Source organism: Perca flavescens, chromosome 17, assembly GCF_004354835.1.
Source record: "Perca flavescens isolate YP-PL-M2 chromosome 17, PFLA_1.0, whole genome shotgun sequence".
Classification (NCBI taxonomy): domain Eukaryota; kingdom Metazoa; phylum Chordata; class Actinopteri; order Perciformes; family Percidae; genus Perca; species Perca flavescens.
In genome coordinates, this window is record NC_041347.1 from 23,548,360 (window position 1) to 23,675,207 (window position 126,848).

General features: G+C 40.4%; 4 protein-coding genes across 9 annotated transcripts; 2 read left to right on the forward strand and 2 right to left on the reverse strand.

Moving 5' to 3' along the window:
• Window positions 1-3,978: 3,978 nt before the first annotated feature.
• LOC114572106 (atlastin-2) lies at window positions 3,979-23,972 on the forward strand. Its single transcript, XM_028603557.1, has 14 exons — window positions 3,979-4,107; window positions 11,067-11,233; window positions 11,627-11,839; window positions 16,281-16,412; window positions 16,518-16,622; window positions 16,720-16,770; window positions 16,877-16,933; window positions 17,247-17,339; window positions 17,655-17,793; window positions 17,903-18,030; window positions 18,923-18,979; window positions 19,066-19,137; window positions 19,390-19,821; window positions 21,560-23,972. The coding sequence occupies exons 1-14, from the start codon at window positions 4,035-4,037 to the stop codon at window positions 21,677-21,679; spliced, it is 1,839 nt and encodes a 612-aa protein (XP_028459358.1). The 5' UTR covers window positions 3,979-4,034; the 3' UTR covers window positions 21,680-23,972.
• Window positions 23,973-25,437: 1,465 nt separating this feature from the next.
• LOC114572070 (equilibrative nucleoside transporter 1) lies at window positions 25,438-73,834 on the reverse strand. 5 transcript variants are annotated; one of them, XM_028603500.1, is made up of 13 exons: window positions 73,733-73,834; window positions 40,878-40,968; window positions 40,594-40,675; window positions 39,513-39,694; window positions 37,841-37,980; window positions 36,041-36,175; window positions 34,599-34,696; window positions 34,120-34,201; window positions 32,083-32,168; window positions 31,661-31,769; window positions 30,377-30,462; window positions 28,115-28,314; window positions 25,438-27,111 (listed from the first exon to the last, which is right to left on the reverse strand). In XM_028603500.1, the coding sequence occupies exons 2-13, from the start codon at window positions 40,904-40,906 to the stop codon at window positions 27,000-27,002; spliced, it is 1,341 nt and encodes a 446-aa protein (XP_028459301.1). In that variant the 5' UTR covers window positions 40,907-40,968; window positions 73,733-73,834; the 3' UTR covers window positions 25,438-26,999. The 5 variants fall into 5 exon arrangements, with proteins under 5 accessions (XP_028459301.1, XP_028459300.1, XP_028459304.1 ...); XM_028603499.1 differs by lacking the exon at window positions 73,733-73,834 and adding an exon at window positions 53,230-53,326; XM_028603503.1 differs by lacking the exon at window positions 73,733-73,834 and adding an exon at window positions 52,931-53,221.
• Window positions 73,835-80,169: 6,335 nt separating this feature from the next.
• On the reverse strand, window positions 80,170-83,246 carry LOC114572335 (zinc finger and SCAN domain-containing protein 2). The gene is made up of 2 exons (XM_028603925.1): window positions 82,935-83,246; window positions 80,170-81,568 (listed from the first exon to the last, which is right to left on the reverse strand). The coding sequence occupies exons 1-2, from the start codon at window positions 83,113-83,115 to the stop codon at window positions 80,571-80,573; spliced, it is 1,179 nt and encodes a 392-aa protein (XP_028459726.1). The 5' UTR covers window positions 83,116-83,246; the 3' UTR covers window positions 80,170-80,570.
• A 3,135-nt stretch (window positions 83,247-86,381) lies between these two features.
• On the forward strand, window positions 86,382-110,910 carry adss2 (adenylosuccinate synthase 2). Of its 2 annotated transcripts, none has more exons than XM_028603409.1 (13): window positions 86,382-86,727; window positions 94,370-94,472; window positions 96,367-96,435; window positions 96,685-96,735; window positions 96,866-96,932; window positions 101,420-101,527; window positions 103,274-103,355; window positions 103,450-103,576; window positions 105,676-105,830; window positions 106,530-106,654; window positions 107,167-107,264; window positions 107,453-107,602; window positions 107,861-110,910. In XM_028603409.1, the coding sequence occupies exons 1-13, from the start codon at window positions 86,539-86,541 to the stop codon at window positions 107,911-107,913; spliced, it is 1,377 nt and encodes a 458-aa protein (XP_028459210.1). In that variant the 5' UTR covers window positions 86,382-86,538; the 3' UTR covers window positions 107,914-110,910. The 2 variants fall into 2 exon arrangements, with proteins under 2 accessions (XP_028459210.1, XP_028459211.1); XM_028603410.1 differs by having other exon boundaries at window positions 86,572-86,727; window positions 94,370-94,456.
• The last annotated feature ends 15,938 nt before the right edge of the window (window positions 110,911-126,848 follow it).

Genomic DNA, 126,848 nt, shown 5'->3' on the forward strand with positions numbered 1-126,848 from the left:
GAAATGAGTTGGGATGGAAACAAAACACAAAGTATAAAATAGGATGCAGGGGAATAGAAGATCTCCTAGACACATCCTCCATACCATCCAAACACATACTGTACAGTCCACACATCTGGAGTTTAGTACTAGTTTATGTCACTGTTCTCTGACCCTCTCTCTAAATTTACCAGGACTTGTGTCATCACGTGTGTCTCTCATATTTCTTCAGGCCGATCAGGCCAACTAAGAATAGAAAAGCACTGACACAGATTAACACGGTTGGTCTCTCTCTCTCTCTCTCTCTCTCTCTCTCTCTCTCTCTCTCTCTCTCTCTCTCTCTCTAAAAAAATAATTATTTTACATCTGTTGCTCTTGCAACCATGAACCACCTCCTTCTCTGTGTGTGTCTTGACCTTTTCGTATGTTTGACTACTGACCTCATCTATTATAGTGTATGGATGACGGGGGAATCTGCAGTCCAAATGAAGGGCCACGACAATCCCAACAGACCAAGGTTTGATCTAGGACATTTGGTGAGCATTACGGGGGTTGTGGTGGCCGGTAATTAACAGTTTGACTGCTGGACCCAGATTCTGTTGTCTTAGTTTCCCAGCAAGACTTTCAAAGATCAAAGTTTACAATCAGGGAATTTCCTTGACAGGAAGTTTTATCTGTGACTCTGAATGTGAAGTTGCACAGGAAAGACAAGAGAGTCCTTCAATGACTCCTAAATGTCACATCTAATCCCGGGATGGAGCAGGATATCCTGGAAATGTGGGGATGTCCCTCAGAGAAAGAGAAAGAGAGTGTTGATCTAGCATTCATCAGATATCCAATCACATTAAGCCAACTAAAACCTGATTGGCTCATGTGCAGGGTTACTTAAATTAAGCTTTGAATGTATCCCCAATTTGCCTATCCTTTCTCCTCTGTCTTTGTCTCCTCAGCTGTATGTAAATATAAACTGACCGTGTTGATGTGTCTGTCAAGGTCATATCAGTTAGAGTTTAGAGTTGGAAAGTTACAACACGCTACCTTTGATAACTCTCAGATTAGCATTTAGATTAGCTCAATGCCAATATAAACACACCTCACTGCTGCAGCTAATGCTAAAAAGACTAAACCATGAAGGCTGGTGACCAACACACGTGTTGAAGACAAATAATTAAAGGAACTAGTTGAGTCCTTGACAAAACCATTTTACTTTTATACACTCCATTTTGGACTATGCCCAGATGTCATGGAGTTGTAGATGAAGTCTAATGACTTTAATGATCCCCTTGACTTTTCATCTAGCATCACCATTAGGTTGACATTTTTTTGTCTTAACAACTATTGAATGGATTGCAATGAAATTTGGTAATGACATGTTCCCTCAAATTTCATTTTTCCAATACATATTATGACAAAACATCTGCTAAACGTATTACGATCAGCAAGTTCTGTTGTACTTGAGTTTAGTGCTAATTCGCCAATTTTAGCATGTTGGCATAAGATGGTGGACATGGTAACAGTTGCCTGCATTTGCCATCAGCATTGTATTGTCCTTATGAGCATGTAAGCATGCTGACGTTAGCATTTAGCTCAAAATACACATGGCTAGAGACTTTTGTCTATTTCAAATGAAAATCTACAACAGCATAAATATTACTAATTAGATATTAAAGCATACTTATTGGTTTGAAACCGATATCTTCCCAAGCAGCAAACTGAACACCAAGCCACTGCAGCCAAGTGTAATCTGACATGGAATTATACAAGGCTTGAAGAAAAGCTGCCCTCCTATTTATGCATCTCTGTCAGCAGATAGTCTTTCCACAATGCCAGTACATAATGGTGGACATGAACAGCTGCGTAAACACATGAAGCCAGTTTATCCACTGAGGTGAAGAGCTTTTATGAGTTTTTGTTTAGCAGTCATCATCATGAGAGTTAAAACACCATAAAGTGAGTAAGTGAAGTACAACATATCTGCACTGCATCACAGATATCTGGCTTAACACAGGAGGTAAGTCTTATCTTTACTGAGGGCAGTCTGGTTGTTAAAGCAAAATTAACCTTCATCAAGGTACACAGAGGGAGGAAGTGTGGTTCAGTGTAGACATTATACCATGCCCATTTGTGACAACAAGAGGTCTAAAGATTAAAGGTCCCATGACATGGTGCTCTTTGGATGCTTTTATATAGACCTTAGTGGTCCCCTAATACTGTATCTGAAGTCTCTTTCCCATAATTCAGCCTTGGTGCAGAATTACAGTCACTAGAGCCAGTCCCACAATGAGCTTTCCTTAGGATGTGCCATTTTTGTGTCTGTAGCTATTGAGGAGGAGAGTGGGAGGGCAAGGTGGAGGTGGGGGTGTGGCCTTGACCAACTGCCACTTTGCTCGTTTGAAAGCCATGATGTCTCTCTTTCTCATGGGTGGGCCAAATTCTCGGTGTGGGAAAAGCTGAGAAAGGGGAGGTAACCTTGTTCCTTATGACCTCATAAGGAGAAGATTCCAGATTGGCCCATCTGAGCTTTCATTTTCTCAAAGGCAGAGCAGGATACCCAGGGCTCGGTTTACACCTATCGCCATTTCCACTGGGGGACCATAGGCAGGCTGGGGGGCAGAGTGAGTGACTGAATGAGTGAGTGGAGGAGTGAGTGAGTGAAGGAGTGAGTGAATAAGTGAATATTGTTACATTTACATAATAGCCATAGGTCTTTACAATCCATGGCTTAGGCAAATCATTGCTTTAAGCCAAATGCTCTAAAGGACAGAGCTGACATATTAATGTTTAGCATAGTTTAGCGTGTTAGCATGCCAACATTTAGCATTAAAGATATAGAAGTATTTCTGAGGCTGATTAGACTGGGTAAACCCAGCCAGATCTGCCAGCAATTTGATTTCGCCCTGCAGCTCAGGCTGGAAACCTGTATATTTATCTATCCTGCTTCCATTAAAATTTTGCGTGGACCACTCACAAACTGGCTTATCTGTCATTTGAACTATGCCAGTTGATCACGCCTCTTGTACAGTAGAAAATACAGAGCACACTCCCCAGACTAATGTTCAATCTTAAAAGATTGAGCTTGGTCTGATGATAGCCAGACTAGAGGCTGATGGGAATGTCATCACTTTTGCAGGTATTTGATTATAAACCAAAGTATTAGACAATTGAAATGTGAACCTGATGATAGTTACAATTCATCCTGAGGGGGGAATCAATGTCTGTAGGCCTCTGTAATTTCATAGTTGTTGAGATATCTCACTCAAAATCACAAATGTCAACCTCATTGCCCTCGAAAAGTCAACATCATTAGTATTCATCCTTAGGAGACCAAGAATGTCTAAACATGTCATCATTTTAAATGTATGCTTGTGTTGCTTATACCAGAACCCAAACAAAATAGAAGAAAGTGAGTGTAGGCAGTCCGGAGACACGCTGAGGAAATGGATCCAATTTCCTCCAAGATTCCTATCTCACATTCTTGGGATGGGAATAGGCTAATGATCAATGATGATTGCAAGCCTGAATTCAGAATCAGCTTTATTGGCCAAATTTGTGTACTGTACACATAGGCCTATACAGTACAAGAAATGTCAGTATTTTGTTGCTCTCTACTTACACAGAAATAGACAGCTAAGAACAAGGACAACAAAGTGAAACAATAATATGTAAAATGTAAAGTAAAAGTAGGTAAAACAAGATAGCCTACATAAAAGTATATAGGTCTATATAAAATCAATGAACTACATATGTCTAGGCTTATAGGCATTATAAGTCATATTGTTTCTGTAAGTTGTAAACAAGCTTTACAATAGTTCAATGATAAAAAAAATATAAAAGTGTAAACCTATAAAATAGGCCTACATAATTTATAACAGACTAGTGTCAAAGAAAATGAACATGCGCTTTTGAAAATAATTGGTGTTTTTGCTTAAAGCATAGTTTGCATTCTGGTACTTTACCCAGCTGCAGCAGCCTCGGGCGGCATGAACTTCAGCAGACAGCGTGAGAAGAAAAAAAGCTCCTTTGACGTCAGCCACGTTAGATTTCAGTAGTCCAAGATGGCGGAGGTGAGCGGGTTGAGGAGCCGAAATCACTTCGAGCCCAGCTGTAAAAGCCGAGTCGTTGACGAAGGTAAACCGTTGTTGATTTTCTCGAGTAGATGTATAACAGTAAACCGATTAAGGAGTGCGAAGTTGAGGCGCGGGGGATTAAATTTGAACGTTTTTTTTTGTTTGTATCTGTCGCCTTTGTCTTTGTGAGTGGTAAACTCGCTTTTCCGTTAGCCTCTGTTTTCAGTTAGGCACCCGCGGTGTCCTGAAAAATGTGGTACCCCCTGCCAGATTGTGTTTCCTTTAACGTACTTCGCAAACACAGTGTTAACACAGTCCAAACTGTGTGAACATTAGCTTGAGGGAGATACATGTTGTCGGTGTGTTTTCGCTCTTTCAAAACGTGTTTTCTCTCTGTAACTTAAGAGGAAAAGCTGTTCTGACCCGGATACAAAATTTAACGCGACACCTGTCAGCTCATTTGTCCGGGCCGTCACTTTCACCTGACCCACAGAGGACCAGCGGCTTGTCCGTGGTTGATTGTCTGTACACCTGCCTGTAGCTGCACTGTCACCCTGTATGGGTTTGAAGTGCATTGTTTTTGAACTTTGAAACAGTCCGCTTTATGCAACTCTCGCTTTCTGTGATGGAGGTTTCAGCCTAACGAACTACACACAACACATAGCTAGTTACGTTAATCTTCTCATCCCACTAATGACTCGGATATTTTTAAATCTCCTATTATTAGTTCGTTCAGTATGCCAGCAGACTTATACACGTATTTGCGAAGCTAATTTTGTCCTCTGAATACAATTAAATACAGGAGTGTCAGGGCATTTTACATTTTAAGTAATTATTAATCACAACAAAATAAAAGAAGAAGTCTATATAGTCATTAACACACTGTTGACTCTTGTAAAAATGAAAAGCCTACATGTCACAACTGATGCTGGCTTTTCTTGCATTGAGGTATGCAGGTTCCAGACTCAAGTGTGGTGTTGATATTCAATATCTCATGATGGGATATACTAGCCTGACGTCGTAATACTCAGATTCTAGTCACCTCAAATGTTGTGGGCGGGGCTAAATTCAGCTGGCATCAAGGTTAGGGATATACCTTTTTATATAGGTTAATGGGATATACTGTAAATTACTCATAATTGTGGAATTATGTGTTCCCAAGCTTTTCAAAGTAACTATTTCTTTGGTCAGGGTTCTAAAGCTTCAGTGTTGATGTTTTTTTTTTTTTAAAGATCAGGATTAAAGTTTTCATTTGTAAACCTCCAAATATCCAGTATTCAATGGTTAATCAGCAAGGATCCATCTTCCCATCTGTGGCAACAGTGCTGTCTTTAAATTGGATTTAAAGCAGTGTATGTATACTTTGACAAGTTGGGGAAATGAGGCTACTGCCAGGCCCTGTTTCTCATGAATCCAGTAGTTAATTGACTGAAAATTTGCAGCATCAACAATAACTTTAATAATCTATAAGCCTTATCATTAATCATTTGCTTAATCAAGCTAGCAATCAAATGGCAAATAGAAATGGAAATTATTTGATGAATTGACTTAAGTTATCGTTAGTTAGACCTCTGCATGTTTATCATTTCAGATAGATTATGTTTTACCAACCGAAAAGAGAAAAACAGTCTGATATCCTTTTCCTCTTTTGTCTGTTATTGCAGCCTAACCTTTCTCTAGGCTAAACCTTGTAAAGACTGGTAAGCAAATAGTAAATTGTCAGTTTCCAAGGCTAATCACTGAGATATATCCTGGAGGACTCCTTTTATCATGATAACCCTTATGTCTACTTTCACACAGGCCAGCTGACTCTGTGGCAACAACATTCAATAACTGCTGCTGCTCTTAGTCTGCACTTTGTCCTCACAGACTCTCGATTGGTCTGCTTGCTGCAATTGAACATTTGCCCTCCTTGACTCTTGTCCAGGGAGGCTGTGTCAGGTTGTCTATTGATGCTGGTGTGCAGGGAAGTCAGTGAACCTGCATCTTAATAGGCTTCAGTGGATTTCTCATCTTCTTCCATAAACTCAGGCCTTGCAGTCTTGTTGTCTTGACATATAATACACATATGTTGCCTGGTCACTCAAATGCATAGCCTGGATGTTACAAGAGGGTGTTGAAACCCTGCTTGAGAAGCACTGGCATTAATAATCAGTGTTGCAACAGTAGAGAGAAGATTATTGCAAGAGTTTTTTTTTGTGCCAGTGTTCTCTCTTACGGTCCAAATATGAAGTGGCTTAACAAGCAAGACATCTGAAAATATTCAACATAATCTTGCTTGCAGAATATTTGTCACTGACTAACTTAGCAGTAGTGCATTCCCCTTGCATGCCTCAACTTCACCACTAAATGTTTAAAGTCTTCATTCATTTCCTACACCAAATCCCATATTTAGACAGCTGGTTAAGTTAAATGGACCATGGCCTTATCAAAGTCTGCCTCAGATATAGTGCAGGAGTCCAGGGATGGGAAAACTGATTTGGGACAGTGCTGATGTAGGCTAGCTTGCGTAGACACTCTATTCTTGGTGTGTGTGTGTGTGTGTGTGTGTGTGTGTGTGTGTGTGTGTGTGTGTGTGTGTGTGTGTGTGTGTGTGTGTGTGTGTGTGTGTGATCCCTTGACAACTTTGTGTGTGAGTGTTCACTGTGCAGGATAACAAATATGCCAGCTAACATCTGCTCAGTGCCTCCATAAGATAAGAAGTAATGTAGCTAATTTTCAGTCCTGCCCTCGTCTTCTGCAAGATGAGAAGTAGGACAGTGTGTTAGCCACTTGAACATGAAATGGGCGTGTAGTAGTGAATGCACATATCAGCAAAGATAATGGTTTTTCACTGGCTGTTATGCTTCCTTGCATGCTTATTGTGTTTTGTCTCTCACACACACACTCTGCTGCAACACCAACTCCTTGCAGTCCCAACAGAATAGTGTCTTTGTGTTGGGTCCCCTCTGTGGCTGCAGTCTGTGCCACTTCATCCTGCAAAGTGCTGCTCTGGACTAGATGGGAACCTGCACCACCACAGACTGATAAAATCTGCAGGGCTAATTTGTGTGCAGAGCAGATTAATGTAACGGCTCCATGCTTACAGCAGCTTCTCTAACACTAGCACAGCATTGCTGCTGCCCTTTGGGAATTTGCTGCACCTCCAGGTTGTATCTTATTAATGCCCTATTTACAGTTGTCCTTTTGAGCAAGAATATCACTTAATGTTCTCAAAGTTGCCCTCCCACCACCTTCAAATGGTCCAGTGTTGGGGGGGGTAGTCAAACAAGCCTGTATTCTCACCATTAAGAAAAAAGAAAACTAACTTAGAAAATGTGCAAAAATTAGGTCATTGCCTCCATTTTAAACATCACTACAATTGTCATGAAGGGGGAACTTAGCTATAGAGACCTTTTTTTTTTTTTTAACCGTTTTTTTTTTCTTTTGTATCAGGCTTTAAAGATGTTATTTCTGCTGTAAGGTTGGGCATTTTAACAGGGGTGTCTATGGGGATTGACTACCTTCTGGAGCCAGCTTTAAGTGGCCTCTCAATGAATTTTAGTTTTTGGCACTGAAGGTTGCCAATAGGGCTATGCAATAATTGAATTTTGATTACGATTTTGGCTCCTAACGATCCCGAAAGCAATGTAATCGAGAAACTATTATTTTGCACATTACATTTAGCAAGTAAACTCTTATTTGTGTTCTGAATGAATAAAAAAGTTCAAACGGGAAAAGTATAAAGAAAAATCTGAATTTCACACAGATGTGTCAAAAGTATTCACATTTATTACTCAGGTAGAAGTATAGATACAAGGGTTTAAAAAGACTTCTGTAGAAGTTGAAGTATCAACTCAAGCTTTTTACTCAAGTAAAAGTGTAAAAGTACTGGTTTCAAAACTACTTAAAGTATAAAAGTAATGTAAGGGGGGAAAAAAATTATATCAATATGCTTTTTGAAATTAGACGGTGAGTTTGGGAAACAATTAGCTCGTGGTACTTGGGTGCGCAGAGCTTGCAGCGCATTCGAAAGGAGTTGCTTTTGCATCCAACCATTTCGAAAGATTCTTCCAGGTACGGCCAGGGAAGTTGAAGGTTTGGCTGGTCTTCCTGGCAACCAACCTCCTCACTGATGCTTGGTCGGGACATTTCGCTCAAGTTCTCTTGAGTCTGCCACGGACATCTTTGTGCTAGGCTACATACGGACATCTTCGTACTAGGCTACGTACGGACATCTTCCTACTAGGCTACGTACGGACATCTTCGTACTAGGCTACGTACGGACATCTTCGTACTAGGCTACGTACGGACATCTTCGCACTCAGGCTACGTCACGGACATCTTCGCACTCAGGCTACGACGGACATCTTCGTACTAGGCTACGTACGGACATCTTCGTACTAGGCTACGTACGGACATCTTCGTACTAGGCTACGTACGGACATCTTCGTACTAGGCTACGTACGGACATCTTCGTACTAGGCTACGTACGGACATCTTTGTACTAGGCTACATACGGACATCTTTGTACTAGGCTACATACGGAAGTTTTCCTACTAGGCTACATACGTATGCTATTTCCTTGCTGGAGTGTGACATAATTTGTGTCATGTGCATGTGCGATGGATTGCGTACAAACCAATAGGGTGTCGGAATGGTATATGTTTATACTTCTCATCCAACCACAATCAAATTCACTCTCTATCCAGATTCTGCGATTTATCTGGGGATTTTTTTTTTGGAGGGGGTTTTTTTTTTTTTTTTTTGAACGATGACAAGCCGGAATGAAAACAAGCCGAACTGAAATAGGAGTAACGAGGCTATTTTTGAAATGTAAGGAGTAGAAAGTAAAGATAATTGCATAAGGAGTAAAGTAAAAAGTCTGCTGTAAAATAATTACTCCAAGTAAAGTATAGATACACAACATTTATACTTAAGTAAGGTAACAAAGTATTTGTACTTTGTTACTTGACACCTCTGATTTCACAGTTCAAGGTGTTTTCACTGTTGATTTGTCAAACTGCTTCATGTTGTTTTTTTTTTAATAAATGCAACGTCTTTTCTAAAGTCAATGAGTAATCGTGTTAAATAATCGTGATTTCATAATCTACCAAAATAATTGTGATCAAGGATTTTTTTCCATTATTGAGCAGCCCTAGTTCCCAGTGGTCTAAAGGAGAGTAACCACTCATGACTTTCATATTGAGCTCTATCTTTAGATAATTGTCAGCAGAAACAATTAGTTGATATAATAAACTCTAAATTGTGCGGATGTGCTGCTGTTCTTTTGTCATGCGTGATGGTGAACATAACATCTTTGAAGTTGTGGACTGTTAGTCGGACAAAACAAGCTATTTGAAGATGTCAGCTTGGGCTTTAGGAAATTATTGGATCAACCAAGAAAATAATCAACAATCTTAAGTGTTAGTTGCAGCCCTAATCAACATTTATGTGGCTAATTGGACAAGAGTAAATCATTGGTGTGCGCTCATACGTAGGGCTGGGTATCGTTAAAAAATTTCCAACAGCGGTACCTAACCCCTTTTTATAAATTTAAGTTGCATATTAAACTGGGCCTACAATAATGTGTGGGTGGCCTAAAGCCTTTATGCATACCTTTTTTACTGCATAGAATACTAAGCTATTAAAATAATTGTTGGTATGATTTTATAGATCATGTTTTTAATGTTATATGCGCATGTGGCACAGTGAATTCTTAGGATTAACTGTATCTGTGGATGGCTCCCCTTCTAGCCACCCACAACATACCTCTCTGCTATAGAGGCAATTCGGTCAGTGCCTAAAAAGTATTAACTTCGGTACCCAGACCTACTCTTTGCCAAATTAGGAGTAACTTCTTAAAATGTGTTCTTGACGGTTGCTGTTTACTGTAGACTGTCTTGATGTGTCATCATTATAAAAGCAAATTCTGGTTTTACTTGTTTGACATAGATGACATTGCAGCAAAGTTTACGGTTTTGCCCCCAACGGCACCTTCCAGGCAGCGCGGAAATGGTTATGTTTAGGGTTAAGGTTAGGGTTAGCTGCCTGGAAGGCTCCGTTGGAGGCAAAAAACACCATTGAGCAAAGTTTACTATATGCTTTATTAGTTTTCTTACTGTTCAGGTGGAGTATCCAGGGTGTGTCTCTCTTTTGTTCAGATGGGTAATTTTGGCTTTCTTTGCTCATCAAGGTTGAGAAATCAAATTGGAAGGGATGGGTCATGCAGGTTTGCCGAAACCTGATTTGTATATGATATTTGAATGAGCAATGCTTGATACCTGTTGTCCTGCCTGTTCAGTGTCAGGTTTTTGGCCAAGGAAAGAGGATTGCCACTTTCAGTATACTTCAGGGAGTGTCATCTTAATCATTGGACTTTGGGAAATTGTGACAGATAATTTCACCAGTTCTCCAATTTTAATGTCCAACAATAAATCGATGAATTAATAAATCAATCTGCAGATAAATCAATGATTAATCAAATCAGCCCTAAAAATAATGCTACCAACTAAGCCAAGTACTAGTCTGCATGCATTACAGTTTGTGGCTCAGCACACTTGCTTATACTGCAGTTATGTTACTGTGACAAGGAGTAAAAGGAGTCTTGCAGTTTTAGAGAAAACATGCTTTAATTTTCACAGAAACTGTGTGAAAAAAAAAAACTGTCCTCCTAACTTCCTTTTCTTGTGTTCTTTTCCCTAGCCCTTTGTGATTTTCAGCACAAGGCTATTTTTGAGCTTGACCTAGATGGGTAGGCCAGAGTGGATAACTGTATTTAGCCCAGCGCAGAATGCTGGAGAGAGCTACAATTTGACCGGGCAGTTCACTTTCTCACGTAAACAAACTTATGACAATTATCTATTACTTTAAAAAAACGAGAAAAAAACTACATCTTGCACAACCCCTTCGTCCACATTTGCCTCCTTCTCACTTTACACCCATTGTCAGTACATTAACATGCAGCATGATGCTATCTAACCAATGTAATTTAATCTCTCTGTCTTTCTCTTTCTCTCTACTTTGTGTGGTTATCTAAAGGCTTGAGTGGTGTGGAAGATGTCCCCATTTTTCGGCATAAGCAGAGGCCTCCTTTAGCCATGTCCGAAGACCTGGAGGATGAATTGCTCCCCAGCACTAGATCCTCAAACTCGGGCAAAAATGCCAGCCTCGCCCCCTCAACAGTTGAAGAGACTCGGGAAGAAGAGGTAAAGTGTTACGATATTTTTTTACGGTGTATATACTATATTCCTGTCCATTGACAAGCACGCATACCGTATCAAACTAAGATTTATCTAGGAGAATCTTTTTTTTTTTTTTTTTTTTTGTCATTTTATAAATGTTAAGGAAGAGAATACCCACGAGTAGAACACAATGTGTGTGTATTTTAAATTTTAAAATCTTTGAATTCTAGCTGTACGTCAGGCTGCTGCATGTGGTCACCTTATTTCCCCCCAGACACTTTGTTTGCTGATCTCAGCTTCGTAAATTTCAGTTCCCTATCTCCTCCGTAAAACCTGCCTCATCATCAGTGTGATCACTTAAATGCTTTCTCGATGCCAAGGAAAAGCCCCTGATTGATTGCAAACTCATGTCTTCAGGATGTGGTAGAGGAAGAGAAGGCCAGGCCCATCCAGATTGTCCTGGCCAACGAGGAGGAGCACAGCTTTGAGCTGGACGCTGCAGCGCTGGAGAGGATCCTGCTGCAGGATCACGTCAAGGACCTGAATGTGGTGGTCGTGTCCGTGGCCGGGGCCTTCCGCAAGGGCAAGTCCTTCCTGCTGGACTTCATGCTGCGCTACATGCACAGCCAGGTGAGACAACTACTGTGTTCTTTTATACTGTTTCTGGACATATGTTTGGTGTGTGCGCCAGTGTTTGTGTGTGTGTGTGTGTGTGTACGTGTCGGCCCGCCCCCGCATTTGGGGAGTGTTAATTTTGGACCCTGCACATGCTGTAGAATGTTTTTAAGGAGAAAGTAGGCCTATCAACAGAAATAAATTATCGAAATTATCATGGGGAAAAATACGTTGATAACCGCTTCAGAATTACGATGTTGATACATTTTTGATTAAACATCCAGCCCTAATCTAGACAGAATAATATTTAACACCATGTGTGCACTGATACCACTTTCATTTTGAACACTGGGGCTTGTTTGAAATATAAATGGTAAAGTTAACTGATATTGTTACTGATATTAAAAAGATATTTGTCTGTGATGTGCATGTGTCTTTTCACAGGCTGGAACTGGGTGGAGTTTGTGGACTGTGAAAAAAGATAACTTGTGCAATGATGTGGTTATTGGCTATTCCTTTTGATATTTATCATTTAACATAATTTCTTGATTAATCGAATATAAAAGGTCACAAAATGGTTAAAACAATTCCACCACAATTTCCCGATATATAAAATTTTAAGTTAGAGAAGACTGAAGAAAATATTAACATTGAAGAAGCAGGAACCAGTGAATTTTGACTCAAAACGATGAATTGATTATTAAAAAACAGTTGCCTTGTTCATTTTCTGTCAATTGACTAATTAACGAATCTATTATACTGTAGTTGTGATGCTTATTGCTGATGCAGACATCTTTAAAAAGCACTGATTCTCTCACACCTGTCCTGATCTAGTACTAAATCCTACACTGTTTCTAAGGAGATATGTTTACTTTATATATTTATTTGGTTTGGCCATTTGTTCCGTAGCTGGTAAATTCTTCTTTTTTATGGACATCAAAAGGGAATAATCAGGGGTCTGTTTCAGAAAGCAGGTTAGTGAAAACTCTTAATCAAACCTGAGAGAGAGGGGTAACTCCAGCCCGTTTCAGAAGGAGAGGTAACTTAACCTCAGAGTCAAAACTAACCTGGTCGGGAACAGGTTTTCTTCAAGAAACCTCGAGTTTCTCTCAGTCTACTCCGACACAGCGCGCTTTCATTTCCTCATTCATTCAGTCTGTATCAGGCGCATTTTAGAGCAGTGTTGTCGTCTGCATGAATAAAAAAACAGGGTTGGTTTATTAACTGTGTTAGGCAGATTATAAAACGTTTTTTTTTCCTCGAACATGGCATGTCCTTTTGTGGACTATCCCGTTGATGAAGAAGCTGTATTACTTCACAGGGAGTTAAACATACGTCGGGAGATGATATTGAGGCCCCGACTATAGATGCATTTTCATTTCCAGATAACTACCTATTTGAGAGGTATCGTTTTTCTTTACAGTCAATCAGATATGTAGATAGATACCTTATCCGTCCTCATATCCCTAACATCCACCATCGTGGACATGCTTTTACATCCCAGCAGATTCTTTGTGTTGCATTATGTTTTTCTTAACAACATTGGTGATGCGGAGCATATTAGTAAAGCCATTGTATGCACAGCTGTCAGGAAAGTGTGCCTTGCTCTGAAACGTTTTTTTTTTTAAACGTTTTTGTAGTGTTCCCTGGACACAAACCAGTGAGAGCCATTAAAAAGAATTAAATGATTATAAATTATAGTTCGGTTAATGACATAGTGCTGCAGCCTCAGAATAGGATTTGTAGTAGCTTACTTTTTTCCCGCAGGATTGCACCTAAATGAAATTATAGGTGTAATACCATTCTAGTTTTCACCAGTAATATTATAGGTTACTTGTGATTTAAATATGAAATTAATACACTGTCAATGCTTATGCGTTGACTCGAGCAGCAATTTTCTCCCACACCAATTCTAGCTATTTTGCAGCAGCACACGTGTTGCTATTTTAAACCAAATATACTGTATATTCAAACTCTCTGTATGTGCGCATGAGTAGTTCAAGTTCCAGAGGGGTAAAGTATGCTGACCAATTTTGTTTGTGGTTGTTGCCATGGTGAATCGTAGTATCATGGCTCCATTCATGCTGCCTTTTTTATAGTGGTGGTGCACGCGCTTAACTCTGAGTGAACCTACTCTGAGTTGATTGAACAAACTCAAATCAGCTGTTCAGCTGTTTCCCATCTCAGGGTAAATCAACTCCGAGATCAGGGTTAGACTCAGAGTTTGTTAAACCTCCTTCCTGAAACGGGCCCTTGACCTGTTGAAGAATCACAAAAGTTTTTTGTTTTTTTTACAAAAGCAAAGATATTAAGATATTAAATTAATCAATTTAAAATAGGCCTGTGATGGTCGTAGAAAATGCATATAATTATATCAGTTATCAACTGGTGCAGAGTGATGGTGAGCGCAGTAAATAATTGGTTCACACTTGTTGTTGTGTTTTACATGAGCTAAGTAAACATCAAACAGCTCATCCTTCCTCTGGGGCTTTAATATATTGTAACATTCACAGTCCGTAGAGATTGTGAAAACAGGTGGGCTCGATGAACAAGTACAGCAGATGAGCTTACAACCAGTACTGGCATGTGTACCTGAATGTGACAAGCAAAAATAAGTTTTGTGTAGCAAGGGGCATGAATAAGGCAAGGTGGTTCAACTTGTCTCAGCCTTCTGGGCAGGTGAACTTTTACCATAATTAGGTTTCATAATAAGAGTTTGAGAACTTTTATACAGTATTAAATCAGGTTCATCAAGTTTTGAGTTTCAGTCTAATAAAGTCTAATTTCTCTGTGTGGTTACTGACCTTTTGAAATAATGTCTGTAAATACAAATTACACAAAGTAGTACATTACATACCCAGACACACATTTTTGAGCATGTCCATCCAACAACTGTGTGACTCGCTCTGACACACAACTAGTCTTTCAGAAGCAGCCAGGATCACCTTACACTCACTTGCGCACACACACTCTTAATACACACAACCGTAAAGACGGAGGAATGTTTTTCTCACAGCTGTTGGGCAGCATGAACGTGGGCATTCATGCAAGTCTGACCAGATCTGCTCATGTTGACATTTTTCCCCAAACACTGATGCAGTTTGTTCAGGCTGTGGTTCTTTATATTCAGTTACATGCAGAAGTTAATGTTACAAATAGCAGTTGTCACTGTCGTGTGCTTTATCTGGTTGGTATTATTATTATTATTATTATTATTATTATTATTATTATTATTATTATTATTATTGGACTGCAGGAATTTGGTGTTATCAAATGACAAATGACATCTTGCTCAGTCAAAAGATCCTGGTGAGGCATTCAGGACAGATGTCATGTTATAGAAACCAAGAAATCAGTGTCTGTGCATATTTTGCCTTGCAAATGAGGTATTTGCTTGTGAGGCTTGTTTATACATTTCCTATTTGTGGTTAGTGGATCTCCTCACTTAACCGCTGGAAATCAAAACAAGGGCACAATGTGTTGCTTCAATTTGACCTTTTTGTACTCTGACAAAATAAACATTAAATCCTTTTTGTTATAGTTTTGAGTCTCAAATTGTGCTGCAGTGCCACTAGTCTTGTCACTGTGGGAGTCGCATTTCATTCAGTGTGTCCCAGAGTGATCTGTACTCAAGTTCAACAATCATCAACATTGTACTGGTAGATTACATGTTAGTTATATAAGGCCCATCCAAATGTGGCCTGGTGGTTTTGGACTATAGTCTACCCTGTCACCAAAATCAATGCATTTTGTCTATTAGATGTGTAAATGTAAAATAGGGCTGGGCGATACGGAGAAAATCAAATATCCCGATATTTTTGACCAAATACCTCTATCGATACCGCAACGATATTGTAGTGTTGACTATTGGTGCTTTCACAAAATATTTACACTGAGATTTTTGATCAATAATCATCAGTAATGTGGATATAATGACTAAGTGGGTAAAGGCAAATAATAGAACAGTTACAACAGTCTGGTATGTTCAGAAAATGACATCACTTTACTGTAATGCAGCCTTTAAAACCAGGAAAAGACAACACTTATGCCGTATTACGATATCCAAAATTCAATATATTGCCCAGCTCTAATGTAAAAATCAAATTTTATATTAATTTGGACAAGGGGTTTGAAAATACTGTGCTCTCAAATAACACAATAAAAAATATAAAGCATGACTCTATAATGCAATACTTACACCGCATCTCTTCTTGAGATGGTAATCTGAGCCAAATGCTGGTGGACTTAAGTCCATTGACCTGTTCCTCTCCTCCCCTCTTTCTCTCGTACCATTATCTCTCTACCTCCTCCTCACAATCTCTGTCTTCTCTTCCCCTCTCATCTTTCCTCTTAAATCCGTGTGGATTTTCCCCTATTTTTCCTGTCCCAACCAAACTTAATCTCTTCTATTTCTCTTTCCTCTCATCTGTCTCTTCCCTCTTCACCTCTGCAACAGGGCAAGCCGTGGATGGGAGGGGATGATGAGCCCCTGACAGGGTTTACCTGGAGAGGAGGCTGCGAGAGGGAGACAACGGGAATTCAGATCTGGAGCGAAGTCTTTGTGGTCGACAAGCCTGATGGCAGCAAGGTACACATTTATTAAACAAACGATACGATAAGTCCTTTTTATGAGCTTCATAAAAAATGTCACAGGTTGGCAGCATATTCCGATTGTTGCATCTCGTCCCAACAGGTCGCGGTGCTCCTCGTTGACACTCAGGGAGCCTTTGACAGCCAGTCCACCATAAAGGACTGTGCTACTGTGTTCGCCCTCAGCACAATGACCAGCTCTGTACAGGTGGGACTTTAAATTACGTCTTCTTGAAAATATGCTGTTGCTTTTCTGTCTCACAAAATGTCAACATGTATGTCTCATGTTGTTTCTTGGATTTTAGGTGTACAATCTGTCCCAGAACATACAGGAAGATGACCTGCAGCATTTGCAGGTTGGTGTCATATCTTCCACTCTTCCCAGGAGAAAGTGGCACCAAAGTTAGAGTAACTCCTGTTTTCTGGTCGTCATTTATCAATTTCTTTCTCTCTCATATGTAGCTCTTCACAGAATATGGCCGGCTGGCAATGGAAGAGATCTACCTGAAACCTTTCCAGGTACTGACTGCTTCTGACTGTGTACATGCATGTAGTCCTAATGAATGAATGTCATGTACCATTAAACATGCACCTTGTCAAGAAAATCTATCTACAGTGTACAATATGTGGCTGCACAGCAAGTCATGTATTTTTATAATGGTAATATTATTTATTATAATGAACCCTGTAACTGAAAACAGGAAAGGTATGGACAATAAAGTATAATATTGTATTAATATTGATCACTTTCTGATTTATGGGAACAATATCTATATCTGTAATTTGTCTTTGTGTCTCATTGTGTCTCTGTGATGTTGGCGGTGTGTTTCAGTCCCTGATGTTTCTGATTCGGGACTGGTGTTATCCTTATGAACACGCCTACGGACTGGAAGGAGGCAACAACTTCCTAAACAAAAGACTACAGGTGAGAATTTTATTTAAATAAAGTTGAAATTGCACTTATTTTTTTGTCGCAGCAGAAAATATTTTTCGACCCTGATATTTCTACACATTTTTGAAGATATTTATGCAGCAGGGCACACACTCACTGCTCCTGTCGAACACACCACACCTCGTTTCAAAGAGCGCCGACATACTTGATGTCATCGTCTGTTCAGGTGCGCGCAAATTTGCTTAGCACGCGGCGTGTGTGTGTGTACACATTCCACACGTCCGTTCACGACGAGAAGAAAAAGCACACACTTTGACTGTGAGAGTAAATAGTTGTCTGCCGCCTCAGGTGAAACAGAACCAACACGAAGAGCTGCAGAATGTCAGGAAGCACATCCACTCCTGCTTCTCCAACATCGGCTGCTTCCTGCTGCCACATCCGGGCCTCAAGGTGGCCACCAACCCTTACTTTGACGGCAGGCTGAAAGGTGAGAAAACCGGAACATGCACGAATAATGGAAGAGGTGTAGCTAAAGCGTGCTGGAATGAAATGTCATGTTTCAGAGGACCATCAAGGTGTGTGTTTGTGTGTTTCAGACATCGATGATGATTTTAAGAGTGCGCTGGCCAAACTGGTGCCTCTCCTCCTGGCCCCAGACCGACTGGTGGAGAAGGAGATTGGAGGGAACAAAGTCACCTGCAGAGATCTCCTGGAGTACTTCAAGGTCCTGCAGGATTTTATTAAAGTCTAGTAGTTTCACAGAGGTCGATAAACAAAGCCTCAAATTATACACTCTACCACCTAGTCTGCAAAAGCTTTAGGGTGAATAAACGACACAAAATGTTTTGGGTTTTTAACCGCAGTAGACATGTACATGTATGAATGGTTGTTGTTTTTTTATAAACACCGCCTATGTGCAATATGTCCCCGTGAGTGAGTCGTAAAAAAGTTCTTACCAGGCTGTTAAATTCCTGCGCCAAATGAACCCAGGAGTTAATAACACACATGTACCGAGTCGACCGTTCTCTGGGATATGTTTTCATGCTAATCGAATGTGACCAGTTTTATCGCAAACTGCTAATTAGCTTATAACACTAGTCGTCGGGGCACGGGTAAAGTAAAAAGAAATCGCTATTTCTATACCACTAACAAGGCTCAAAATAGCACCACACTTCCATGGTAGCATAATGAGGGTCCCTACATGTAAACTGAAGCATTAAGAATTTTGTAAGTGTACAGACAGTTTATTAAAAAGAGAGTTCATAAAGACTGTACCGTTTGTGTATACATCTTGGGAAAACCGTCATGACCAGTCGAACGCCGAACGCAGTGTTTGAGCTATGCTACTGGCGTTCGTATTTTGAGCCTTGTTAGTGGTATAGAAATAGCGATTTCTTGTTACTTTACCCTTGCCCTCGACTACTAGCGTTATAAGCTAATTAGCGGTTTGCGATAAAACTGGTCACATTTGATTAGCATGAAAACATATCCCAGAGAGCGGTCGACTTGGTACACACGTGTTATTAACCCCTAGCTTCATTTTGTGCCGGATTTCTCCTTTAACATTGTACAGGAAAGACTGGCGTGATAATCAGTATTATTGTACATTCCTGCAGGCTTACATAAAGATCTACCAAGGGGAGGAACTGCCTCACCCAAAGTCCATGCTGCAGGTCAGTTACTGTCTGAGGGGATCTTGAGTACGGGTCACACATTTCAGGTTTTATCTTGAATCTCACCGTTTTCTCCTGTTTGTCAGGCGACAGCAGAAGCCAACAACTTGACTGCTGTGGCGGGAGCCAAAGACCTGTACGGCAAGAAAATGGAACTGGTAAGGACATGTTTGTCTTGCACAATCATCGTGAAGCACAGTCATTTCAATAACCCAAAGGCCGCCAAAGACGAGCAGGCGTCATTGAGGGAGAGCAGGGTGTAGGAAGCTAGCAGCACACTGAACAGAATTGTTCAAATCCCATAATATGTAATAAAAGTCCTGCAAAATGGGGCCTAATGAATATCTAACTGGAGTTCCCTTGAGTCTTCATCTCTTCGGTCAGTCAAACTTTCTTCCTCTCACTTTCAGGTCTGCGGTGGGGACAAGCCATACATTGCGCCGGCCGACCTGGAGCGCTTCCACGAGGAGTTTCGCGAGCACTCGGTGCATTACTTCCGCTCCGTGAAGAAAATGGGCGGCGAGGAGTTCTGCCAGCGCTACCAGAGCCAGCTGGAGTCCGAGCTGGACGAGACCTACACCAACTTCTCCAAGCACAACGACGGCAAAAACATCTTCTACACAGCACGCACACCTGCCACGCTTTTCGCAGTCATGTTTGCCACCTACGTGGTGTCCGGTGTGACGGGCTTCATCGGGCTGAGCACCCTAGCGGTGCTGTCTAACCTGGTCATGGGCGTGGCGCTGCTTTCGCTCTGCGCCTGGGCGTATGTGAAGTATTCCGGAGAGTTTCGGGAGTTGGGAACGATGATAGATCTGGTGGCCGAGACGCTCTGGGAACAGGTGGGTTGTCGAGGAGGTGTGTGTACAGTGTGTGTACAATGTGTGTATGTGTACAGTGTGTGTGTGTTTGTCTTGGTTAATCTACACGGTGAGAACAGATATTGCGTAGCAGGAAATAGGTTTATTTTAAAGATTTGGCCTATTTTGAATTGGCTTAAGGGTAACACTTTCAACAATTAGATGGCTACATTTGTAATAGCTGTTATGGCATTTAGGTACTAAGCTTGAGTGACATCAACTACCTTAAGCGAGAACACTTTAGGTTTTTCATCAGAAAAGGTGTGGAAATTAGAAATGTGTCGGATACTAATGCAGATATAACCTCATCAAATGTAGTTTACTGTAGTTTCCCATTTTAATTTGATTGGTGTTGCTTTTTTTATTTCAAGGTGATTTTTTTTTTTTTTTTAAAAGCCAGAGAAACAAGATCCATCAGTTTTTATTTCCTTCGGTTCACTGCATGTTTATGATTGGCTTCACATGCTATCATCCATCTCACACTCTCTTCATCACTTTTCAGTGCCCCCCCACCCCTCCACTCTGAAACCTAATCAGCCCCTACTTTTATTCGCTTTCATTCTTCCTTCAGTTGTTGGCCTGCAGACTCGGCACTCAGGAGCACAGATATGAAGTCAGAGGGGGTTTCCGTGTTCCTTATCTACTGTATTTTTGAGTTTCATGAATGTTTGGGATTCACCACAAACGCAGCCCTCACTGTCTCCTCTGACGTCTCCCTCCGTCCTCTGCTTTTGTGTCTCTTCCTCCCTCCCTGCTTTACAGAAGACGGTCAGAAAGGTGAGCGGTGTCGGTTCCCATTTCTCTGATCTTCTGCCTGCCGTATTTCCTTTCCTTTTACTTTCCCCACCTGCTGCTACCAGTCTCCCTCTATTCTTTTCATTGGTTTGGTTCAACATCTACCAAGTTTCCTCAGGCTTTAATCTCTCCTTATCTTTTTGTTACCTTTTTTTTTATTATTATTATTTCTGCTTAATCTCTTCCCCAAATGTCTGGATACATCTTTCTCATCTTTTATCCCTCCTGCTCCAGTGTTTGTCTCGCTGTCAGTCTTGGTTCTTGTTTTAACTCTCCCGTTCCTCCCTGCTGTCCTCTCAGGTGTTTTCCAAACTTTTGGAGCCTGTCAGGAGCCGCCTGGCTTGGCCCGTCTCTCTCCTCCCTTCATTCCCACCAGGAGCCATGCTGGGACTCCAGGCTCTGTCTCCTCTCAACAACAACTACAAGAAGATGAACTAGCTACTGGCCCGATTTACAGACTGTTAAACTTCCTTCTCATATCCACACTTCCTTTGCTGGCTTCTTTTTATTGCTAACGTTGAGTCCAATGGTGCTGGATTCTTGTACTTTAACCCCTGGACCCCCTCTGAACACTGGCAGGCCAGGCTCATCTCAGGATCTCATGGACGCCTGCCCAAATGGTTTTGAATCATCTTTGATGGCTGATTTCTTTTTTTCTTTAACGTTTTTTCTTTTTCAGTTGAAGCTGTTTTGTTCAGTTGGGTTGTGAGTCTGGGGTTTTGTTTCTGTGGTTGCCATTTTGGAGACCGTATCCTGTTTTTGATTCTTTAGTTTACCTTAAAGTTTTTTTCCCCTAACCTACTTTCTTTGTTTCTTTGTTCCCTTTTTTATATACCGTATACAGTGTTGTTGTTTTTATTTTATAGACAAGTTAACTTGATTTGTTCTCACACAGAATCCTCTTTTTGTCTCCCCTCTCCCGCAGGTTTTGAAGCCACTAAGTGAACATTATATGGAAGACAACGTCCGACAGACGGTGGTTAACTCCCTCAAAGCCAGCTTGACAGAGCAGAGCTCACAGCACACCAAGTTAAAGACTCACTGATGCTCTTCCCCACCCCCTCTCCCCCATCATGTTCATCACCCCCCTGCCCACTCGCTCAATGTGTTCAATCCTAGAACAGTGAAACTAGTCCAACACCAAAGCTGACCCTCTTTTATCCCCCTCCAAACGTCCATCATCACACCATCGCTGCCCCAATATTTGCTGTTGTGGACCTGTAGGCTCGCCGTCTGCCCTGCTCTTCATCGCCCCCTAGTGCCTCAGAGCAGAAACTGCAGCTTCATGAGAGGGCCGAGCAGACGAGCCGGTGGCGACGCCTCTTGCCAAAACGGGACCTAAAGGACGGTCATCTTCTCCAGTGTGCCATGCTGTGATAGATGTGTCTTGTGTTGTAGACTCACACACACACACACACACACACACACACACACACACACACACACACAAAACACACACACACACACACACAAAAACACAAACACACACACACTTGCTGGTAGCAGATTGCACTCGCTTCAGGATTGAGCTGTAATTCAGGGAAAACTGACACCGCCGTAGGCAACTGTTGTCAACAATGGATGCAAACTGAAAACACGTTTCTGTGCATTAGTCGTTTTGTCTTACAGGCCAGAGCTCAGTTTACTTTCTCTTCAGCCTGTTTATTAACGTTTCCTACAAGCACAAGTGATAATCGACTAATAATGAGGTGATTTGTCGTGCTCGTGTCTTTTGTTATTTCAGTGAAATCAGGAATACGATTGTATTGATTCTACTGAAGTGGGAGTAAATCGAAAACCCCGTCACGGACAAGCTGGAGAGTTTTTTGTTGTTTTTTTTGTTTTTTTTTAATAACCGTCACGGTTCCAGTCTGTCCTGGTGAATTGATCCGTCTTCTTCTACAAATCTGAACTGAACTGGAAATGAATCTGTATGAACTTCTTCTGACACCACTAGTTCACCTGGCTGTCTCCCGTTCATTTAGATTCTCACACTTTAAGTTTGGAAGGCGCGTTAGCCAGGTGGCATATTATCAAACTCTGGGCTCAGGTTGCTTCTACACATCTGTACGTCTTTTTGTCTTTCCCTTTTTAATATTTTGTGATTTTGTAATCCTGAAGAGAACTATAGGAAGCCTCGAGCCTCTCAGCTGATTTTTTTTGTGACATGTTTTTAATTTTAGGACTGACGTGTTTTATCGGGCCTTTGGCGTCTCGTAGCGGACCTGCCAGTGTTTGGCCCTCTGCATGCTGTTAAGAGCTACTGCGTTGTAGCATTAAGCTAGCTAAGAACCTTTTTAGAGTCCAGGCCTCTGTAGTCAGGTCGCCGGGGAGGGCTGTCTGTCATTTTGAACCATTTTCACTTTCACCGCCTTTCATGAAGGCCACACTAGCCCTGGATGTTTCCCCTCACGTTTTTAGGTTCTCAATTCTTTCCTTACGGAGCCTTCTTTCACTTTTGGGGAGTTAGAGATATAGTGTTTTTTTTTTTTTTTTTTTTTTTTTTTAAGCTTAAACTCCTATTACACCTTTTTAGGAATAGTTTGACATTTTGGAAAATATGCCTATTTGCTTTCTTGAGTACGTGTTGGTGGTGCTACTCCATAGAAACGAGAGCAGTATAAATCTTCTCATCAAACTCTCAGCAAAACTGAATTAGCAAATCTCCCAAAACGGTTTCTTTAACTGACCAGAAATGATTGTATCTACTGCCTTTTTGCCCCTCCTTCTCTAGAGTTGGATACATCGAAGTCACTCTGTTGACCATTTCTCCGTCAGAGCTGGGTCTGCCGAAAACAGCTTGATAAAATGTGGTTACTCTACAATAGAGACCTGACGTAATGTTATTTAATCAACTGAACCCCCCTTTTTATATTTCTCACAGCTGCTCTTTTTTGTCTGAGCTCTTTTTTTTTTTTTTTTTTTCTTTTTTTTTATTGATTCCATCCACATTTCTCACCTCAATCGCCAGTCTCATACTATACAGCCTCTCTCTCTCTCTTTCTGTGTTCACATATTACAAATTGGGCATGTATGTTGCATTAAATATTTAAATAAACTTTGTATACATTTTATAGTGAATCCGTTGACAATGGCTGTATGTTTTTCGATCAACTTAACAGTCTGGTTTGTTTAAGAATAAGTTGCTGCTTTAGGGTTTACACTAGTCTATCTGCTTTTCATGAGGACGGACGTTAATAGAAACGTGGTGTGAATATTTGGATTCTGATATGAAAATCATTTGATTGTGACGAGTGGGTTGGAGACAATGTGTGTCTGCCTTTTAAAGATATCTCCGGTAATTTATTTTTGAATAAAATGTTTACCTTAAGAATAAATCCTCAATTCAATTCTTGGCTCTTTTTTTGTCTGTTCTTTTATAGGATTGTTTATTGGAAAAGACTATTAAATGTGAACCAACTGACATTAGTTTGTTTTTTTTCTTCTTGCATATAAACACAATTTTCAAGACCCATTTCTCATGTCTCTGAACCAGTTCTTCACAACACTAAACCCAATGCATCTAATACACAAACTGACAGTGTGCTATTTCAGTCCAGTTTTGAATGCTTAAATCTCATGTAATTTTGGATATATATATATATATATATATATATATATATATATATATATATATATATATATATATATATATATATATATATATACACACACACACCACATTCTGTTTACTAATCTATTTTAAAAGGCTAACTGAGAAAACATTGGAGAACCCTTTTGCAATTATGTAAGCACATAATGTAATCTGAAAACTGCTGCCCTGATTAAAAAAACAATGCAACTGATCTCCTGTAATGCCTGTAATGCCCAAAAATAATCTTAAAAGAAAATCTAATGTAATTTCCTTACTGTAATAGCCCTTTATGCTGCATTTCTTGTATGAAAGGTACTATACAAATAGTTATACTGTATAAGCAGTTATTCCCTTCAGGTTGCTTATAGCTGTAACCACCATTCAGGGAAGTGTAGCCCAAGAGAAATCACTGGCAGCTGCTAAAGTTAAGTAAACTGGGGAAAAGTGTTAATGCAGTTAACTTGGGTTTATTTTAAGAAATGTGTTGAAGCAATGGAGAAAAACTGTAATGGAAAATCAGTTTTTATATTTATTTATTTATTTATTGTTGAGTTAGTCTTACATTTCAGAGCAGTAAGTATGCTTTCCCTGAGTTAAGACTTGCCTAATCAACGGCCTTGTTTCATAAAGGGTCACTGAGAAGTTGCCAAGAAATGCTGCATTTTTCTGTGACAAAGACGGAGGCGTATTCTTGTTGACTGCATTATTCAGTCACATGCAGACGCAGCACAAGGGAAAGATCAGCGAGTATTATCAGCTGAGAAACGCAGCCAGTTCATACTGTACATTCAAGTGAATTAAGTAAAGAGCCGGTTGTGTTCAGAGGTTTTATAAATAACAGAATTTCTTCATTACCAGATCATGTGGTGACAAGAGCTTTTACCATTGCAGCCCCCTCCCTCTGGATCTCCCTACCCATACACATCTGTGACTGTACTGACCTGGACACATTCAAAATGCTAGTTTTACATTTCTCCCCTGATAGTTACTGGTTTTATTGTTTTTAATTGCTTTTAATATGCTTGTTTTATGTGTTGGTTTTATTGCTTATGTTTTTAATGTGCTTGAGGTGCTGGTTTTATTGCAAAGTGTCTCTGAGTACCATGTAAAGCGCTATAGAAATAAAATGTATTATTATTATCTAACCTAATCAGCTGCTGAAATGTCAAGCAGTGTGTTTCCACAAATGACCAGCAGGAGGAGCCAGATTCTTAAAAATACAGTTTTATTTGATCACAGAACAGTTTGAAGCTGCAATATAAGTAACTTTTTAATGGTCCATGACTCCATACCAACCAAACACTAAGTATGGAAGAACAGACCAATGTTGTGCTTTTAAAAAAAAAAAACAGGCAGTTAGGATCTATACAGCTTGCATTATGAGTAATATTTGGACAATTAAAGAAAACTTAAAAAAAAAAAAAGCATCCAAAAGGCCATAAAAATATAACACTGATGGGCATGAGGCCTTTTACCTCCTCATTCGTAACACCACCAACTCAGCGAGAGCCAAGTCGTAAAGTTTGAAAAACATACAAAAAACTATTTTGGATACAAAACTTATCTATGAAAACATGTTCAAATGAGAAATGTCACAGGCTCATGAAGGCAAAAGAATATCTCACTCATAAATGGTACATTTCACGTCACTGACAGCTGCAGATTTTCTTTTTGCTGCGTTCAAAAATACATTGTGGCAAAATATGTTCATCAGGAAGACACAGTAACAGTAAAAACAACATGGGGGCTGAAAAATCTAGACCGAAAATGTGACCTCTGTGTTTTCAGACAAACCAAATAGACCCACACTGGTACAACTTCATCTGTAACTAAAAAACAAACACCACTCTCTAAGACAACAAATATTTAGCAGATTGATTGAAACATGGTCTTTAGGATTTAGTCCAGCCTTACATTCTTAGAGAATTTACTCATTTGTTATGAGGAAGTTTGAGGAAGGCACATTTATAATTAGCCGTTGGATGGATAATGGTAATCTCCCTTCAAAGTTCATCATTTTCCCATATTGTCTTTAAGTATTTGGCTTGATCAAAGTTAAAAAGCTGCACCAGTCCAGAGTCATAAAAAAAATATATATATATTTCACATTGAGATCAGTTTACAAACTGATGGGTTACAATTTACCGGTTTATGTAGATGAGCCGAACAGCAGAATCTAAGAGCCTCATTAATAAAAATGTGTTAAGACTTTATGTACACACCATCCTAACTTCTTAGGATTTCTAAAGACAGTGAAAGAAATGTATTACTTTACAAGCCATTTTATCACAAGAACGTTTTATGAACGAGGATCGAGGATACTGCGTGTACAGGACGTCTTCACTAACACTGGGCTCAAGATTCGTTATGTCCGGGGAAACTTAAAACGCACCTTGAAGAATTTCAGCTGTCGTGACGAGTCCACTGCAACTGATTACTCTACACTTTTGGTTTCGATTTGCTTGTTGAGTTGTACTCTGAACTCTTCAATTCCATCACAGAGAAACAACCCGCTTGATCAATGGCATCGAGAGAACTAATATTCACTTAACATGTTTCAGCTTATATTGTTGCCGAGATGGCTGGATGAGACAAGTTCAGAAGACTGAGGTCCTCTAGTCTTCTAATCTGCCGTGCTGTCTCCACTCAGTCGGGGAGATTGTTGCAGAGAAGCACGGCTCTCCCATGACCGGTAAAGACGGGGAGAGTGTTTGAGGGCGGGGTGGTCTAATCTAAGTCTACGTCTACTGAAGGTCTGACCGGAGATCTTTCAGATCATGGCCCGGAAAGCAAATGAGACTGCAGCGCCCAGCGCCAAGCCGAGGGACAAGAAGAAGGCCATGATGGCCCCGGCCGTCTCCGCCTCATGCTGGGAGACCTTCCTGTACAGAGACAACAGAGGGACAAAATTCATTAGGAAGGAGTGAGCTCACCGTGAAACCCAATGATGTTAGATATGGCATCACTTAAAGGAATAGTTCAACATATCATTATACACTTTCTATCCAGGAATTAGATGAAAAGAGGCAGTCACTAATGTGCATTGTTTGATTCAAGGTTGTGTGGGTGCTTTTAGGGTTTCTTTTACATATTTTTTAATATGCTTTATGTATTTTATGATGTCCAAGTCTTTGTGTGTTCCGTTTTACCTGGATGCAACACGAACGTCTACTTTGGGTGTTAAAAGTTGACCACTCTCATGTCTGTACGGCAAGTATGGTGCTACAGCCCAGAGAGGGTTGGCTTAGCTTAACGCAAGACTATGCATCATGTTCATTTTGAGTGTTAAGAGGTGCTGGTGGGCGTTCTTTTGAGCTTTAAAGGGTCGCCAGGCTAGCTTTATCCCCTTGCTTCCAGTCTTTATGCTAAACTAATAGGCTCTGGGCTCCAGTCCAATACTTTAAAGACTACTCTACTCCTCCAGGGTCCTGGGTAGTTCACCTGGTTGAGCGTGCGCCCCATACACAAAGGCTCAGTCTTTACCGCAGCAGCCTGCGGCCTTTTGCTGCATGTCGTTCCCCCTCTCTCTCCCCTTTCCTGTCTTAAGCTGTCCTGTCAAATAAAGTCTTAAAATGCCCAAAAAAAGAATCTAAAAAAAGACTACTCCTCCTCCGATCTAGCACTGTACTTCTGTAACATTATAACGTGGTCTTTTTTTATTTCCCCATTTTTATTCCTTGACAAAACAAACCTGTGCCTACATCACCCACAATGCACTTTCAACGCACCCCAAGACCTGTAAACACACTTTGATGTGTAAAATTGATGAGAGTTCCACTTTAACTCACAGACGTGAGAGTGGTCTCGTTCTTCTCATCCAACTATCAGAAAGATTCTGCCGAAACCAACACTAGCCAGTATCAGGTGTAAATGTGTAGTTCTTACTTGGGTCCGAAGCACATGCAGAGACTGGCCAGGTATCCGTTGGAGAAGGAGAAGAAGATCATGAAGAGGATGTACCAGGCGTCGTGGCCAAACGGCACGGGGAGGTAGTGACGAGGCTGGACGTTACACAGCATGAAGAGAGGGACGAAGACGACCCGCAGACCCACCAGGACAGGAAGCAACATACTGTCTTTGCCCGGCTGGAGAGAGAGAGAGAGAGAGACACACACACACACACACATTAATAACAACAACACTAACATACTTTTGGGTGTTTTTATTTCCCATGGACACCGTGAATACATACATGTACAGTGTATGTGGGCACGTACACTGATTACTATGGGTGCTTTAGTGGGAGAAAAAGGGACAGAGTTGTTTAAAGACATGGACATGAAGTCACAAAAGCACCTCGGTGGAAAGGGTCAGCATCAGTACCATCTAATGATGGTAAATAAACTCACATGGTCCTGGAGCAGCTGACTGCTGTTATCTGCACTAATAACAGGCTGCATTCCAATTCAGACTGGGTTAACGGACCGTACTCAGTTTGTACAAAATTAATTGATTCAATTTGATTATTTCCTCCTGATCGCAGGAAATTAGACTGGTTTGTAAATGAATTTCCTTGACAAAGTTTTGAGAGATCTGTGCCAGAAAAGAAGCTTACATTTGACAGACCAAAAAGAAATGAGACATGGGTAATCAACTGGTGAATATAACACTAGACAGTAGGGGTGTAAGAAAAAAAATATTTTATTTAGCAATACTATATAGATTTTCAAAAACGCAATATGGATTTTTTTTTTTTCCTTCTTTTTTAGTTAACGCTATGGCTGAACTTTGGCCTACTTTAGCATATAAACATTAGCTCACTAAGAACCTGTAAACCACAATCCCAAACTGGCAGTTTGATTTTCTGTGTACTGAATTGTTTACCTAAAGTAAACTTCTTTGACTTTCATGCACATCATGTCTTTTTTTTTTTTATATTAGTTTTTCTAAAATTATACTTGAAAAAAATCCCAATATATCGCCTTACGCACAGTATCAAAACAAATTGCAATATATTGAATCGTGATATATATTGTATTGCCAGATTCTTGCCAATACACCGCCCTACTAGACAGCTGGATAGGCCATGAACCTAAAATAGTCTTATTAAAGCTTGTAGAAGAAAAGAAATGTCTTCATGACAACAGACACAATGCCCAGATATGTAGCAGTGCACAGGGCTTCTTTGCAGTTTAAAAACCTCAGAAGCTGCCCTCCTTCATCCAGATGTGCATGTAAGAGAATAAGGAGCAAACTTTCAAAAGCACCACCATCACTCTTCTCTGACCCCCAAAACCACTTCCTTTACACAGCACGCACGGACACACACTTCACCCAAAACAAATCTCTGATCTCAGCAACAAAACTCGTCTCCTTTATTTTGACCCCAAGCTCTGAGCGACTGTTTTTCCACCATTCCAGCCATGACGATGGGATCTATCCATGTGTAAACATGTTATGCAGCCAAAGGCTTCCAATGAAGTATCAACAAATGTGCCTGTAGCTGTCCATAGTGCCATTTACCCGCCAGACAACAGCAGTTCATACTAAATATTTTGATGCAGCCATTTTAAAACGGACTCTATAAGGCAAACATGTTTATAAACTATAGTCCTATTCTTTAATTGATTGGTTGATGGGGGCTGCGTGAGCAAGCAAAGGATAAGCACTGGTCATGTCATTATTACAAACTGGTACATTTTGAAATATGCTCCAGTAGAAATTTACACGTTAGTAGCAGCATACATTTAGTAACTGTTGGTCCTTCTGAGAATATCAGGTGGTTATGACGAGATCTGTCATCAAATTTCGCATGAATAGATCCACGAAACATGCAGAAAACCTGACAAAGCATTAAGGCTGCTCGATTATGGGAAAAAATTTAAATCATGATAATTTAACACGATTACTCGTTGACTTCTGGAAAGATGTTGCAATTATTGAAATTAATTATTAAAAAAACTGTGGAAAAAGTTAAATAAATCAACAGTAAAAAAAAAAAAAAAAAAAAACTGTAAAAATAAGAGTTTACTTGCTAAATAATAGCTTTTCTCAATTATTCTGTTTTTGTGATTATTGGGAGCCAAAATCATAATCACGATTACATTTCGATTAATTGCACAGCCCTACGAAGCGTTTGTGAACTTATTAAGCCCTGAACCCAAAGAAGAACCCCAAACCTTGAGAGTAAAACATGTTGTTACTGACCCACATACAGACGGCCGTCAGACTCCTGCCAGCCCAATCCATCAGGTTAAAGAGGAGGAAACATGACACAGGGATGAAGTAAGTTCCTAAAAAGGGAGCAAAACAAACAAAGCTGTTGTTAACAACAACCAGACGGCAGATGTCTGTGGGGGCTTGAAAGCTGGAGCTAAAACGTTTGTAGCTTTCTTTCATGGAGGTTGTCAGCTTGGACTCACAGCATTTACTGTGTATACCAGGGTCACAGCATAGAAAGTACGGTTTCCGTAAATTCTTTTGCTGTGACCCCGGGTTGTGTGAATCCAAGCAGACAACAGCTTTCTGTGCTCCTAGAGGACAACGCCTACAGGGAGTAGAGGATTTAACAAAAGGCAGACTGTCCGTGGAGTATTCCTTAAAAGGGCGCTTAAAAAGGATTTAAACTAATTTCAGTATTTTTTCAGGGAGAAGGTATGCAGCATTAGAAAAAGGAAAGATCCAAGCGATTGATTTTTATCTTGGCCCATGGGAGACAATATTCACTTTTTAATAATAGTAAATAGTAAAATTATGTGAATAAGTTTAAACTATTTTTGTTTGTATACCAACTTGGTTTTGTTAAATAAAAAGACAATCCTGCCCCACAAAACCCCCTTACTGTCCAAGTTAGGAGTTAAAATCTGCCCAGCTTCTTGGAGGGAAACAACAAAAAGTTTATTCCCAAAAATGTTTGAACAGGGACAAAGACTTGGCAGTCACCCCTATCAAATGTCAGATAATCAAAGCTATGGCTCACTAGCTGAGTTTCCATTGCCCAGTAATTACCGGCCATTGACCGAAATAAAATTATGAGGGCTGAGAATTGTAATTGTCTCGGGTCATTACGACCGGTCAATAATTCCCTCTACACAATTTGAATTGTGTTAAAATAATATATCTTTTGTTCTTTCGTGTTTCATTTGAAAAAAAAAAAATTGCAGTTGTCTATCGTAAGTTTACAAAACTACAAAACGGTGAAAAGCGAGCAGGAAAGTCACAGCCCAAGCCATGGCGAAACAGGGACATTTTGTGAATTCCTTTATGACACCGAGCAGCGGCCGGTCTAACGTAAATTAAGCCAGGAAATTGCCAGCGAGGACGAGTCGGCACCAGCTACAAAATATTTGACCGGAACTTTTTCCACATTTGACCGGTAAAATGAAACCTTACAGGTCACGTGACCGGCACCAATTGTTTTCTAGCGGAAACACTGCTCACTAGCTACTGCAGCAGTGTAGCTTTGTATAGACGTTGGACATGGAGACTCACCCCAGGTGCCTCCATCAGCTAACGTCGACTTGACATCCACTGTCACGGCTGGGAATGTTCCGATGGTGATGGTGAAGATGAAGCACACTGACAGAGCCATCACCCAGATCTGATTAGACAGCACAAGACGAACATAATCAATATTGTGTAACCAGCTTAATCTCTGTCATACAGGTAGAAGGTGGAAACTGCATAAAGTGGTCCTAAGGATGAAGCTGCTTATCTCTAACTAGTGATGAGACGCTGAATGACTGACGGTCATTACTGGTCAATCTCACAGCAACAAGTGAGGTTTGAAATGGTGAGAATGTTTCACAGCAGAGGTGTCTTGCCTCTTTAACTGCGTACGCAATGCTTTTTTGGCATCCATTAAATGAATTTGTGTTCATACGGTATGTTACAAAGTGAGAAAGTCATTTCACCTGTTTGAAGATGTTTACCACAGACACGGTGGGTTTGGCCTCGTCCTCCATCAGACTCACCACCGGTCGTTTCTCTGCTGGACTTTCTGAGAAACAAACAAACACCTCTCTATCATTAAGTTGGTCAAGTGACACATGGGAGACCATCATTCCCACATTTGAGTGGGTGTATGCACAGGATTTCAAATTGTAATGTAACATAGGGTTCCCATTACACTCTCACACACTAGTAGTTAAATTTCTAGTGCGTAACTTTTTGATATTAATGAACATCCGTTACATTTAAGCCATTGACAAATTAGTTGCCACAAAGCTAATTAATAGCCGGGACACACTTAGCCGATTATCGGCCGTTAGACAGTCTGGCGAGGTCAGTGACGCAAATCTGTTCGGTGTGTCCCGTGCCGTCGTCCGTCTGGGGGGCTGTCGGTGTTCATTTTGGCCGACCTGACATGTTCAGTCGCCGGCAGGGCAGTCGGGACTGACCCGGAAATGGGGAGCAGAATGAGGTGACTAGAGTCTCTCAAAATCTGATGAAAATCTTTTAAACTGACCTTTGTTGAGCTGAAATGAAGACAGATTCAGCAACTGCACGGCCTATTTCTCCCTTAAAATGTTTTCAGAAACATGTTTCAGTGAACTATTTTAGTACAATATGAGATCGTATTCTGAACGGCCGCCATGACAGTCTGGCTTTGAATTTCCAGAGAAAACAAACCCATGTGACGTGTTCATCCAATCAGCTGCCGGTTTTCATTTCTGGGGCAACAATGCAGATTAGCGCCGCCTGCTATTATAGAGATGTATTATGTCTCGTCTCATCTCGTCTTTTTGGTGTGTTCTGTGGCACTTTTTGGACCAACACGGGGAGACTGATCATTTCGACTGGCTTTTCTGTCAACGGTCGGCTGTCTGGTTGGTGTGTAAGCAGCTTAAGACTATCAGCTCAACACAACTCTCTCTGTATTGCTCAGTATGGCTGTTCAGAAGATTGTGTCGTCCGGTGACTTTCCCACACAGAAACTCAAGTGAAGATAATTACCTCTTCTGAAGAGTCTGTCATGTTTTTTTTAATCCTCTGCATCCTCCTTGGCTACTAGAAACTGCGTGGGGGAGGGGTGGGGGCGGAAGCGATCACCGAAGGATTGTATCATGTGGACGAGTCAACAGTTTTGTTGTCATTACTTAGAATTCCTCATTGGGGCGAGAGAAACTACGCACTATAGCTTTAATGCTAGAGAATCACACGAGTCGAGTGGTCTCCAAAACACAAACTGAAACAAACACTTTCAGTGTTCATTTGACTTTCCAAACCCTTTGGCTGTAAGGGAGACACTAAAGCTAAATAGCAACCAGAAATAATCCAAATGCCATGTCTGACAAAAAAAAAAGTGACTTCCTATGATAGTGTTATAAATGTCTGGTTCTTTGATAAAAGTCAAAAAGGTACAAGCATTAGTACATAAAAACATAACAAAAAGTGACCTAAAGTACAATTCCCATGGATGATTTCTCTAAAAACCCTAAAGGCTTAAATTCAGTACTCCTGATAGAAACCCAATAACATGGGGGGGGGGCTCTCCCTGCCCCACAGTAAACTCATGGGTCAGACCCATCTGGTATCGAAGGAGGGCCGAGACTAAGAGCTACATGGAAAAATATGCACCAAACAAGCCACTTTGAAATTTTGCTGTTTCATTAATACAAAAGTTGGGTGACCCCCCCCACACCCCTCTGAACTGAAAAATGTTGGATCACCCTCCCCTCAATAAAGAAAAAAAAGACATGACTCTCCCCTATTTTCTTCCGGTGGTCCATTCCATAAATACCGAACGGTCCCTAAGAGCTATCAAACACACCAAACTGACAAGAGAAAAAAAGATGGCCATGACATAAACCTATCGTGTTATTAAGTTATCCAAGTGACAACCTTGTGTTTGTGTTGAGGGCGTCATTCGAAGAAAACTTCCATAATTGCTCATTTTTGGAAACTGGAGCCTGAATATCAGAGAAGGCCTGTGAGCATACTGCATGTACCTTTTTTGAGTAAGTCCATGTTGTTCTCCTCATCGGCAGAGGGTCTGGATCCATTACTCTCCGTGTGGTACTGGAAAAACTCCTGTTAACAAAAATAGCAACCATAATGAGGCTTTTCAACTCAGCCAGCACAGCCGATGAAGGATGCAGGGAGGACATCATGTTCCCTGAGATGCTGTAAATTCTCACTAGCAGATGTGTTATCCATTACCTCACAGAGAGTAGAGTTTGGACTGATATTAAAAAGTAAAAAAAGAAAGAGAAAAGATTGAACTTTATATGGCAACAGTTTAAAAACACTTATCTAAAAGCATTCAGCACTTATCTCAAGTTTATAAAGTATTTTCCAAAAAGGTACAAAGTTATTGAGAGCAAAATGGGAACACATTTGAAAGTGGTTTTAAACAAATGCCTCATAAAAAAATAAATAAAAAAGACACTATAAAACAGTGTTTAATTTAGAGAAGATGAGGTCGTACCATCCTGGGCAGAACGAAGTAGGACATTATGGCCAGGAGAATAACAACACAGGCTGTGATGAAGTAACCAAAAGCGCTGTCCTGAAGTTCTGATCCAGCTACAAAAGAAAAAATACAGAGAAATCATTAGTGTATATAAAGACTTTTTTGTCCACTATTAATTTCACTCAACAGATTTTCATAGCTTCAGGCTTTGACTGGCCTTGAGTCAGTATTCATCTTTTCAAATTAGATTTCAAATTCTAATTGATGGATTATATAATTTTACTAGGGCTGAAACAAATTACTTTCATTATCAATTCAAATGAGGAACTGGAACCAGCAAGTATTGGCCATTTTCCTTGATAAATTACCTAAATGACTCATTGATTATCAAAATAATTGCAGATAATTTTTCTGTTTTAACTAATCGATTAATTGACTAATCATTTCAGCTCTAAATTGTGGCGTATATGAGACTGAACCAACTCAGATGCCAACATTGGCTTAAAGAGCTCAAGGAATTCTGCCTGTTAAAACCACAGCCTCAAAAATGACCATCGGTTTTAATAAAAATTCTCAAATTTGACGCAGCCTGATGTCTTTGGAAAGTCAAGCAGACAAATTGCATTTGTTTGGTGAGAGATTGATAACAAGATAGATGTGATCCAACTGATAACAGCTAAACTATATGAGCATGGCTGAGTCAGCACACAGAGAAAGTTAAATCTAGCAGAAACAATCCAGAGTGCCAAAAGGACATCCAAGCAACTAATTATGTTTCCATAATTATGGCGAAGAGATCAAATTAAAAGAGTAGCTAACTAAACATATTGTTAATCACTCAACATTTGGCTGATCCTTTACCAAAACAAAATTCATCACTTAACACATTTAATACCAAACAATATTTGAGTGAATGGGGGTTTCAGACTTCCACTTAAAAGCAGAAATAAACCTATTAGCCCCAAAGTTTAATTTATAATTTTATAAAAAAAACTTAAAAACTTAATAAAACTACATATACATATAAATATATATATATATATATATATATATATATATATATATATATATACACACACATACATACATATATATATATATATATATATATATATATATATATATATATATATATATATATATATATACACACACACACACACACACACACACACACACACACACACACACACACACATACATACATACATACATACATACATACATACATACATACATACATACATATATATATATATATATATATATATATATATATATATATGAGGAGTCTTATTTCTAGAAATGGTATTGTAGTAGAGCAGGTGTGGGCAGTTTTATGCAACAAAGCTTGAAACTTTTTCTTTTTTTTTATTTAATTTTTTTTTTTTCCCGCATTTTGTCCACCTCTTGTGTGTCCAGCTTTGTGTATGTGTGTGTGTGTGTGAGAGACATACAGGCCAGTGCGCAGATCATGGAGAAAGCAGCAAAGGTGCCGGCCAGCCCCTGTCCACTCATGATGGGAGTGGTGTAGGAGGCAGGCAGTATCCCCGCCAGCCCGAACAAGCTGCCCTGAAGAATCGCCCCGAACGCTGGGAATAGAAAAAGGATGTATAAGAATTAGTATACTTAAAAGAGTCACTGCGACACAGAAAAAAAGAAAGAAAACAAAAACACATTGTCCCACAGCAACAGTAAAAAGAGGCCCATGAAAAATAAACTGCTGTCACAAACACATGAAAACACATGGAGCAAATTATTTGTATTACATAACCGTTATATAACTATTATTTCTCTCACTTTACACAAAGTTGTAGCCAATAAGGCTTTTTCATAAAAACTTGCATTACAACTGTTCATACAGCAACTTTGGCACTTAATTAGCTGCAGAAATCTTTTAACGTATGTCCAGGACTTGACATTAACTTTTTGAGGCACTTATCCTTTGGACAAGAACATTTACATTTCACTTGTCCATGCACAAAAGTCACTTGTCTGGGTAAAGATTTATAATTTTGTTGTAATTTTTGTTGTGTGTTTTGCTAATGCAGAAAGCATCCAAACACTATCAGCATTAATAAAATTCAGTTGAAACAGTAGAAACAAACGTGTCCCAACAAGAGCTTTCCCCTTCAACAAGAAAAAAGGATCTCCAGACTCCATAATACAAAGTAATATGTTTCACGCCAGAGGTAGTGGGTACTTGAACTTATACTATATCTAAAATAATTTTATAGACATAAGAATGGATTTTGCCACTAAATGTTGGTGTTAACCTTTCTTTTTTTTTTTTCTTTCTACAATTTCACTTTCTACCCAGCAGAGGCGGATTTACCAAGGGATCCTTTAAAAGGTGTGGCTACTTTACAGTTGATTATTACCCGATATTTAATCCGGCAAGTGGCGGAGCTGAGGTTTTACAATAACTGACGGACAAACGAGCAGTGGAGTAGTAACGCTACGAGGCAGAGAGCCGGCCGCTAAATGAGTCAAATTAACTTCATGCTTCATCCACACAAAGCACACTGCTATCGCCACGAGTGACGTTTTATTCGGCTCGTTTTCTGTGAACGATGTGGCGACGGGGTAACGTTAAGGCGGAGTTAGCAAGCTAACGTTAGCTAACTAACACCGGCTGGTTGGCTTGCTGGTTCCGCCATGCTATTATGCTGCATCGCTTACAGAGAACGAGCTGAACAGCTAGCTAGTGGCCCATTCCATTGTTAGCGGGCAAGTAAATTTCTCTTCCACTTGCCCTACAAAAAATATCCATCTTAATGTCGAGCCCTGCCGTATGTCCACTGAGAGGAATGTGCCGACGTGGACATCAAAGCTTTAAGGTCACGACGGCCTTCCCTCTAAATCAAACACGATGGGCTGTTCCTCATGAGGACCTGGAGGTCAGGACTGGCCCAACGGGGATAAGGAGGGGGGGGGTGAGCTTATCCCTGCTGCTCACTGAGTCATTGTAAATAAACACACGCAGTGAGCAGTCAGATTACAGACTGTGTTCTGAAGCTCAATGTGGTAGAGAATGTGTATATGTGTATGTGTATGTGTATGTGTGTGTGTGTGTGTGTGCATATGATATACAACACAACAGCCCTGCAATAAAGGCTACAATAATGAAGGTTATAATGTTCAGTTAACTAATTACATTTCGTTTTGTGACTGACCGTTGATTAGTTTGATAAAGGTTTGCAGTGACTACAGAACAATGATGTACAGTAATGATCGTTGGTTGTGTAGAAACTCACAGTTTATGCAGATAATTTTGATCATAGTGATGGTGAAGAAGGGCAGTGGGGCTACGTCCACCTTTACCAACACCGCCGTCAACAGGAAAACCACCAGGATGACCACCAGGCTGCCAGAGATACGAAACTTCTGAGGAATCCTGAGAGAGAAAACGACAGAGCGAAATTTAATTTAAACTACTGCATATCATGTCTGTTTCTACACCAACAACCAAAACCACCAGTCAAGAACATTAGCCATATCCATTTTGGACACTTCAGGAGTTATTTAAAAAATAAATGTTGGTCCATTCATTAGAAAATATTCAGATGCTAAAAGTAAATGTCAATGCAAGCGTTAGATAAACAAATATAAAATTACTTATATACATCATATAATAGAAAAGTGTTCAAAATAAGAAAAGAGGCAGTGGGAGAAAAAAATATGTTTTTAAATCTGACAGGAGAATGATGAGATGGACATATGGAAGAGTGGATTTTGATTCATTGTTCAACAGAAGTGAAAACAAACATTTTCCGATTACAATAGTAAGAGGGTCAATGATATTTTGAGGAAGTTAAGGTCCTTCCGGCATAAAATGTTAGAAAGTGGAAAATGTGTGTGTGAGTGCACTGGGTTGTAATTCAGAATGAGCAGCCCTTTGTTAATCAAAAAAGGAAACGCATTGTGATTTTTTTTTTGAAAGAAAAAGGGAGGTTGTTTTTGGTTAGCAGGAATAAAGTAAGTATATTGAGGAAGTGAGAGGTAAAAGAGAGGTGAAGAAGAAAATAGGAAGAAGTAGAGAACATGAACAGCATTCCTGGGTGTGTTTGTACGGGGTAAGAGTCAGCCGTGGTCGGGGTCCACCCCAGATCGCTCCAAATCCGACTATAATTAAAGCAAACACACAGGAGGCATACAGACCTACGTTCACATAACAGGATCATTTTACCTATAGTGGCATGTGGTGACAGAAAAAGAGGAGGGTAGGCAGAGAGAGCGAGAAACTTAAAAAGGTCCCATGGCATGAAAATTTCACTTTATGAGGTTTTTTAACATTAATATGTGTTCCCCCAGCCTGCCTATGGTCCCCCAGTGGCTAGAAATGGTGATAGGTGTAAACCGAGCCCTGGGTATCCTGCTCAGCCTTTGAGAAAATGAAAACTCAGATGGGCCGATCTGGAATCTTGCTCCTTATGAGGTCATAAGGAGCAAGGTTACCTCCCCTTTCTCTGCTTGCCCGCCCAGAGAATTTGGCCCACCCATGAGAAAGAGACATAGTTTTCAAATGAGAAAAGTGGCAGTTGGTCAAGGCCACACTCCCACCCTTCACCTTGCCCCCCCTCTCTCCTCCTCAATAGCTACAGACATAGAAATGGCACATACTAAGGAAAGCTCATTGTGGGACTGGCTCTAGTGGCTGTAATTCTGCACCAAGGCTGAATTATGGGAAAGAGACTTCAGATACAGTATTAGGGGACCACTAAGGTCTATATAAAAGCATCCAAAGAGCACCATGTCATGTGACCTTTAAGGTGCAGAATTCCCCTTTAAAAGAATTTATCATTTAATGCCTTGTGTTACCACATTTCATATTTTAAGGGTTTAACTCATTGCCTCCTGTGGGTGGAGAAGGGTACATACTAGACACAAGACTGCACATGATGTGATGATGTGGAGCAGGTTAGATACCTCTGGTGTAGGAAGGAGTTGAGGCAGGTGAAGATGAGAAGAGGCACCATGGCGCAGAGCGTCATCACATTGTTAAACTTTGACTCCAGCACATTGCGAGTGTCTCCGTCCTTCAAAGTCTCATTTGCCGTCTGATTGGAGGAGGGGTCAGCGGATGGGTCCTTCAGCCTACTTGTGAAGTACTAAAGAAAAAGGATGGAGGAATGTGCATTCATTACGATGGTTATCAGCCTATGCAACTTAACAGCATCACTGAATAATGGACAAAATATTAGAAACACCTCTCTGCATAAGAAAATTTCAAATCGCTGAAGCGACATTTCTCGAAAAACTATTTCAACAACTGTTGTGTAGGATGAGAATGAGTGCAGGAACAAACATGGAGGTGAAAGGTCGCTTGAATGAAAGATTTCAAAGGCTTAAATGATGCACAAATTAATGATGTGTTTAAATTACAGAACCCAAATCTGGCTGAATTTACAAATGTAGTGAATTTTGTCGACAAATGCAAATGTAATGCTTTTCAAGCTAGCCTGAAAGGTTTTTGCATTTATAGATTGTGGCCATACAGTATTAGTATGGCCATATTTCTTTAAAGTGCATCATATAAATTGGCATTCCAACTTTCCTTTGTCAAAACAAACCATACTATAAGCTATTTGAGCTTCAACAAAAATTCCCCCTAAGGGTGGTTCCAAATTAACTCAGAGAACAATTAAATTGAAACTCCACGTTTTAAGAAGTTAACCCCTTAAAGCTCAAAAAGAATAGGCTGGGGATTAAAGAGGCTATACCCGTGCCGTGGAAATCTACCTGGCTGGAGTCAGATCAGCCATCCTGAGTGAAACCAGGTGGTTTTGGAGGGATAGGTAAACAAACAATCTCTGTTTTCTCAAACTAATAGGACCTTTTGTCTAAGTGGAGACCAACCTTTTAATTAACTAATGACTAACCACACAGCCACCAAAAGGGCTCTTCCTTTCACGCCCATCTGTCTCATGTTCCAAGATTAACTGCATTTGGATACAACGCTTCTCATACTCTGAAGATTACAATTGTCCTAAAATGTTGCTTTATTTACCATTGTTGCCGTCATGAAGAAATTCCACGGTAAGAGGGTTCCCAAGCCCAGGATAAAAAAAATTATCCATACTGCATTGTATCTGGGAAAGTGACATAAGGAAGTTAACATGAAAGTACATCAATCAATTCAACAAACAATTTATTAACTGGGTCTCATCCAAATCTAATTTTGCACATACTTTAACTAAAACAGAAACTGAAAACAGCATATTGACAGTAATAAGTCCTTGCTAGACTTCAAAAGAGAAACAGTTTCCTTCCTTTCAAAAGACTTTCTCTTACTTGTCCCGAGGTGCATTGATGGCCGTCATGTTTCTTGTTCCAAAGTCAGAGGCACGTGCTTAGTTAGGATTTGATCAGGGTGGCACCGGGTCTGAAATACACAGATAACAAATACATGTTTTCAACGTAGTAAACATTTAGAGTGTGTCAGCACCTACATCTTTATCATCAGCAGCCATATGTCTCTCCTTTCTATTTTTAGATATTGATAAGCCAGACAATGTGTGGGTCAACAAAGCAATTAAATAATGGGCTGCATAATGTAGTTTGAACAGTAAATAATACAATATACCAATTCAGTTAAAACTGTCAGTTTCAATTTAAAGTCAGCTCTAAATCCAGTGGCAGCATGCCAGCACAAGTGGTAGAAAACCTTAAACTTCATCTCACAGACGCAATAACTCAGCCACAAGAACAATGAGTGGTTAAATACTCAAGCAAGCAACAGAATTCAAAGAAATCTCATGACAACCATTTTCTGCCTATTAACCTTTAAAGAAAAAAACTTTTTATAAACTTACTTACAGTTCAATCAGTAACAAAAGACTCTTCTTTCCTCCACAACTAAAGCAAAGGCCCAACAAGCTCTGCCTGCTTCATTTTATACTATACCGAGGTTTAGTAGGTTGACACCCCACTGTCGGCTGCCCACTGGACCTGCCCCTCTTTGTATCTCAGTAACCGTCCCTCTCTCTTCCCTTTACTTCAAACTCCCTTTTCTCCTCGAACCCTTCCTACATACTTCTGCATTTACATTCCAAGCATGTGTGACGGTCTTTGGCATAGGTGTCAACTCCCATATTTCTAGAAGAAATGAGCAATTGTTTAAATTTGAAGTGCTCAGAAAAGCTCAGAAAAGAAGCAAATGTAACCGCTAAGAGAACAATTTGTAGCATTGTTCTTAAACTACATTCCACAATGTTTGAGTCTCTCACTCCCATCAGTTCCACTCTGCTATGTTTCACTATATAACACCCACGTCTTCTTAATTTCTCCCTCCATTTCCCCCCATGTTTTCCACTGCCTCCTAATTTCTCACCTCATTTCATCTGCTGTTCCTTTTCTACGCTTACATTATTCCATCTGTTGCTCCCCTGGCTTTTATTGTGCAACTCATATTTTTTTCTTGTCCTACTTTCCCCAATGCCCTTTTATTACTTCCAATCACTCCGCTTGTCATTTAATTCTGCTCTTATCTCCACCCTTAAGTTATCCGACACCATCTCTCCCCTCTGTCCTCGCATCTTCTCCCCTGGACCTGATGGAAAATGTGCTCAGATAGCTGTGTGACACATTCTCCAAACAACACAGAGCTATTTGGCATCAAATCAAGCTAAACAAAACAAGGCAAAGATTAGGGGTTTTCAGTAAATATATCAATCATGAGCACTTACATACAATAGCTCTAAGTAATGCACTGATTAATTGGCCACCTATTGTAATAGACTGACAAACGTTTTAAAAAGGTACCCTGCAGAGTTTTTGACAACTAGTATGGCTGTGGGTTGACCTAATGTTATTATCCGTGGGTTTCTTTTTTGTTTGTTCTCATGCACTATGGACACACACATGGGTGACGCGATACACATTCCTGCCAATGGTTTACAGGAAAAGGAGAAGACTGCTTGCAAGTAAACATGGTAGGCAAGTTTCAAACTTTTGAGAAAAATCGCCTTTGTAAATGTCATCACGTTTGTAAGACCCTTAAAGCGTAACTCTCGCCACAATGCAACCTAGGGGCTTTTTGTGAATGTACCCCAATCAAACTTTCTTTTAAAAGCATAATTAGGACAGAAACGCCACTTTTAAGACGTATTCTCGCTTTCGGTCAAATGGCCTTTTGAATGGGAGAGCTAGGGGCACTACTATGATAGCATCAAAAACACTATTTTTAAAACAGTAAGAAGGCTCGACACAACATGAAACTTTGCTCGAAGTATCACCAGGGGCTCTACACTTTTAAACAAGATAAAATCAGACTGATTATTAAGAAATGGATATTGGCAACAGAAAACCTGATCCTGCTCTACCAGTGCATTGTATGGCTTCTTGCTGACAGACGTGACGTGATGAGTCCCATGTTTGATCTGGCTGGTCATGAGTATGCTCTCAGTAAGGACAGAGACTGCTCTATGGGGACCACACATACACTACAGCCCATTCAGTATCAAGCATCTAAACTATACTGAATGAGTGGAGTCTAACTCTGAGAAACAACTGTCTGTGAGAAAGGTCTGTATGGCATGTGAGATTAGACAAAAGGCCAACATACATGATGTTAAACAAGTCTATATGTGCTTGCTTACACGGAAATTTATCACGAGACCCGGCACACAATGTGGGAATAAAAACTACGCAATAAATCGGCAAGGCCAATTTGTCGGACAATATTAGCCTGTCACTCATAAATAAGTATATATTTTGGCTAATAGAGGCAACGAGTGGTTCCAACAAAAAAATAACAGACATGTTTAAGGTCATTTAGAAACCATGTCCTGTCCTTAAACAATTAATTTCTGCAGATATATTTCAATATCGGTTGGTCTCCAAAGTCTTACAAATAAAAAGACTAATTCAGCGCATTAATTTGGTGGTTTTATCACCAGAAGAAGAACATTTTGAAGTAGCGGTCCGTATCCAGCTCATGCTGTGTGCCTCCTCCTACAGACTTTGCCTGGACGATGCCTTAGCCAGTTTTAAAATAGCCGTTAAACAACACAGTCAAATTAGTATTTTTACACTTCTTTGTCATCTTTTTCCCCTCTCCCTCTAGTTCTCATGACACAGTCAAATCCCACAGCATCGTCCAAATTTTATCATAGCCAATAGTATTACAAACACCACTACGAGTCACAGTTTAAAAACACACCGGCTAAGCCATGTCCCAGATTTCTGTAAAGTATGCCTCTCCAACCTAAAATGTCATCAAAACGAGCCAGCTGGCATGAGTTGCCTGTTGTTGAAATGTTGCCCACCACGCACACAGTCACACAGACACTTTGCAGTCTGTAGAGTGGTACAAAACTCCAGTTTGGCATCAATCTGACACTTTAACTAGCTGGCCTCTCAGCGACATCCAACTCCAACAATCGCCACTCCAACGGAAAAGATTTAATAGGAGGGACTAATTTATTGTTTCCTCCTCTAATGTCAAGGTAACAAATATGGTTCAAATCTTGCCAAAGAAGGCCAGTTCAGACTAGTCTGCTTGCCGTGGTCACAATTGTCTGCAAAGTTTTAATGATGCAACTCGAAAAACCTTGTCACATGTTATAATTTGCTAAATAGATATTGCCTGCATGAGCTTTCTTCTAACAAGACACTATGCTGTTGGTCAGATGATTATTACACTCTAATCCAGATGATTAAACATTACACTCTCAATCCAGTCTGAGTTGATGACTTCTGTTAGCGCTGGGCGATATGGCCTATAAATAATATTAAAATCTCTTCTAAAGCACTTCACAAATGCCCAATTTAACCCTTTGATGCATACAATCACACCGATGATTCTAGTAGTTACTGCAACATGTCTGCATTACAACATTCTTGTATATAGGTATGGACCGGTATGAGATTCTGACGGTATGATAACCTTCAGCAAAAATATCACGGTTTCACGGTATTGCAATTACAGCTATAAATGTATTATTTTTTTAAATGTCACAACAACTTTTTTTCCACTGAACACAATGTATTTTATTTTGAAACACAATGCACACTGGCACGCAGAGGGATTTCTAAACTGCAAACTTTCTGTCCTTGAACAGCCAATACCTTAGGCAGGGCTCTCAAGTCTCACGCACTGGGCGTGAGACACACGCATTTCAACCTGTTCACACGCTCACACGCCACACCTTGTATTTCTCACGCAGAGAAATTACTAGGACAACACCCACCAAGCTGCGCCTATATTTTTAACAGTGGAACAGGTAGAGCAATCAAGCGAGTTCCCCACAGAGTTCAGAACGCCCTGACACCATCCGCGGCGCTACCATGGGTCATTTTAGGTCCGGGCCCGCCCATTTTGACCCAGGAAAGCTTTGAGTGAAAGCTTCTCAGCCAATCAGCGGCGTCTACCCCACGTGTGGACTCTTAAGCCTGCCCACAGGTTGCATCGTCACCAAGGGGGTAAGCTTCGCTTCAGAACTCGAGCCATCATGGCGCCATTTTGTTGCTAACTGGCCATCACCTCCTGTTAGCATTCCGCTGACCGCCATTTTTTTTTTACGTCACTTGACTGCGAATAACTTTACATCTGAAGCGTTTAAAGACTATTTGTCCGTTGTTTAGTTCCAAAGAAACACGACAATGTATAAAAGGCTCCATTACCTTGTACCTCACGTTATGGCTCCGTAGCAGACGTTTTTGTCAAAATAGGCTAACGATTGTGTCATAACCAAGTGACTTACTGTCGCGTAGTAGAGGAATTACCGTATAGTACAGGAGAAGCTCGCAGGCAGTTTCGACTTACATGAGATGTTTAGGTTTAATTACTAATGTTAACTAGCATGTTAGTGATCAATAATTAGCCTGTGCCCATGTTATCTCCTTACATACACCTACACTCTCCGTATCTGTAAGATTGGGAATGATTGAGATTTCTCTTGGCACAGCTACCAGAAGACTTACAACTTTCAGACACGTTGCTCACGTCACATTCTCTCAGTTGGAGGCTGCGCAGTAAAGCTGGCCATCACCGGAAAAGTGCTTCTAATAGCCTTCACTGGTCTCCGTCCAGAGCAACGGGGTCTATTGGTCCATTATATACTGTCTATGAGCGTCACCAGCAAGTGATCCAATGAAATGAATGACGTTTGCGCGCAAGCTTTTCAAGCAAGCTCAATGAGACAGACACAGAGTGTAGCTATTAGCTAGCTAATATGAAACGCAAAGCGAAGCAGTTTGTTTTCATTTAACATCAGCAAGAAACGCTGCGAGGAGCAGGAGGAGGAAACTCCTGCCATTTAGTAACGCGGTTACAAGTGACGAGTTACCATCATGCTCGGCCGCCCTCTGTTGTGCGTCTGCCCTATTTCTGATAATGTGGCGGCAGAAATCAACATAGAGGAAACACAGCTTTTGCGCCTATTATTATTATTATTATAGCTACATGTTGAATCGGCTGCAGGGCTACTCTGACAGTTTTATATTTTTATAAAGATACCCATTTTATAATAGGCCTACCCATAATACTTTTATAACAATGCCCATAATAATTTGGAATATTTTTAGTTTTCTCTTTCCTTTTATTTTTACTGCACAACCTCCTGGCCCCCATTATGAAAACCTTTGGCCTAGGCTATTTCATTATATTTTATCCAGCACAAAGAAATGCTGAATTAAATAAAAAAAAAATTATTTGTACGAATTTATGTGTCATTTATCAGATCAGACCCCCATCCCCACCCAAACTCCTGCCGCCAAAATCTCACTCTGAACTCTGTTCAAAACTTGAGAGCCCTGCCTTAGGAACGGTATGAGCGAACATTTTAGTGGTTTTAAAACCTTGACTTTTTTTAAAACGCGGTATACCTTGAAACCGGTAACCGGCCCATGCCTACTTGTATGTATTTATTAGTGGTTTCTATTGAAACAATTTTAAAACATGCACACAAAAGGGGGAATCACCACCAAGTATTTATTCAAACCAGGCAATTGCACACATAGGCTCAACAGCTGTTAATAATAATAATAAATAATGGCATGAATGATGCAGGCCTACATACTGTAGCATAGTGTTACTGTGCACAAAGTGAGGCTCAGCGTCTCTCATCAGCTGTCACTACCCAGCATTTTACTTGCTAATATAAGGTCTCCAGCGAACAAAATGGATTATTGACTGCAACAGAATGATTTTCACAGAAACACAGCCTAACAGCAGTGTTCCAGACAGCACCATTGAGCCAACAGGACACTACATCCTCCGGGCGGATAAAACAGCTGATGACTCCAGTAAGACCAGAGGTGGGGGACTGTGCATTTATGTGAACAATGCTTGGTGCACGGACACTGCTACAATCACCACGTATAAACTCGCTTTGGCTGTTTCTTTACATACGTCACACACACTTGCCCAGGAGAGTGGTCTGGATGGGCAGGGGAGTGTTTGTGACAGCAGCTTAAAAAAAAAGTTGGGACAATTTATACTCTAACTTTTTTTTCCATTTCCCTTTTCTTGACACACAGTATATCCAGAATATGAAAGGGGCTCCTCAGTATAGGACCATGAATGCCATTGCTACCATGAACAATTGCACTGTTTTCCACATACAGGCTTAATAGGACAGCTTCTAACCCCAAAAATGTTTCGCAGACCACTCGTACGTTAGACGTTGGATCTCTCCATAAGCATGGGAATGCACAAGGAAGTGGACATAAGAAATGAAAAAAAAATAATACAATTGAAACAATTTGTTTAAGTGTGACCTATATCTTAAACACAGAGGTAAATGAAATAAATGTTTCTTGTCTCACCAGCATACCTCTCTAACAGGGTCGCCTTTATTCCCAGGCTGACACACAGACTAGTTGGATGCTGGTCACATGATAAGGCGAAGGAAGAATGAACCCCTTTCCTTGTGGTCATTTCCCAGTGCCTATAGATGGCGAACATCTTGTCAAAGTCATAACGTTTCCTTTGCACAGTATTATACTGGAATGCCATTATAGGAATTAACCAGAGTAAATTGATAACAGGGAGGTATTTCTTTTTACACCTCTGTGACAATAAGCAACAGGCATGGCAAGATCATGCCACGAGTTGTTTTTGAGTTTAAGAGATGTACTGAGTTTAGGAGATTTACTGATATTAAATTATATAGGATGTAATTTGGCTATGCAGCGTATATTACACTACAATCAACGTGTACAATCAATTCCCCTGCATGGGGAAGCAACCAGACTTTGGGTAGTGGGTACTGGGTTTCAGTGGCAACAAACTGTTGTAGCCTGATTTAACTCTGGCTTCCTATGCACAACTCATAAAACTGTTCACTGATGATTCATACGCGGATCACATCTGAAACTGGCAACAGAGTTTCCAATTTCCGATCCTAGAATGACACAGATGTACATAAAATGCAGCTTGCTCAACAGCCCGAGAACATCCAAGAACACATTACAGTTACGTTACAGTACATTGAGTTTTACAGCCTTGATCTCCATTTGTGCATTTCCTCTTGCCCTTCTTTCAAGGACAGTATTACTGCCTCTGTCCTCTGTCGGTCTGAAGGGGACAGATTAAATATTTTAGAACAACGCAGAGTCCAACAACAGAGAGACTGGACCATTAGTTTACATAATCCTAAAAAGAAAAGATGGAAGCTTCTCTAAAATATTACATCATTGAGAAAAGCCTGGGAAACTCATGTCGCAAGATGTCCACTTTTGAATTATCAAGAGAGATTAATGAGGAACAGAGTTCAAATTTCAAGTTTTATTTACGCCTCTCTGTTGAGGGGTTCCTGCTGTAAAAGCCTCTGGCATAGTAATCAATTGATAGTTCAACATATGGCTGCTCGATTATGGAAAAAATAATAATCACGATTATTTTGGTCAATATTGAAATCACGATTATTTAACACGATTACTCATTAATATTTGGATATAATGTCCAGGGTATAATCTGTTAGTGTCCTTTATCTCACAGAAAGAGTCTTTGGATCTGAATAAAATCTGTTTTACTACTGTGAGTCGGTTCAGCTTTACAGATATCACACATAACGTTACACAGCTAATGAACAGTTCCACAGACATAACACAATGTGCATCTCACATCACATGTTCACTCACTATGACCACTACTACTGTCATTACTAAACATTGTGCCAAAATATCAACAATAATGTCGCCTTCAGTGGGCTTATTTGCTAGCTAACCTTAGGAAAAATCCAGCACATAAACGCCATTACTGAGGTTTGGTGGGAAGCCAATCACACAGTAGTCAGTAGCCATCATTCCTTCAACAGCAACAACAAAAAAAGTTAAACTCAACAACAGATAAAAGCAATGTCTAAATCTGAATCAAAGCTCACCTCAGGGAACATAGGCTGTGAAAAGAAGGACCATGACAGGTGTCCAAATACATTGTCACCTCATCCCTTCCACACGAACAGAGATGCTTTTGGGTATTCAGAGTCACACCAAACAGACGCAGCAGGCCTAGGTAACACTGTGGGGATCCTACTGATTGACAAAGAGGCATAGAGGCTGATCAAATATAACTCAAACAAACCTCTAACAACACTGACTGGACCTTTATTTTCTTGGAAGCTGGGGTCAGAAACCCAATATTTAGCTTGGCACATGTTGTTTTTAATAGGTGTCTACCAGACCAAGAAGCAAAGACGACTGCATTGATATTTTACCAGTTTCAAAGCCCTAATGTAAATGTTGTCACTTCAAATAATTAAAACATTACAGCTTATTTTCTTGGTGGATTAAATTAGATTTAAATCAGAGACTGTACAAACTGAATAATTGTCTTCTTTATTGTCACTTTGAACAGACAAAATTGTAGCATTAACTCCCCATTAAACATCTTTTCGAAGATTGGAAGCACGAACATGTCAATGAAAACAGGGTGCAGCTTCATTCTAAACAATACCATTTTCCGCTCGTTTTTGCCTGTCGTGAATTAAATGAAATACGTAACGTACCCACAGTTTGTGCTTTGTGCCTGTTAATCAGCTCACACAAGTTATGTATAAAATTCACATCTGTGATTTGCATCTAGACAGGTCTGCGCAGGGGAGTGAACCACAGCGATTGTCATGCTTTGTATAATCAAGAGAATACAAATAAAAACAGGAAACAGTGGCACAGAGACAAGAAAACGTTTGTTTGGTGAGACACTAATGAGTCATCCTCGGGGAAAACTGCAAAGAAAACAAAATCTCATCCATGCTAAAAGGGGGGAGGGAGCATAAAAAGGTCTCCAAATTCATTGTCTTCACACAGACCCGCCCCTTTACGCCCCAAATTATTTCCCGCCTCTCTCAGAGAGAGAGAGAGCAGGAACAAAGCCCATCTCCAGCTGCCTGTCTTTTTAGTTGGTTCAAGTGGTCTGGAGAAATAGCTGACTGATGAACTGGCAATAGCAACTCCCCTTATCACCATGACTACAATACAGTCAGCGCTGATGGGTTTCAGTCATGGATGTATTAAGAGAACTGTTTCAATGGGTAAGACTAGAGGAGGCCATGGTTTCCATATTACCTTTGATTAGTCAGTTTTGCCTAATCTTATCTTCATATGAGGAGTTGCCAGCCAAAAGTGATAAATGCTTTATTCTGCCGGCACGGAGAATAATGACTGACATTTGTCTCTCAACTCAGGAAACAGATGGGGACACTTAACTCCCACTCCTATAAAAAAAAAAAAAAAAAAGTGAACCCAGTGGTGGGACGCTGCTGTCCCGTCAGCTGTTCAATGGAAAACAAAGCCACCATTCTGGTGCACTCTTCTTCTTGCTTAATGGGTCAACAGAGTCGCAAATAGCACAGACACGGGTGACGTGGACCCAAGCCAGGATACACTCATAGTCCGAGAGATCTCTCGTCACGTAAAGGAGTTATACTAATCCTGTAATACATTTTATAAGAATACTACAAAACTAGCCCCTAAAATCATTCAAATATCATCTAACCGTTAGACAAAAATACTAATAAGTAATAAAAACTGTAGCAGGAATGTTAGTGCCTGTCAAAACCACACTCCACTGACATGATTATAAAACTTAGTTACAATGGACTCTTTTCTTAACTATTTCTACTGGCAGGCAGTGGCGGCTTGTCAATAGAGGGCGCTGGGGCGCCGCCCCCATCAAAATTCCATAAATATAATACAAAAATGATATAAAAATGAAATAAAAAATGAAAAATAAAATAGTTTACTCATAACTGGTAGTAAGAGCCTCAGCATTTAATACAAACTGGCTTTAATCGGTTAACTATTTTCTATGTTTAAATATGTTTCCTCCGGTTTCTTGGCTGCAGCATAGGGCTGCAGGGACGCCGGCCAAATGGATTTGTATGTGAGTCCTTAAACTTTCGGCCAGCATGTGACCTGAAGCTGGTCTCTAATTGGTTTCTTAAAAATTCTCCTCCGGACGCACCTCGCTGCGTCCCTGGCGAATCAGAATTGGAGACATGTTATTTTATTCAATCTGATTGGTTCTCAACACCTGTCATTCAACTCTTCCCCCGGCCGCTACTGGAGAGAGAAGGTGGACACATTAGTAGCGCCAGCAGGTAGCTCTTGTGTTGTTGAAATGGTCTAACCACTTTGATTAAAGTAGGAAACTAGCAACAATAAACAAGGAGAGATTCGTGAAAGAGAAGTTATACAACGGCGTGTGAATTGAATATTCCGGTGAGTTATCTTAGCTGCTAGCTAGCTAACAGCAAATTACTACTATCGGTGTTGATAACCTTGAGAATTGCTGCTTGATTTGTGTTTTAAAGCCAGTCGGAATTCGCTACTAACCTGATGAACCTGATAAAAGGGTATGGTTAATATTGAAATTGTTGTAATTAACTTAGCTGTTGGTTAATTCAGCTAGACACGTATGTATTTTCCGTCCTTTAGTTGTGACTGCTATGTTTTCTATAAGCTAGTCAATTAAGATGGACAAATAACATTGAGTTTAAGCTAAAATGTTTAAGTGAAATGTGGTTAAAATGTGTAGTATGTAAGAATATGTTGTATCTTGAGGAGAAACACAAGTGAACTGTTACGATGGACAACTGAGTGATTATTCTTCACGTTTTGTGCAGGCTGTTTTTTTGGTGAGACTCTACTGGGAGACAGAACTGTGCTGCTCAAGTCACCGCCGTCATACTGCCTCCTGGGTTTCATCTTCATCACCACCATCTTCTTACCGCTCACTAGACCTTCGCCATCATCTCCACTACTCACAGGATTTTCACGTCGTTTCCCTACTCTATTCTCTGAGGAGCCAGGATGGACAGTTTTACCTGCTAAGGGTGGTGGTAGGAACTTGAGTGCACTCAAACTAATGAAACAGGGTTGAACAAACAGACTGATTTAGTATTCCCCTGGTTATCTCTATGAAATAAGAGATCTCAGTTTTTGGTTAATTTGGTTTTATATTTTTATTTTCTTTGTCAGGTTTTTGATATTTAAGTTGTGGTTTGAGTACATTGGGTTTGAAGCTAATTGGCCTATCTACCAAACTGATTTTGATTACCATACTGAATCATTTAGTTAAGCCATGCTAGACTTGGTAAAAGATTATTTTGCATAATCTCAAGTTTTAAAGTAGTACTGGTCGTGGGTGCAATTTGTTTCATGCCCAAGCTACGAGTTAAATGAAGACAGGAAAAAAAATAACCCTACAGTTAAGTCAAGTTACTCTGTTGTGAGTTAAAAAAAACTCAGTGAGTCACTATCTTATTATGTTTGTAACTTGAATCTTGAAAGCTCTTTTTAAATAAAGTTGTGCTGGTTGTTTTGCCCAGTTTCAAAGTACTGCTTTGTATTTATTTGCCCACCCCCACCACCACCAAAAATAAGTGCCCCCCCAAAAATAATTATCACCAGCCGCCACTGCTGGCAGGTGCTTTCAATGGAACTTCTAGCTAATTTTTCTGAGATCCCTTGGGTCATGTGATATAGTTTCCCACGTGCCATCACTGAAGATTCACATTAAAAGCTGGCACACGTGGTTTCCGACACGCAGCAAATGTCATGCCTACATGATCACCACGATGTATTGAGACGTGGTCTCGAAATTTCGCCAAAATGGCAACATTTAGTACTTTCACGGATTTAGGGCAGACAAATAAACGAGGCGAAATATGAGAAATACATTTAGGTTGATTTCAGCACCTGTTTGCCGGTTAAATTACAGTTTCAGTAACCGTTACTTTTATTTGTAGTATTTATTTTATTTTGCCCACAACACGGTCGCTGTAATAAACTAGCTGGTAGCCTACATCCCGAGCCACCGGCTAACTAACGGTCTAAAGTTAACGTTAGTTGCACGTCTAAACGGACCATGCTTGAAGTTTGGCGCTAAATTTAATTACCAGTATCAAAGAGGTAGGAGGTAGGAGGAGAGCTCCAGTCTCAAAACACCGTTACATGTTTCTTCAATGTTGTCTCTCAGGATCAGTTAAAGACATCAAAACGAGCCACGGAACCATAACAATTGGCAAAAGAAGTCAGAAATAAGTCAGAATCTCATCTGCAACGAGCAAAGTTAACGTTATTTTATCAGCAAATTCGCCTTTAACCGTCGGTTTTGAATTCAACCAGCTGCCATTCTTCACGCATAACATTTAGTCAGTTAACACCGTCTTTGGTTAAGCATATTGAGATGTCCTACCTTATCTTTACAGTCTGTGAAGGCTGGTGTCTGATCTAGTTTTTGTCCCACTGCTCAGGGGCTCCAGAATGGCTCAAGACACATTCGCGTGCACCTCGTAAAAGTCAAATTCCAGACGCAGAAGTAAACACTGAACAGTTATTTAACCACACTTAGCCGTTACATAAAAAGAGGGATCGTGTAACAAAATGAAGAAATAAAAAAATAGTGAATAATCAATTGAAATTTGCAGACAGTCGTTCATTTTCCGTATAAGTGTATATATGTATGTTCCTTGCAGTATCACAGCTTATAAGGAAGATTGTTCAAAAACTAAAATACAGTCTTAATCAAAACATAATAAGCAGCATCCCTTTAGTACAAGTAACTCAGATTAAGTCAATACATACAGATTATACAGTAACATTTTAGGTGATTATAGAATTGCTGATCGTCCCTGAAGCCATCAGCAGTGTCGTCACTAGGGGTAATCATAGTGAAAACTGTAGCTTTTTCCCCCTGAAACCTCTGACTAATTGTAAATTTATGTTTTCATGTACCTCTTTTTATTTTATTTTTTCTATGTAATGATTATCGTTTGTGCTTCATATGTTTTTTATTTTTATCCTCATAAGTTTGTACACTTTATGTTCATGTGATATTACTGTTTACCTGATTCTGTGTACTGCATTTTGTCAATAAAAAATTAAAACAAATTTTAAAAATCATAGTGGGATTGCACTGAAATGTCAGCTGCTACCCATGCCATGACTTTCTAGATGACAGTCTGTCAACTCTTTGACTATCTCTGAACCATATTGGTTATAAATAATATCTTTACTGACACATTCAACACTGATGATGTGGCACATCAAAGGTGCGGCTATGACTTCCAGTGACTTATCATTCAATGATCACCAACTGGCAATGGTAGAGAGATAGTGTGATAATAACAAATAGCAGTTGAAATGGAACTGACACTTTGCTGCAACACAAACAAATATATTTATTCACCTGTATTCACACACACACACACACACAATGAGGCATATTTTTAGTTGTGATTGAACTGTACTTTTTGAGTTACTATATAGGCCAAGTGATCTTGACATATAGGCTAAGCATTCTGTAGCAAATTACAATAAACCCACTATTAATTACATTATCTTAATGCAGTGTAACTACTTCAGCATATAAATAATGCACCTAAAATACAAACGTTCTCCGACATGCACTCTAACAATGCAGCCCTATTTCTGATACTGTGGGGGGCAGAAATGTTGCCGTGGGGGGCCGCCATGGTCCAATCAACATAGAGGAAACACTGAATAGGCTAACTATTATTAAAGGTCCCATGACATGGTGCTCTTTGGATGCTTTTATATAGGCCTTAGTGGTCCCCTAATACAAGGTGGAGGTGGGGGTGTGGCCTTGACCAACTGCCACTTTGCTCGTTTGAAAGCCATGATGTCTCTCTTTCTCATGGGTGGGCCAAATTCTCTGGGCGGGCAAAGCAGAGAAAGGGGAGGTAACCTTGCTCCTCATGAGCTCATAAGGAGCAAGATTCCAGATTGGCACATCTGAGCTTTCATTTTCTCAAAGGCTGAGCAGGATACCCAGGGCTCGGTTTACACCTATCACCATTTCTAACCACTGGGGGACCATAGGCAGGCTGGGGGAACTCATTAATGTTAAAAAAAACCTCATAAAATGTTAATGCCATGGGACCTTTAACATTATATATATTGCATATCAAACGTAAGCAGTTATAGACCCACTAAATGCAGTGATAGGGGTGAGCAATATGTAGGCTATATAAAACCTTCCCTCACGGTGTAATTTTATATCATGACATAAAATTACTAACTATTGCCACGAGCCTTCCTGATCATCACCCATCACTACAAACAGTCCCTGTGTATGTATACAAGGAAATGGTGTTGAAACAGGCACGGAGGGAGCAGTTTTCAAACTGTGCCATGAATCATGTCATTTCATCATTATTCACACTTTCAAATGCAAAGACAGCACAGTTATCCAGGCTGAAGGTCAATGCTGGTGTTTAACAGTCTGAGGAAAAGGATAAAACAACACAAGTTAAGGATGAGAAAGACAGAGTGTGCCTAAGGGAGCTTGTATTTGTTTGACTGTTGTTGTCACATAGAAAAGGGGAATGTCGGACCCAGATGCAGAGATGGCAGACACACGAGTAAGTTCGAGGATTTACTTTAAGGAAAATCCAAACAAACAAAAGGAGTCCTGGAACAGCAGGCAAAATACAAAAGCAGGAACAGGCAAAAACACAGAAACAGTGGCAAGCAATCCACTGACAGAGGCAAGTGTGATACACAGAATAGCAACAATGATCTGACACAGACAAATGATTACACAGAGAATAAATACACAAGTAAACAAGGGTTAACAAGGGGCAGGTGACACAAGGGCTGGGAAACAGGTGAAAGACATCAGACAATCACAAAGGCGGGAAAAACCAAAAGACAGGAAAATAAAACAGGAAACAGAAACATCCACAACCATAACAGTTGTAAAACTGACATTAACGTTTCGCCTCACCAAAAGCTATTATATTGAATTATTCTCCATGAAAACACTTAGTTCAGGGGAAATGTGCAATCAATTGATGCCATAATAAGCTGGCTGAAAACAAAAAGACAAAGTAAACACTCATCACAACACTTCACAACCGCAGTGCTGAGGCGTTGTTTACAGTCGGGTTTTTTTTTGCGAGTCTGGACACACTAAGCATTGGTCTCCGCTATTTGCTCATATAGTCGTGGTAGGTACACAGTCATCCACACCCTGTCTCCCCGCTGTCTAAAAAAAGCCTGCTGTGGTTATGGACAGAAAGCATGTGTGAAGGATTACTAGTCTGACTGGCTGCTTCCTTGCTAACCTAAAACCAATAAGGAGGAGCTGGGCAGCAGAGGACTGAGGGACTACTGTCTCTCTCTCTGCTGGTGTGAAAACACAAAACTACACTTCATTTCCCTCAATGGTCATTTCAGTATTTGTTTTCTGTAGTTGAATATGTCTGTCTACAACTGCTCTTTCTTTTCATATTCCCTGCATTCCTCTGACTCTGTTTTTTGGCGTGTGTGTCACCAAAGGGGGAAAGACTGGCAGCAGGTTCTCATTACAGCAGGCCACAGGGTTTTTCCATGGAGGGGAGAGAGACACAAATAAAAGAAAAAGAGGGAAGCAGTGAAACGGAGACAAGAAAAAAGGAGAGGATGGTTTCTGACACACCTCCTTCATAGACCCTTTTTCACGGCAGACATGTTGACATGTCATAGTAGCAAAAGCACAGGTGTATTCAAAAACATTAATGATGGCTGCATTCCACTTCGGAGAGGTCCTGGTATTGTGCATCACTGGGACACTTGATGGAATTGAGCCATCGTTAAGGTTATCAGTTTCAGCTGTGCTTTTCCTACTATGACAAGTCAAAATGTCTGCTGTGAAAAAGGTCCATAAGACAATCACCAAACCATCATGCAGGAATGACAACGTGTAAGAAAGTGAACTGCCAACAGTGACAACTGTCTCCACTGTGGCTTAACAGGTGCATGTGTGGTTGAGGTCTTTGCCACTAACTGATTTCTATGAGACACCTGTGTGTCAATATCTGCCAGTAACCAGTGGAGTCGGTTCTAGCCCACAAAAGCTGAACAATGAGCCAAATCAACCTGGTAACAATCCTATAGCCTCACCTCACAGTGGCTTGGAACACATTGTCAAGAAGAACCTGGAGGAACATGCAATGGCCTCCTTGTTTTGGCATAGTTGTATGCATTTCTATTGTCAGCCGAAAATCTTATGCGATAAACTTCACTTCCTGCTGACCCAAGACAGTTCCCTCTCATGCCATTTTTAGAACACAGGTTTATGAGTAAATAAACATCACACGTCTAATTCGAGAATATCCTGTGAAGTCTGTGGCATAAGAGGCGAGCTCGGGGAGAGGAGGAGGGTATGACATGAATGGGCTGGAAGTGGCTTTCTGACCACATACTGAGATTTAAGGGGACAGTGGTAGAAAAAGGAATTCCAAGGGATGGCCTCCCTCTTCAACCCCTAAATGGCTCAGAAGACACAGAGGGAGTGAAGTAAATCCCATTTGGGATTAAGGATTCCGAGGCCTGGCTCCATTTTGGAGGATTAAGGTTTTGGACTGAAGCGTCAAAGACAAGCAAACAAAGAAAAAACTCCTCGGGGAGGTCTGTGAGAGTGAAATCCCTCTGCGTCTTTGCCTTCAAATTCCCAACAGAGTGTGAGTGGTCTGCAAGGGTCATGCTCTAGCATGAAATCCCTGTCACGATGGATGATCCACAAATCTGCTATTGAACAGACAATGAATTCCTCTTAATCCAGTGGTGCATTTAGGGACAATAGCAAAGTTTAAGACAGTCCATTATAGGATTTACCTTTTAGTTGAAGTCCTGCAACTTCAAAATTGGCATTGCTCCTGAAATTCTGCACTTGTGACTAGTTCCAAGATTTGAAATCACTCTAAATACTAAATCACTCTAAATACGAAAATGTCACACTTTTATCAGTTGACTCGGTTCACCCTTTCAATCTTTACACTCCTCATTTTGCAATACATTGGTATGAGCTAAATGTTTAAAAGACTAAGATCTTTGGTGCAAGCATATCTATAAAAATGCAGCTCCTTTGCCAAATATGTTTTAGATGTACTGGCCTATAATTTGTGGCTTAAATGTTTATTGCTCCATGAGTTTCAAATGCATCCCACACTATTTTTTTAGGTTCTTTCTTTGGTAAATAAAGCTCAATAACAACTATTGTGTTTCCCCATTTATAACCTCATTCATATCAGCAAGGACAAAGTGTGATCATTCATATGATGTAAATGAGAGAAACTGAAACAGGTCTTGAAGCCAAGTTCACGTCAATCATTTTGGCCAACAGTAAGTTCTTAATCTTTTTGCAATGAATGTTCATAAAATTTAGAAATTATACAAAGTTTGGATTCTGTTGTGCATATGAGGAGGATTGTGTGAGCGAGCATTCCTCTCATTTCTACATTCCTGTGCTTGTTTTGCTTGGATTTAACATGTGTAGTAACAGTGTTGTCCTGATGAAAATGGTTGAATGCAGAGAGAGTTGGTGTTAAAAGTTTAATCCACATTTGGACAGAAAATCAGTCTTTCAGGGTTGAAAGTTTAAGTATGTTTAACCTCGAGCCACACCCCAACCAGTGTATTTCATCATTTGTAAAGTCAGAGTCTCAGAAAGATAATTTAACTTCTTTTAATGCGTGCCCGGGTGGCATTTTGTAAACTTATTGTTAAAGCTATTTAAGAAAAAAAAAATGTTACGCACTAAAGCTCTAACTCACAAGTCTTCATGCAGAGTTTTACCTTGAACTACCACACCCAACTACTGTCACTGTCAATTATACTTCGATGAAGTTGCAAGGACACCACCCTTTAGACCTGATATGTAACAGAGATGCCTTGTCACCAAAATAGTAGCCTCGTGAGACCATCCTGATCTCGCGAGCTCCAGTTTTCCACTCGCAGATCAGTCTGGCATCTTGAGGTAGAGAAAATTTGGAGCCGTTTGCCAAACCACCGGGCCAATCAGCATTGGTTTTGAGGTGGGTTAGGTGGTGATAGACAGATGGTTTATCCAATCAGCTAACCAGTATTTTCAGACAGCGGTAGCCCTAATTCTGTTAGCCGTTTACTAATGCTTTTTTTCTCTTGGATCCTTCTTTTGGAATATGGACCGGGAACCTGAAATGGTGACTTTTATTCCTAAATTCTCGTTACACAAATGGCAAATATCCTTTACCGACATGTTGCTTGCTTGCTGAGCTAACGAGCTATGCTTTGCCCGCAGCAGCAGGGGCAGGCTTGTGGTTGTATTTTCATACGCTTCGTTGATCTGATTGGTTGATTTGGCCCGTCTATCACCAACATAGGTGATAGACAGATGGTTCATCCAATCAGCTAACCAGTATTTTCGCCCCTTCCCAAAAGTTCTCCAATGGAAAGTTCCCAGATGGATATGCCGAGCAAATGTGAAGCAATCCATCTGGCGGAGTCAGGTTACAAAAATAGGGCAGCATCCAGCCTTTGTCGGGAGAAGGGTCAGGATCATCAGCTTACATGAACACTAAGGCAGTTTAATGTTGGATGGTGTGTTTCACCATCCAACATTTTCACTTGGTTATTTAGCTATTGCATAGTTCTTTAAGCAAGCACAATTTCATATTGTGGCCCTGAAATAGTTTCCACTATTTTTTGCAATACACTGTAACCAAAAAAGGCATAAATTGAATTGCAGTTTTCTTAGACACGTTACTGCAAAATAAGTTTTGACAAAGAAGTATGGTTTTGCGCCTGTGTGATGCAATCCAGTCATGCACTAACTTCTTTCTTCTCCTTTTTAAAGCTTGTATTGTTCATATAACATTTGTTCAGAATATCTTTTTAAGCACTTTTAAGTACATTTTCTCTGTTTCCCACCTAGAAAAAGTGGCAGCAGCCTAAACTGGTGAATAAATTGGTATAAAGGAATTCCATTATGCCTACATTTATTTCTTAAGTGGTTAAATATTAAATAGCAAAACGTGTTACAGTTTGACTGGTTGTAACACTGTTGTTTACCAAGGAACAGTCTGTTCTGTACCAACATTGGTGTTCAGGGGTTTCGTGTATGTCTGCTCCACCATACAGCTAAAGTGTGTGTGTGTGTGTGTGTGTGTGTGCGTGTGTGTGTGTGTGTGTGTGTGTGTGTGCGAATACGTATTTGTGACTGTGCACATGCAATCAGATATGTTGTTTTTTTCTGTGCATGTATGTTCTCCACATACATAAGCTACACCTGTACCTGTTAAATCAATTCAGAAATTTTGAATTCCCTGCTGACAGTCTCAGCTGTTAAAATACTTCTGTGTACGTTTTGAAGTGAGCTCATGACCATCCATAGATCTTCTCTTCTCCTCAGTAATTTCTCTCTTTGTCTTTTCAAAGATCATCCTTATCAGTCCTCATCCTGGCCCATCCTTTTATCTTATCAGAGGCTGCCAGCCATCCTGTTGACCTGTCCCGATATGGAAAATAATCAAACAGAGGTAACTGAGGGCTAGGTCTTATTTTTTTAAGATTTTGGAGCGCTGCCATTACCATGTTTTCTATGGTGTGCTTATGTCCATTAAACATCCTGTCTGCCCATTTGAAATCCATTACTCAATTGTTCTCTCTATATTGTTGCGTGAGACTGCACCAGATGTATTTTCCAGTCTTACTGATACCAGCTCATTAAACTCAGACTGTTTCCAACCCACTCCTCTTGTTTGCTTGACTCTCTGGACCAGCTGAGGCCATCTGTTGAAGCCATTAGATCCACAAAGGCATACTCATTAGGGCTGGGACGATTGCTTTTGTCCCGATTAGATTCTTTCACGATACATGGTTGCCGATTTGATTTGTATTGCGATTTCCATTTATTGCGATTCAATAGTATTGAGTATTGCAATTTTCTTTTCCTTCTTTAGCAAAAACAAAAGTTGAATGAATAATACACTTCTAAAGGCAGTATTATGAGACATTAAAAAAAACTAATTGTTTTTTAAAAAGAATGCACATCACGTCAGTCATTTATTCCATTTGTAAAGTACAATACATAACATGTATTTTCAGCATTTTCTGCTTTTGCTCTGTTTTGCTGGACATATTATTGTTGAAGAAAATTTGATTAATACATTATATTTTTACAATTCTTTCAGATGATAGGGGTCAGTTAGCCCATATGAGGTAGCCTTGTTGAATTAGCTCCAATGAAAACTGTTGAGAGTATGTTCTGTGGATTACCCAGAGTGAGGGGGCAATGTTTATGGAAAACCCTGCTGCTGCTGAATTTCTTATGTCATTTCTCAATGATGTGAGCACCACAAAGAAATAAAGGTAAGACAGAAATATATATGTTGTCGTGAACCAACAAGAGTAACTTAATAGCGTGCTTCTACTCTAGACACATTGCGTTGTCGGGCGTTGTCGGGCAACCTTGTATGTCTAAAACCGTTGCTTTTCAGAAAATGAAAAAAAGGATAATTTGAAAACATTTTATTGAGATATTTTTTTTCAGACATAGTCAGACAAAATCACCTTGTCAGTGTTTAAATATTTGTAAAACCCACAGACAGACCTAAGGGTAACCAACAGCATTGATTTGTGGAAAAAAACGTAAAGAAATATGGAAATACAAGGTTTCTGCCCGACAGCAAAGATCTGTAACAACGGCCAGCAGTGATGTCACAATGTACCAACACAGCCTGGAGCACACTTCTACATCACTGCAGCTGAAGGTGATAAGTTACACCACTGGAAAAAAAACAAGATTTTCAGCTGCTGTTAAGTTACTCTTACTGTTGATATTTTAAGAAGGATTAAAGGTCCCATGGCATGAAAATTTCACTGTATGAGTTTTTTTAACATTAATATATGTTCCCCCAGCCTGCCTATGGTCCCCCAGTGGCTAGAAATGGCGATAGGTGTAAACCGAGCCCTTGGTATCCTGCTCAGCCTTTGAGAAAATGAAAGCTCAGATGGGCCGATCTGGAATCTTGCTCCTTATGAGGTCATAAGGAGCAAGGTTATCATCATGGCTTTCAAACGAGCAAAGTGGCAGTTGGTCAAGGCCACACCCCCACCCTCCTGCAAAAGGAGGTCGGTTCCTGTAGAATTCTATGAGAAAGTGACCCACTTCTCACTTGATTTATTACCTCAGTAAACATTTTTATAATGAGTTTATGGTCTCAATCGCTAGTCTTCTGCAACACAGAATGATGTTCATTTTTTGAATTATGGTCTCGTTGATTTTAATATCAACGATAAAGCAGGGTGTTTTAGGTGGTGGCTATGATGTGATTGACAATTCGCGGCCTGTCTTATATGTAATATAACTATTGGACAAAGATATATTTAAAACCTAGCGAAGCTAAATCTTACCTCAAATTATGTAGGCTAGCTTTCAGCAGCAGTTGCATCCAGATCCAGTGAAAGTGTGTAACGTAACGTAGAGAATAAGCAGCATTGCCAACTCTCAGCTAAGGTCACAGTCAGATACTGCCCAACAGTCTATGGCTCCCTCCCTCACGTCTAAAATCGTCACATCTGCAACCACGATGGCTGTGCCCGTAATGCCAGACTCGACGACTCATAGCACATCTCCACAAACCAATTGGTGACGTCACACATGCTCTGTCCATTAATATTTACAGTCAATGGTGCAAACACAGCCTCCCTCTTTCATTCCTTCAACCAGCTTCTTGAAAAGGTGGGCGTAGCGATGTTTGGGTATATCCAAGTCGTTGATAATGTTTAAAAGTGGCTGTGTTTCTCCTTCTTATTGGGTCTGCATCTTGCAAACTGTTGGCTGGTTGGTTTGTGTACAGCAACCATAGCAACGCACCGAGCTGACCAGAAGCCGTAAACAGGCAAGAGTCTGTAAACTGCAGTAAAAACTCACTTGAGATGCATATTCCGAATGTGCTGTATACATGTCCAAAGAATGCCTCTAAAAGCTGAATAATACCGGAATATCCCATGTCTTAATCGGAAAATGCTTTATTTCGGAAAAAGGCCTTATTCGGAATATCCAACCAGAATATGCTTCAGTAAGACTTAAATTTAGCCAGGTTGACACCAGACCCTTCTCAGTTGTAACTGAGAAGGGTCAGCTGCTCGCTGTCGCTGCGCTATCGTCGTTGCGTAAAGCCCGCCTTAACGGTTGTGATTGGTGCCTCGATTTTGGGGATATTAGAAATGGTTTGAATGGGCTCTTCGCCAGACTGACTTGTAGAGCAAATCTCAAATTTGCCGGAAGTTCGTCGGGGTTTACTAGTGTGACCAGATGAGAATGGGTAAAATTCGGGACAAGACGGGGGGGGGGGGTGGCAACATCCAATCCAATCACTCCTTCTCGTGGCGCCAACATCCAATCCAATTATCCGTGGCTGCCTGCACGTGCACTTTCCCTGGCCTCATGGCTGCAGCTTGCGCTCTTCATCTACTCTATGACATAAAAAAGGGACAAATAGGTTGTATTTTCTTTGTGCGTATAAAATAACAGAAACAACAAAAGTGTAATACACTAAAGCTATATAATACCTCCTAAGATTGGGTTGCGCTGGAGGCACGGCGCTGGCATATTTCGTGGAGGATTTCACTGCTGCCAGCACTCTCGGCTTTCCCATGATGTCTTTGTGGAATTCTGCACAGCTCATTTGTAAATTCATTTTTACTTTAATTTCGCTGCGGACCAGGTTAAATGAGCATCTGTTTCTCACATCAGACCAGGCCCCTTTCATTATGGAAAACACCCGCTCTGAGTAAGCGTTGCTCACAGGGATGCTCAGGACGAAGGACAGCAGTTTGGCATACTGAGGGAACGCAGACCTGCTCTTCAGCGCTTGGGCCCAAAGCTCACCTACAGGGTGACTGTCTGTCGCCAGATTTGGCAAGACATCTTTCAGAGCACAATTCTCGTTGTAGAGCTCATCCATGTCGAGATCCAGCTGTGGTCAATTGCCGGTAGCTGATGGCTTGTTTTTCCTTGAGGTTCAAACACTGCATGTTGAACAGGTGCCCAGTTTCGGAGAAGTTGAACCATTTCTCAAGGTATTGCTCAGCGGTATCATAGAAGCTGATGAAGTCTCCACAGAGCCTGTCAACCCTCAGAGTAACAGGGGAGGCGAATACACGGTCAACTTTTGCTCCGAAGAAAGCATCTTTTTTGCGCCGCTGGAGTTTGATTCGGAGGCCGTTCATCACCGCATACACTTCAACTGAGGTGAGACTGTCACTCTCAAGACTCAGCACAGCACCAGAGAAAATCTTTAGAATATTTTGCAAGAAGAAGAGAGTGGCCTCCAGCTCGCTGCACTCGTTTTCCTCTCCATGCTCGTTACCCCGGAGCGCATCCCAGATGACACGGGGGCACTCTTCGCCTCCCAGCGACAAGAAGTAGCTCTGCACAGCTGGCCAGGTGTTGATAAGTCTGTCAATTGCAGGGAGTAGGCTCAACCAGCGTGTCGGGATGTGGCGCAACAAGGTAAGGTACTCCATGTCAGCAAATTCAAACATTTCTTTGAGGGTGGCAACTCTCTTGGCAGAACAGCTGAAATGATTGAATGATTTAATCACTAATGACTCGACATCTGTTTTCAGTGCATTGCTGGCACGTTTTACTGCATTGTGTATTATGTGAGCTGGCCAGTTTGCAGGCAGGAACTTGCTGTTGTGTTGTTTTAGATTTTGGTAAATGGAGTGTTTTCTGCCGTAATTCACAGCCGTATTGTCAGCTGAGAAGGCCAAGACGTTATGGATGCTGAGTTTGTGTTCTGATAACTTCTGCAGTAAGGTTGCTGTGACAGCATCTGCGCTATCGGCTGCCTGTTCAAAGAAATCCAGAACCCTGTTTTGGATGCCTTGTTCAGGGGTCCAGAATGTTACAGAGATGGGGAATGTTTTCACTTTGCCTTTGTTAGAGGGATTAGTTGCAATAGAAAAATACATGTCTTTTGACTCAAGGCTCTGGGAGAAGTCAGACGCGAGAGGTGCCAGTATGTTTGTGACAAGAGCCTCTGCTTTTGTGCGACCGCAGCAGATGTGTTTTGCTATAGCCGAGTCAGAGTACAGTTTGGGCGTTAACTTCATAGCACAGTCAAGCGATCTGTATGACTGTTGGTGGGTCACACAGTGGAACACAGATGTCAGCTCAGCAGCAGCTATTTTATTATACATGGAGTCATCCTCCCGGTATCTGCAGAGACGTTTTTGCTTTTTAGCTACGTGTTGATCTTGATCGGGTCCCGGGACACCAGCCTGAGCCTCCATTTCAAAAATGAATGAATGAAAATTCGTGCCTATAGCCGCCTATACATACTATTGCAACTTGCAGCCAATGAGCAGCCGACGGGAGCTGGCTGCATGACGCCTCAATGCGTGGACAGTTTTTAATGTTCTATCATACTAGAACTCATCGAGAGCCAACACAAAAAAGAGATTACTCGAGAGTCTGCTTTTGAGACTTTGTTCTAATTTTCGGGACAATTAGGGCAGGATTCGGGATTCAGGACAACTGCTTGGATTTCGGGACTGTCCCGAATTTTTCGGGACGTCTGGTCACCTTAGGGTTTACCCAGGCTAACTTATATTGGTATCAAACTTCGTATATGTTCAGTCCACCAGAGGGCAGTGTATCAGTCAATAGGTAGGCAATGATGTTTCCAGAAGAAAAACACACTGCCACGACTGTTTTTTAAAATTAAAAGTCAGACCCTGGATTAAACACAAACAGTATGCTTTCGACAGGAAGTTCGGAGCTTTCACCGTAGCCTACATAAGTGGTCTGATGTTTATAGTTGTGAGTTGGTGTGTGCGTCGAGCCGGCGTGTGTGTGTGTGGGGGGGGAGTGTGTGTAATAGAGTGAGAGAGTAGCTTCAGAGCGATTAGCGACTATAGAGTCATAGTGAGAGGAACAAAGCATTTCCCCTGTTCTTTCTGACCACGGTGAGACATCTGTAGCAGGAAAAGTTCACCCTCTCCTTGATTTCACGTTGTTTATGGAGAAGGAGAACCAGGAAATGAGTCGGGGGAAATGCAACGCTACCACGCTACGGCCGAGCGAGAGTTACATTTTGAAATGCGTGAATCGGAATCTGAATTGAAAACAACGTTTACAAGCAAACATATTTACATTTACATCTCTAAAACGTAACCAATCAATCACCGCCTGTAACACCCACAAAGTCCAGAGAGGAGGTTTAATCAGCCAACATAAGTGAAAACACCTGTGTGGGTGTGCAAGGGTTTAAAACTACTTCTCTTGTACAACTTTGGTGCAAAATAGCTCTGAATGACCAAAAACACATGTATTATCTATGTGTGCCCTTATTATTTCATATTCTGTTACTGAAGTTCTCTGGGTTTTTTTATATGCTGAGATAAAGTAATTTCAGAAGCTGTCACCAGATCCCTCAGCTGCATATAGATTGCGTTGCAGTCTGACACTTATATGATTAAGTAATACAGCATCTGCCACATGCGTGTCCCAACAACTGCGTGTGAAATGTGTTACAGGCCACAAACCCCAGTGTCACAAATTCCAACACGCAGATCAGGGTAGGCTTTAGTTCCACATTTCTACTGAGCAAGATCCAATAGTTACATTACATTTCACTATTAAATTCTCTTGACATCTTATACAAAAAAAAAAGTTCAAAAGCTGATTTAAAGTCAAATGACTCAGCTGTTTTTAGTTGTGCACTGTGTGTGCATGGCTCCATACAACACAATGAAAGGTGAAATCCCATTTGAACATGGAGACCAGACAGTAGTTGGTATTTACAATTAGGCAGCATGATGTCTCTTAAAGCAACACCAAAGCACTTTTCCTCTTCCTCTTCTTCTTCCTCCTCCTCCTCTTCGGTCCCCCTACAGACTGGAAGCGGAATTGTCCATTACCTTTCTCATTCGAACTACAGATCCGCTACCTGATCTGGCAAACTTGCATAGTGCGGTTTTAGCCGATAAAGGGCAGCAAAGCGAACGCAGAAGTGCCGTTCACCCTGTTACGCGTTGATGAACCACTATAACGATTTTGGAAACGTTATTTTAAGTTACAAAATAATCTTTGGTGTTGCTTTAAATGTATATTAGTTTGAGCCCAGAACCAAAAAGTATACAATTTTTAATTTAAACAGTTAATAATTACGACAAAATGTCATGGACATGAATTTTCTGCTCATTGACTAACCATCCACTTATCGTTTCAGCTCTGCATGTAATAAAAGTTGCTTTTTAGGTAAATTGACAATATAATCAAATGTCAACAGGTAAGAGGAGGTTCTCAATTTCACAGCATAAGGATATATTCACCTTGTAGCATCATTTTAACTGTGTGAAACAAAGACTAAAGAGAACTGTCTTGTATTAAACACAGCAGAGACTGAAGCCTGTTCTGTCCTCCAATAACCAAGTTAGCTGACTAAACTCTGCTGAAGTAAAGTTGTGGTCGTCTAGAAAATGAAGCAGTCTCACCAGGTTGAGCAATGTGTTATGATTAACAAAACCACAAACCTCAAATGCATGTGTGCTTGTGTTTGTTCCTGTATTATTTATTTTTAGATCAGTCTATGCTTCCTCTTGGGCAAATGATTAGTAAATTTAAAGGAATTATCGTATCACTATTATTTAGATGATATTCAATTGTATTTATCTTTTAAACATGACCAGACTGAACATTGACTGTATTGAGTGTCTGTCTGTCATAAAAGACTGGATACCCAGTAACTTTCTTCAGCTAAATGCTGATTGTTGCTGCAGACAGCATTGTTTATAAGGTGGCAGTAGTGGGTCATTGAACTCCAATGTGCGTTCCAGCCTGAGAAATTTTGTTGTGACTTTAGATCAGGCTATGACCCTTGACAAACATGTAAAGTCCCTAACCCGCACTTGTTTTATCCACCTTCGCTAAACTCGGGCTGAGTTAGAAATGATTTCCTCTTGTTTGGATTACTGTATTATCTTTTAACTTGCCTAACTAAATCATCTGTAGATCGTTTACAATTGTTCCAGAATGCTGCTGCTAGGTCATGCCACATTATCCCTATTCTGGTCTCATTGCACTGGCTGCCGGTAAAATTCAGGATCCAGTACAAGGTTCTTGTCATTAGCTACAGAGACATCAATGGTCAGGCAACTGCTGCACCTGTATGTTGTCAGCAGATCACAGAGGTCCTCCGATCAGGGCTTACTGGCTGTTCCCTGTACTAGGCTGAAAACAAAAGGTGACAGAGCTTTTAAAATAGTTGCTCCTAGACTGTGGAACGCTTTGCCTCTTGTTTTAAGAATGGCTGCCTCTGCTGACATTTTTAAAAAGCAGCTAAAGACACATCTTTTTAGTCAGGTGTTCATTTAACAACATTGTTGACTGTATTGATATGTAATCTGTGATATTGTATTTTACTGTGACTTTTGTGATTTATTGTGCTTTTTGCAATTATCAATTTGTTTTTTTTAAATAATGTATTTATTTATTTGGCCTGTGAAGCACTTTAAACTTGACTTACTTACTTCTGTCATCTAAATCTTACATTTTGCATTTCATTGATCCGGGCATAGTGCTTCTTAGAGAAAGCTTGTTTAATCAACTCTGTGTGTGGTGTTGGCTCGTTTTTCACAAAATAAACATTTCCCAATTACATTTCGATATCAAAATAATCCCTGACCATTGTTTTCTTTTTTGGAAAACCACTCCAAAGTCAGCAGCACGTTGTCTGAGCTGGCCAAAAGGCAACACCACAAACCTCTGTCAACAAGCGCAGTATTGGTCAGACAATTCACAATTATATATTTCCCTCTATCTTAAATCCTGATCTTGACTTCATAATACTCAACAACAAACTTCTCTAATGCACACATCGAGATCAGAGGTACAGAGCTACATATTCAAGAAAATCCTCACAACACAGATCGACAAGCTCCAAACTTCGGCAGCACCATAACAACAATCATAGACAGGAGAAGGAACGAGGCTTATCATATCTTGTGTTAGTTTTGACTCATGCCAAAAAAACATTTTTGCCACACCTCCAGCCTTGGGAAGTAGCTATATGAATTATGTCCAAGGCCAATGTCCAGTGCCAATACAATAAGTAGTGTAACCTTTATGTTTATGTGCCGAGGTGGAAAAGTAAGGGTGGAGGTCAGGGTGGTGGATGCATGTAGAGTCCCATCACAGATCTTTCCCTACCTTAAAGCTACATTGTGTAAGAATTTCTCCCATCTAGCGGTGAAATTGTATATGACAACCAACTGAATATTACTTTCTAGCCCCTCCCATTCCGATGGCGTTTTAAGTCCTACGGTGGCCGAACCCAAAATCAGCTCTTAGTATCTCCATCGTTTACACACAGCTGTTCTAGCCACTCCAATATTAACTTTGGTCTTGTTGCTTTGCCTGTCGCGTTGTCGTTTTAATTCTCTTTTTCGTTTCCCTGGAGAGTAATCTCCCCCTGGCATTCGTCACGGTGCGGGGTGCCACTGAGTGTAAAAGGGCGAAAGGCAGAGGTATGTCCCTCTTTGGCTAATGTATTTTAAAGATGGAGGCGCAACATGCCGGCTGTATATAGAATGATTCTAAATGCCAGATTCTACGCTTACGAGAATACTTTGATTAGTTGGTGGAAGTAATTACACATGAATGAGCACATATTTGTGAAAGAACAAAGGGGTTTTTGATAAGAATCAACTAAAAAAATGACACAATGTAGGATTAACCTTACCGTATGCATTGAGAAGATATTATACAGAGCAAGAATTTTAACCTTTGTGTTTTATAGAAATTGGCATCACTCTCTGATCCCTTTCCTTTTATTCTGACATTATTAAAGCCAGATGTGTAGGGAAATATTTATGTGATAAGCCCTCTCTTTGCAATGAAGTGGGCTTGCAGATTTGATGAAGCTGACGTTGTGTTTGAGGTCCCCAAAGAGCTTTGACCACTGTTACCGGGGATTTCCACCGGTTGCATAACGGCTGCGTTCCGACTCCGGCACAGCTCCGGCGGTCCGCAGCACTCCGGAGCAAATACGCAGAGCTTCTATTTTTGCCGGACGCCGGAGAGCTCCGCAGCAATTCAGCACACGGCAGATAGTGCGGGACAGGAAGTCGAGCACAGAAACAAAATAAATATCCGGTTAATTTTCAAAATAAAATTCACCGTGATCACGGCAGATCATAATTCCCTGCACTACACCTTGAAAACACAGCACAGAGCTGTTTCCCCTCTACTCCTCTGGTTGGTTTTGTGGTTCTATTCTACCTTAATTCGTGAGAACTTGTGGGTCCTCGTGACTACAGCTGTCAGTCATGGCCGCAGCCGTGCCGCAACAAATCCGGACCTGGTGGGTATTGACGGACGGCAGAGCACGCAGCCGACACGCAGTGGAGCCGGTCCGCAGCCGTTACGCATCTGGTGGAAATCCCCGGTTAGACCTCTTATGAACAATCAAAAACAAAACTCCAGTAACAGAGATTAGATTAGATTCTAGAGGTGTAGTGCTGCGTATAAAGCGCTGTCCATGCACACCAAACCAAGTCCATTGAATTTAACCAAACAGAAGCAATGCATCATTTATTTGTCAAACTTCTGATAGTCTTTAGTTCAAAATTATGTTTAAAAGCAATTCTCATTAAATTAGGTAAAAGTCATGAAGTATCTAGGTGAGAGAATGTGTCTTTTGAGCTGTTAAAGAGGCCAGAATTAAAGGGTGACTACCGTTTTTTTTCCACCTGGACCCTATTGTTCTATGTTTTTGTGTCTAAGTGACTGATGGGAACAACAATCTTTGAAATTGGTCCAGTATTAAGCAATATTGCTGCAGTCGGCAGCGGCAAATCAAGCTACAATGTAAGTTAATAGGGCAATTGTCCAGCTTGTATTTACCTTCACAAAAGTGCTTGTTTTGCCAATGACAGGCTCAGATTAATATTCTAAGTGTCTGAAAACATTATGTAAAGGATTTCTAAGTTCGACCTTTCTGTTGAAGAGTAAGATCCTTTTTTTGAACGTATAAAAATCCGCAAAATTGCATTCGCTAAACCCATCAGACTAAATAAACAGTAATTTTAGCATTGTAAAATACACTTAATTCAAAGTCAACGGAAACAAAATAAAACTATGAAACAACACTTTTCCAACCATCACAACTGTTGGTTTTGGCTGAAATAAACACATAGTTAACCAATTTACATGTGAAAATATGTTAGCACTATACAGGCTAAAAATATTGCTTTTTTAAATGGAGTCTGGTGGGTTTAGTGATAGCGACTTTAGAGTTGTTTCTGGTTAAACAGAAAGTTCTCAAAGAGGTTTGAAAGGTCTATCTCTGAAGGGTTACTTTCTGTATTGTTTTCAGACACTTAGAATATTAATCTGCGCCTGTCAGTGGCAAAACAAGCATTTTTATGAAGGTAAATACAAGCTGGAAAATTCCATAATTCCATAATTTACATTGTACCTTGTTTTGCTTGAAATAGGGTCGAGGTTGAAAAAAACAGTAGTTACCCGTAAAATGCCTCTCTATCTGAGGGTCAACTTTCAATCAGGGATTATTTTTTTGTAAAACACTTTGGTATGCAGTCAACTTGGATTAGCAGAGCAATTCATTTGTTTTCAGAATACTGAATTTCTGTTTCTAAAGCTCTTTACATCATAATGTGTAGGCAGTTCACTTTGTAGATGTGAACAGCAACAAACATAAAGTCACTGGCAAAAATGACTATGTTCCAATGTTTTTGGAAAGTTTTAAATGACTAACATAAGTTTTTGTGTATGTGTGGGTGTGTGTTTTAATCAAGATATAAAAACAAACCTAAGCTTATTTACTTATGGGAAGTTAATGAAGCCACATTCCAATGTCTTTAAACTAAACTGACCTGTAGCAAGTCTTATTTTCAGAACAAATATGCTCAAAGTATTTTATATTAGGGATTTTGAAATCAGTAAACTATAGGAGCTCTCTCAATTCAACCATCCCTTTCTCCTTCCTTCCCTCCATCTTTTACTGTAGGCCTCAGGTCCATTTACACGTGAGAGAATGTGATACTGCAAATACACTAAACATCACCACAGACCACACATACGCATGCAAGCAACAAAATTGCTATGTTGGAAAAAAAACATTTTGAGCCATGCCTACAGCCTCATGACGTGTGCCATAGGGCGTCTGGTTGTAAACACAATGACGCTTTTGATGATCCAATCTCGGTCACCTGGTTTCATGCGACTGCATCATATTACCCCGCTGCAAACTTATGCGCTGTTCCCCCTGTCTGCTTTCCAGATGGACCTTTCTAATTATAGTCGTCCTTGTAGCAGATCAGGTGATTGAGAGAGCTGCAAAAAGCAACAGTACAACTGGGTTAATGTTATAAAGGCTGGGTCTTGCTCCAAGGCACTTCATCAAGAAACATGGTGTCCAATTTTTAGCCTGTGACCTCAGTTATAACTTTTTCTTCTTCTTCTTCTGATTGGTGCTTCTCATTACGCTAATGTGTCACCTCGATTCCCTCACTCGCGTCTCCTCCTCGCGTCTTAGCTCCTCCCAGGATGTGAGAGAGAGATGCGAGGAAGAGACATGAGGACAGAGGAGCTGAAACTGCCAAATAAAAAATAAAAAATATCATTGTCCATAGTGTCAGTCTTATCCGACGTTAGTTACTTATGACGTGCTGCTTCAAACTGGCAATTATACATAGCAGGACGTAGTAGGGCATAGCAGGCCGTAAGCCTCCTCTCTCCTAGTCTCCTCGAGGTGCATTTAAGGGATTGGAAGATCCTCCATGATGGCGGAGGGGGAACAATTTCCGGGTCACGGGAGGAGAGAAGACGTGAGGAAGCATAAGTTAGCATAATAAAAAGCACCCTATGACAGAAAGCAATGTTCGGGCATGGAGGAACTAATGAAATGATGCTATGTTAGTTGCATTATGGAACATCTAGGGCTGTATGGACTAAAAGTCAAGATATCTCCTGCTTTGACTTTGATCATTTGTCTCTTATGAGTCCCCCCACTTCTTCTCTTTACGTGCCCAGCGCTGCTCACTACACTGCATGTGAGTACAGCTTATCACTGTGAGAATAGCAGCTTTCTCAAAGCTCCAGGACCGCTGATAAGCAAGCAGCTCCACCAACATTGTATCAAGCACAGTGAGGAGAGAGGGGTTTAAGGTGTGTGTGTGTGTGTGTGTGTAGTACCTCATGGTAAAGTAGTGGTTTTTAGCGCAATGGGGTCTATTCTCGGAGCTCTTTCATGTTTTCCCCCACTGTGAAGTGTGTGTGTGTGTGTGTGTGTGTGTGTGTGTGTGTGTGTGTGTGTGTGTGTGTGTGTGTGTGTGTGTGTGTGTGTGTGTGTGTGAGGAGGATCTACAAACTGTATATTCTCACAATGTCACCTGCTGTGATGCCTCAACTCAGACTGTGTACAGGTCTCACCCTCTGGCCCACAACAATTTTGAGTCCAAAGCGGGGTCAGCTTTCCACATCCTTCGCAGCTATCACAACATGCACACTGGTTTATTGACAGAGACAGATATTCCAGGTCTTAATGTAGACTGTTAAAGATGCAGACTGTCTGCTATCAACATATCAAGTGTAGCCATCAGCAAATGCCCTTGGTCTCACATCAGCTGACTCACTTTCAGCAGCACTGCGCGCTGTTGGAGACGTGATGCGCATGTCACGTCTGCGACTTTGTGACCATTTAACCTTGTCACCGTTTCAGTTGGAGCTCCAGCAGCTCTACAGAATCGGCTAATAAACTAAACATCTGCAATAAGCTAGCCTACACACACACACACACACCCCGTCTCCCCCCCAGGCTCAGTATATTGGAAGGCTGTGTCAGCAGTCTGAACACCGTCATTCACTCTGTATCGCCGACGCATTAGAAACACACACTTACCTCACACAACCGGCCTGCGCTGCGATGCCCTCACATTTGAGCAGCACGTCGCTTCGTAGGCAACAACGCTCGTGCGTTCGTTCGTCTGTTTTTCTCGCATTTCATTTAGCAGCAAAAACTCAACTCAACGCTCCGCAGTGGGGAGGGGAGGGGGGGTTCTCTGACTGGTCCACATTGCCGGATTCCGACAAATAGCAGGCCAGCTGGTTACTTTGAATTTTTACAAATAAACCACCAGATCATAATCCTTTTAATACATGCGAGTCATAAGCCATTTTGTTGGGTCAGAGAGAGAGAGGGAGAGAGAGAGAGAGAAAGAAAGAGAGAGAGAGAGAGGACATAGTTACCTGTCAACTGGTCTTTATTCATACTCACTGGCTCTGTAGCACCACTATTACTGCTGGAAACACAGTAAGTAGCCTACAGGAGATGAAACAAAACAGGGGCGTAGCTATGAGAACCAGCAAATGGGACTCTGGGCCACCCGCATCTATACCACAAACATCTGTGTAGCCTACCACCACCCACTCACTTAATGTATTGATCAACTATAAAGCAATTGGAACTGTACATTTCTATACCATTAATTTGTCTTGCCGTATAGCGCTCAACAGTGTGGTTCCGGAAGTAAAAATGCCGTTGATTTTCTCCATAAGGATTTAGATTATCAGCCATAATGTCTAAAGCATCTGGGGTAGACTGACCACGAGCTATGTGATTGTGAAACGAATGTTTCTGCTCCTGTAGAAGCTAGTCTCTATGAATTCAACCTTATTTAAAAAAACAAAAAACAACTATGATATAGTTTCTCTTCACATTCTTGTACCTTTGCCTTTTTTTTTGCCATTTTCAAAATGTTTTTTCGCACCAAATCAAATGTTTTATACTGAACATTTAGCAGATACATTCTGTATAAGCCATTTCTGATAAATAAAAAATGCTCATTTTGTTTTGCAAAAATGTAATCCGGATGGCATTAGGTTTCTTTGAAAGTGGAAGACTATTTGTATTTCTCCTGTATGAAAATCACTCACAAGCTTGTGTATCCCATTTTTCATTCATGTTCCTGGCTAAAATCATATAGTGAATCACCACACTTATAAATAAGGTAACAGATGACAAGTGAGGAATCACTTGATCCAATCAGCAGATCCGTAAAGGACAAGTGTGCAAAGGGGGGTGGGGGGGCAATTGTGAGGAAACAGCTGTCCTCTGAAATCTTCCCACAACAACAACTGCAGCAGCAGTGTCATTCTCAATGCTTTTAATAGCAGAGCTTTGATTCATGAAAGGTCTAGCCTGTGATTTACTGTATATAAACTGGGATTAGCAATAGAAGGTAAACAATAAGGCCAATGTATCATCTGGTCTTCCTCAAGCTTCCCCACAAAACAAGCTGTCTTTGAATTCACACCATGTATCTAAAACATCTACTGCAGGAATGTGATCAGAGGGACTGCAAAATAAAAACAGATATCATCTGTGGTTGTCTTTAACTTTAAAGAAGTAAATGACCACTAATAGTTTTGTAGGAACCGAACACAGAAGAATGAAAGTGTTATATTCTTCTGATTTGCAGAGAAGTTTAATACGCTATTTATGTATGCAGCCACAACCAAGGCAAATTCCTCAGTAAATCCTTTTCTGATTCTGATACACATCTGAAAAAAAGGCTGTCATCTCTCCCATTATGATCTTTTAAGCTTTTTGTATACGCTCCTTCTGATGGGATGGGCTGTCTGGTCAATAATCACACATGGAGCTCTCTGATTTTGTGTGTTCTTATAACTGTTGCTGAGTGAAAACCTTTTATGTTTGCTGGGGGAAACTTCTGCTTGTATACTTTCATCTTCTTAACTGAGGGCGCACTTGGTATAGAGATGATCTCATCTTCTCCAATCTTAGTTACAGACACTTTCTGGCCTGTACAGACCTCTCTCTCTCTCTCTCTCTCTCTCTCTCTCTCTCTATATATATATATATATATATATATACTGTATATATGTTCCTGAGCATGACTATACTTTTCTGATCCAAAGATAATATATTGACTTTGATTGAAAACAGTACAAATAGGTTATGAAATGATTATGTAAATTGGACAATTTCCTAAACACTTTATCAGTATTTGAGTTTATATCCAAAAACTGTGAAGAATTTAATCACTGACATGTTCCTGCACTTTCTCTGATAAACATCTTATTTCCATTGCTCAATACCCTGCTTGTTGGTGTGTGTGTGTGTGTGTGTGTTTCAGTCTCTAGGGTATGTCCACCAGATGTTGGCTGTCGTACTCCACATCAAATGTAACATATGAGGATGATGCTGTCAGCTCTCCCCCTCCATCAGTCTCCGCTTTACAAGAAACTTGCTTCACCTCCATCCATACCTGGGTGTATTCCATTTTCCTCAAATACTTTGGGCTCACTTCCATGGTTGGTTTGGGAACTCAATGAGATAGTTATGTAACTAAAGGCCTGCAGAATTTGATTAGCTTAAAACAGCTCGTGGATGCAAAACTTCACTCTTCACACACTCTACACACACATGCATGCACGCACACATGCACACACACACACGCACACACACACACACACACAATACAGCCAATGTAACCCCTTTTCTCGAGAATTTTTTAATTTAAAACATAGTCTGACCCACATAAAGGAAAATCCCTCCAGTTCCCTTGAGTAAATTTCACATAATTTAACTTCACAGAAGATTAACCTCTTGCTTTCTTTTTTCCCCCTCAAAAAAGTATTAGGCAATTTTCTCAAATACTAATAGTCTAGGTCAGATACTACTGCAAGTGCATACAGAAGAATATACAGCACAGTAGTGTGTTTGCGCTATACTTTAGCAGTGATTTGGTCAGCTGAGGGTGTACACAAATCATCTGATTAGATTTGAGTGATTGAATCCCTGTTAAGGCTAGAAATGTGCTAACATTTGGGAAACTGTTCCCAAGGATCCAGGGGCGTTTGCTGGAGATCCTGTGTCTTTAGGGGGAGTTGCGTAACCAGATTAGGGTAGTTGGTTTTAGGTTTGAGGGTCACTGAGGTCTGATTAGCCCTTCAGCTATACAATCTAAAATCTTAATCGCCTGAAGCAGCGTTCCCAAACACAAACATTCCTGAATGAGCTCCTGTTCTCTGTGAGAGTTTGAGGCCATATGGGAGTGATCCAAGTTGAGCTTTTTTAGGCCTTTATGGTCCTTAGATTTGACCAAAAAGTCATGGATGAATGGCTCAAAACCTGGTGACTAAACGTGTGAATGTAATTTCTACTTGTCTTTGAAAGTGAGAAGTAATTAGCAGTTCAAATTAAAATGTATTTATTGAGATTTATTGAAAATAATTCTGGTACAGGATATAAAATCCTCTATTCCAGACTCAAGCAACACAAAACAAACATACATATTCACATCCCAACATATTATTTTCATAAAACACATTCATTTCATGATTACATTTTTTTTAATATTTCATAAATAAGTTAGCCTGGGACATCCCTGGCGAACTTCTGGCAAATTTGAGATTTGTCACTGTCAGTTACAGCTGAGAAGGGTCTGGTGTCAACCTGGCTATAAATAAATTACATACATAATGTCAGGAATTCAGAGCTTTGGACAAAGAAATACAGAATGTGTGGTTAAAACCTTTGCAGGAGAAGCTTAATGAGTTAACAGTTTGACTTGCAACAATCTTTACTCAGCTGCCCTTGAACTGAATTGGCACTCAGATTGTGCGAGATGTGCCAAATGTCACGACAATAATGTTGCACTTTGTCGATAACTTGAAAATACTTTTTAACAGTGGAGTTCTGTGATTTATAAAAAAAAATAAAAACAGTCAAAAGTCAAAAATTTCATAATTTAACCTCAAGTAAGAAAAATTGTAGTAGTTTGTGTAAACTCTGACAAGCTCTTACTGACTGGCTGGATAGATGCTTAAAGGCTCCTGTAGCGCCACCTACTGGTAAACCATGTTCCTCTCAGACCAGAAACTAATTTGTCAACAATTATAACTCCTCCTGTGGGCATTCATAAGTGGAGGCTGGTGTATAAACAGCTATGAATAGTAATATATTAAGACACAGTTGTAATAATATTAAATGTCTTCATAGGAGAAGTTATAACTGTTGACAAATTCTAATTAAAATGTAATTTTATCTGTGTACAACTACATTATAATTCTTATAAACCATGGATTAAATATTGATATAGTTCATATAAATAGGGGGGATAAAGTAAAGCGTTGTCTAGACTTTTGGCTAATCTTTCACAAATGTCATGCTTGAGCAGCCAATAAGGATCATTAATACTATTATTTGTTCTCATTTAGACCGACAGCTACTGCCAGGTGCAGGTTTGTGCTTATTCTTTGCTTTAAATGTTCAATAAGGTCAGATAGTCTTTATTTTATTATATATTATATTTTATTTATTTATTTATACATGTAATTCTTTTTTACATGTTTTAAATGTGGATGGCATCAATCTGTCAGTTTTAAAAACTAAAAACGTAACCATCAGACTTTAGAAATTATGCCCAAATCTTGGTTGTTCACAAGATGGATTGTTTTCAAAGTTCTTTGGAGAATTTCAATAAAAAAAGAATTTGGGGTTAGTCTGACCAGAGCCATAACATGTATAGAAACATGTTTGCATTGTTTTCAGTGACACTACAGGCAGAGTATACTCTACTAGAGAATACAATGATCGAAACCACCGACATTCACGAAGGTTGTTTCTGCCCAGAAGTTCATGTTGTGTAACCACCGCAATATTCTCGTCCCACTAGTCGGCTTATATCATTTGGGTGGTATTGCGGGTGATCCACTCCTAAAGGGAGAGCTCTAAATACAGATGTGAATTAAGCCCAAATTTTAAACGTCATCACTTTCAGACATACATCATGGACGCATGTGACCTCATCTGCAGCATGAATAACAAACCGCCTTGCTGATGTCAAACAACCCTTCTACGACATGTTAGCTAAAGTCAAATAACTAATAAAATACAACTGGCACAACTCTGGTGGATATTAATATTTTATATCATATTACTGTAACAATCAATGTGAGCATTTCCTTTTAATTAGTACCAAATTGCAAAGTTCTTTACAAGAAACTCCCTAGGAAATTATTATAAACATATTACGGACTTGTTAAATAAAGCTTTACTTAGAATAGAAAAGAGCAGAATAGAACAGAATGTATGAGCTAAACCAACAAACACGCACACACATATTTAACATCATTCAAATTCTGCAACATTAAACTGAATAATGACAATGACAGTTTATTGATGTTAACAGCAGTGTTATTACAGAACACAGTGACTCTTCCTGTTAGTGGTTACTGAGTGATGAGTTCCCACCAGATGACACAGGTCATGTCAACAGAAGTCTGGATCAACAGAAGGACATTTCCAGGATAACTGTAAGACATCCGGGATGTCCCTATGCTTCCGCTCATCGCTTTGGGAAACAACAACAAGCTTCAAGCTAACAAGCTACACGCTGAAAATGGCAAGTTTTGAAGAAAGTTCCATCTAAACAACATGACATCATGACTTCGCGTAAACATACACGCCCACTTTCTTAAGCCAAGTGCCGTGTTATCTGTACGCATTTTGAGCGTGCATGTCTACGCTGTATACAGCGGACGTAAACGTACACGCCAGTGGCGTGTTATCGCGTAAACATTAAGGGTGGGAATCACCAGAGGCCTCACGATACGATATCATCACGATACTTATGTCACGATACAATATTATTGCGATTTTAAACATATTGCAATATTCTGCAATATATTGCAATTCATTACCTTTTTTCCAACTTCAAATTTTTCCCAATTTCAAATGATGTCCCCAAAAGAAAACTTTGTTAACATCTGTTTTATCTAAAAAGATACATTTCTCTGTCTGTTCATCTCACTTCAATTTTATTGCTGCAAAATGGGATTGTCAAGCAGACAGACCAACACATATATCATAAAAGATCGATACTTGGCGTCTGTGTATCGATACAGTATTGCCACAAAAAAAATTGCGATACTATGCTGTATCGATTTTTCCCCCCACCCCTAGTAAACATACACGCCACTTGGCTTTAGAAAGTGGCGGATCTGTACGCATTTTGAGAGCCGTATATAAAGATGGGTTGGGTTTAGGAAAAGAAGAACCGGTTGGATTTAGGAAAAGAACGCGACGGTTGGGTTTAGGAAACGTGACACGTGCGAGACACAATCCCCGGTTTCCCGGGTGAAAGTCATGTGTTGTTTGAAGCATCCACCACCCCGACCAAACTCGCCCTTTCATATTACTCGCTACGGCGTAAATTCACACGCAATCACAATGTAATGTAAGTCAATGGAGACCAAACAGTGTTTAATAAACACGCTAAAAAAAGCAAGTATGCGTCTCGATAACACGCCAATAACACATTCGCCACTTCATGAGATCAGTGTGATCTAAAACACATTTCCAACGTTGCCTCTCTCCTCCCATGATATCCTTGCGTCTCTCCCATGCTTCCTTGGTGGGACGGACTAAGACGTGAGGATTTTACACAAAAAAAAAAAAAATGTCATTTAAAAATATAAAAACATCTCTCAGTAAAATGTAAAGATTTTTCTTTGAATGAACAATATGGCAGATGTAGGGCAACTTGTTGTCTCCGATATATATATGTATTCCTGCTCCGATTATCACTGGAGAGCTGCTCTTAAATGTTACTGTTACGCTTCGTTGTAAGGAGTCGATGATAAATGCCTCTTTAGTGCTCGCCCTGAGCAAATAACATTGTGCTCAACACAGGCCCAGGTGGATGAAAAAGTCAATTTTTCTGAGTGTGAGTCCCTAAGTGGTATTTCAGGTGTGCTTTCTGTAGAAATCCTCTGCCGCAGATGTCACACCGGTGTGGTCTCTCTCCTGTGTGGCTTCTCATGTGCTTCTTCAGATGTCCGCTATGGGTGAAACTTTTATCACAGTAAGTGCAGCAGAAGGGCTTCTCGCCCGTATGAATCCTCATGTGAATCTTTAAATCACCTTTCCGGCTGCACTCTTTCCCACAAACGTAACAGCGATGCAGTTTCACCCCGGCGTGGCTGGCCATGTGTTCCGTCATAGCGGTGGTGCTGCTGCACTGTTTACCACACACGCGACAACATTTTGAGCCCTTGTGTGAATTAAGGTGCACGTGAAGGCTTTCGGTGGACTCCAGGGTCTTTCCACACACAGCACAGAGGACATCTGCGTCAATTGAATGCATGCGAAAAGCATGATTTATCAAGTGGTGGTTGGAGGAAAAAGACTTATCGCACAAATAGCAACAATAGTCAGGTGCAACTGAATTCAAATGTGATAACTCAGTGGATTCTATGGAGGTGATAAAGGAACGCTGACTTTGTTCCGCCTGTGTTTGGCTTGACGATACACTTGCAGCACATCTTTCATTTACCCTACCATCTTGGACACTTTCATTTTTCCTTTCAGTTTGTGAAGACGAAGTTAGGGCAAGCGGTAGCATGAACTCTACAGATTCAGTTTCATCCTGAAACTGCTCCTCACTGTCACTGTTTTGAGTCTGAGGTTGCAAAGTCAGTTTTGTGTCCCCCTGCTCGTTTTTCTCCCAGACAGATGAATGAGGAAGGTATGAGACATGAGCATCCTTAAACGCTTGTTCTTCTTCTTCTTGCTGATTGGCCCACAGTTCAGGATGCTCCACTTTAATGTGTCGAGGCTCTGGGTGCCCCTGAATGATGCTCAGCTCCTGTTCACAGTTGTGCGTCTCAGGGGGAGTTTCCTCTTTACAGATGGACGACTGAGAAGAGTCTGAAAAAAAAAAAAAAAAGAGAAAAAATGTAAAACCTCTGCCTTCTTTATCAGTTTTATCACCAAAAGAGTAGTCTTGCATTGCCAGACCCTCCTCCACAGTGCTGAGGAGGAGGGTCTGGCGAGTCCACACAGAATTCCAGGATGGGAGGGAAAACATGCTATCGTTTATTGACATGGCTTTAAACCAATCACAATCGTCATGGCCGGTGCTAAGCGCCGGACGGAGCCACGGAGCCACGGTGCCTCTGCCTCTGCGAAGGAACTAGTTTTGGTGGAACACGTGTACGTTCAAAAGTTGTTTTAATCGTCCAACAGAAAACTCAGATTGGACAGATAGTCTAGCTAGCTGTCTGGATTTAACCTGCAGAGATCTGAGGAGCAGTTAACCATAGTCTTCAAAAATCGATCAGAGTTTAAAATTCCAACACAAAGAAAGTGAAAGGTAACGGACATCCGGCCTAAAAGGACATGCGGCGGGACTTCCGGCAACAACGGCGCAATCCCGGAAGTGGAACGTCGTGGACATATACTAACCAAAATAGTGAATAAGTTGTTTATGTTGACAAGTTGGCAATATTAACAATATCATTAATCTGAAAAAAATTTCTCGATTAATCGACTGTCCATAAAATGTCAGAAAATAGAGAAAAATGCTCATTATAATGTCCCACAGCTGAGGTTGACATCTTCAAATGTCTCGTTTTGTGCGACCAACAACCCAAAATCCAAGGACGTCTAGTTTACTATCCTACTATATATATACGTATGACAAAGAAAAGCATCAAATCCTCACATCTGAGAAACTGGAAACAATGAAAGTGACAAAAATGACAAAACGATTATTACATCATCAAAATAGTTGCCAATTAATTTTCTTTCGATCAACTAACTGATCTGATTTATCGACTAATTGTTGCAGCTCTAATTGCAATATTGATAAGTATTCAATATCTCATGGTAAAATGTTAAACTAATGTTCATTTAATTACATGTGACACGTTGCCTTCAGCTAAGATCAGATCGTTCTTTTCTTTTTTTGCTGATTTAACTTCACAATCGTTTTTAAAAAAAAAAGTATTAAAGGTGAATCCTTTAAACACATTGCTGGTTTCTTGTAACGGGCGTTTATCTTTATTTTTGTATCCGTTGATACGGTGTATAGAACAAAATGATAGCTCAATAATTTCAAACTAAACATAACGACTAGTTTCAGCACAACATGAGTTCACACCCTTGTTGATGAAAGAAAAACGCCACGACGTTAAGTGACGGTACAGGAAATCAACCAACCTTTAGGGTTTATTATTCTGGTCTAGTGGGACACTGACAGATGAAAAGTAAATGAATCAATAACGTTAAACACCTGTTTTGTCGTTTGACACAAATTCCAGCAGCAGCCCTCTGAGCCGATCAATCTCCTGGTGGGAGCTGGAAGCTTCTTCTTCATATTTTGCGATTGTTTGTTCAAAAACCTGAAATATTTCCTCGACAGCAGCTTTCAGTCGCTCGTTTACAAAAGCCCTGAGAAGCAGCGAAGTAGACATTTTAAAGATAACTGTTTGATATGAATGTGAATGACCCCAAGAAGAGATTCTACACAGAGTCGATTTTCTGTGGTTATTAGCTTAGCTTACAGCTACGGAAGTAACAATGAAAAAAGACCACAGAACAAAGAGTGTCGAGTCCTACATCCATGGTCGAGTCGACGTATGTCAGATAACTGCTGCCCCCTGCAGGACAACAGCAGCATAACCTCTAATTAAGATAGATAGATAGATAGATAGATAGATAGATAGATAGATAGATAGATAGATAGATAGATAGATAGATAGATAGATAGATAGATAGATAGATAGATAGATAGATAGATAGATAGATAGATAGATAGATAGATAGATAGATAGATAGATAGATAGATAGATAGATCCCAAAAATGGGAAATTACAGTGTTACAGCAGCAAAATAGTACACAGCACAGCATATACATGAAATACTAGGATACAATATACATGAAATAATAATAGGATAAAATACAAGAACAAATATTTTAAATATATACAAGTTGGGAATTAGACAGTTCATTAACTCAAGTGATTAAGTACAATTATGAGGTGCTTATACTTTAGTTGAGTATTTCCAATACATGCTACTTTATTCTTCTGCTACACTATATTTCCAGTGGTAGGCTATACTGTTCTTACTAAGTCAGAGGCAAAATGGTGTACTTTTTACTCCACTACATTTGTCTGACAGCTTTAGTTACTTTTTTCCTGCCCAGTGAATGCATGTATCTCCACATTTGGTGATTTTAAATTTGAAGTTTGTGAGGAACTGAATGAGTACATGCTCCTTTGTGGGTTGAAAAAAAATCTTGTTAGATACAAACATATGATGATCTTCAAATCAAATTACGTTTATTTGCCATAGACAATCACACACAGTAACATGTAGTGAAATTATGTTCTGCCTATTAGCGCCAGAAAACAACTAACAAATAGAAACTGAATAGAATATGTTCTTCTATTTCATGACCCAATCATAATTTTAATTAATAATTCAGTTTTATGATGAATTGCTGTATAGATTACCCAACAGTATATAAAGGAGTTAAAATAAGCACAGCCTTAAACAACTATGCAAAATAATGAATGCAGCAGCAGTAATATTAATCCAGAAACATCAGATAATAGTAAAACACTGACAGGGAACATTTTACTGCACAATGACTACTTTTCCTTTTCATACTTCACATTTTGCTGATAATGCTTTTTTTAAGTAAGGTTTTGCGTGCAGAGCTTTTACAGTATTCTCAGTGTGGTATTGATGCTTTTACTTAAGTAAAGGATCTGAATACTTCTTCCATCACTGTAAATAAAAAAATAAAAAGGGAAATATTACACTTTTTATTCCTACATTTATTGAACAGCTACAAGTTACTTTGATTTTAGCCAAATTAAAATGAGGAATCTGGGACAAAGAAAGAATCACAGTTGTTAGACAACAACAAATAACACACTGCTGCCAACTGACCATAGACCATGTAAATATTAATATTAACAGTCACTGACGGATAAACAAACTGAAGATTACAATGAAGTGATTTACGAGAGATGGAGGGGAAAAAAAAAAAAAAAAAAAAAACAGTGAAGCAGATGCAAACATGAAATCTGTTTTCTTTGACAATTCTGTGAAAAACAATTGTCTGAAATAAAAAACCTGAATAAAAAAATCAGTTTGTTAATAAAAGGACCTTTCTAAGAGGAGTCTGAGTCGTGACCTGTGCCCACTGCTCTCCCTGCTCTCCCTTGTTCACCCACTTGACCATCTGTCCCACGCTGAGCTCAAAGGAGATGAAGGGACAGTCGTGATGTGAACTGTACCTGGCACTGTGCATCTCCATCTGCAGCAGGTCCAAACAGGCACACACAAGAACGACAAGTCTTCAAATAAGAAAGGTTTGAGGATGCCTGAGAATGAATGGATTATCAGCCTTCAATTGTGCACGCTATTGTTTAAACATTTTGTGATCAACACTTTTTAACTCTGTTTTAGCAAATAAGTCAGTTCTATTGTTTCACGTTACTTTTTTATGTTACCTCTCAATGTGGAGCCATCATTATGGATTAAACTGAATCAAAGTGCAGGACTATGGGCATAATGATGCATAAAGTGGGCGTGCATGCATTTCTTTCTTTTTTTAAGATTATGTTTTGGGCTTTTCCAACTTTATTTGACAGGACAGCTAAGTGAGAGAGAGAGAGAGAAGACATGTAAGAAATCGTCACAGATCGGATTCGAACCCTTGACCCCTGCCTCGACCCCTGCCTCTCGGTATGTGCGCCTGCCCTACCCACTGATCTAACACGGCCACGTGCATGCATTTCTTATTAACACCAGAGGGAGCCAAATAATTCAAGATATAACACATCTGATAAGAGTCTTTGAAGGAGGGTCTGGCAAAGCGAGATTGCTTTTTTAGTCGACTATATGGACAACAGATTTTTATTCAAATGTTTTCATTGTTTCATTGTTCATTTGTTGGTGTTTTTGTATTGACCCCAGGAAGACTATAGCAACCACTCTGTGGAAGCTAATGGGAATCCAAATTAAGAACAATTAATTCAAATGCACTTTATGAATACAAAATACCAGCCAAAACACAGGCAACACATTTGAAGATGTTTAGTTTTGCATCCTTTTTGATAATCGAAAATGAATGTCTGGGGAAAAAAAATAAAATGAAAATTGTGGAGCTTAAGAAAGACTATAAAGGAACTAAAACTGCCACAGCTATTACTGGTACTTCAACACTAATGGATTTACCATAGGAGGGTTAGGTTTAGGGTTTGAACTCTAGTTTTGTGATGTCTTTTGGTCATCGCAGCTGCATGTATTGAGGATAGCAATGCATGCAATTATGTACAGAAATAGGAAACTCAGATTAAAAAAAAAATGCACAAAGAGAAAGGAACTTTGAAGAAAGAAAATTAATGCAATCAAAAACTACTACTACTACTACTACTACTGGAACAGGTAGGCTAAACTACTTTAACACACATTTGGGCAGTGGAAAATGGGAGTGTCCTATCTATGATTCACGTGCTGTCGGATTACAGAAACCTATGTCGGATAAATCCATACAATTACAATAATAAACATGTGGGGGGGCAATTGTTTTATTTCATCCTAATTAAGACTACAAGTAAGTTATTTGCATGAGGTATAAAGCTGCAGCTGCGTATTTTTTTTCTGTTCACACATATGTATGTATGTATGTATGTGTGTATGTATGGAAATAATTTCAGACACTTGTACGCATGTGCGTGGCCGTGGTGTGTTACTTCCTCGCGTCTAACGTTGCTGTGGAAGCTCCTTCAGTCCTCTGACTCCTCTAGCTATCTTTGGTGCAGCAGCAGCAGCACGGTGCGAAAGGCGCACAAGTGTAGTCAGCCAGCGACCCAGCAGAAATGTCGGAAAGAGGGAGTCATGAACCTGCCGGGGCCGCAAACGGCAGCGACAGCCCGACAAAACATGCACCCAGACCGCCAGTCGGCAACAGAGTGACCGTGGTTCTCGGGGCTCAATGGGGCGACGAGGGGAAAGGAAAAGTTGTGGATCTGCTCGCACAAGACGCGGATATGGTGTGCAGATGTCAGGTTGGTTATCCCCCGCCATGCTGCATTCACTTGTCATGCATCCGTTTCCCGGGTAAGCTAGTTACCCGGAAACTCCGCAGGTAACACTCGCTTCTCCGCGGTGTTAAGTTAGATGTCTAGCTAACCAACAGTGTGTTCTCAGTTTTTTTTTTTTTTTTTGCTAATGTCACCTTGAATTCCTGCTAGCTGCTTTTAGCTCTTTAGTAAGCTATAATATCTGTGATGAACTGACTCCTGTCGTGTGCACATGACAAGATAGCTGAAGGCACATTTGGCTAACTAAAGTGACCAAGTGCATCACTCCAGACTGGGCTTTTATGGTCACCAATGCGTTCAAGCTGGTCAGTTAGCTAGCAAAAAGACTCGACTAATGTTGGCTGCAGGTTTTTTATTCATTCTGGCTGAACGATGCATTACAAGTTTAATGTACAGAGCTGGGAGAGATTGTTAGGATGTGTACTGTATCATACAGAATTGTGTTTATTGCATTATTCTGGTCTTTTTTTTTCTGCTGTTGAAGGCTGCATTAGCGCCAATAAAGTTAGAAAATGTGTGAATTAATCAGACTATTGTAGCTGTGTGAAATAGGCAATACATGCCTTTACTTGTCTATTATATACACAATATGAAATATAAATTTTTCCTGGAGTCCGGTATAAATATTACAGACAGAATCAAAAATTTGAGTTTATCATTGTCAATTCAGCCAGTTATTGATTATTGACCTGATCTATTGATCTGTGCATTCAGGTGCTTTAAAAAAAAAAACACCTTGTCCTGTCATGTTGTCCTGATCTTGCAGGCTGCAGTTTAACATATCCATATACACCATGAACTAGAGCTGCAACTATTTGTCAATTATTCAATTAGGTCATCGAGAAAAAAAAAATGGCAACCTGTTTACCTTTTTCTTAAGAAAAAAACAAACAAACATTTGCTGGTTTCATATGTCTTAAATGTGATAATCTGATGCTTTTTTGTCATACCTGATAATGAACTGAATATTTTTGGATTGTTGGTCAGATAAAATATTCAATTTGAAGATGTCCCCTTGCGCTCTAGGAAATTACAAAGAGCATTTTTCACTATTTTCTGAAATTTTATTGACATAATTATTATTGACATAATGATTAATCCAGAAAATAATAGGCGGATTGATAAATAATGGATATAAACGTTAGCTGCAGCCCTACCATACACATTATCCTGCTTCTGTGGGCCCATACACCACCTTATCATTTTGGACAGGCTGGCAGGGGACAGGATGCGAAACAAGACCGCATACATGTGTTGATAACATATGCGTCAGGATGTACCAACAGATGTATAAAGAGATGTGAGTGTGCAGCTAATGGGGAGTTGTTATTCACCTTCCCTGTTATTACACATCACATGATTGTGATTGTTGTTATTTTAGCTTATCAAGCTGTATCTTTAGTGACATCCATGTGAGCTCTTTATCTGGACTCTGTCATAATGTTGGTGGTTCAACTTCTGGCACTTCGTTGAATTTGCATGCACTCTAGTTGTCTCACGCAAACCAGGTGGATTGGAGACTCTGAAATGCAATGAGTTGTTGTCTTGTAGACATGGTCAGGGCTTTCTCAACTCTTTGCCCACTGTGTAGTGAAAAGATTCCTGTCCCTGATCTCCCTGAACAGGAATAGTTGAGTGAAAGCAGTTGAGGGAGGACTAGCCCCTCTTCTGTGATGGCCTAGAGCCATGAACTTAAACCACATCTACTCTAAGAAAGCTGAAGTCCAGCCAGCCTGTGGAGGATTGGTCATATTTGGTGGTCTCTGATGTACCGATGCGTGTAACTGTATAGAGTTTATTCAGTCAGCCTGGCTCAACTCAAAATGATGATCGCTTTCTGTTTTGTCTTGGCAACAAAACGTGTAAACAACTTAGTTCAGTTTGGCTGTGTGTTAGTAGTAGTACAACAATGTGGAGTACTTCCTATTTTTGTTGAGTAGACCTTAAACCCTCGCAGCTCTCAGTAGTTTCTGTTAGGGCTGAAAGATTTTGGAAAATAATCTCATTGCAATTTAAATTTTTCACCAATATTGCGATTTAATATGCAATTCTTTTTTAAGCTCCTTTTCTGTATTATTCAACAAAGACAAGCACTAAATCATTGTATAGTATGAACAACACAATATTAGATAGATTAAACAGTTCTTTCCTGGAGGCCAGGCCTGTATGTGATGATGACATTAGGTGATGCATGAATTTATATGAATGACATCTTTTATTGAACTACTTCAATCACAGTAGTATATTGAGTATTGACCAAGCCTGGTGTAAACATTCATATGAAAGTCAGAAACAAATCACACAAACTATGGTGCAAATTGTGGAAATATAAAAACAAATATGTGGCTTTACCACACTTAGTAGTATTTAGATTATTATTTACTGTAATAAACATGTGGATTGCACTTTTTAAACACTGTGTTTGAACTTTACTAGACAGTTAAATAAGTAAAAAAATACTAATTATACATACATACATACATACATACACTACAGGTCAAAAGCTTGGGGTCACTTAGAAATTTCCATTATAGACAGAATACCAGCTGAGATCAGTTGCATTGTTTTTTTTTAATCAGGGCAGCAGTTTTCAGATTACATTATGTGCTTATATAAGTGCAAAAGGGTTGTCTACTATTGTAGAAAGAAGTGGCTGATCTTTAATGCAATATCTACATTGCCCATTATCAGCAACCATTCATCCAATGTTCCAAAGGCACATTCTGTTTACTAATCTGATATCATTTTAAAAGACTAACTGAGAAAACATTGGAGAACCCTTTTGCAATTATGTAAGCACATAATTAGGGCTGCAACTAATGATTATTTTAATAATCGATTAATCTGTTGATTATTTTTCGATTAATCGATTAATCGGATAAAAAAACAAAGCATTAATTTACATCAACTCAATACATACATACTTGTTGTTTTAGTTAATAGTTGCGTAAAGGTAAGTAACCCAAATAGCAGATACAGACAGACAGACACACACACACACACACACACACACACACACACACTTATTCATTAAATATTACCATCATTGTAGTAAGTGCAAGTTAAGTTCATTTATACGCCACACACTAATATATTTGTCAACAATAACTGATATGGGACAAAGCACATAATATATACATGACAACAGATTGAAAAATGTATGGGCCACAAAAGGCGAGTGAATAAAACCGTGTCTTTAGTCTTGCAAACTATACCACCCCTGCTTTATTACGCTTATTAACGAGCTAACGCTAGCTTGTCATGCTAGTCAGCTGGATAACGAGTAAAGTAGTCCGTTTTTGGTTGTATATTGAAGACAGAGTTTGCCTCATGTGTGGACGGGACGACATGTTGTAACAAGGTTCGAGTACATACAGCAAATATTTGAAGCCAAGTTCCTCTACGAGTGAATACAAGCGCCTTGCAGATGACATGTAATTTTTTTTTTTGCCGCTATTTGTATGTGTATCTAAAGGCTGGTTAAGCACTGTAAGGAGAAGTTGGACTTTTTTTTTTGTCTGGGTGATGGCGTCGGATATGCGTTAGCATGTTAGATGTATTTCTACTCGCATACCCAACAACGCCGACACACAGTCCTCGTCTTATCCACCACTCTCTCACCTGTACTTCAGTAACTGACAAGGAAACCAAAGGTTTCCCAAACTTGCGATCATAAAGTGACACGCGTACCGTTTCGGTTCAATATGAATACATGTACCATTCCACCCCTAATGGAGACTAAATTATCTTTGCATTTCTGTGCTGCAATTTTTTCTAACTCATTGGGGGACATGTACGCTGCTATAGACATCTTATCTACGATAAGTTATTATTGTATACCTACTTCAGACCATGTTCCTCAGCTTTCTAGACAATCTTGCTAATCTTTTGACTGCTAGTACTAACTCTGTGGACTATTAGTTGTCCCTGTTGATAACAAGTTGACATAAGTAGGACCCCCTCAAGCCTCGCAGCTTCCTTGTTACTGCAGTCCTGTCGAGGCAGGAGACATGGAAAAATAAATCGCTTTCTGGCAGTGGTCTGTCCCCTCCATACATCATGATGTGTGTGTGTGTGTATATATGTTTGTTGGGGGCCACTGTAGCAGATAGCGTTGATCTTTTTATAACATAAGCTTTGCCAGCAGTCTTGCTCGGTGTTCCTTACAGTCCAGACCTTTAAGATCCTTAAAGTTTCAGTTGGGGTTACAAGAACGTAAAGAGGGGGTGTGTAGCTGAGGGGGCGTCCTAACAGCAAAACGCATCTCTGGAGACGGAGAGTCAGCAGTCATTATTGTGGAATATCATATATCCATATCGGCTTTACCTAAGAAAGTGGTGCAGATCATTTGCTTATTAGCCTCCGTAAAGGCTCCTGCATACTCAATTCAAAGTTGTATTTGGTTGACTAATCCAAAACAAAGTTAACACAAGCTTTGGCTGCGTTAAAAGTCACAGCTGCTAATAATATTAATAATGATTTTAAAACCCAGCACTGTTATCACAACAACAGGAAACAGAATAGAAGATAGTTCCGTTTGTTCTAGTTACTGAAGTATGAATGTGTGATGATCTTACAAAATGAGAGACCAATCTCAATATTTACCATGTGTAATGAGTAAGTATCCATTGCATTGAAAAAGTAATTAACAGTCGCACTAGGTTGCACTTTGGCGAGAGTTGCGCTTTAAAGGCCTTTACGATCTGTACAGCATCTCCATCCTTAGAATAGAAAGAAAAGAAAGAAACTTAGGAAGAGCAACAGAGGAGGGATCCCTCTCCCACGGCGGACAGAATAAACCAACATAGTAAAATTACAATATAGACAATCGGGTGTGAAGAATACGTCTCCATCAATTGTGCCTTATGTTTCCTGACAACACTCTGTTAAATCAAATCCTCTGAACCTCTTATTTTAATCTCAGACACACAATGGATAATCAGCGTTACCATAGCAGTGCACAAACACAGCACACTAGCAGGTGGGTATTAAAAGTTGAGTTTCTCGTGACGGGAATAAGAGGCCGATCACAGGACTGTATGAGAACCACAGTTAGTTGTGGGGGATGGGATGGATTGTAAAAGTATCTAAAAAGGAGAGGCATCTGACCCCCCTCCCCCCCGCCCCTTATCTGTCCCTCTCTCCACCTTCAGGGTACTGCTGTGGCCAGGAATAACCCCCATGTGCTCGAATCACATGCTGTGCTTGATTTACATCCACAGGCTACAGCGTTAGGAACACATCCTGGTCACAGGACGGACTAAAAGTTGAATTGGCTCCTCAGGTAGTGAGCGGTGACACTGCTAATATCCTTTCATTTTTCCCCATCTGTTAAGTCCATGAGCTGCAGAGTATAACCCCTCTGAGTGTGAAAATGAATCAGGGAGGAGCAATGCAGGTCAGATTGTGACATTGTCGTCCTAGGACTCCCTGTTCTCCCTTTGCGTTTTTATCCCCCATTGTCAGCTGTGCTTAATCATGTGCAGGCCTGTACTGTATACAGCGTCCAGATTAACACCCAGCAAGCACATATTGTCACCGTTAAACACCGTCTTTGACTGTTTGAAAATGTTGTTCCTATTGATCAACCAACCACGGTGGTTCAGTATTTAGGCAGAAGATTGGCTGGGTACTACACAAAAGTGTTAGTATTTCTCCAAACTTAACAATTGAATCATGATTTCCTGAGACCACTTTATTTATTGCATAAATACATGTGCATCGTTCTACACAACAAAACATATCTAAATGTAATGTCTTCTTTTTAGGGGTGTAGCGATAGATCAATCTGGATTGATCTATGGATTCAATCCTCAACGATCCAATATTATCGATACCCAGTAAAAATATATATATACACATCTCGTCATCTTAAAGATGCACCTTTTAATTTTGAAATTGAAAAGAGTTTGTTTTTAATTTAAATGTCAAATCATATTTTAGGTTCTTTTTGTTAATAAATGTAACTGATTGTGTTAAATAGGCTTATGTATTGTCTCGTATCGGTCGCAGGCCCCTGAAATGAATCAAATCAAAATCATATCGTGGCAGACTTTGCGATATTTTATCGTTGTCCTAATAATCGATATATAATATTGTATCGTGACAAAACGTGTTTACACCCCTACTTCTTTAATGTCTAATTGTTATAGCTACCTTAAAAAGTCATCTTGTCAGGTCAGGCTCTCCCAATGCATATATTTAAGTGCATTATGTTGTAACTTGTCACCCAGTTTTGAGCTGCTTGTTAACCAGTGTCATTGGGCCTCATGCAAGAACCAATTGTACAAATAAATTTGTTCATAGGTGGGACGTAGGAGTGATGAAAGAGAAATTGTGGCATTCGTCAATTTTACCAATCTTTTATTTTGAATGAACTTAGAGTTTAAATATGATACAGAAAACACAAAAACTCGATGCAAAATTAACATTCTGTTCACCATCGTGGCTTGCCGATTTAATGAGCTGTCCAGTATCATACTCTGTTGCACTAACAGTGTAACATTACCTAACTGTAGGCTATAATGTTGATGTCACGTCCCCTTGACCAACTCTCATATTAGTCTTGGACTGTTTGTGCTTAAGAAAGACCTGATAACTTCACGTCAAACTATCCTTTTATTTCTGTCCCAGTGCAGCTCTGAAGACACATGGTTGACCGCTGTACTCCCTCTAATACCGCTTTACTTATACCACTAAATTTGGTTTGTTTTTGTCTGCCAGCAGGACTTGGAAGCTACTCGGTTGAAATAATTTTTACTCTAAAGAGATTTTTTTGAGAATGAAACTTCTCAGCCACAAACGGAGTTGAACAGGTTATATTAATATATAATATTACATGGCAATTTTATGGGCATAAATGAAATCCCACGAACACACCTCCTCATGAAGAGGTGGCATTCATCAGGCTGAAACAAGCAATTTTAACTACACAAAAAGTTTGTGTAGTTAAAAAAAAAAGTTTGGGGAATCCGACTTGCAACATATACTTGCTCGTATAAGAGCAGGATAAGAATACAAAACTGTTCTTCCATCAGGCCCATTTGACTGATTGATTGTCAAAGCTTTGGTTTGTGTTTGGCCTTGGTTTTTGGACTTGATACGTGCCAAAAAAGTCAGGGTAGCTTGTAAGAGGGTTTCAAAACAATAAATTATTCCTCAAGCTACATGCCCTCTGTTGGATGATGGCAACTTGTGGATTGAAGTTTGAGACTGAGCTGCAGTTTGTTTTTCAGTGTAGGAGTTTGGAGCATTATGTCTTGACAGGACGCGTTTCTGGGTGTCGTTCAAGAACATTACTTACGTAATGTTGAATCCATATAAACTTTCCTTTGCTGACACATTTATCAGCAAGTTTACACTGGAGTGAGACCTTCACTTGAGATCTGAGTGCGTAGTGAGCAGGAGTCTCTAAGCAACAGCACCGAGCATTACACACACACACACTAACAGACAGTGGCCAGCGGTTTATGTATGATGTTTGTTGCTACTCGCCAAACTATTTACCCTGCCTTCCAGCACAGCCAAAGAGAATCGCAGAGCCTCAGTTAGGCCTCTTTGTGTTTCGGTTTGTCTCTCCTCATCGCTGTCTGTCTCTTCTCTGCAGGGCGGAAACAACGCAGGACACACAGTGGTGGTCGACTCGGTGGAGTACGACTTTCACCTCCTCCCCAGCGGCATCATCAACCCCAAGGTCACTGCTTTCATTGGTGTGTAATGCACACAGATGCAGAAACACTTCTAAGTTCACACTCAAGATTTGTGCGATCTACACACACTCTGACACTGAAGCACGCACACCATTTGCTCACACACCATTACGCACAGACTCTCGTTCCAAGGCCATATTTCCTCGCTATTTTCTTGATGAATTGATCGACTCTTTTAGCCTGCTGCGCTCTTCGTCACCAGCAAGAACGGCCTCCATTTTGATGACTGCTACAGTGAGTGTGATCAGCTTGACACAGAGCCAGACTGCAGGCTACATCACATCCACTCATCTGCAGTAACTTCATTAGCTAATGGTGTCTTACTCTTTCTTTCTGGCGTTCAACCCCCCTGCCCATCTATACTTTAACATCTGCAGCTGTGTGATCCGTCAATACTTAATCACATTTATGCTTTTTCTTTTTTGATATATGTCACATTAATGCTTCTGCTGGCTCGGACGCTCAGAAAGACTTTCAGCATGTGTGACATGCACTTGGATCTATGGTGTTTCAAAGCATGTTGCACCAACCAACCACCAAGACAAACACAAAATACAAATATTACAAAAAAAATGTATAGTGGTATAAGTGTTTTCTTACCTAAAGAAACGGCACTTTTTATCAGCTGTTCTTGACAAAATGCAACTACATGGATAATTTATTAATAATATTATTATATCATAATAATAATTGTTTCATTGTCTCAGAGTGGAAACATGTTGCTGTTTATTACACTGTCATGGCCTCCAGCTTTTGGAGCAATTCTGTGTTCAAGTCTCTCCTGTTCTTGAGCTGCAAATGATTTTTATCTCTGTCACTGAAAGAGTATTTGTTGGTTGTTTTTTTTTTTTTTTAGCCTTTTTCCACATTTCTTACATTTAATTTGGTGAAAGTAATTACCTTGCCTGCTCCAGTTAATGCAACCCAATTAAAAAAAGAATTAGTGCCAGCTGTTATATTGAATACTCTTGTGAAAATGCATCATTTAGGCCAGCTCTGTCTGACAGGACACATCCCTTAACATTAGAGTTAGGCTGTTGATACAGACTTGGGGCTGCCACAATGACAGACATTAACTCTGGTTTAGATGTAACTTATAATTAGAATTCAGATAGATGATAAAGATGCCTTTAGACTGTGCGACAACAATCATGTACGTTTACCGCACGTAACATTGTGCAAGATGCAGTGGTGGAATTGAACAAAGTGAAACATTTTGAACTACTTGTACTTCACTTAAGTATTTCCATATCATGCTAAGTTATACTTGTACTCCAATTCTGGAAGCCATCATTGTTCTGTTTACTCAACTACATTTATTTGACTTTTTGGCTTTAGTAACTTGTTTCTTTGCAGATTTATAGTTATTTATACAAAATATAAATCAACTGATTAACAATTATGTATTATTTTTGATCAAGCTACCTGCAGCATAGTAGCTCCACCTTTACCAGCCGCAACATTAGTGATGCTTAAACAATAATGCATCAACAATTATTATCCAGTGATCTATTATGCTTTATTCTGAAATGGGCCATTCTGCATAATGAGTACTTTTACATTTGGCACTTATAGCCAGTCTTTGAAGGACTTTTACTTGTAAAATGTTTACTGTAATATTGATACTTTCATTTAAGTATAAAGAAACTTGTGATTTTACTTCTTATAAAAAGGATCTGTTTTAGGGAAAATCACTCTTTGGTAAAATTGTTCCCAACTCCTGGATTTATGCATATGACCCTTGAGGAGAGTTGACCTGTACATTATTTTTAGTTGATACATGCTGCAGGCCCAAGAACATTATATAAAGCAGGTGGCTCTTTGCGCACAACCATCAAACTTTGTTTTAACCAACTGTAAACTTGAACAGCAACTCATTTATTTTCCCCCTCAGGCAACGGTGTTGTTATTCACCTGCCAGGCCTGTTTGAAGAGGCAGAAAAGAATGAAAGCAAAGGAAAAGGTGAGTTGTTTTAAAGACCTACAGTAACAGAACAAGACTGCTTTCATGTGTGAGACTCAAAGTGTGTGTGTGTGTGTGTGTGTGTGTGTGTGTGTGTGTGTGTGTGTGTGTGTGTGTGTGTGTGTGTGTGTGTGTGTGTGTGTGTGTGTGTGTGTGTGTGTGTGTGTGTGTGTGTGTGTGTGTGTGTGTGTGTGTGTGTGTGTGTGTGTGTGTGTGTGTGTGTGTGTGTGTGTGTGTGTGTGTGTGTAGGTCTAAAAGACTGGGAGAAAAGGTTGATCATCTCAGACCGAGCACATATTGGTAAGTCCTTTATGTGTTGTAATGTTTGTATGTACGCATGCAAAGATGAGTGCGTGTTTGGGGATGTGTGAGCCCGGCTTTCTCTGAAGTGTGTGTGTGTGTGTGTGTCCCCTCTCTTCCTCCTCTGCAGTGTTTGACTTCCACCAAGCAGTTGATGGTGTTCAGGAACAGCAGAGACAAGAGCAAGCAGGCAAGAAGTAAGCAACCTGTTTACAGTTTGACTGATTGTAACACTGTTGTTTGCCAAGGAACAGTCTGTTCTGTGTGTGTGTGTGTGACAAGTGACAAGTGACAGAGAGACAGAGAGACTGAGGAGAGCAGGGAAAGGAAATGCAGAAGAACGTGTTTTAAATAGCGCTTAAAAAAAAAAAGAAATGAATAACTAAAAGCAATGTGCAGCGGCCGGTGTTGATAGTAAGGCGCACCGCCACACATTAGTCTACGTGTGGGAAACACTGTGTGTTTTTAAAAGCATACATCTTAACAGTGAGTACAGAATACTGTTGACACAAAGCCTTGATATTGTTCCACATATAAAGTGCAGCAAGTAGTGTCAGCCATAGTCTAGTTTGCACTCCCAACTTAAAAAGCAGTCATCAATATTTTTATAAAAGCAAAGTATCAAATGACAATGTAAAAAGGGTGATGAACAATTATCACCTGAATCTGTAGCTCCCCTCGCCTTTACTGAGCTTTACAGTGAGTTACACCAGCTGTCCGGCCCACAATTTTACTGTTTTGGTTCACTCTTACCGCTCTCGCAGCAGGCAGCGGTTTTCAGTGAAAAAGCTCTAAATGAACAGCAGGCAGACACAGTTGGTGACTAGCTGGTGGACATAGTGGAGCATTTAGCAGCTAAAGAGCCAAATATTTCCCATAGCAGTTAGTATAGACCAAAAAGAAGTAAGTATTTGACATTTTCGCCTGGTGGCCAGAATCACAGCTCCAAATGAATGCTAATGTTGCTACGTACGTAACTCCTGGATGTGTTAAACAGATTTGCCATATCAGCTGCTGATATGTTGTGTTCACCGCTTGTTTCTGCTGCCCCCAGTTATTGCAGGTTTAAAATGGTTTATAAAAATATGCCATCAGTACCAAATTACAGCATTTATAAGTTTGGAAGAATGACAGGTGTTTATCTAAGTTTAATTATGCACCACTTTTACTAAACACTGCTCTTTATGATTCAATCGTTCAATCAATCAACATTTATTTGTATAGCCCTTTGCAGCCACCAGCAGGTATGCAAAGTGCTTTACATCAAGAAACAAGAATAAAACATAGCATACAGTAAAATCAGAAAAAGGTTACATAGAAGCAGGAGGAAGAAAGAAAAATGTCACAACGCTACTATGTATTAAAAGCCATTCTAAATAAATACATTTTGAGGTTGGATTTATAAAAAAAATTAAAAAAAGAAGAAGATACGTCTTTAATAGTGCGAATGTCAGGGAGCATCCTGTTCCAAAGTCATAGGGCAGCAACTGCGAATTGTTGGTTTAAAGCAAATCCAGAGAGATTTTCAACAACCAAAGTCCTCTGGTGGCTGGCCTATGGCCATTGATCTATCTTAATTGAACCCTATATATACATTTATTTTAATATCTTAATTAGGATGGAACGGAAATCGACATTTCCTTCCATCTTCACTTTTCATAGGGGCAGAAATATCTTTCCACAGTGACGCACACACATGCATATGATCTCCACGCTGCTCTGCCTGGAGGCGTCCTCCCAGAGCTCAGACAGACAGAGAGAGTAGCAGCCCTGGAGCAGGTAGAGGTTATGAACAACATGACAGAGTAGCAGTGCTTCATTACTAAGAAACTGAATAAACCAGCATTTCCCGGTAAATGGCGTTTCTTTTAAGACCCGAGTATTTAATGTAGTTAATCCAGGTATTTAGCAGTCTATTTTATTCACACCATTTTAAAACAATTTTATTCCAAACATGAATTAACCCGGGGCAGTGAACCATGCTGACATATGTGAGAGGAATGTTAAGCTGAGTCTGTGGAGCACTCGCAATACTAAGCCCAAGAGAGATTCAGTGTATTCCTGTTCAAAGCTGGGTTGTCTTAACCAGTTCAGACACCGAAGCCCTAAACACTCAGCGTGCGTGCATGCGGGCGTGCGGGCATGTGTGTGTGGAGTAAATGCATGTTCACCAGAGTGCCTTAATGGCACGGCCATTATAAGCATTCAGCTGATTGCTAAGACAGGCTGGTGGATTTCCAGGATCTCCAGGCGTCTGTGAACACTGCTGCTGGAAGTCGAAGCAGCATGAAATCACAGAGTCAGATCAGAAGCCAGAATTTAACCTTAACTTGCTCAAAACTAGAAACACAATGTGGAGACGTGCAGTCCTGTAGTTTCACTAAGATGCTAAAAACCTACAGCTCAAACTCAAAGAAAATGTTTGGTCACAGTTAAAGAACAATTGGAATCAACTCATGTTAGTATCTATAGAAACATCTACACAAACAAAAACAGGTGTCGAATTTCTTTAGTTACGAATGACCGGACACAGTAGCTTCAATCTTTGCCCTAAGATCACACACTGTATATACATTTTATTCTTTACATGTGTGTGGATGTTTTCTGTGATCTTTGCTACAACAGTAAAATGTTATGTATATCATACTGATGTATCAGTCACAGCAGCCAAGAACTTTTACTATACACTCTCGGAGTGGAATGGAGAAATTTCCATTCCACTCCATTACAGACAGAATACCAGCTGAGATCAGTTGCATTGTTTTTTTTTAATCAGGGCAGCAGTTTTCAGATTACATTATGTGTTTACTAGCCTGGATGCCAGCCAAATTTAGCCCCGCCCACAAAATTCGAGGTCGGGACTAGAATCTGAGTAGGACCACGTCAGGCTATGTGTTTACGTAATTGCAAAAGGGTTGTCGACTGTTGTAGAAAGAAGGGGCTGATCTTTAATGCAATATCTACATTGCCCATTATCAGCAACCATTCATCCAATGTTCTAAAGGCACATTCTGTTTACTAATCTGATATCATTTTAAAAGGCTAACTGAAAAAACATTGGAGAACCCTTTTGCAATTATGTAAGCACATAATGTAATCTGAAAACTGCTGCCCTGGTTAAAAAAACAATGCAACTGATCTCAGCTGGTATTCTGACTATAATGGAGTGGAGTGGAAATTTCTAAGTGACCCCAAACTTTTGACCGGTAGTGTATATACTTTAAGTACATTTTGCTAAGTAAACCTAGTTTACCCAATTAACCTTTTGAATGGTGGACTAACTTCTAATGGAGCATTACATGTGTTATTACTTAAGTATGTAAGTAAGTAAAATGTCATTTATGAAGCACTTTTTACAGATAAAATCACAAAGTGCTTTACAGGGGCAAAAAAAAGACATACAAGAAAACAATGCATAATAAAACCGTTAATCTTAAAGGTGCAGTAGGTAAGCCTTATAAAACTAACTTTCTGTCATATTTGCTGAAACTGACCCTATGTTCGAGTAGAACTACATGAAGCAGGTAAAAAAAAAAGTGTGCCATTTGCAAAACTCCACAGCTCCTTGTTCAGATGTACCAATCAGGGCCGGGGGGGTGGGCTTAGGAGGGCTTAGTTTTGTTGAGTTGTCGATGTTCAAATTTTTTGGCTAAGTCCTGGATCTTAGCAATCCTACCTATGGCACCTTTAGCCATTTATTCATTACTTAATAACTTACTAATTATTTGAACAGTTTAAACTTCTGTGCTCGCTTGCTAACTAGTTTTCACACAGTCTTGCATAACTGCTACATGTAGTGTGCAGGTGTCACAGCAAGTGAGCGTGTTCCAGTATCCTTTAATCAAATCATAATACATTTTTTTTTCAAATTAGTTAAGCTACTTTACAATCGTTCCTCGTACCCTCTGGCAAATGCAGAAGTACCTGCTGGGTCACTAGTACCCCTGTTTGGGAATCATTGCAATAGATAATCAGCACTGTTTCAGCACTGGACTATTACATAAGGTTTAAAAGTTACTATAATTTTCACCCATAAGGTCATTAAGATTCTTCAATCAGACATGGCAGGTCTAATGTCAACTATAGATTCTGCATGTTTTATCTTTATCTTTTTATCCTTATCTTCACTTAAACACCAAAACAGTCACATACATTTTTTTGTCGATTTAAGGGTTAATTAACACATCAGTTGGTCCGGTCATTTGCCACAGGGTTGTGCGGGAATCTCACACTGCCTCAAAACAGACTGGCAAGTCTTATCGCGGGTTACATGATTGGCCACCGCAAAGTGACATCGGGTTGCATTTCTCCAGAAGTTGAATCTGTCTCACTCAAGACAGAAGGTGTGTGTGTGTGTGTGTGTGTGTGTGTGTGTGTGTGTGTGTGTGTGTGTGTGTGTGTGTGTGTGTGTGTGTGTGTGTGTGTGTGTGTGTGTGTGTGTGTGTGTGTGTGTGTGTGTGTGTGTGTGTGTGTGTGTGTGTGTGTGTGTGTGTGTGTGTGTGTGTGTGTGTGTGTGTGTACGCAGCTTAAGACTCAGTGAGTTCCCTCTAATTAACTGGGTCTGGAGTTTCACAATGATTTCGATGAATGACATAAAGAAAAAGGTATGTTGTAGAATGAGATCACATAATAATGCTATTTTTATTTTTTCCCACCCCATCCCTCCTCTCTCGGTCCTGCCCAGCCTCGGGACAACAAAGAAGGGGATCGGTCCAGTGTACTCAGCCAAGGCAGCACGTAGCGGTCTCAGGATATGTGACCTGTTGGCTGACTTCACTCAGTTCTCTGAAAGGTCTGTGTCTGAAGTACAGGAATATATCTCTGTCTGGAGTTTTGAGTTTTGATGTCATCTGTATCTACGTATATATCTGCTCAGTGTGTCAACGACAATGTTCTAAAAAGACCACTGGGCAATGAGTCAGTGAGTAATGTAATGGTTTGTTTCATGCCTCATGCCACAATTCCTTTCCCTCGCTGAAAGTTTTCCTTCAACCAAGGAACTCAAGAAACTTTACCTGCATTTCACCGACACATACTTGGCTTCAGTTTATTGACTGTTTCAATTACAGGCACTTTTCCAGGAACTTATTAAACTTAGTTTAGAAAGTTGGCACGCCAGTAATTACTTTATCTTTACCTTGACGATCACAAGGTAGACATTAGAAATACTGTCTTTAAGTCAGTAAGTAATGCTTGCATGTAGTTTATTGGCCCGATGATGTCAGTTTGCGATTCAGCAAAAGTTTTCTCTTTTTTTTCTTGAGCCTTTGGCACCCCCACTGCGTCAACAGACTGGCCTCGTTTAAATGATCCAGGAGGATGTGTTTTTTTTTATGCAGGGCTGAACGTGGCATAAATGTGGTTCTGGGATGTAGTTCCTGCTCCCCCACCAAAAAATGGCTGCTCCAGGGGCAATAGCCACTTTCCGACTGGAGGGATTTTTGCAGTTCCTAGAACATAAAATTCCTAGAACTCTTTTTTTTTTTTTTTTTTTTTTTATTTCTCGTGTTCCGACTGGACCAATTGTGGGATTTTTAAGTTCCTCTTGCTGCAGTTCCTGTAACTCTTTCAGCTCCTACTTCAGAGCAGGGTGTTTTATTTCAGGAATTTTTGCCGAATTGAAAATTTGCTTCAAAGTTTTCAGAGTTGAGAAGCTCCATGAAGTGAGGCGACAGCCAGCAGGCGACAGCCAGCAGGCGCCTGCCCCGGCCGCTAGCTCGTCGCTCGGACAGTCATGCTCCGAGACCCCGCTGTAAGCTGGAGGTCTCTCAGACCCGTCTCGTAAATAAGAGGCTTTTATTTCGCCGTTGACAGTTCGTTTGTTTAAATATCACAACACATGTCCATCATAAGATTAACGGGAGCCTGTGGTCAACTGTCTTTTCAGAATTAAACTCCACAAGCGTGCCCTGCGGGCTTGACAACCTCGCTGACCGGGCCGTCACACACACACACACACACACACACACACACACACACGTCCACAGCGCAGCAGGCAGAGGCGGTGGCGAGAGAGATACCCGTTTCTCTTCGGGAGACTTGTTTAAATTATGACAAATATGCTATATACATTAGATTTAGTATTTAGTTCATACTTTTTTTGGTGTATTTCTTTTCTGATTTTAACGCTATAAGATAACTATGTTCCTATAACTACTTGGTCGGAAAGCGGCTAATGCTTTCTGATAAACCCAGGAACTATCAGGGTGGAACTTCACTGACTAGTCAAACCAAACACCACTTATTGTATAGAATTTAAAAAAACAGCTTCTTCTGTTATTGCCTCGGTTTGCCTGATCTTTAAAGTTCTTCAGACACACAAAATATGCCCATAAGACTTTAGTTCCTCTTCCGGAGTTCCTGGGACTTATGGTTGATAAGGGGCAATGAATCTGTAATGCACAGTAAAAAAGGCAAGATACGTTGTGTGTGAGGCTCATGTGTTTCTAATCTCATTGCAATTAGATGTAGTATGGTTATGGTATCATACTTGCCCAGTTAGAAATTCATGGCAAATGATCAATGTTGCCTGTTACAGGTATAAAGCTTTGGCCCAGCAGTACAAGGGTATGTACCCCACTCTGGAGATTGACATAGAGGGAGAGCTGATCAAATTAAAGGTAATCTAGAAAAAAGAAAAGGAAAACCAAAATTCTAGAAACATATATTGTCCTTTTTGCAGTAAGGTTTTTGTTTTTTTTTTTTTTTTTTTAGAACTATGTGGAGCGGATCAAACACATGGTGAGAGACGGGGTGCACTACATGTACGAGGCTCTTCACGGCCCTCCTAAGAAGATCCTGGTGGAAGGAGCCAACGCAGCACTGCTGGACATTGACTTTGGTCAGTACATCACTGTGTTTGCATGTGTGAGAGTGCACCACAATAAAGCACGCCTTACTCTTAACTTTGGTATATTTTCCAATTATCCTATTGAAAATAAGCCAATGTCTTTGTGCTAACCTTTTTCTCTGAGAATTTTCTTTTTTATTTCTAATTGCAAAGCGCTGAGCAGTGCATCTACTGAGACCCAGTGTTGTTGCTCTGAAACACTTAAGCTTTGTGATGCTCTTTACAAAAGCCTGCTCGGAGCTCAGACTAGGGATGATGGTAAGTTTACTAACTGCTACCAACGTGCTCTGGCATCCAGGCTTGACGTGCACGCTCACAGTTCAACCATTTAATGCCACCTGACTGTGCATGAGCACGAAGGCATCCTGTATCAGCAGTCTGTCAGTCAGTCGATGAGAATCACAGAGTAATTATTAAATCCAGAAATTCTCTGACAATGTTGAAAGCAAGGCAGTTGTATTGTTTCAGATAATGACACCACAGACTCAACATACTTATCTTCTAGATACAGGTCACTGAAGCAAAGCAGTGATTATTGAAAGCAGTGACAGCACTGAGCCGATTTAAATTACAGTGGAGGTTCAACGCTTGTTATTATCAAAACACCATGCACGTAATAACTCTGGTGGTATCAGGGCACAGTGTCCTGCCCACCGACAGGCAAACAACATCTCTGATACGGGATTTAGAAATTGTGGCAAATGTCACAGTAGCATCAACCCTCAACTTTAACTGTATCATTTTACATTACGCTTATGTGTTCGCAAAACTCGTATCATGACTATGGCTGTATTTAGCCAGAAGAGCACTTTGACAGGACAAATGACTGCTGATGGACACACTAGCTCATGAACCTGTTCTTCTGTGATAACACAGTCTCTCTGGGGTGACCTTCTGCATGTGGGCAGCTTCTAGCATCAAGGCGTGGAAATTCATTCCTTGTTTGCTTTTATGACAGTAGCCGAAACACAATTTTTTGAAGCACAACCTTTTTTGAATGTCTGTGTCAGCCTGTAAGTGGCTATTACTTCAGGTACATCTTCAGGTACGGTTAGACTGAAGACAGACAAATGAAAGTGTCAGATGTGCGATGGTTCTTTCTTTTCTGGCAGCAAAGTTATTGAGAGGGAAGTTAAGGACAAGGGTCTGGCCAGTCCACACAGCATTCCGGGATGGGAGAAAAACTCTGCTCTGGTTTATTGGCATTTTTTTATTAAACCAATCACAATCGTCATGGTTGGCGCTAAGCACCGGACAGAGCCACGGCGGCGACGCAAAATAGCCTGTTGTTTTGGTGGAACGTGTACATTCAAAAGTTGTTTTAGTCGTGCAACAGGAAACTCAGATTGGACAGATCGTCTGGCTAAACCCTGCAGAGATCTGAGGAGCAGTTAACCATAGTCCTCCAAAAATACACCGGAGTTTAAAATTCCAACACAAAAGACAGTGAAAGGTAACAGCCGAAAAAGAGTGAAATCCGGCGGAGTTTTCGTCGACAACGGAGCAGTCCCGGAAGTGGAACATCGTGGATATAGACTAGCCTCAAGCCAAACTCTGTCACAGCATTGAAGAACATTTCCCTTGTTTTTGTGAACTCGCTGGTTTTGTCATTGACCAGTGAGTATTTCTAAAGGTATTTGTCTAGTGAGGTGTCCAGTGATTTGAAGAAGGAACCAAGTCAGCCAACCATGTTACAAACCTATCCCCTGTGTAAAACACAGTGCCATGCCCACACCCCTGTCGGTGATGTAGAGGAAACATGAAATACATTTGAAGATGAATGAATCGAGAGGATATCAAAACATGCTCTCATTAAAGTGGACGTGCTGCCTTCCTCCAGACCTGGGGTTTTTAAACTGCGCACTGCGAGAGGGTTGACAGGGATGTTGAGAGGGGGCACAGTTGTCTCGACTTTGTCTGAGGGGGAGGGAGGGGGGTGCGGGGCAACAGTGTCAGACTTTGATAACCCCAGCTCTACACAAATCTTCCCACTATTTTTTTTTTCAGTTGCATGTTTGTTCAACCTGTATAAATATATCTGCAGTATAAATGAAAAGTTTGATCACTCTTCACTCCTGGTGTCATTGCAGGGACGTACCCGTTTGTGACATCGTCCAACTGCACGGTGGGCGGGGTGTGTACGGGTCTTGGCATGCCGCCTCAGAATGTCGGGGAGGTTTATGGGGTCGTCAAGGCCTACACCACCAGAGTCGGCATCGGAGCTTTCCCCTCAGAGCAGAGCAATGTAAGAGGACGCACACACACACACACACACACACACACACACACACACACACACACACACACACACACACACACACACACACTCATACCATAAACTTGACATAGGAGCTAAGTCCTTTTAAATCATGTTTTTAATAAGGATAAAATGACTTGACTACAAAGATGGATAGAATGTTACAGAAAAAGCAGTGGGTTTACAACTAGGTTTAAAGGTGTACAGCTTTCAACACAGGCCACTTAAACCTGCCCAGTATGTTGTCACACTAGTTATAAATGAGAAATAAAGAACATTTGTGAAAACGTGTTTATCCACATGTCATACCGTCAACCGGTTCATGCGGTATTCGCCATTGTCAAAACATGGTGTAATGACTTGATTATGTACAGTATACAGCAGAAGAGTAGCTTTGTTTTCAAACAGCACCACCCGAAGGAGGTTTGGCTAAACTGCCACCAAGTACCAGATGTAGTAAACTTTATTTGTTAGGTCAATAAATCTGTCTGTGACACCTGCTCATGTCTAAAACTTAAGCCCGATCGTTAATGGCTGAACATTTTTGGTGTCTGTGCCTGGACGACCATTACTCAAGTCATGTATAATCGTAGGAGGTCCCTAAGACTAAAAAACTAAAAAAAGAAGTCTGTGAGAAGCAAAGATCTGCAACCGATGGACTGTCTGCGCTCGTCTTGTTGTCTTTAGGAGATCGGAGAGCTACTTCAGACTCGGGGGAAGGAGGTTGGCGTGACCACAGGCAGGAAAAGGCGATGTGGTTGGCTGGATCTGGTGCTTATCAAATATGCACACATGATTAATGGTTTCACTGCGTAAGTTCAGCGTGCACGTGTTTGTATTAATTTGTGTAGTTGTGTAGTATGGGTGTATCCGAGGTTCCCTGAAGTGCATTTAGTACATAATCATGGGAGTTAAAGGTGAGCAATTTAGTTGTTATTTATTACATATTATATATATATATATATATATATATATATATATATATATATATATATATATATATATATATATATATATATATATATATATATATATATATATTTTTTTTTTTTTTTTTTTTTTTTTTTTTTTTTAAAGGTGCAGAGTTTCGTTAGATGTAAGCAGCTTTTGCCTCTGAATTTGCAAACAAGAGAGGAGTTGTAGTTCTTTTTGTCGTCTTATTCACTTATTTTAATGCAAGATGCCAAACTCCATAGGGATTACAACACTTTATTGTTGTATTCATAAGAAATCTTTGGTTATCAGTTGGTTAGCAAAGCGACCTATGTATTCAGCAAGAAGCTCTGCTGTCCTCTTACCTTCCTGTCCCCCTTTGTCCCCGCAGTTTAGCACTCACCAAACTGGACATACTTGACGTGTTTGCAGAGATCAAAGTGGGCGTATCGTACAAAGTCGACAACCAAACCATACCTTACTTTCCAGGTGAGCCTGTGTGTGAAAAATTGGAGTTGATGCATCTCTGCCTTCAGTGAATATTACACCCTATACTGTTATTTATGGAGAGCTTCATTTCAAGGCAGAAACATATTGATCTGTTTGATTGCGGTCTCCTGTAAAGCTAATGGTATGATATTACCCCCCTACCCCTGCTCACATTGATTCTGTGACAGCCAATCAGGAGGTGTTGCAGCATGTGGAGGTCCAGTATGAGACGCTGCCGGGATGGAACAGCGACACCTCGGCTGTAAGAAGCTTCGAGGAGCTGCCTGAGAACGCCCAGAAATATGTCCACTTCATCGAGGGGCACGTTGGAGTGCCTGGTACGATCGTACACAAAAACACACGCACGCTTTTGTCAACTAAATTAAACTTACCTCCTCAATTATTATTGTGTTTGAGAACCAAACTCTTCACCAGACAGCGACATTTTCATTTTGGGCACTTTATAGTACAGTATGTGTTTATATTCTGTGTGTGATATTTTCTTGCAGTCTTGCCTAGTCATGTTTAATTTCTTGTCAATACGGCAATACAACAGGACCCCGTTAACTGCTACCTCTGCTTCTCTGTTTCCTCAGTCAAGTGGATCGGAGTGGGCAAGTCTCGGGAGTCCATGATCCAGCTGTTCTAAACGAAGGGAGGAGAAACACGAGCAACACACACACACACACACACACACACACACGCCCTTAATGCTTTACCTCTGAATCATCAGACTGTCCCATGTTACAGACCGGACCTCTCTGGATCAGACTCCCATCAGACTGACCTCCATGAACGAATGGTTCCCAGCTTCTCCATCTGGATTTTTAACGGTTTTAAACTTTAGCATAACTGGGCAAAGTCCCCTCTTTTAATTTGTCCCTGTTCGTATTGTAACCGTTTATTCCAGACATACAACACACTCGGCAACACCAGCTGCCATCAGGTCTGAAAGATGACACGAGGGAATGGACTCAACACACACACACAAACACACACCTGATCACTCCCAGGATGAACTGTCCACAGATGTTTGCTTGGTCAAACTTTTATTCAAGTGTATTTTTGTTAATCTATGCTGTGTTTTTAAATGTGCTGTGCCAGTCTGGTGTAAATCAGTTTTAACCTCTGCACTTTAGATGCTTTGGGCTGTGTTTTATTCTGCCAGGCGTACACCACCTCCTGACATTATAAAGGGATCCTTTTAATATTTTTAACATGTCTTTTTTGTTTTTTTTTTTTTTCGTCATCGGACAAAGACTTCTCATATTGCCTTGTCTCTCTACCAAAACATTTGCTTTTAAATTTCTTGTAGCTAGCGACTGCTTCCACTGAACGAATCCCATACTGTAAGAAGGCTCGTGTTTTTCACTTTAACTTTGGCAGATGAGTTTTCCATGAACCAATACAGAGATTATAACTAGTGTAACTATCCTTTTTTCAAATGGAAATCAATTCAATAGGGGAGCATATTTCCACTCACATTCTCGTAATTGTTTATCTTATATAATATGTGTAAATGTGTAAATATGGATTGATAAATGCTGTATAAGACAGTTGTTCATCTTTCTCCTTTTTTTGTCCACTCCTCTGCCATTGTTATAACACACATCTTTAAAACCAGAAAAATAAGGCTTGAATAGAAAGTTGTGGGTTGCATTTTGCCTTCCAAAAGAAAAGCTGGTACTCTTTCCTGTTTCACCAATTCAGTGGCACCATCCAAATAAGCCATTTAGCGCTACCTGCTGGTAAAAATGGTATTGTGTCTTATAATGCATTCATGCAATGACAGCGAAATGGAAGAACAAGAAAATCTCCCATTACTCTGACTTGGGAGAATTCATGTCATGTACATCATTTATTACTCTATATTGGGAGCGTTCATGTCATGTACATCATTTAAATAGCCTTAATAAGCTGCTTTTTCTGTGTTACGTACTTGTAGCAGTTTGTTAACAAGTGAAACCAGATACATATAAACTGTGTAGCTCCCTTTTAAATTTGCTGAATTCATTGTATTAGTATTATTGTTTTTTATTTAGATGTGCCAGCAATTGTGTCTTTCCAGCCGTTTTGCTAAAGGTTCGATGGTGATATCCAACTTGGAATTACGATTCTTGCTGGTAATTACGTTTTATTTATTTATTTATTTATTGAAGCAGCAGAGGCCTAAATGTCCTGACTTTAAGTCTATAGTTTGGAGTCAGGCTTCTCAAATTTCATTATGCCATGTTTATGATGCCTTATGGGATGGAAGTTAGAGACGGGAAAGATTCCCATGGAGGAGTCTTTTTGGCAAAGGAGGATAAACACACTACGCTTGGATGTTGACGTGAACATTATTTTAAAGCCGGAAACTTTTTATTATTATGATAACGTCATGTGAATGTGGCATTAGACCAAACTTTAGAAAGCTCCTCCAGAGCCACAGAAGACGATAAGCTGTTCACATGCTCCTTCTGAGGAGTAAACTAAACTTTGTGTAAAATGTTTAGCATGCTCCTTTTAATAAACAGCTCGTTAGATTGGAGGAGGAGAACCGAAAACCAAACAACTCTTGGTAAAGCTGAACAAGCTTTGGTGGAAAATAATCACAGATATTTCATAGCGTACAGCTGTCATACCAAGTATACTTTCTGCTTTAAAAAAACATAATGTGGTAGTTTGAAAGCCCCAACAGATTCTTTAAAATATTCTCTTTTCATTACCACAAGGATTATTTGTGAATGAATGTGTTGCTGTTTTTATGTCAGATATTAGAAACTCAATGTGTTTTGTAGTGGCAGCAAGACAGTTGCACATTACACATTTCAGTCAGCGTTTAATTCCACAACACAACTAAGTATAACATGACATGAATGGGTTTGATGGCAGCAATTTGAGTATGAGTAATGAGTATTTTGAAAGAAGGAGGGAGTCATCAAGTCAATTTTGCTGGGAAGCATTTAGTCAGATTATTGATATGTAACTTTGGTAAAAACCTCATGTGTTTTTCTCTGGTGACCTAAAATGACCACTCAGTCTGAAACAATTTTTCTCAGGACATTGATTAAAAATGTAATAACTCTTTATGCTAGTTTTATCTTGTTTGTAACTGCTGAAACCAGTGGGGCGAAACCACATGTATCATTTTCTAAATCCTGAACAATGGTTTTGCAAAGCAGCTCCTATTGATAAAGAAAGCAAGTCATTCTCATTATGTACTGATTCATTTACACACGGTTGCTCCTGTCTGCCTCCCTACCGGGGGTTTAAAGGGAAACCATAACCAGGATCATTCAGTCATGTACTGTATCTCCATCTGCTCTACTGAAAAGTGTTAGTTTGCTATCTGTGACCCTGTATCTCCTTGTTTCAGCAGAACTGTATCTGTTCTCTTCGCTGTGTTATAATGAACATTTACTCCTTTACATGCTCACACTGCCAACTTTTCACTGAATGCCCTTTCACAACCTGAAAATCTGCATCTGTGTCCATTTCTGTCTTTCTTTTCTTTCCTTTTTATGTTGAACATGTCCTTCCTTCACTCACTGTTTAGTCCATTGACTTTTTCAGTGCAGACTGCTACTTTGACATCTGGTTAAGACTAAATGAATGTTTTAGGCTAAGTACGCACAATACACAAATTAAAACGCTGAACACATAAGTTACTGTGTTCATTCTTTTGTTCCTTTACATGCAGTTTTCACCTTTTTTTTTCTCCCACTAAATTTTCAGGTTCTAAAAAATCATCACATTTCCCAGAAATGAACAGTGACATATTTGTCATCTTTGGAAACGTTGGGGTCTCCATTGGAATTTAAAATAAAGTTCCATGGATCTGAACAATGTTTGGTTTCTAACTGTTGTAATTTATTTTGTTATTTGAGTTTGTAATATTAGTGGTGTTTAGCAGTTCAAACACACATTAGCTGATAAAACTCCACAGGTTCATATGCTATACATTTGTCCCTGATAACACACAGCACCTTCAAATAATTTCTTTCTTTGATAATGGGCCTTTTCACAGCAGACATTTTGACTTGTCAGGAAAAGGCCAGGTGTTACTGATACTGTAATCGATGGCTTCATTCTGTTCAAGCGCTCCGGTCATAACAGTGCAGCCGTCCTTCATTTTATAATTTACACCTGCTGTAACATGCTGTAAATGTCAAAACCAAAAGTTTATTGAGCTCTGTGCATTCACACCAAAAAGGTCAAATGGAGTAATGCATTCAACTAATTTTATTTTACTCTATAGTAAGTTGAGCAGTTGTTTGAAAACGGCCTCAATCAAACATGTCTGTTCTAGTATTTACAGTATGTTTGTCTCAGGAAGAACCAGCGAGATGTTAAGACAAGACTGGAAGGCCATCAACTTGGAATAGCCTACATTTTATTATCATTTTTGTGTGGGCATTTTTAACCCTCCTGTTGTCTTTGGGTCAAATTTGACCAATTTTCAAAACGTTTCTACATCACAAATTTGGGTTTCTTTCAACCAAATGTCAAAGAAAATAATGTGGATGGTTCCATACAACGCTATTCACAAAAAAGTACACTCTTCATTGAATTTGGGTTTTTTATTCTATTTTATAGCATTTAAATTTTTTTTTAAAAAAAGACAAAAGAAGTTGAAAATGAAAAAAGAAATGTTGAAAAAAAAAAGTTGTAATTTAAATGACGGGAAGACAACACAAGGGTTAATAGACAGGACAGCTGTAGACAGGAAAGGGGGGGAGAGAGAGAGAGAGAGAGGGAAGACATGCAGTATATGGCTGCAGGTTGGACTCGAACCCTGAGCTGCTGCGCTGAGGACTAAGCCTCTGTAAATGGGCGCCTGCTCTCCAAGGTGAGCTACCCAGGTGCCTGGAATAGCCTACATTTGACAGATGGGTTAATGAAATCGATTCATTTCTTTGTCAAATATGAGGGCAGATTTAATTCCATTTGGCCCACAAGCAAAATCTGTGGTCAACTGTATGCTGTAGATTATATTTGGCCTCATGGCGCCAATAAATGAAGCCTGCTTATTATATGATTTGTAAATACATACTGACCGAAAACTGAGTGCTGATTTTTAAAGATCATACTGTCTGTAGGCTACAATAGTGGAACATAGTCATACACAATCTAGTCTTCTGTTATGGTTATTTGGTTGTGTTTGGAGTCACATGGTTCAGTTTATTTTTTTTTTTTCAGATTATATTTTCCACACAAATGTCCACAGTTGCAGTAGTAGCCTATAGCCTGACAAACCAGACCCACATCAAGATGTTGGGTCTGGGAACTCACCATTGGCAGGGCTCAATCCGAGGGGCGGGATAAACGGTTGTCTTTCAAATCAACATGGCATCATGACTTTGCGTAAACATACACGCTACTTTCCTAAAGCCAAATGGCGTGTTATTGCACGCATTTTCAGCTATCGCTGTATACAGCAGATGTAAACATACCCACCATGTGGCCTCGCCACGTTGCGTGTTATCCCGAGAACGCGACGTACTATCGCGAGAACGTCACACGCCTGTTAAAAAAAAAAAATGGGTTTAGGAAAAGACGTCACACGCCTGTTAAAAAAAAAAAAAACAATAGTTGGGTTTAGGAAAAGAACACAGGGAAAGGCTTAAGTAACAAAACAGTGACAAAAACACGCTTAGGAATGTTCAAATTCCCTCTGCACTTAATAGGATAGCGCTACAACCAGGCAGAGCAACGAAGAAGGTAGCAGAGCTAGTTGATAGATTAAACTTTACATTTTTGCCGCATCCGGTCGCAAAACTCCGAACACAGGCTAGCAGTAGTATTGATTGGGGCTATTAAAAGCCAGCAATTGCCTTTAGTTTGAAGTACTGCTGAGATAAACTTCCCAAAAATGGAAGGAAGCAGTTCAGTGTAGAAACAGTACTAAACTTTAGTAGCTACTTTGTGCTAAACTAAGTATTTTCATTCACTGATTCATAAATCAATCATATATTTATGAATTGCTTTAGTAAAATTGTAACATATTAATTTTCTTTCAGTTTATTAGGGTCAGTATTTGATTGTTTTGAGGGACAGCACCTTGCAATAATCTCATATATGAATATGGAAACTAGTTTTCTTCACCAGCACTAGAGGGAAGCATTTGACTGTAAATGAAGTGAATGCTAAACACTTGTTAATGAATTAACAACCTGACTTGTTCTCTCCTCAGGAATCTTTTATGGAAGATATCATGAAGTCAAAGACACAGAGAGGGTACACTTAATTTAATATATGAATCCACTGAAAGCCAAACCAACCAAACACAGCTCAAATCTTCCTCTCTCCTCTCTGTTAGTGTTTACTATTAATACTTGTGGCCACAGGTTGGCTGTGACCACAGCCTCACCTGCAGCTCATTTCCCTGCCTTCACCGAGCTTCCTCTCTTTATTTGACTAAATCTGAATGCACAAACAACTTCTAAAAAACCCACAAACGTGAAGAATTCAGCCAGATGCGTCCAGCTTTCAGAACAGGATGAATGCAAAAACATCTTGCCTGGTTTTTCAATAAAGTGGACATTTATTGCCTGGTGTACCAAATTCCACAGCTGTCCAGAGTGAGGTCATCCTATTGAACAAACTGTGTCACCTTGAAGCACACACACACACACACAAAAAAAACACACACACAGTGGCATCTGGCATGACGCCTGGCCTTCCTCAGTATTGTGTGACTACGTTGATGAGAGGCTGGACAGCGTCACAGCAGGCCGAAGGGCACCGCTGCCCCACGATTTGGGTCGGGGCTGCGCTAATTTTGTGACCAGCCGCCCCTCCTTCCTCTTTACCCCTCATCATCTATCACCTCCTCCCCCCTTCTTGTACCACTCATTCAAACCCTCTCAACCTCCGTACCCCACTACCCGACCCCTTCATCCTTTCTGTGCCCTGCTCCCCCTCCGCCCTCCTTTATTTGAATCCCACAGTGAGGCCTCTTTGTCTAATGGCTGCTGCTGCATTGTGCTGCAAAGGGAAGCAGAGTAAATGGACAAGCAAATGAGTTTTCTACTTCAGCCAACCCTGGTGTTAGACACACACACACACACACACACACACACACACACACACACACACACACACACACACACACACATCTTCACTCTGCATTGCTCTGATGCACAAACTTACACGCAAAAAGACATGCACCCCTTCAGGAAGCTTTCTTTCTCTTAAAACATTTTCTTGAGCTGAAAATCTTTCCTTTGTGTGTCCACCATGATCTTTTGACCTGGAGACAAAGGCCTCTTTATGAAAGGGAAATACCCGAGACATACAGCAGAGTGTTCACATATCATCGTGTCTGCATCATGTCCTACATCAATCTCTGAGCTCTTCTGCTGCAGGAAAGGCTTTTTAATATAATCCTCCATATTCCAGGAAATTCTTAAACATTTTGTACAGTCATATTTAAACCTGCATTATTTGAGGTTTTTGGCACTTGAGTGCAACGCAGTGACCTGTAAACCTTGTCATTTTATCACCTTATAAAGTGATAACCTGATTTGGCAAATGGGTAGCAAACAATTACCTCATTTACACACCCAGCAAACATGGAGTAACAGTAGCATCCATTCAGAGTCTTGTTTCTGGCCACCTAAGGATTGTAAGTCCAATACATCTTCTACTTCTACTGTAGCTGTTTTGGTATCCAGAAGCTCTAGAGGGGACATATCTGGCTCTTTAGCTGCTAAATGCTCCACAGCTAGTCGCTAACTTGTCTGTCTGTTGTTTGGTGCTGAGCAGGTGGCATACAGTCAAGTATATACTACCGGTCAAAAGTTTTAGAACACCCCAATTATTTTAGTTTTTTTATTTTAGCAGTTCAAGTCCAATGAATAGCTTGGAATGGTACAAAGGTAAGTGGTGAACTGCTTGAGGTTAAAAAAAAGTAAGGTTACCCAAAACTGAAAAATAATGTACATTTCAGAATTTTACAAAAAGGCCTATTTCAGGGAACAATAAATGGGTAAACAACGTAAAGCTGTTCTGCAGCAATGGAGGTTGATCAAGCTTTGAAAGTTGGTGCTACCAATTCCCACAGGTGTTCCAATTTGTCTGGATAACTTCCTCTGTTTGTATAAAAGTATTGTTGGAACACACTGTGGTACCATACTCTCCTGAGCATTATTTGAACAGTATTGTACTGCAGAAAGTAATGTGTTGCTATAAAAATGGCGGGAAAAAGGCAATTAACAACAGAAGAGAGACAGACCATCATAACACTTAAGAATGTTGGCCTTTCCTATAGAGAAATTGCGAAGAAAGTCAAGGTTTCAGTGAGTACAGTATTCTTCACCATCAAAAGGCACTTAGAAACTGGGGGAAACTCTTACAGGAAGAGGTCTGGCAGACCCAAAGCCACAACAGAATCAGAAGACAAGTTTCTGAGAGTCAACAGCTTGCGTGAGAGGCGGCTCACAGGACAACAGCTTCAAGCACAGCTTAATAGTGATCGTAAATAAGCAAGTCTCAGTTCCAACTGTAAAGAGAAGACTTCGAGCTGCAGGTTTGATAGGTCGAGTTGCAGCAAGAAAGCCATTGCTAAGACGTCAGAATAAGAAAAAGAGGCTTGCCTGGGCCAAGAAAGACTGCCAATGGACTACTGAAGACTGGAAGAAGGTGCTATGGACTGATGAATCAAAATTTGAAATCTTCGGTTCATCACGCAGGATTTTTGTACGCCGTCGAGTAGGCGAAAGGATGGTTCCTCAGTGTGACATCAACTGTCAAACATGGAGGAGGAAGCGTGATGGTCTGGGGCTGTTTTGCTGGATCCAGGGTCAGTGATTTCCACAGAGTGAAAGGCACCCTGAACCAAAACGGCTACCACAGCATTTTGCAGCGCCATGCAGTACCCTCTGGTATGCGCCTAGTTGGTCAGGGGTTCATCCTACAGCAAGATAATAACCCAAAACATAAGTCCAAGCTATGCCAGAACTACTTTAGGAAAAAAGAACAAGATGGTAAGCTTAAAAACATGGAGTGGCCAGCACAGTCGCCAGACTTAAACCCCATTGAGCTGGTTTGGGATGAACTGGACAGAAAAGTGAAAGCAAAGCAACCTACAAGTGCCACACATTTATGGGAACTTCTGCAACAGAGCTGGCAAGAACTTTCTGAAGAATATTTGATTTCCATTGTAGAAAGAATACCACGAGTGTGTTCAGCTGTTATATCTGCCAAAGGGGGCTACTTTTATGAGTAAAAGATTTAGAATACATTTTGGTTTATAAATTGATTCCATGATTTCTTTTTTAACTTAAATTGTTCATTTGTTCTATTCTTTCATTTCAGAGTACAATAAGACATTGAACTGCATGAATTTCAATAAAAACCTGGAAAAATTGGGGCGTTCTAAAGCTTTTCACCGGTAGTGTATGTGAGCTTTTTTACTGAAAACAGCTGCCTGTTGCAGCTGGACAAGAGCAGTGAATGTGAACCGAAACAGGAAAGGTGTGGGCTGTAAAACCAAATCAATGAGCTTAAGGGCCCTAAAACAATCAGCACTGCTGAGTTGGTTGATGTGTATCGGTATGTCACTACAAGCGACACCTTTTTTACATTACTCAACCATTTTATCCACTGTATAAAATTATAAAATATTGATTAGTGCAGTTTGAATCTTTCAGGAAGTGTCCGCACAAGATAAGCAGCGATATCAATGAGTTAGATACAACATATACAACACAAGATCAGAATCACCCAAATATATGAAAATCATATAAAATATCACAAGATGGCACCTAACAGCTAAATTGTGTAAGAATTTCTCCCATCTAGCGGTTAAGTTGTATATGACAACCAACTGAATATTACTTTCTAGCCCCTCCCATTCTGATCGCGTTTTAACTCTATTCTATTATATATAATAATTCTAATGTATACCCCAAAACATCCGCAGCCAAAAGAGGGAACAATTTCGGCAGCAATGTTTTAAATTCCGAGAAAGAGACTAATTTAATTGTTCAATTAACTGTGGCTCTCTGGGATTTGGATCTCTCAGTAGGTGATAGTAGTTAAAGGAATAGTTCAACATTTTGGGAAAGAAGCTCATTCACTTTCTTGTGGAGAGTTAGACGTGCAATCCAATGCCAGTGTCGTGCCTGTATAATTATGTTAAATATGAAGCTACTGCCAGAGATTGTTAGTTTAGCTAAGCATACAGGCTGCAAACAGTATAGCCTGGACTCCACTGCTCTCAACCAAGAAATGGTAGGCAGATTTGTCACCTTTGATAAGAGCCAGGCTAGCTGTTTCCCCTTGTGTCCAGCCTTTGAGCTAAGATAAGCCATCAGCCTCCTTGTTCTAGCTTCATGCTTATTCTCTCTGAAACTAGCAGATAACAAAAAAAAAAAAATCAGCACATTATCCTCATGTCTAACCGAGCACTGCCAGTATCATTAGAGGGGTTGGTTCAATGTATTCATGAGAGGGACTAAGGGTGTTTGACAGCCATGCACCACTACAGTGCTCTTGAGCAACCCAGAAAACCTCTACCTGATCTGCTCTGCCGCTGACCCGTAACTCTAACCTCTCTGTGGAATGCATGGCTGTAAAAAGCCTGTAAAGTTAATTTTACTCTCTATCTCTCTTGACCCTCCTTCACCTGCTTCAATTCTTCTCTCCTTCTCTTTCCAGCCTCCACCCCCCCTCATCTCCTCTGCTCCTGAACTGTGGCCACTCTGTAAAAGACCCCAAACGCAGCAGATGTGTGACGGCCGACACTGTGAACAGCTGTCAGCTCTTATATCAGCTTCTGTTCAACCCCACACAGCAACCTGCAGTATATAAACTCCACACAACGATTGCCAACAGTTGTGGTACACATTTCAAGGGGGAAATCCAACCTGCCTGTAGGGAAAGGCCAAAGTTTTTGTTTTTTTTTCAGGTTTTTTTGTGCAAACGAAAAATCGGAATTCACCTTGATAACTAGAAAACAAATACATTAGCGTCCTGAGGTTCAATTTGATTAAATCTAATTACGTATCCTGAATACGTAATATCCTTCACATCTGCAGCTACATACATATTCAGTCTTGCAAACCCTTTTATTTGCCCTCTCACCAGTCCTTCTTTTCTCTTTATCAATCAGATAAAGAGAAATAATCTTGAATTAAGTCTTGAGTCATACAAATAAGGGAGTACAAGAGCATAACAGCCCCTATTTGATTTAAATATTATCCAAGTCAAAGCAAGATTACTTGTTTTGGGAACTACTCAAGAAAGAGAGAAGCTCTTTCAAAGACAAAATAATGAATTAGTCACTCTGTCATTCCTGTTAAACAAAAACATGAATGAGTGTAATAATTGATCTGTATGGATTTATTAAAAGGTTGTATTTGTTGAGTTCAAGTTCTCAAGTTCCCATGGTCATTGTTCCCAAGGTTGTATGTTTTTGGACCTCGGTAGTGGTGAAAAGTAACTAAGTACATTTACTCAAGTGTACTTGAGTAAAGTGTTTAGGTCCTTGCATTTTACTTAGTATTCTCTGCTACTTTTTACTTCTACTCAGCTACAGTTGAAAGGGAATACTTTTTACTCCACTACATTTATTTGATAACTTCAGTTACTTTTTCCGATTCAGATTAATAATACAAAATACAATCAAATCCACAAATAATAAATAAACAAATACATTATGAAGCATTATTATGGATAAAGATAAGACTTTATGATCCCTTGGTAAAATTCACAAACTACCCAGCAGTAAAAAATAAGTTCCACCTTTACCAGTTGCAACATTAAAGTGATGTACATATTAATGCAACAATAATTATAATTAATGTAATATATTCTGAACTGGGCCGTTCTGCATAATGAGTCTTTTTTACTTTTTTGTACTTACTTTTTTGTACTTTAAGTATATTTGAATGCTTTTGTACTTTTACTTAACAGAGTAACTATTTTCTACTAATAGTAAATACTAATACTAGTACGAGTACTTATTCCACAAGTGGATTTTAAGTATGTACTGCATTTCCCATGTTGCATGCCAACGCACAAATGTGTTTTATTTGATCGCATTCTAAGCTCTACAATATTTCTCGGGAACCTTTTTTTAGATCTTCCCTGAAAAACAGTGCATTACCATGCATTATTATTTATTTTCCTCTATCTTCTTCAAATGAAGTGTTTTGTAACCTTCCAAAACCAACAATCCAACATTCATCCGGACTTGCTGCAGCGATTGGCCAGTTGTGTGGAGGTGAGAGAGAAGGCGGATTTTAAACTTCTCTCTTAACCACTTCTCATGGGTACACCATGCAGTGACAGATCGTCCGAAAGTGTGCACCGTTACCTCCGTTTGTGTGATTCATTGCGTCTCGCATGTCTCTATGATCGCAGTGTCTTCATTGGGAACACTTTTCGATGTGTCCTAATGACTCTAACTAGTTTGTTTCAACACTGGGCCTAAACTCCACTTTCTCTAACCTCATTGTTTCTTTCTGGCATCCATCCCCTGCTCAGCATCTGGCTGCAGTCCAGGGCCTTGCTGGCCATCCCTGGCAGCTCCATCACTCGCCTGTTGCCCCTAGTGCTTCTCTTGCCTCAGTTGAAAACTCACTCATGTCTGGCCTTTACCGCGACTCAAGCCCCAGCTCCAACCCTGCTCCCAATCCCAGCCTGTAAACTTCAACCCTTGGCCCCGACCTCGACTCCAACCCTGTGTCCCAGCCTCTGCATGGTCCTGAGCTTTTACCTTCTCCCCAACCCAGCTGCTGTCGCCTTCCCAGCCGTCCAGCCCAGCATGAGAAGCCTAGCAGCTGTTGATCAATGGGCAGCCGGGGCCAACGCCTGCCTGTCCCCTCCCCTGACCTCCTACCCTTACACACACACACACACACACACACACACACACACACACACACACACACACACACACACACACACACACACACAGATGCACGCACGCACTCCCCAGGGAGGCAACAGATGGGGGTCAGCCAGAGGAAAAGGGTGTGGTGGGCTACAAAGGGCTGGGTTAGGTGTGTATTTGTGAGTGTCTGTCTAATTGTGTAAGATATTTGACAAACACACAGATATGGTGTTTGTCAAATATCTTTTTTTCCACAATTAGACAGATAGATTCAGGCATGTTTTCTGCTTGCGTGTGTGTGTGTGTGTGTGTGTGTGTGTGTGTGTGTGTGTGATTGTGTGTGTGTTTGAGGGGCTGTGCCTGGACATTTGCTCGCTGCGTGTCTCCAGTATGGACAGGTGTTGGCGTCAGCAGTGTCCAGACTCGTTTTAAGCAGCTGCTGTCACCCCTCTTCTCCCCCAGTTCTTTCCTCTCATCTCTCCCTCCCCCCTGACAGATGTAGCCACACCACCACCACCTCTCAGCTTTTTATGGGCCCAGCCTGTTTTGACTTTAAATATTTGCCCAGGAGACGCATGTTCTGTTTGGAGTGAGGAGGGGGTGTTGAAGAAGAGCAGGATTGGCTTACAACCTGACACACAACATTTTCTCCATATATCAATATGCACATATATATGAGCACCTCTGGTCATGTACACACACACACACACACACACACACACACACACACACACACACACACACACACACACACACACACACACACACACCTGTATAGGTGGAGGTTGAATGCTGGTTTGTCCTGTTTTTGTCTCACTGGGATAAAAGCAACATTAGGCAGACTACCAGCTAACAGGGGGTAAGAAAACAGTTCACCAACTGATCTGTGGCCCCTGATGGGGAAGATCAGCTGGAGTTGACAGCTGATGGAACTTCAGAGAATTGGGATGTTGTTTGCAGCTCCAAGAAACATCACCTGTAGAAACTACAAATCTATTTGAGCAATTTCCAATTATCATTCAACTTTTCTGCGTAGTGAAGTCCACTAGCTTCAGTGTGTGCTGAGATATCTAATGTTTGAGTCATCATGGGTAACATTAGTCAATATTTGTATCAACTACCTAACTGGATCAAATGACTACCTCTACTGTGAAAGGAGTTGCTTTTAATGATGAAGCCACAGCGAATTAACACCTGACCTCAGTCCCCCTCAGCTCTACGGAGCACTTGATCACCTCCAAGCTCTTTGTTTTGGTTTTTACAAGCTGAAACTTCACTGTTTCGGTTCAATCTCATTGTTCTCATCAGTATTGTTTCCAGAAGAAAGCCTTAAAAAAGCTACTGAACTCTACCTGCTCAACGTTGTGGAGCATTTAGCAGCCAAAGAGCCAGATATTTCTCCCAGGAACTGGCGGAGACCAAAACAAAGCTACAATGTTCACGATATCAACTTTATGAGGTGATGGTATGTCAATGTTGTGTTTAAAGTTTGTTCCACTGCCATGGATGGTCAAAAAAGTGCGTCAAAGAATATTTCACATCACCCAAATAAACGTAGAAATATACTTCCTGATATGACAAAATAATTTTACTGTAACACAAAGTCCACTTATAGCTTTTTCCCAGTTGGCTCAAGTTCCTGATTCTGTATGTGTATGTGTGTATAACTGTAGGTAACTGTAAGTATGGATCTTAGAAGCAGGCTATGTCATTAGCCTATAGTAACAGTACAGTAAACAGTATTTCAGCTTGTGCACATTTTCACCCTTTCCTGATGCAGAATATTAAAAGTGAATTTTTGATTCTGCACAGTAGGTTGCTCCAAGTATCAATCAATTAATGGCTTCACCTGTAGTCAACATTTTCATATTTTACACCAGAACCGCAGTGGAAACACCAGTAGGCTAAAACTATGCATCAACAAACGCTAATCTCAAGGTGACACATGCTTGTATAAAGTGTCTGTTTTTCCAAAAATCTCCAAGGAGCGACTGAAGCTCCTGCTTGTGATCCATCAGAGAGAGAGAGAGAGAGAGAGAGAGAGAGAGAGAGAGAGAGAGGAGGGAGAGAGAGAAGTAAGAGAGGAATGTGGATATAAAAGAATTATATGCAGTTGGGGTTTGGAGTTGAAAGATAATTAGAACAGCAGTGAAGGATTCTGCTGCTGATCCCAGAAAAAACACCTCCACCAGCTGGGTTCAAAGTCCAGGAGGGAGAAAAGACAGAGAGGGAAAGAGAGAGGGCCACAGGAAGGGAGAGATTTGGGGATCTAGCAGAAGAGTGGTGGAGCGCACCTTGTTGTGCCATCTGGGCTGACTCCCCCACCACAAACACATACACACACACACACACACACACACACACACACACACACACACACACACCTTCCCATTCTCCTCCTCCTCCTCTCAGCGCATTAGGACGGAGGAGTAAGGTGGTGGCAATTACAAGACGCAGCCGACAGGAGCGTACCTGGCAATACATTTAACTGTCCAGGGGAGGGAAACGGGAGGGTGAGAGAGGGGAGAGCGGGGGGGGGGGGGGGGGGGAGGGGGGGGGGGGGGGGGGGGGGGGAGGAGGCAGCAAAGGAGGAGTAACAAATGAGATGGGTGGGAAAAGAGACAAAATTAGATCAAAACACACACACACACACACACACACACACATCAGGATTGTTGTGATAATAGCAAAAAAAAAAAAAAAAAACGACTCATCTTCAAAAATGGCCGAGTGAGCAAGTGAGTGCCAAACAGATGCTGGCACAATTGCTGCTATGCTTCCCCCCCACCCCAACACCACCAACTCTACTCCTCACCCCCTTCACCCACCCAACCAGAGGGGGTGTGTGTGTGTGTGTGTGTGTGTGTGTGTGTGTGTGTGTGGGGGGGGGTCTACGGCTATGGATGGCGCCCATATGGCCGCAGCTGATGGGGTGATTGTCGGTATTGTTCACTTTGTCAGCGATCCTGTGTATGCGGGAGAGAGCTAATGATAATGCAGAGTGCAGATGTGCTCCGGAGCAGCCCAGTCGTTAAGCAACAACAGCTTGTGTTTTGTGTGTGTATGTGCGTGTGTGTGTGTGTGTGTGTGTGTGTGTGTGTGTGTGTAAGAGAGAGAGTGCACATGCACATGTGGGTGCCTGGGTTTGTGTGTGTGAGAAACCACAGCTGTCTGTCTGGTGGAGAAGGAGGACCTACTACAGTAGACACACGCACAAGCACACGCACGCACACACACACACACACAGCTGTTTGGGTTTTTGATCTGCATTCTTGTGAGGTAGAAGCTCAAACTTTTTGGTGATTTTCAGTTTTTACATGAATAAACACTTTCTAAAGCAGGGACAGTGATTTCATCTTTAGATTTTCAGTAAAAGCTTTTTGAACAACATGCTGTCAACTTAAAGAATTTTGACGACGCTTTGATCCGATACACAGGATCGGTATTGGCGCTGATGTAAATCAACACATTTACATCAGCGCCAATACTGACAGTTTTTTTGTCAGTATCAAGCCAAGTAAATGCTATTTGTATAGCCCAAATATCAAAAATCACAAATTTGCCTGAAGGTGCTTTAAAATCCACACAGCATATGACACCCTCTGTCCTTAGACCTTCGATTCAGATAAGAAACTCCCTAACAAAAACCTTTTTAAGGGGAAACAAACAAAACAAAAACAGAAGAGGGATCCCTCTTTCAGGACAGACATGCAGTAGATTATGCGATTACAGAATACACCAAAATAGTACAATAAGCCTATGGAAAATCAGGATTATTATATACAGTATATATTGTAAAGTCACAGTCATTAAGTCATTACGTCACAGTGGGCCATCAACTCAGTCTTTTTGTGCCACAGCAATCTCTGGCCTCATGTTACCTTACATGAAAATGATCCCAATAAATTCCATGCAGTGAAAAATACAAATTATAAATTTGGGGAAAAGAAAGTGCTGGTATCAGATTGGTACTCAGTACTGGTAATTGACCTGAGTTGAAGTATCGTAATTGGTATCAGGAGAGAAAAGCTTTGATCATTGCATCCCTAATCAAGTTTGCATGTTCTCATTGTGCTCTGGTTTCTTCACAGTCCAAAGACATGCAGGCTAGATGAACTGGAAACCACAGGTTCGAGTGTGAATGGTTGTTTGTCTGTGTGTCAACTCTGTGATAGACTGGTGACCTGTCCAGGTTGTCCCCACCTCTCACTTGATGTGTCCTGGGAAATGCTCCAAGCTCCCAGGTAAAGACTGTGAGTAAGTGGTGTGAAAGCTTCATGCTGCAGGTTTCTTTCACCAGCCCATGTCCTGACTCTCTGTAATTGCCATGTTAATGTCAGAGGAAAGGGGGTCATCAAGATGATTCCTTGGGTTACCTCAGAGACTTCTCGTTACCATTGTGACAGTTAGCCATGACTTTATGAACTATTGAACTGATTTGTCGGCTAGTAACCTTCTAGAACAAAATAATACAGATGTTTACCTGAGAGAAAAACACAGATCAGTGCATTGCTGGAGACAAACATTGAATTCTCAAAAGCCTTCAAGCCTCAAAACATTCCTGTGTGAGAATTTCCCCACAGACTCACATCACATCTGATAATGTTGTGTCACTGATTAGCATGCCTTAGCCCCTAGTTGTGTTTGACACAGTTGAGACTTGTTGGTATGAATCCACTGCTGAAGCTCAGACACTTCCACTCATTTGAAGTAGATCCTATACTGGCTCCCGACCATTTTGCGTAATGACCTCTTATAATGACGCAATCTCTACTTGCAACCCCTCCTCATGCAATGCATACGTCAATGAGTTGTGGCTGTTTCACCAAATAGTGATTTTCCCTTCTCGGATTTGAATTTCTTTTTAAACTATCCAGTATTTTACAAGAAAAAAGAATAGGAGTCACTGTGAGAAGGTTGTACTTATGCACAGTGGTACTGGGAGTTATATGCTAACCTCAGCTTGCTTACATGCAATTGCAATGCTAACATGCTGATGTTTAGCTGGTATAACCACAGCACCATTGTGCATTGCAACCCTCAGTGTTGGGAAGGATACTTTCAAAACGTATTTCGTTACAGAATACAGAATACATGCCCACAAATGTAATTTGTAACGTATTCCGTTACGTTACTCAATCTGAGTAACATATTCTGAATACTTGGATTACTTCAAGATTACTTCCACATTGAATTGCGTTTTATAAGTGTAGGAATGCGGCTATCACATCCAGCTTACTAAACAGGCCTATAATGGTGTGTTCTTTTTATTCCAACTAGCTGAATGTGTACCTGAACAAGCAGATAGATTATTGTATTGGTAGTCCCAAACTGCATAGCCTACTACAAAAATCGAACTGCAGTCTAAGATACCACAAGCTAATTTTAGCTAACGTTAGTTAGCATGTCAAACGGGGCTATAGTCTTTAAACGGCTCTGGAGCTAGGCAATCAGCACCTAGGAGAATGTAAAGTCGCACGTCAATGTTAAAATAGCAAGGTGACCAGTAAAACTACAGCAGACGACTACCCTTGGCTAATTAAAAAAATAACTTACTTTAAGATGCTTCTTCAGGTTGGAGGTGGAGTAATTTGGACGCTGAAAGGAGGTTGGTTTCGGGCAAGCAGAAGCTGCACGGCACAGTTAGCTGTATTTCATTCTCCCTGTTCGTTCTTTAATGTGAAATGCTGTTTGAATTTCCAAGATAGAAACTTATTGCTGCCCTGGCTCTGTCGTGCCGGTTCCGACTCCATTGTGACCGATCACGCAAATAGCTATTTTTTTCTATTTCATATCGCGGCTTCTTGAAAATGCATTAAGTTGCCTTAATTTATTCAGAGTGAATAAACTCGTGAAATGGAGAAGTATTGTCATGTAATCCATTGATTTTAACAATGTAACTTTATTCTAAATACCAACTATTTAAATTGTAACTGTAACGGAATACAGTTACTCATAATTTGTATTCTGAATACGTAACGCCGTTACATGTATTCCGTTACTCTCCAACACTGGCAACCCTGAACTTATCTAGACAATACTCAGAGGAGCTGTAGATGAGAACGCAAATGTCCAAATCAGTTGGAACGGACGTAACTTTACCCTGACGTTTCTATCATGCGGCTGTAGCGAGAGCGGAAGAATACAAACACTCGAAAAGTGAAGAAGAAGGGTGATTTACACGAAGACGCCAACTAAAATGCCTAACTGAAGAGAGGGCAAGATTCTGGAACTTCTGTCGGTAAGGAGCAGACCTGACAACATACAGTAGGCTACATTCAGGGTGATGAAGCTGAGGCTGGTTATTTCAGTTCTGTTGAATTCGTTTGCACAGAAGCAAAGTAAGGAAAAAAAATCAAAGATGCAACAAGATAGACAGCATCTCTTCTGAAAACTCTTTTTGTTTTGCTATGTTAGTCTCCTCTCCTCCTTCTCCACTTCTTCCCCACCACCATACAGATGGTCCCAAGCTGCCTTCAATAATCCAATGCACATCCATGCCAGTACACCCCAGGCTACACCCCTAATGCTACACTACTCACACACACATACACAGAGACAGTGCCAGTTCCCTAGGCAGGACCCCTGTTTCTCTAGCCCAGATTGGATCAGTTTGTTTCAGCATGGAGCAGTAACACTGGGCCTTAGGGCTCTACATGGGCCTGCAGGGTCCCACGTTGGCCTCAAGTAGCTGGGGCTACAATGGAAAAAAGCTCTTGGGCTTGATTGTGTTATCTTTTGATGATGACGATTGTTATTAT

Bases quoted from the DNA above. Each gene is read 5' to 3' on its own strand.
- LOC114572106 (XM_028603557.1), top strand. From the start codon at position 4,035: ATGGCGGAGGTGAGCGGGTTGAGGAGCCGAAATCACTTCGAGCCCAGC. The intron at 16,623-16,719 runs GTGGGACTTTAA...CTTGGATTTTAG, and splicing joins CAATGACCAGCTCTGTACAG to GTGTACAATCTGTCCCAGAA. The intron at 19,138-19,389 runs GTAAGGACATGT...TCTCACTTTCAG, and splicing joins ACGGCAAGAAAATGGAACTG to GTCTGCGGTGGGGACAAGCC.
- LOC114572070 (XM_028603500.1), bottom strand. From the start codon at position 40,906: ATGACGGCCATCAATGCACCTCGGGACAA. The intron at 36,176-37,840 runs GTGAGTTTCTAC...TTCTATTCCCAG, and splicing joins CAAAATTATCTGCATAAACT to CGTTCGGGGCGATTCTTCAG. The intron at 27,112-28,114 runs GTAAGAACTACA...GTCTCTGTACAG, and splicing joins TGCATGTGCTTCGGACCCAA to GAAGGTCTCCCAGCATGAGG.
- LOC114572335 (XM_028603925.1), bottom strand. From the start codon at position 83,115: ATGTCTACTTCGCTGCTTCTCAGGGCTTTTGTAAACGAGCGACTGAAA. The intron at 81,569-82,934 runs GTGTTTAACGTT...TTTTTTTTTCAG, and splicing joins TGTGTCAAACGACAAAACAG to ACTCTTCTCAGTCGTCCATC.
- adss2 (XM_028603409.1), top strand. From the start codon at position 86,539: ATGTCGGAAAGAGGGAGTCATGAACCTGCCGGGGCCGCAAACGGCAGC. The intron at 96,736-96,865 runs GTAAGTCCTTTA...CCTCCTCTGCAG, and splicing joins CTCAGACCGAGCACATATTG to TGTTTGACTTCCACCAAGCA. The intron at 105,831-106,529 runs GTAAGAGGACGC...TGTTGTCTTTAG, and splicing joins TCCCCTCAGAGCAGAGCAAT to GAGATCGGAGAGCTACTTCA.